We start from the raw sequence: 144,179 nt of genomic DNA on the forward strand, positions 1-144,179 counted from the left end.
CAGTCCAGGGTGTACCCCGCCTGTCGCCCGAAGTCAGCTGGGATTGGCTCCAGCATGCCCCCGCGACCCTAATGAGGAAGAAGCGGTATAGAAAATGGATGGATGGATGGAAAATCATTTAAATAAAAATATTTAAAATAGCATCCAAATTTAAATACATTTTGAAAATTATATTTATTTATTTACTTATTTTGTACATTTTCAGTAACACCACAAAAGAAGTCTGTTTTCTAATTCAAGTGTAAAAAAAAAAAAGATTTTATATTTATATATGAATATATAAATAAATAGATTTTTTAAAATGTATTTATTTATTTACAGTAATTATTTTTAATTATGCTCTCATCCAGCTGTCTTTTTTATTTAGAATTGTATTTGCATATTTCATAATCTAATCTTTTTATTTACACATTTAAAGTGTCATTCAATTTATTTATTATTTAATTCATTTAATAATTTATTTAGTTTTTTTTTTATTAAATGTTTAGCATATTTTTTGGAACTTTTCAACAATAACAAAAAGTCTGTTTTCTAATCAAAATGCATAGTTTTTTGTAAAAAAACAAAAACAACAACAAAACAAAACGCAATTTGCTATTTTCACTTGACTGTGCTACTGTTTGGATTTAGAATTGCATTTGTCCCTTTTATGAACGAATCACTTAATTTAGAAATTTAAGAGGTTGTTCAATTTTTTTCAAGTATAAAATAAATGTAAATAATGTAATATTTTTTATTTTCAACAACACCAAAAAGTCTGTTTTCTAATTAATGTACATTTCTTTTTGTAAAAACAAGAAAACAAACAAACAAAAAATGACTAAAATGTTTTTTTAAATTTAAATAACATAACATTTTTTTTTTTCAATTTTCAACAACACCAAAAGGTCTGTTTTCACAATTATGGTATATTATTTTTTTCTATACAACAATACAACGTTTTATTTGCTATGTATTTAGTTTTGCGATCATTTTCCTTAAAAATTGCATTTGCATATTTTATCACCTAATAATTCAAATTTTTATTTAAAATTTAAAAAATATTTTAAAATAATATTGAACATATTCATGTTAACCCTTAAAAAGAAGTCTGTTTTTGCACAAATACACTATATATATATATATATATATATATATATATATATATATATATATATATATATATATATATATATATATATATATATATGTATATATGTATATGTGTGTATATACACTGCTCAAAAAAATGAGGAGATCCCCCAGGACACCATCCGTAGTCTCATGAGGAGCATGCCCCCACGTTGTCAGGCATGCGTACAAGCACGTGGGGGCCACACAAACTACTGAGAATCATTTTGAGTTGCTACAATGACATTTTAGCTAAATGGACCAGTGTGCTGCATCATTTTTTCACTTTTATTTTTGGGGTGTCTTTGATTTCCCCCCTCTATAGGGTGATCATTTTCATTTCTATCAAATGATGTGGCATCATTTTGTTACTAATACATCACCCACTTATTATCAGGAAACATATTCAACGTCATTTTCCCCCAGTTTAGATCTGATGTGTTTTCCAAGTGTTCCTTTCATTTTTTTGAGTAGTATATATACTATGTATTCTTTACTTGCGTATCTTGCTTGCTGCTGTAACAAGTGAATTTCCCCGCTGTGGGATGAATAAAGTACAAATACAAATACAAATACAAATACAAATACAAATACAAATACAAATACAAATACAAAAATAATACGATACTTATATTTTTTGTTACATTTTCAACACCACCAGGAAACATTGCTTTTTGTGCACAACCTTATTTTCATTGAATGTATTATCCTTATTATGTATTATAATTGACCAGCTTTTAAAAAAATGAAGAAAAACATTTAAATTAATGAAATGCGTTTCACTTAATAGAGGTTCTATGAAGGCTGCAGTTTGACCCTGGAACAGATCGTTTCCATTTGCATGGTTTCCTACGGGAAAAATACCTCCAACCATTTTTTTTGGATATCGCGGCGGTTGTTGACGGAGGCGGCCTCCCGCATGGTGCAAACATGACCACGAGCGGCGTCGTCCTGTGAAAGGGCTCATATCTCACATCTCAAGCAGACTGTGCTCGCTCACGCCGCCCCCAGGGAGCGCTGCTCCCAAAAGTTGTCCAACATCTGATGACACTACTGTTTTCCTGAAGAATAAAGCGCTTTATTGGCCATGATCTTCTGTGGGATACGAATAAGTCTTCTTGTGGGACGTTTGGGCAACATCAGTGTGGTGAGCGCATCGCGTTACCATGGTGACAGCATAGGATAGGATAGGATAGGATAGGATAGGATAGGATAGGATAGGACAGGACAGGACAGGATAGGATAGGATAGGATAGGATAGGATAGGGCTTGTAATGTGATCGCATTGAGAGGAGCCAGATGAGGTGGCTCGGGCATCTGGTCAGGACGCCTCCCTGGGGGGGTTGTTCAGGGCACATCCAACCGGTAGGAGGCCTCGAGGAAGACCCAGAACATGTTGGAGAGACTATGTCTCTACACTGGCCTGGGAACACCTCGGGATCCGCCGGGAGGAAGTAGCTGGGAGAGGGAAGTCTGGGCTTCCTTTCTTAGATTGCTGCCCCTGCGATTCAACCTTGGATGAGCAGAAGAAGATGGATGGATGGATGGTTGGATGGTTGAAACATTTTATTTTACCACATAATTCATTATAATCATTTACAATTATTCTAATTATTATATAAATAATTACAATTATTTAGAAGTTAATGTAAATGTGATCTAAATTAATGTATTCACAAAATATTTTATATACCATTTTTAGAGTCATAATAATAAGACAATATAACAATATAATATATACATTATTATAGAAAATATAGCAGCTTCATGGTTAAAAAATGTGATTCTAATTCATTATAATGAGTTATGAAATAAAGTCAATTATTATTATTATTATATTTTGAGTTGTATAATAGGTTATAATTACTTATATTATCACATTTATTCTATTCACAAGATAAATCATTTTTCATTATTGTGATGATTTTTTCATCATAACTCTGGTATTATTATTATTATTATTTTTATAATAATAATAATAATAATAATATAGACAGATAATATAACAATGTATCCATTATATATGATAGAAAATATAGCAGTTTCATGGTTAAAAGATGTTATTTTAATTAATTATAATTATGTATGAAATAAAGTCAATATGATATTTTGAGTTATGTAATACGTTATTATTATTTATATTATCAAAATGAGCGTATTCACAAGATAAATCAATGTTTAGTGTTATTGTGATTTTTTTTCTGTCACAATTACTATTATTATTATCATTTCAAAATAATAATAGGCCGATAATATAACTATAATATACACATTATTATAATATCATTAATACAGCAGTTTCATTGTAAAAAAAAAAACAAAAAAAAAGTCATTTTAGCGCATGTTGACCCAGTTTCCAAAATAACTTGACCATTTTTGGAGTAAAGCTTAACTTACCTTCTAATAAAAATAAAAATAATAAGAAAAATGAAGATGAAGATGAATGTGTCACATGGGTCATCACCATGGGGGAGAATAACTTTGAAGAAGTTGTGTGCGCGCGATCTCGTAGTCGTGAAAGAAAAGTGACTCATTGTGTTAGTTGGACCTGCCTAAAGCGCCGTAACGACCATGAACGCCACAAAGGAGCTCCCAGCCATCCCAAACGGACATTAGGCGTTTAAAAAAAAAGGGGGGTCAGGGAGGAGTCTGGGCGATGTTGCAGCCACATTAAGTTGTTTGCATCATTAAGGCTCGCTCTTGGTTATTTCCCAGGTGACTTGTTGCCTATCAAAGTTGAAAGTGGACTGCTGTTCATTCGTGGCGTGCCGCTGCATAAACTGTATATCATATCTCACCGTTCAGTCATGAAGACACTCATCGATGCGCATTATGGAAAACTAGGATTCCGTGATTTTTAAGGAATTAGCTCAGTAAAGTCATTTGAACACATGATAGACAAAGTCACAGGTCACGCTACACTATTCCTGTATTGACGTGCTAGCGTCTATCTTTAGCATCGACCTGCAACCCCATCAACACCCGCCAGCACGGAACAGAAGGGCAGACGAAGACCCCGGCAGTTGTGCCTGGAAACCCGATAGAGCGAACCCCCCAACCGCCCGGCCCCCACCTCCCACCCTAAACTTAAAATACCAGCAGAGATCAATAGCTGCAGCATGCTGTTTCTTGTCCAGCAAGATGGACGGATAGATAGCCTTTCGTCGCTTTATTCGCCCAAAAAAGGCCCCGCAGACAAAAGCTGAGACAAAATCCCGACTCAGCAGTGCAATGACCCCTACCTCGGAGAGACCAAGCAACTCTTATACGAACGCGTGCAGCTACACGGGGCAGCAGTTGGAGGTGCGACGACACTTTGCGCCCTTGATCTGGTTTGCAAACTGCTGTGTTTCACTTCTTTCGATAAGATCTAAAAAAAAAAAAAAATGCTACAGCATAATAATAAATAATACTCTTTGCCAAAATAACAACCCTAGTGGCGTTTTTCCATTTGGGGCAATTGAGCTAGTGCCCCACCGGAACCAAAAGATGGTAGTTTATTGATTTTGCACCCCGATCCAATTCATATGTTATATTTCATACAGAAAAGTGACTCAATTGCAATATAAATGTGCCTAAGATTTATTTTCCTGCCAGGTCTCCCTGTCCTTTTGTTGATGTTTGAGGCAATGGAACTGCATCATGTTTACTCTGCCCCCTCCCATTCAAATACTTTAAGTCTCATCTTGAAACCCACTTTTATGGTCCTCTGCATATCTTATTTCCTTTTGTTGATTTTTTTATAAATACTAAGTTTTATTATTGTATTAATGCTGGACAACATCGGTAGTGGTTGATATCGCTATGAGAAAGAAGCACTGAGCCACATTGCCATAAAGATATTGGTTGATATTGGTATTGGTGATGAAGTGCTGGGCAACATTAGTATTGGTTGATATCGGTATCGTAACGAACCGCTGGATGACATCGCTACATAGGTATCGGTTGATACTGGTATCGGTAAAGAAGCACAAGGCAATATTGTTATATCAGTATAGTTTGATATAGTAATCGGGTAGGATTAAATAAGCTTTACTTCTTCCTACTCCTTTTTGGACATGTAGAACTGCGAATTGTAGTGAGTGATGTATCCCAATGTAACTTGTATGCATGCTCAAAATAAATTAAACTGTTATCATGTCTGAAATATGCCCATTTTTACTGTATTTTTTTGAAAGAAAGCTAAATGACGGGGCATGATTCTATACATTTGTATGTATTAACTGCGGCAAATTAACTGAAAATGTAAATCAGGTTAAGCGTGTCTGAAAATCTGTTTACCGAACACTGGTTTCCACAATAGCAGAATATTTGAATCAGACTTTTAACTGCGTTATTATGAGCAATGAGGAGTTGGGTTCAAAAACACCACGTCATTTAAATTGATTTCACCTTTTGAATGAATTTTCTGGGATTTACGAGCATACTTAAATGCAGCAAATTGTACTTCAGCGTCAAGAGCTACAAAGTGAGTGATAAGAACATCCACTTATTGATTTTCTTTGCACTTCTGTTTATTTACACCACCCACACACGCATAAAAAAGACGTTTTTGTGATGTTCACAGTGTCCCTGAATGCATCTCGCGGTCCGTCTAGTGACAATGAGGAAGTGTCGTTGCAATGAGGAACGGGCTGGAGACGCGTTTGTTCGTAGTCTGAGATACATATATGGTGAAATATGCTGGAACTGCACTGCTGTTGATGTGTTCAGGTAAGAATAAAGGAGTTATAAAGGAGCGTCTGCGACTCTGTGGGGAGCCACACTGTGCCGCCGTCTGTCCTCATAACTGAGAACCTTGGCTTGCCATGATGCCTTTGAGTTAATTATGCTAAAAAATGTAACATCATTGATGAAATATATTAGTTACCGCCGTTGGTGTGCTATTTTTGACAGCCCAAGTTTTTATGTGTTATAATGATGTGCAGCACTTTGGAAACTGTCTTTGTTTCTGAGATGCGGCATTCAAATGAAGTTTTTTGTCCGGTTGGTTGTTTTTTATTGGGCTTTGTGCAACATGAATTCCACCTGGCAGCAAGCGTCTGTGTGTCACGTGACCAGGAAGTAACGCATCCCAGCCAACCTGTCAGCGCTAACGATGTAGGACTTTTAAAACGAATGATAAAATCGACGATTTGTTATTGCTTAACCTTATAATTTCACCTGCATTAAGATTATATTCTATATTATATTCTATAGACCAGCCAGAGGAGAAAAATGCAAATAAGTGGGAAGGTAATAAGCCTATAGTATTCTAAAAACAATATGAAAAGAGGAGGAGTAATTTCCTGGTAATTAAAAGCCGGCCTGCTAGCCGGCGGCCGTCAAACGGCGGGGAAAAGATGAAAAACAGATCCCGCCTAATCAGCAGATCCTGCTGCCAGTCAGCGAGAGCGCACCTTACGCAGACGCCCGAGTGGAATGCATTGTGGGTAACGTCACTTCAGCTATTTAGATTTATGTGCTGTCGGGAACCCTGGTGATAAATGGAGGAATTTTCATGTCACGTTGGGCTCAGGGGGACCAGCGGGAAGAGAATGCGGGATGAGTCCACCCCTCCAGGGAAGCGGGGGTCAAGTTTAGCTGCTTTTTAGGCAGATGGTGTTAAGAGTGGAGTCTGTCACTCAAGGAAGACGAGCCAAAGAGGAGAAAAGACACTTGAAGGCTTTTATTGACTTGTGTGCGTCTCAGTATTGACCCCCCCCAGCCCCCTCCCTCTTAAATGAGACACTTAACGTCAGCAAAACAGTCCTTAAATAGCACTTATCCACTGAAATATTCATGACACACAAGCTTCAATTATTATTCTTTTTTTTTGCTTCTTTTGCACAAGTCCATTTTTCCACAACAGGAAAAGACATTTTTGTTTGTGTGTCGTTTAAATTTTGCATACCTTGAAGCCAGTATTTGTTGTAAGTGAATCATAAAATGTGAATTTAGACGCTACACTGGCTTACAGTAAGAAGGAAATATCAATATCGCAATGTATGATATCGTTAGCGCTCATGGTATCAAGTCGACACACTAACGTTAAATACTGACAGAAAGAGTACTGTCAGGTACACAGGTATTTTTTAAAATCATTATTATTTATGCAGCATAGAAGATGGATGGATGGATGGATATCATACAGTGGTGTGAAAAAGTGTTTGCCCCCTTCCTGATTTCTGATTTTTTTGCGTGTTTGCCACACTTTAATGTTTCAGATCATCACACAAATTTCAATCTTAGTCAATGACAACACAACTGAACACAAATTGCAGTTTTTAAATCCATCCATCCATTTTCTATGCCGCTTGTCTTCACTAGGGTCGTGGGGGTATGCTGGAGCCTATCCCAGCTGACTTCGAGCGAGAGGCGGGGTTCACCCTGGACTGGTCGCCAGCCAATCGCAGCAGATTTTAAGTAAAACTTTTTATTATTAAGGGAGAAAAACATCCAAAGCTACATGTCCCTGTGTGAAAAAGTGATTGCCCCCTAAACCTAATAAGTGGTTGGGCCCCCCTTAGCAGCAACAACTGCAATCAAGCGTTTGTGATAACTTGCAATGAGTCTCTTACAGCGCTGGGGAGGAACTTTGTCCCACTCATCTTTGCAGAATTGTTGTCACATTGGAGGGTTTTCCAGCATGAAGCGTCTTTTTAAGGTCATGCCACAGCATCTCAATAGGATTCAGGTCAGGACTTGGACTAGGCCACTCCAAAGTCTTTATTTTGTTTTTCTTCAGCCATTCAGAGGTGGACTTGCTGGTGTGTTTGGGATCAGACCATCACACTACCACCACATTTTACTCTTTGTGCTAACTTTACTATTCAAAGTTGTTTGCAGTGATCTTGTACCAACTTTAAACAGTCTAATGTTTATTTTCAGACGTAATTCTAACACGGAAGAGTTCGGTTGGTGTTTGCCAAAATGACGGCAGATATCGTTTTGTGCTAACCGTAGTCGTGTGTAGTCGACTGTTATGAGCTGCCGTGTTTGTTTCTGTTGTTAATGGAATAACGCGTGTTGTACACGGGATCAGCCTTCATTTCGGAGTCTAATGGTGTCGTTACTGTAATGTTGATGAAGTCGCTTGGGTAATTAGCATTTAGCAGGAGAAAACAAACATCCTTCCAGGTGGAGAAGAGAAACCTAATATGTGCTTTCATCTTCATTTGCTCTGTCGTTTTGAAAATCCGCTCAGAGAAGAAAGATGGTGAACTGCGCTGCTACTTAGTGTACTTTCCTTTCTTGCTGTGGGAAAACACGTCTGTTCAAACAGTCAACAGAGACGCCCTCCCTCCTGCCCGCACTCGGGTTACCCTCCATATGGACGCCTCGCCGCATGCTCCCCATGGACGTCCTCCAGCAACCGCATCTCCTTGCCCTTGAGGGGCGGGGGACACGGGACATGTTAGGACGACGTGTTGTGTGTCACTGCCTGCTACGCATCGCATACATAGTGCAGTCCAATGCCCCCGAGGTTGGACAAGTCACGTCTTGGCCAAAAATATACTCTAAACACGCGCATGAATCCAGAGGTCACAACGTCATTGTGAGAGGTCAGCTCAGTGAGCATTTAAACTATGAATTCCACAGCTTTTTCTTTGGCTTTTTGGTTGGCGCCGCCACAGACATCAGCATCAGCAGAGGATGAACGGGGCAACTGAACTCTTCTTGTTTGTTGGGGACCTTTCACCTTTAATCCAAAAAGCTGCTTCGGGGAGTGTCCGGACGTCGCTCCCCCAAAGATTGCCTCATTCCCCTGGACTAATGGCCACTAACGAGCTGTTTTGCCACCAAGTGTGTGGAGGACCTTTTGTTGTGCATGATGGTTGTTCACCAGCCATACCAAGAACAACCCTACTGTGACCAACCCAAGTGGACACACCCACCAGGGACATAAATAAGGAAACTCCACACTCAATGTAGACCTGAAGAAGCCTTATGGGCTAAAGGTTCTCACAAAAAGAAGGGACATAACAAAAATGTCCAAATGCTGGACAGGGAGAACCCGTGGTTTTATAGAAGTGTGTAAAAAGCCATTTAGAATTGGTATCGTCATTGTCGTAACATTCCTCACCCAAGGATTGTATCATTCCACAGGAAGAGTGGCCACTAATGAGCTGTTTTGCCACCAGGCAGGCGAGCAACCAATTGTTATGCAGGGCGGGTGTTCGTTAGCCACACCCGGCACCAATAACAACAACCCTTTTGTGACCATCCCCAGGGAAAACACCGACCAAAGACCCCACACTCAAAAATGTGGGCCTGAAGAAGCCTTTTGGATGAAAGGTTCTCAAAAGAAGGGAGATGCCTTTGAGGACAACGATGTGCAAAGCCTAGATCGGGAGGACCGCTGGTTTGAAAGAGGTGTGACAGAAGCCATTTATGACATAACAACGTCGCATCTCTCACCCAAACATTGTTTCATAACACGGGAAGAATGGCAACGATCAAGCGGTGTTGCCACCCGGCAGGTGAACAATCTAGTGTTCACCACAATGACAACCCTACTGTGACCGAGCCAAGGGGACACACCCACCGGAGACATAAATAGGAAGACTCCACACACAAAAATATAGAAGTGAAGAAGCCGTTTGGGTGAAAGATGAAATTTATTCAGCAAACAAGAAGAGTGCCGTTGCCTCCATTCAGCTTTTGTGGACTACTATGATCTGGATGACGAGCAGGAATAAATAAAAAACATTTAAATGGAATTGACAGCAGCATAGGACAACTTCTCCTACTTCCTCAGTCATTTTTTAACATCTTTCACCGAGAAAAGCTGAAAAATTGTCAAATCGGAGCCACAACGCTTTTACAGCAAAAAACACATAATTCGATGTGTGATGGCACCAGCGCCCAAGACTTGTGGAGAGCAACAACTGCTTTTAACACAACAGGGCGGCAGAAGTGAGTGCCTCACCCTGCATCATGAAACAACCTTCCACGCGGGTTACGGCCCGTCTTTGATACAACCTCAGAGGGTGGACAACTGCTGGGTCCGACTCTAGAGAACACCATATGTGGTGAATAAGTTTGTAACGTTTATCACCTGACACTCACCTCTCCTGCCCTGCTGTGTTGAAAGCAACAGTCCAACAAATATTTCATACTAGTGCTATGGATGCCAGCTGGTGCGGCTGTGCGAAGGTACGTTGGTAAGCCTCATTCCCTGACTCCTTAAGAGCTGCACTGGAAGTCGAGGTGAAAGCTCGAGCTTTTAGCCCAATGGCATCACGGATCGGCACAGCATCTGCATAATGCGGATGCTGCACCGGACTGTCGCGGTAAGAACAGCTGAGCCGGATGGCAAATTTTGTCATTTTACCAGTCAATGTACATTCCTACCCTCGCCTATGGTCACGAGCTTTGGGTCGTGACCGAAAGAACAAGATTGCGGATACAAGAGACCTAAATGAGCTTCCTCCATAGGGTGGCTGGACACACCCTAAGAGATAGGGTGAGGAGCTTGGTCATCTGGGAGGAGCTCAGAGTAGAGCCTTTGCTCCTTCACATCGAGAGGAGCCACTTTAGGTGGCTTGGCATCTAGTCCTTATACCTACCTCCTGGACACCACCCTGATGAGGCATGGCCAGCCTAGAACACGCTGGAGGGATTATGTCTCTTAACTGGCCTGGAAACGCTTTGGTGTCCTCCCGGTGGAAATGGAAGCGGCGGCCGGAGACCGGGAAGTTTGAACTTCCCTACTCAGACTGCTGCCACTGCGACCTGGACCCATATAAGCAGAAGAAAATGGATGGATGGATGGATGGATGAATGGCTAGCACTCTCGATTTTCATTTGGCGGACCCTGGTTCAAACTGTGCAAACTACAGTGTTACGCTATCATGGGAGTGTAGTCTAAGACAGTGGTTGCAGATGGTGGTTATTCAGGGATGGCGCTAATGGCGGCATACAGGTTGGTAATGGTGGGTGGGGGTGGGGTTTGATGAGCTGTAATGTTCATCCATCACGACCACTTAGACGCCATAGGATCCCTTCTATAGCTTAAAGGGTCCAAATGAAGTTATGGAGCCACGTCTGCTTCATTAGACAGCACGCCTGCTTAGGCAGCAGCCGTGCATGCGCTGCAGGAAATCAACACTCGTTCGGCTTGTTGAGACCAAATAAAGACGCCATTCATCAGAGGAAGTAGAAAGAAATGAAGTCATTTGTAGGCGTCCGTGAGCACAGACAGAAATCTCCCCATGTGCACCTCTCGGGAGAGAATGTTCTCCAATTTAGACCAAGAAGTCGGTGATCATTATCAGAGGGGACTTCTTCATCCCAAAGAAATTAAAGCAACTGTTCTGGTGTTCATATCGCTGACACTGACAAAAAGTTAGCAGGCTGAGAGGGAGCAGGGATTAGTGAGGGAGGGAGGAGCTTCTTTTACTTATTTGGTTGCTTTCTCGCACTGAACATCACCAAGTAACACAAGAAGGACACAATAGCCTGCTTTGTGCTTTATAGTAACTAATTCCATCTATCCTCCCACCAGTTATTAATGATAACCACCACCTGGCATAACAAATATAAACAGAAATGATCGCAGTGTCTGGAGAAATTGTGTGTGAGTGAGCCTGATGAGGTGGGAACAAAAATGAGCAGGAAAGTGTCCATGTTGATGTTGGAACGATTGGAATCTGTTGAGAAATATGGAATTAGTTGCTGAATGCCTTTGATCTAACTAGATCAAAGGCATTCAGCATTCTGGAAAAATAGAAATGTTGGGAAAAGTGGGAATTGCTGTGATGTGGATACTAGCACAAGTGTCCTGAATTATTGAATGGTTTGATGTTGGAACAGTTGGAATCTTTGGAGAAATGCGGAAGTAGTTGCCTTTGATCTAATTAGATCAATGGCATTCGGCATTCCGGAAAAATTGGCATGTCGTGAGAAGTGAGAATTTTTGTGCTGTGGATGATAGCACGAATGTCCTCACCTAGTTGAATGCATTGATGTTGGAATGCGGTGAATTGCTTGAGAAATGTAGAAGTAGTAGCATTCTTTAAGAGGTAATTCGTTTTCTGGAAAAGTGGGAATTTGGGGAAAATTTAGAATTTTCTAAATATGAAAAATAGATAGCCTTAATGTGTGGATTTTGTCGAACGATTTGATGTTGGATTTGTTACAATTAGTTGAAAAATGTTGAAGTGGTTAGAGTAATTAAGATCTAAGGAAATTACAGTAATTAAGATCAAAGGAAAAGTGTGAATGTCGGGAAAAGTTGGAAGTTTTCAAACGTGGCCAGTGGTCAGTTTGAAAGCCCTAAATAAGCGGAAGGGTTTCATGTTGGAATGGCTGACATTGGCTGAGAAATGTGCGAATGGTGGAAGTTTGAAAAATGGCCCATTCATTTTCAATGGGAAAAATCTTTCCCCTTTTTGGAGTTTTGGAAAATCTGGGATGATTATTATTATTTTTTTTAACTGAAATGGTCGCATGGTATTCCTGAATGAGCTGGACGATTTGATGCTTGAATGGTGTGAATTGGTTGAAAAACGGATGAATAAGAGGACAAAAAACGGCGTAATAAAAATAATAATAAAGAAAAAAAATGGTGGATAATTTTATGTGTGAATGTGTTGAACGCATTCACACAATGAATAAATAATCCAGAAAGTCAATGCTCATGGAACGCTCGCTCAACCACGAGCACCGTGCACGCTTGCTATGTTTGTGTTATACAGTGCAGTGAACACGGCCTATCCTCCCACCAGTCACTAATGATAACATCCACCTTGCATAAACGTATTAAACAAACAATACACAAAGTCAACGGTCATGGAACACCCACTCACCCACCAGCACATGCATGCTTGCTACGTATGTGTCAGATAATTAATGCAATCTATCCTCCCACCAGTTGTTAATGATAACCACCGCCTTGAATAATAGAAATAAACAAACGATCCACAAAGTCAACGATCATGCGAGGCTCATTCCTGCGTGCTTGCTGTGGGTCCTCCCGCCAGTTATTAATGACAGCCGCCGCCTTGCACAATAGAAATAAAGAGAGCGACTGTAAATAATCCATTAAGTCAAAGCGCTAATGCTATGCTTGTGTGTGTAAATGTGGCCTAGCAAGCAGCTGGGTGTGATTTTATTGAAAAATATGGCCTATTTATATCAGTGGAGCAGCGATGTACCTCCATAATGAAGATCCAAAAAGTGCATTACATGGCAAACGATCCTAGCAGGAATAATTACAAATTGAATAAAGCGAGCTTTCAAGTATCTCTCTCTGCAGGTGACACTAAATTGCCTCGGCCGCGGCTCCTCGGCGCAAACGGCGGCGCGCACGTTGCGAGGAGCAATTACGCCGACATTAGCCGCCGTGCGCGCGAGCTCTTGAAGGTTCGTGGCGCAGCGTGGAAGCCTTGCGGGCGGTCAAGCATCAAATTAAAAACCTCATAAGAGCGCGTCTGACGCATGGCGTAAACACTGGCAGGGATCAACGGGGAAATAAGTTTGACCCTGTTGCGGCTTTGTTACTCTCGCCGTATCTCCTGCATCTCCCAGCCAGCATGGCGGCACAGGTGATGTGCACGCCATTGATGTGTAATAGTGTATAATAATAAGTGTTTGGAGGAAACACCAACGCTACCAGCATGGCCTCGATCGCCATCAAGTCTATCTGCCATCTCACGTTTGAGGAGAGATGAGGCCCAAGACCATTAAGAGTAAAGATGGCTGCTTTGATAGCTCCTGATAAGCCGCACGACTGTTACTGCTGCCTTCAGGTGTCTTTTACAATGCAGGACGTTAGAAGTCTCGTAGAAGAGTGAATACACGCGTACATTCAGCAGGATTACCCAGAAAGTACAACACAGATGGCTGCAAAACCTTGGAGAGGGGTGGTGCATGATCCAAAAAGCAAGTCATGGAATTTTGGTGAAAGTCTGCATAAAGGAATCATCATCATTTGCTGGTCTAATCCTGGGGGTTTCCAAAATGGGGCCCAGGGGCCATTTGCGGCCTGCAGCTGTTTTTTTTTACTGGCCCATAACACAATGTAGAAATGTAATTTAACAAGAAAACTTCAATTTAACAAAAAGTGGAAAAATAAGCAATACAAGAATAAAGTCAAAATATTAAGAGAAAATATTTGTAATCTAACAAGATTTTTACGAAAATAAGGTCGTAATATTATGGGAAACAAACAAGGCAAAATAAAGTCGTAATTTTTGGAAAATGAGGTTAGGAAAAAGTTATAATATTATGGGAATAATGTAAAAATATGATGGGAATAAAGTCATATTTACGAGAAAAAGAAAATAGTTCAAAAAAGTTAAAAGTTAAAAAAGTGTTGAAATGGAAAAAAACGCCTGTTTGTTGTAAAAAAGTTGCAAAAAGGTCATTATTTAGCAAAAATAAGGTCATTTTAGTAGCATAAATTGAAATATTGAAAAAAGATTATTTTCTTTCAAGTCAAGTAATATCATGAGAAAAACAAAACAAAATAAAGTTGTCATTTTTGAAAGTTATAATATTGGAATAAAGTCACAATATTACGAGAAGAAAATGTTCAAAAACAAAGTTGAAAAAGTTGGAAAAAGCAGCAGAAATGGAAAAAACAGCTGTCATTTTACGGGAGCCAAGTCAAAATATTAAGAGCAATAAGTCGTATTCGAACAGGGAAAAAAGAGGCACTCTTACGAGAAGAAACTTGTCATATTATGAGGGAAAAATGTCATTTTAGTAGCATAAAGTTGAAATATTAAAGAAAGAACATTCTATGTTTTCAAGTCGAGTAATGTGAGAAACAAACAAAACAAAATGAAAAATTAGGTCGGGGAAAAATGTGTAATATCATGGGAAAAAGTCATAATTTTACGAGAAGAAAACGTTCAAAACGTATGTTGAAAATAAAATAAAAAATAAAAACAGCAGCAGAAATGGTAGAAACAACTGTAATTTTACAAGAATAAAGTCAAGATATTAAGAAAAAAATGTTGTATTCTAACAGGAAAAACAGGTCGCAAAATATTATCATTTTAGTAGCATAGAGTTGAAATATTAAAGAAAAAATAGTTTGCTTTTTTATAAAGTTGTAATATTATGAGAAACAAGCAAACCAAAATAAAGTTTTGGAAAATTAAGTCGGGGAAAAGTTATGACACAGTGTTATTGGGAAAAAGTTTCCAATTTGTGAAGATTATTTAAGAAGAAAGCTGAAATATTTGGGGACAAAAACATCAAAAATGGGAAAAAACTGGTGAAGTTGATACCAACAGGCTTTTTCACTTATGTGACAACGCTGAGATGCAGTGCTTTTTTAGCATATCCTTCCAAAAGGTCAGACGAAACCAAGGCGTAGGAAATCATGCCAATCCAATTACAGTCAAACTTTGCTTTTCATACGCTCCGTTTTAGCCAAATTTTGGCCTCATCATATACGAAAACCAAGGTTGGCGTGTAATTGGATGATATGATTTCCTATGTGAAAAATGGCGTCACTTTCCGTCAGACCTTTTGGAAGGAATTAATAACAGAAAGGGAGGCTCCACTGTGACTGTGTAACCTTAGCACGGATGCTAGCTGTTTACATACAAGCATGACTGCATACAGTATCGCTGTTATTCTGACATATTTAGTCTGCCGCGACACCCCCCCTCCAATCTTAACACTTCGGCTTGACTTTTGTGAAGAATCTCGATAAGGCGCGGCAAAACAAAACGCCCCCGGGAGGAAGCGCCCTTATGGCGACGGGCGTCTCATCTCCAGGCGGGGGAGCAGATAGGGGCCAGAGGAAGGCGTGCTGAATGGCACTTTTTGGACTTATGACATGTGCTAATCTGCAGATCTGCCGCCGTGAAGGATGGCGGTTAATGGGCTGTGGACGGGAGTTTCTCACTAAGTGCCATCATTCATACGCTTCAAGCCTCAGTGGCGGACGGACACCGTTTTCATAGCACGTCAGCGCGTTCAACTGTTGCGCTGTCTTGTCAGGAACCTTCAAGTGTTTGCAGTGGGACCGCTAGGGTCAACATACCATCAAGCTACCATGTTATAGTATTTTTCAACTATTTGATATACTGTAAGGCCACAACACTGTGTTAACTTTGAGTGCTGTTAGCAAGCCCCACTGTGTGTTAGCTTTAATGCTAACGAGCGCTATTGTGTACTCGATCCACTATTTTAAGAGGTGTAGTGAAGCCTCTTTGGGGGGTTTTTTCATAAATGGTGGGTGTATACACAAGGTGCTATCATGTTCAAGAGGTTTTTCCCTTCATCAACTTCAAAAGCGAGCATTTGAGCGTCTCTACTCTCAAAAGTAAAGCCAACAAGTGAGAGAGATGACAGATTTTTGTCACGTTTCATGTCAATAAACACTGTTACTTTTAGAACATTAAAGGGGATGTTTAAGAGCCACCTGACAATTTAGCAAACCCTTGCTAACTTTGATCGGAAGGGTAAAAATGGTAAGGGTTTGTAAAAAAAGGGCAGAAATGTGTCTCTAAGTGTGTACTGGACTCAAATCAGGCACGACTTTGCTGAATTCCACAAGACTTGAGCTCAAAAAGCAGACAACGAGCTAACCTCGGACACAAGTCATCTTTTTTCTTGGGCTTCTCTGGCCACTTACCTCAAGCGTGAAGGCTAGCCAAACGTCAAAGCTGAAAGCGGCGCTAAAGAAGTGAGGAAGGAAGCAACATCTCATTGGCAGCAGTAGACGTGGTTTCAGGCAGCGTGCGCGTTGTCTTGCCTTTTTGTGGCACTTTTTTTCGGAAAGCACGACTGTGGTAAGAGAAGAAGGTGCGAAGTGAAGTGGAACAGTCCGATGAGATCTATGAGCTGCGTTAGCAATGCAACATTTGGATGAGGAGTCTTTGTTAAGTGTCATGGTTTTGTTGACTGTTAGGCCGGTTAACTTCTTTTTACACTTTTGTATTACAATAAGTGTTAAATTTGTTTGTTTCCATTACTTCCTGTGAGAAAGGGTTAAGGGGTTAGAGTTAGGGTTTCGATTAGGGTTGGTGTTAGGATTATAGTTAGGGTTGGGGTTACGGGCCGGGGTAAGAGTTAGGATTAAGGTTGGGGTTAGAATTAGAGTTAGTACCCACCTGATGACCCTAAAGACGTTTTAAACCCAGCCCCTTCCTTCCTGCCATCACCCAAGGGTGAAGTGTGGGGGAGGGGGTTAGGAGCTAGGTTTAGGATTAGGAGCTAGGGTTAGGTTAGAGTTGGGGCTATAGTTAGATTATAGTTGAGGTTAGGGTTGGGATTAGGGTTAGGAGCTAGGGTTAGGATTAGGGGCTAGGGTTAAATTAGAGTTAGGAGCTAGGGTTAGGGGCTAAGATTAGGTTAGTGTTAGGAGCTAGGGTTAGGGGCTAGGGTTAGGTTAGTGTTAGGGGCTAGGGTTAGGATTAGGGGCTAGGGTTAAATTAGAGTTAGGAGCTAGGATTAGGGGCTAGGGTTAGGTTAGTGTTAGGGGCTAGGGTTAGGATTAGGGGCTAGGGTTAAATTAGAGTTAGGAGCTAGGATTAGGGGCTAGGGTTAGGTTAGTGTTAGGGGCTAGGGTTAGGATTAGGAGCTAGGGTTAGGTTAGTGTTAGGGGCTAGGGTTAGGATTAGGAGCTAGGGTTAGGTTAGTGTTAGGGGCTAGGGTTAGGATTAGGAGCTAGGGTTAGGTTAGAGTGGGGGCTATACAGTAGTTAGATTACAGTTGAGGTTAGGGTTGGGATTAGGGTTAGGAGCTAGGGTTAGGACTCAGCAATTACTGATGTTTGTTGACTAGTTGTGACGTGGTAGAACCGCGGTTCCATTGTCCAGAAGAAGGAAGCATGAATGGCTTCTTCTTCCTGTGCCTGACGAGGCTGTCAGCGACTGGGCCAAATGAAAACGGGCCAACCCGGACAAGACGGAGACAAGCAGACTTGTGGACGGTTGAGAGGAGGCGGGAGATGCTATCCAGATGCCCCGGCGGTTCAAGTGTTCATTCCATGAGTCAGCGCGTCCATCAGCGCTTACGAGAGGGCTGGGGGGGGGGGGGGGTTGTGTTGTTTTTTTTCCTAAGACGTGATCCTCAGGGTTCAAACAACGGCAGATGGGAATGCGTCAATATAAGCAGAGATCCTGGGCGTGCACGGACACGTCCTGTCAAGGTTTTAAACCTTCCTGCTAATCCTGACACGTCACCGGATCACAAAGAAACTTGAACAGCTTCTTGAAAAATTACACAAGACAGAAAACGTATGTCTTCATATCTGACGTTAATTAGCAGACATTAGACATTAGCATGTCGTCATGACAACAATATCTGCTTTATGGAGGATGGCGATATCTGCAGATTTCACATCTTTACCTCCTGCCTGCAACAGCCAAGTTACAACCAAGGTTTCTGGTTTACAAACAAGGTTTCTGGTTTACAAACAAAGTTTTACAAGTAAAGTTCTATGTTACAACCAAGGTTCTGGTTCACAAACACAGTTCTGGGATCTGTGTTATAACAAAGGTCCTGTGTTACAAAACAAGTTGTGGGTTATAAATAAAGTTAAAGTTAAATAAAGTTAAATAAAGCAGTGGGCTACCACCAAGTTGTGGGTTATAAATAAAGTTAAAGTTAAATAAAGTTAAATAAAGTTAAAGTTAAATAAAGTTAAATAAAGCAGTGGGCTACCAACCAAGTTGTGGGTTATAAATAAAGTTAAAGTTAAATAAAGTTAAATAAAGTTAAATAAAGTTAAATAAAGCAGTGGGCTACCACCAAGTTGTGGGTTATAAATAAAGTTAAATAAAGTTAAAGTTAAATAAAGTTAAATAAAGCAGTGGGCTACCAACCAAGTTGTGGGTTATAAATAAAGTTAAAGTTAAATAAAGTTAAATAAAGCAGTGGGCTACCACCAAGTTGTGGGTTATAAATAAAGTTAAATAAAGTTAAAGTTAAATAAAGTTAAATAAAGCAGTGGGCTACCACCAAGTTGTGGGTTATAAATAAAGTTAAAGTTAAATAAAGTTAAATAAAGTTAAAGTTAAATAAAGTTAAATAAAGCAGTGGGCTACCAACCAAGTTGTGGGTTATAAATAAAGTTAAATAAAGTTAAAGTTAAATAAAGTTAAATAAAGTTAAATAAAGCAGTGGGCTACCACCAAGTTGTGGGTTATAAATAAAGTTAAATAAAGTTAAAGTTAAATAAAGTTAAATAAAGCAGTGGGCTACCAACCAAGTTGTGGGTTATAAATAAAGTTAAAGTTAAATAAAGTTAAATAAAGCAGTGGGCTACCACCAAGTTGTGGGTTATAAATAAAGTTAAATAAAGTTAAAGTTAAATAAAGTTAAATAAAGCAGTGGGCTACCAACCAAGTTGTGGGTTATAAATAAAGTTAAAGTTAAATAAAGTTAAATAAAGCAGTGGGCTACCACCAAGTTGTGGGTTATAAATAAAGTTAAATAAAGTTAAAGTTAAATAAAGTTAAATAAAGTTAAATAAAGCAGTGGGCTACCAACCAAGTTGTGGGTTATAAATAAAGTTACAGCATCTTGAGTTGTTGAAGATGATATTTCGCATCAACAGGTTTGTGCAGCATTGAAGCACGCTGGCAACACAAAGAGCACTTTTAGCTACAAGGTGGGGTGGAGGCGGGGGGGGGGGGGGGGGGGGGTGAGGGTGCAGGGGGGGGGTGCACGATGGGACAGCTGAAAGAGCGGCGAGGCCTGTCGTGTTTCTTTGCGTACGCTCGCAAAGAAACTCACGTCTCGTCAGCGCAAAGCGCTTTGACCTCGCTTTGTAACCCGAGAGCTCCTGCTGGAATTTCCAAACTTTCATCTCGCCAGTCACAACCTCTCAAACGTCTCCACATCTTCATCACCACGTCTTCATCACTTTTATGCCCACTAGAGTCAACACGGAAAAAGAAGGAAAGTTTGATGAAAGGCTCGTCATCGTCAGACACAATAAAGAGTGAAAAAGCAGTGAAACGATTCACTGATAACAATCATTGATCAAACATCACAACTACATTTCATTCACGCTTCAAGGGGAGAAAACCCAACTTCTACCTTGCTAACATGTATTTGTATGACAGAGTACTCCTCAGCCACATACAGTAGTTAGCAGGGTTGTACAAAGTACATCAAGTACACAAAGTACACAGGACTATCTATCTGGAAGCAACTACCACCCACCCATCCACCCATCCACCCACCCACCCACTCATCCACCCACCCACCCATCCATCCGTCCATCCATCCACCCACCCACCCATCCATCCATCCATCCACCCACCCACCCATCCGTCCGTCCGTCCGTCCATCCATCCACCCACCCATCCATCCATCCATCCATCCATTCGTCCATCCACCCACCCATCCATCCACCCACCCACCCACCAATTCATCCATCCATCCATCCATCCACCCACCCACCCATCCATCCACCCACCCATCCATCCACCCACCCATCCATCCATCCGTCCATCCATCCACCCACCCATCCATCCACCCACCCACCCATCCATCCACCAATCCATCCATCCATCCACCCATCCATCCACCCACCCATCCATCCATCCATCCGTCCACCCACCCACCAATCCATCCATCCACCCACCCATCCATCCATCCATCCACCCACCCATCCATCCATCCGTCCACCCATCCATCCATCCACCCATCCACCCACCCACCAATCCATCCATCCATCCACCCACCCACCCACCCACCCATCCATCCACCCACCCGTCCGTCCATCCATCCATCCATCCATCCACCCACCCATCCATCCACCCATCCATCCGTCCGTCCATCCACCCACCCATCCATCCATCCATCCACCCATCCATCCGTCCATCCATCCACCCACCCACCAATCCATCCATCCATCCACCCACCCACCCACCCATCCATCCATCCACCCACCCATCCATCCATCCATCCATCCATGGCAATTATCCTCGCATGTAAAGTACGTAAAGTGACATTCATTCATGTTAATAACCTATCAGGATTAAAATACATGAAAAAAACACTTTTATTTGAATCAAATCATAAAATTAACTAATAACTCAAAGTAAAATCAATTATTCAATTATTTTTGAAGAATGAATGATTGTGTTACTTTTATCATATATAATCATTAAAAATATTAAAATATTTAAAAACCAAATGTAACTAAATTGAAAATATGTATTTCATTTCTTTTTATTGAATGTTTCCTTTCATTTCTGTAACATTTTCTTCCTAAATGAACTTAATGTTGTGTATTCAACTGAGATGAAGGGCGTCTTTTTAGGTTTGACTAAGAACAGAAATTGAAAAACTGTATTTTAGTATTTTATGTCTGATTGTTTGTGTCATTTCTCTTGGTAAATTAACTTCATATTTTCTGTTGAACTCAGAACATGTGTTTTTTGTATTTTTTAAATGTCATATTTTTGTGTTTGACGGAAATTGGAAAAAAAAAATTATTTTTACTATTATATTTTTGTGTAAAATTGAGTTAATATTTTTGTATTTCACTTTCACTAAGATGCATTCATTTTTGTGTTTAACAATTAGAAAATAATTACAGAAGTTTGAAAAAATATGTATTTTATTTATTTTAATTATTGAATCTCTTCCTAATTCATGAAATATTTCCTTGTTAAATTAAGTAAATATTTTCTGTTCTTTTGTATCTCGAATTACTAAAATATTTAGTGGAATGAAAAGAATAAAAGGCCGAAACACTCACTGATTCAAAGGTACACTGCCGATGATGTGTCCCAACATGTAGAGTACCGGAACGTCCTGACGTAAAGCTCCCACGCCACGCGTCATGTGATCACCATCTGTTGGCGCAAAGGACGTTTCCGCCGAGGCCTGTGTATTTACAAACGTCATATTTTGTATTTAATTGAAATTAATTGAATATTTCTGTGTGTAACAATTAGAATATTATTGCAGAAATGGAAAAAATATATGTATTTTATTTATTAATAAATTACTAATGTAATTATTATTTCATATTGTATTTCATTTAGGAAATATTTTCTTGTTAAATTAACTTTTAATTAAGTATTTTGTATTTATCTCAGATGAATGGAATATTTTGGTCCGTAAGGAATAGAATATAATTGCATGTGTGTGCATGCACGCATATGCGTGTGTGTGTACGCACGCACGCACGCACGCACGCACGCACGTATAAATGAAGTGGTAAGATGGACACTGGCTAATAAACACGGAGGACGCCGCCTTAAGATTCCTTTTCTTGGTCTTTCCTCCACGAGAGCAATCATTTCTTCATTAGCCTTTTATTTGTTTCCAGACGTTCCACTTCGGGGTTTATTCGGGTTCTCTTAATTACAAAAGGGAGCGTGCGCTTGTGTGCGTGCGTGCGCTGCTCGCCAAAATGAAGCTTTCTCCTGGCAGCGTCCCAGAGGGCAGCGTCTGATTGCACGACTGATGAACTTATCCCAACGCTGACCGGTCCGACTTGGACTTTATCTTCAAGTTGTGGCACCTCGGGCTGTGGCCCATTAAGAGGAGAGATTCCTTTATTTCCTACTTGTTATCTTCTTTTTCTTTTTTCCGAAGAGAAGCCTGCAGGCCTGCGGAGTTCAGTGTCTGTAAATTACGTTGCAATCTTGTTGCTTCCTCCAGATAGCCATTGAGGAGCTGCAGCTTCCTTCAGGATCTTTTCATTTCTGCTGCTGTTATTAAACACTCCTCCCCTACAGTCGCTTCACTAACGTCACACTTATCAACGGCAGATGAAATGTGCTTCACTGCTTCATCCCAGACATCAGGAGGACGCCTCACTCGCCTACGACCTTTGGAGGAGATGCGAGATGTCCTTTAGAAAGGTCCCCTATGACGTAATTCTGACTTTTTAAGGTTGGTGTCACACTAATACGTGCTTATTAACACCAAACGCGTAAAAAATCTATCATCTCTCTCACTTGTTTACTTCATTTTTGAGGGAAGAGGCACTCAAACACTCAAAGTTGCGTCTTTTTATGATGTCATGATGAAAAAAACCTGCTCACTCATGGACGTGATACCATCTCTGACCCGCCCCTATAGCTAGATGAGGCCGCCCCTGTGTGTACGCCAAAGCAGGCTTTGCTACACATCTTAAAATAAAGCTCTGCCAATTATCTGTCAGCAAAAACAGGGGAGCTGCATGTTTGATCGCTTTGTTTTTCTTCAGCAAGGCTAATAGGCTAATACGATTTAAATTGTTGAGTGTAATGTTAGCACTCTTGCATCGCTTAGCTATGCTAACGTTGCAGACGTTTATGTCCTGTTATGTTGTCGTCTGTGACATGTGGCGTCTATTACGTTGGACGAAGTGCGAACCTGTTGGAACACTCAGGTTTTCAGCAAAAATGTTACCCTGGTTTTCGTACACCGTCTCCGATTTCAGTTTTACTTTACAAACTAGTCGGCTGGCGCTCAACTAGATCATCGAATCGAGCGCCCGAACAAGGCACATCAGTGACTCACCAGCCGTGCTTTTTCTCTTAACTTAAGCTAAATCATCAGCAAAAACTCACCTCGTCTTCGCTAACATGAGTCTTCAATAAAAGTAAAAGTGATGTTAAATGTTCGCTTATCCCCGGGGTGTGCGAGGTGCGGGACGGGGGCCACGCGTGGGCCCGCAGCTCAATTTTTATCGACTTGGGACACATTGTAGAAATAAAATTGAACAAAAAAACAATAATCAGTTTCATTCACCATTTCTCATTATTCACATTTTCTGCATGTAAAACTATAATTATTCTCTACAAAATGTATGTGCAAAATGTCAGTGGAGGCTTTTCCAGCATGAAGCGCCTTCTTAAGGTCATGCCACAGCATCTCAAGAGGATTCAGGTCAGGACTTGGACTAGGCCACTCCAAAGTCTTCATTTTGTTTTTCTTCAGCCAATCAGAGGTGGACTGGACTGGACTGGTGTGTTTTGGATCATTGTCCTGCTGCACAACCCAAGTTGGTTTCAGCTTGAGGTCACCAACAGATGGCCGGACGTTCTCCTTCAGCAGAATTCATGGTTCCATTTATCACAGCAAGTCTTTCAGGTCCTGAAGCAGCAAAACAGCCCCAGACCATCACACTACCACCACCACATTTTACTGCTGGTATGATGTTCTTCTTCTGAAATGCGCCGTTACTTTTATGCCAAATGTAATGGGACACACACCTTCCAAAAAGTTCAACTTTTGTCTCGTCAGACCACAGAGTATTTTCACAAAGGACTTGGGGATCATCAAGATGTTTTCTAGCAAAATTGAGACGAACCTTAATGTTGTTTTTGTTCAGCAGTGGTTGCGGTCGTGGAACTCTGCCAAGCAGGCTGTTTTTGCCCAGTGTCTTTCTTATGATGGAGTCATGAACTCTGACCTTAACTGAGGCAATTGAGGCCTGCAGTTCTTTGGATGTTCGTTGTGGGGTCTTTTGTGACCTCTTGGATGAGTCGTCCCTGCGCTCTTGGGGTCATTTTGGTTGGCCGGCCACTCCTGGGAAGGTTCACCACTGTTCCATGTTGTCATCATTTGTGGATAATGGCTCTCACTATGGTTGGCTGGAGTCCCAAAGCTTTAGAAACGGCTTTATAACCTTTTCCACACTGGTAGACCTCAATTAATCTCAGTTATGTTTTAGCGGGGGGGCAATCACTTTTTCACACAGAGCCATGGAGGTTTGGATTTTTTCCCCCCTCCCTTAATAATAAAAGCTTTCATTTAAAAACTGCATTTTGTGTTTAAATTTCCTCGGTTTTCACACATTTCATTTTTTTGCCTGACTTTTTGTCATTTTTTCTAAATTGATCAACTTTTTTGTTTTTTTTAACTTGTCGGGAGGCAGCGTGTATATTGCTAATATTTCAGCTGACTTTATTCTTGGAACATTTTCGTCTAGAAAAGCAAATACAGCATCCTCATCTGCAGGATGTCACTTGGTAGTGTACAATAAAATAATTAAAATGTAACTAAATCAATAAAAATCAATGAAAAAATCCAATTAAAAAAAGCTTCATTAAGATGTTCTGCAGTCACAGCCTGACACTGTTTTTAGAGAAAGTGATGACTCGGGTAGAAACAGCGTGGAAGCTAATAATTGAATCAGAAGAAGCGCTGCTGTTGTGAGTCCGCCAGGATATTTACGCATTAATTGATGTTTAGCGCCCGCCGTCTCACAGGTGCTGATTGGCCATGCAATCATGAGAACGCCCTCCCGTTGACCCCGCCGCCATTAACTCTCCCCCCCCCCACACACACACACACACACCCCGGGACCAGCTCAAAGAGCCTCCGCCTAAGAAGAAACGCTTCCAAACTGCACAGAAAAGAGGAAGTTGCAGCGAGAGCCATTTTGTGGGAGAGTCGGCCGTTGTTTTTGTGCGCGGCGGAGAGGAGGCCAGGAGATAATTACATTTTCCATCCTGACAAGAACGCAGCATCCCTTCCTCTGTTATTAATCATAATGAGGGGAATATAATAAGCCTCCATTCATCACGCCGCTGACAGTCGTAGTTTGCAAGGCCAAGCATTCTTCTTCTTTTTAATGGCCCCAAACTGAATGAATGCACACGCATCCGATGCGGCTAATCAATTGTGGAGGAGATTTAAAGCCTTTTAGCTGCACCGTGCACGATTTGTTTTTGTTTTTTTTAGGATGGCATCAATAGCATCCGCGTCCTGCAGGGGGGGGTGTTTATTTGCTGCACACGCATCGCTCCATCAAACAGTCCAGACGTCTTCGAATGTCACGAGCACCCATCTTGTGGTTCCGCCTTCTTCCTCCGGGGGCAACAGCGAGTCACTGGTTTTAGACCGCAAAATGATCTTGGCCGTGTTTAAACCCGAGTGCGCACCTCCCTACCGGACTACTCGGCTTAAAGGGTGGATTCCCTGCCGTTGCGGGGCGAGGGGAAGGCACCCAGGTTTTGCCAGCCTCCTGTGTGGAGAAGGCCCAACTCCGCGCCCAGATCACGCCCAGTAGAGCATAACCGTTTCATGCTGTACGAAACACGGAACCCTCCACATTAAAGCTGCTTCCCCTCCAATTGGTTTGCTGCTCTTGCTAAGGACCTCGGATTATTGACTCGTCTGTTAGAGATCAGAAGGACCTGCTGGTATGGTGCGTTCAAGGACGGCTGAACAAAGTCCCAAATGTCAACGCTCGACAAAAAGACATCATCAGTGAAGCATAAAAACAAGCATGTCAAAATTGTGGTCTTTTTATAACCGTCTACGAGTACAAGGCCACATTGAAAAACAAATAGTCTGAGATTTCGAGAACAAACTTGCAAATTTACGAGAATAAAGTCGGAAATTTACGAGAATGAAGTAAATTTACGGAAAAAAAGTTGTGAATTTACGAGAAAAAAGTTGTAATATTACCTTCGGCCAAGTCCAAAAGTCACACCAAGTATTACAATAATAGAATAAATAGTGAAATAATGAACAAGAATAACGTCGGAAATTTATGAGAAAAAACTTGTAAGATTAAGGGAATAAAGTCGTAAATTTACGAGAATAAAGTTGTAAATTTTCGAGAATAAAGTTGTAAAACTCGTAACTTTACGTGACGGGCATTGCCTGTAACAAGTGCTCTGTTTTGCTGCCACGTTATAAATAAAAGCCTGCCTGAAGCAAGAGAAAAGTTTCCTTCCTGAAGAGCTATGCTCTATTTTCCACTCTGACACGTAATATTACCACTTTATTTCTCGTAAATTTACGACTTTATTCTCGAATTTTCAGATGATTATTTCTTTTCAATGTGGCCCTAAAACTCCGTCGTAGCGATCATAGCCTGACACGTTTTTAGGGAAAAGGATGACTTTGGTATGAAAAGCGTGCAAGCTAATAACTGAATCAGAAGAAGCTCCTGGGGTGGCCTGATGGATGAAATCTGCAACCAAAACCATACGAAACCTTACGTTGTGAGAAAGGAAACAAGCGACAGGAAGATTGAAAGACGAAAATTGCGATTTTTTTGAAAGCATCTACGTATACTCCACTTGCCCAGCACAGTCATGACGGAACTCTTCTATTCCTGTGTTGCACATGCAAGGCTGAAAATTTGTCCAAATATCCACCTCTACTTTCTTGCCTGTGCTACTACTTTTCTGACAAATATACCAAATGGTGGCGCTGTTGTTTGACACCATGAGTTGGATTCACTTGAAATTTGTCACGGACCTCCACAAAACACCCACTGTAACGTCACGGTGTTTAGCCGAATCAACGCTAAACTCGACACGCACCTTTAGGGGACTGACGAGCACAAGTGTGCCAAATGTGAGCAAGATTGGTTGAAAAACGTTGCCGCCATCAAGAAAAACGTGTTCACATGGCCATAAGTCACTGATCATTTGTGCAATAATGCTAAAATGTTGTGTATTCCGTGTGCATTTTCAACACAACCCACAAGGGGCGCCATTAATATCCTTTCCATTCACGAGTAGAAACGTGAATTGAATCCCGTCTGCGGCCTCGCCGGACGGCGAGCAACCCGAGACGGCGTCTCATCCATCTCGGTGCACGTCGGCGGCCGGCGTATGAAAACACAAACAAGCAATCAATTGTTTTTTGCGCCCAGCTTGGGGCCTCCTAATCGAGCACATTTATCTGACGCCGGCGGCGCTCGCCCCGGCAATACTTTCATTTGTCACGCATTATGTTGAGTTAGCGCCTAGCGGGGTCGCTGCTACACCTGCGGGGGTAAGGGGGGGGTCGGCTTTGTTGGCGCATTTTAAAGCAACACCACCGTGTTGTGTTGTGTGCTTGTGCTGGGACACGGCCATGTCAATGATCCCACCCGCTGCAGCTTTAATGGGCTTTTGGAGGGAATATTGCATTGCATCACCGCCTCATTAGGAAGCTGCTGCTGCCGCTGCCGCGCCGCCATTTGTCCTTCCACCCCTCCCTCTGATTGGATGAACACAGGGTCTGCGTGGGGGGGATGGGGGGCTCTAATAATGATGTACCCTCAGGCCTAACGTGTTCTTCGCTTCTCTTCCAGGCATATTTTGGTGTCATTTTGAAGAGGAACTTCACAACTGTATGATTATCTTTAGTACTGATCTTCGAGTAGATGCTTTTATTTCCATCCATTTTATACTCCCATGTCTTCATCTTGTCTCATTTCCCTTGGACCGAGAGCCCACCCCTTGTCTTGTAGGTCAGCCAATCAGCTTCCCTCCTGCCTTTCATCTTCTCGTGTCAGCCAATCAGCTCCATTCCTGCCCGTGTATACTATGACGTTTTAAAATGATTTTCATTCATGTTTTTGCTGGGGGGGTTTCGCCATTAGTGTGCACTAAACGCGCGGGGTTATTAGAAATAAAATAAAATACACTTTTTAGCGGCAGTGAACTGTTTGTTGTTTGCTTTCATGACTTCGCACAACCAAATCATTTTAGTATCATTATATGTAGTTATTGTAATCATAATTACATAAAATTTATTTAAAAAAAATAATGTTCATAGTTTTAATTATCCATCCATCCGTCTTGTCCCGCTTATCCGAGGTCGGGTCGCGGTGGCAGCAGCCTAAGCAGGGAAGCCCAGACTTCCCTCTCCCCAGCCAATTCGTCCACCTCCTTCCCAGGCCAGTTGAGAGACAATGTCTCTCCAACGTGTTCCGGGTCTTCCCTGAGGCCTCCTACCGGTGGATGTGCCCGGAACACTTCCCCAAGGAGGCGTCCTGACCAGATGCCCGAGCCACCTCACCCGGCTCCTCTCAATGCGGAAGAGCAGCGCTTCCACTCGGAGTTTTATTTTACTATAATGATATACTATACAGTATTATTATAATAAATATGATATGTAATTGTATAATTAGTTTTTATAATTCTATATAATTATTTTAGAATGATATATAATGTTATAGCAATTCTAATCATATATGTTTCATTATTTTCAATTGGTTGTCAATTGAATAAAAATAGTGTTGGCCCTTACTATTGTTAGTCCTATTTGTATTTCTGTTATTCAGTATATTATTTTTTAAATGCTATTTCCGTGTTGCATGTCAGGATAACTAAATGTTGTAAAAGTTTTTTTTTTCTAATTATTAAAATGTATACCTCTTCTTTTTTCTTTACCAAAATGGCATATATATGTTGGTTTTTTTAGTATGTGTCTATTCTCTCAAAAATAATTTAAATGATTTTGAACTGCACGTGAGTGCAAGTATATGAAAAATAAATGCAATTGGATCAAAGAAATGGCAAGCTAAATGCAAGAAAAATGAATAAAGAAAAATTACTAAATAAAATGAACACAAAACAGCCAAAGCACATCCGCGAATGGTGAGTTCACGTCAAACACAAACCACGAAATGTGCTGAGTATTTTGTGTACTATTTCAGTTAGGCTTGCGTGGTGTGCGCATGCGTGGAACATATTGCATGAGCAGCAGTTGGGTGTATTTTTGAATCTTGCGTGCACGTGAAAGGTTTGCAGTGACGGCAGGAATGTCCACCTGAAGACACACAAAAATAGAATAATTACAATTTAGGTGCCATAAAAATAACAACACATCCTGCATCATTCTGAGACACGAGTGCCCCCCTTCCTCACCTGTTCAAGACGAGATGAAAACGGCGATCAGGTTAAATGAAACAGATGCTCTTTTATCCCACCAAATCACGTTCACCCAAACGCCTCACCGCAGGGGGGGTTAGCAGTCCCCGTAATTCACTTTCAACTCCGCCAACTTACTCAATAAAGCGCGGGAAGAGAGCTGATGGCCAATCAATAGGTAGCTTCATCCCGGGAAAACAGCCAGAAGGACGAAAGAGTAATATTATTGTCATTGATGATAAAAATAATAATAATAATAATGAATGTTTGCATGAAAAAGAAGGTGGAATAAAATAAACAATAATAATGATAACATGGATAAAAGGTACCTGCTTGAGCGTATCAGTGCAGCAATATGTCATCCATCAATCCTCTTCGTCCCAAGCCTGCATTTAAGTTTTTTTTTTCTTCCCCCCCCGCACATTGTTTTCACTCCCCCTCTCATCCTCTTCACTCTGTCCAGTTTGTCGTCGTCTGCTCCGGGCAGCAAGGCGCCAGGTTTCCCCCTGAGGGCGGCGAGGAGTCAACGACTGCACCCCGCAAATGCACGATAATGTAATCCAACTCTCTGGATAAAAACAGCTCTCCGGTGGGGTTGGGGTTGGGGTTGGGGGGGGGGGGGGTAAAAAGTGCAGGCTCGGCCTCCTGGATGCATCCATCCATCTCCATCTATCCATACATCCATCCGTTCATCTGGGCGGACGTGTAATGTGTGTTTTCCTTGTGCTCGTGTTCTGCTTGACAAACAAACAGAAAAGTGAACAAATAACACAGCCTGGCGAGGCAGGCTAATATGCAAAGCTGCCTTTTGCAAGACATTCGTGCACTTCGGAGATGACAGACGTAATCAGGCTAAACTCCCGACAGCTTTCACTTGCGAAGGCTTTTTGTCTATCTGGGATCATTGCAGCTGTCAATTTAAATGCTCGCTCTTATCTGACTGACAGCTCGGTGCTTGGCTAAACACGCTCCAGAAGACCTTCCTGCATTTCACGCGCGCTGGGCTCTTTTTCTGATGCATGGACTATCACGTTTTTCCACATAATGGCAATGGAAAATGTATAAAACAACTACCGTAATGCTCATAATGACATATAAACAATATTCATCTCAAGTAAAGCAAGTACATCTCCAATTTTAATTTTCTATGATTTCTTTTATGAATTTATGTGATTATTCTAACAGCCACAAAATCAAATTAACAAAAAAACAGAAATTGCAACAATAAATAATGTCGTGTACCAGAAGGCACATTAAAGTAATTAAATGCATAAAATATCAACATACAATTTGAAAGTGTCCTCCTCGGATTGACTGTAATAAAATGATTTCAATGAATAGCTACGTTCTCCTAAAATTACCAAAAATGTGCAGCGTCGTCAATAAACAAAAAATACATTTACTTTATGTTAAATAAATGAATTCAAATAAATTAGTCAACGTATTGTATTTCCTTTTTAGTGCTCAAATAAAATGTAAATGGTTTTTTTCAAATCCGTATGGCTTGTAAATGAAATATGGCATATTTTTCTTTAAACACAAACTACATTGAGCAATAAAATGTTTCAGTATTATTAATATAGCAGTGTGCACACCGTCCATATTGCCCCATACACAGTGCGTGTCCTTTCCTGCACTTTCACAGGCAATGAATTGCTCAACTCCAGCATCAACGCCGCTGACATTCGTCCATTCGTCTCCATTTCACACACGTGACCCTCCTGCCTTTCCACCTGCGCTCTTTTCTTCATTTTAATTGGCGGTGGCGACACGGAGGACCGTGAAACACCATGCAGCAGGTCACTAATACATCAGCGGGGCAACTGTGACAAATTCCTTTTGTCCTTTTTGCTTTGTTGCTACTTTATTATCCAGACGAGGGGATGCAGCATCGCCTGCAGACAAACATTCATCACACACACGCGCAGCCCAACCCACCACAGGCAAAGCCTTTGGGCAAAGTCACACACACGCACACACACACTATACCGATGTGTGTGTGTGTGTGTGTGTTAATTGGCAATTGCCTTTTTTAAAATTGCATTAGAAAAATCGTTGATTGCAATCCTGCACATATGCCCTGAGATGATATAGACCCACAACATTAGGTACACCTGCAGCACAAACTATAGAATGACGTCAGCGTAGCAATTCTGCTCCGTTTGCCTGTTGGTGTGCACACGTGCACTGCCATCATGCATTTAGCTATATGGGATGGTCAAAATATTAGCAACAGCCCTCTGCATGTAGCAGTGGATTTGCATGAAATGAGCGTTTTGTGCAAAACATGTGAACACGTGTTGTACTTTTATTAAAAAGGATGCTCCAAATAAACTAAACTATACATGGAAAAAAAAATAAAATGCATATTTTGGTGAAAAGTTTTAAATGGAAGCAGAAAGTCTACACCTCAGTGACATATTGGTATGTTTTATTTTTATTTAAGTTAATTGTGGTGAAGCAAAATGGAAATTATTATATGTATATTTTTAAAAAACAGCAATTGTCCAAATATATAGGCTACTTCTGGACCTATTAAAAAAATAATCGACTAATTTGTGTCATCATACTATGCATGCCATGTAAAAAAAAACAACAAATATTTAACATATCAAATATAACTAGAGAAGTACTCAGAGTGCAGACCTCCGCCAAGCGCCATAGTTCACCACATATTGCGATTTACACTGTAAATATTAGTCCTGCATTTATTTTTTTCCCACATATTTAGATTCCTTGACCATGAAAACATAGCATTAGCAACTGGATTCATAATGATATCAATATTAGTTCAGTAGTCCGTCACAAAAAACGCATTTTCTGTAATGGCGGTTTTCTTCTAGATGCAGCTCAATTTGCTGGCACACTCCAGATTCCACAGTGTCATATTCTGGATCACAGTATCTGGAATGATTCCAATATCTGGATTCATCTTTGATTGGTTATATGCACAAATGTCACAATGTTCAAGAATCCTTAAAAAAAAAAATCCTGGATCCAGACGGTGATCTGGATCACCACCAAAATGTAATCAGTTCTTCCATATCCAGTTTCCGACAATTCCTGAAAATTTCATCCAAATCCATTCAGAAATTTTCAAGTTATTTTGAACACAAACAACCAAAATGATAAACGCCGGCAAAAACATAACCTCCTTGGCAGAGGTAACAATATATTACAAATAATAATATAACATATTACATATGTATATATTGTATATATAAATATACAATGGGGCTGTCAAAAATAGCGTGTTAACGGTAACTAATTCATTTCAGTAAGTTAAAATGTTTAGCGCAATTAACGCATCACAGCCATACCTACGTTATGACCGTAGACGGGAGCATAGTGTAGTGTCCCCACATGGTCACACAAAGTCTAACGCTCGTTTATAACTTCATTCTGACCTGAACACATCAACAGCAGTGCAATTCCAACCATATACATTTATCTCCAACTAGCAAGACACGTCTCTAGCCCTACTAGGAAAGACACTTCCTCATTGTCACGAGACGGCCGCGAGATGCATTCATTGGCACTCCGAAAATCACAATAGTCCTTTTAATTATGCCCGTATGCGTGGTCTAAATAAACAGAAACAAAGAAAAACAATAAGTGGATATTCTGATCACTCACTGATATAACTCTTACTGCGGAAATACAACTTGCTGCATTTACTGCAAGTATGCTCGGAAATCCCAGAAAATACATCTAGACTCAAAACGTCAATTCATCTTAAATTACTTGGTGTCTTTGAACGCAACTCTTAGTGGCTCATAATGACACAGTTAAAGTGTTGTGCTGCTATTAAAGAGACTCCTGTTAGACAAATAGATTCTCAGACACGTGTGCTATCTTTAAGCTTGAGTTTGGAGCTGTTAATACGTACAAATGTAGATGGAATGGAGTCCTGTCATTTATCTATCTTTTTGTTCATAAAATACAACAAGAATGGGCATGCGTCACACACAGCTGCAAATGGTGATTAATCATGATTAATGACGTGAAGAACTGATTAATTTGATTCAAATTTGTCATCACTTGACAGCCGTAATGTATGTAGAATGTTGAAATATGTTGACTTTCTTTTAAATATACATCCATTAAAAATTATAGCACATGTCTGCTGGACCTTGTAACATATTAAAAAACATGACTAATTTAAATCACTCGTGAATAATAATAATAACAATACTAATACTAATAATAACAACAACAATAATAATAATAATAATACACATCCAATGTGAAAAAAGTTTAACATGAAATATAATATTATGAAATAAAGTCAGAATATTAATTAAAATATGTTGAATTTCTTCTAAATATACAATGCATATATGTATAGCTTACTTCTGGAGCGTGAAGCATATTTAAAAAACAAGACTAATTTAAATCACTTTCATGAATAATAATAACAACAGGCTCCACGTGCAATGGGAAAAACCCAGCAATATTTAACATATTAAATACATTATACCCCCCAAAAAATCTGAATAGTGATTAAAACATGACGACTTCCTTTGAAATATACACACGTTTTAAATATGACAGTATATACATTTAATTAAAACACACACAGGTACAGTATGGAGAGACAAAATGAGGTGAAAAGGTTAAGCATGACGACTCCCATCTGCACGTGAGCTCGCATTAAAGCAACAACAATTCCTGCTTCAGTTGCAAAATGATGATGATGATGATGATCAAAGGATTCGAGCAAAACTCAACCGCGATTATCATCTTTATTATGATTAGCAGTATTTTTGGCGCAAGTCTTGTTGTTGTATTGGATCGCATTAGATTTTGCTTTTGTGCTAAAAAAAAAAAGACTCACGAGCAGGACATCATTATGAGAGGCTTAGCTATCGAATGTACAACGTAGCCTATTGACTAAAGTAGCTACTTAAGGGAAAAAGAACATGATTAGGAGTTTAAATGAATAAATTTGTAATGACTTTCCAATGCAACGTAACGTAAATGAAGACGCTAACATTGCACAGCACTGATGGGGAAATGCAGGAAAGCTAAAAAATGTTGCAAAAAAACATGAAAAGATTGCACATCGTAATTGTTTACAACGTAATAGTGACGCACAGCGCGTGCAGCCTCTGCTATTTTTAAGGCGCACAGCATGTAAAAAGCCCATAACTGTAAGGATAATAATAATAATAATAATAATAATAGTAGTAGTAAGAGTGGTAGTGGTATAGCAGCCAGCCGTTATTGATATGGGCCGCGCGTGCACACAATTGATTTTTATGCTTCCCTGCAGCCACCTCGTGCAGCCGAGACATATCTCCATTCGCGCCCAAAGTGAAATAAGTGCGTAATAAAACGGTGATATATTAAATTTGTTTTTTTACACCCTCCCCCTCCTTCCTCTCACCCCCACGCCCCCCTCCACCCCTCCCTCCCTCGCCGCGTGTCGTGCTTTTATTATCACTCATTTTTCATCTTTATTGAATTGAGGCCACGTCGCGCTGCACGTGCAGTGGGAAGGTTAAATCATTTGTGCCAATCTATCTATTATATATCTATACGGGCCTAATTTACGGCGATCCACCACTTCCGGTCGGTTCCTGTTCAATTGATGACGTCACGACGCGCCGCAATTAATCCAATGCGCAATAAATAGATGTTCTGTTTTGATCTTTAAATATGATTTTTTGGTGCAAAATCTAACACATTTAGACCGTCACATTGAAAATAAACAGTAACAAGATACATTTTTTTTAATTAAATATATTTTTATCATGACGTCACGATGAGAGCTAATGCCTCTGCACATATGTACATACATTATGGTACATACAGTATATGTAAGTATCACTTACGGTTTGTTTTATTTTCACCATTAAAAATTTGTCACTTAAAAAAAAATTAAAATTTATTATTTTAAAATATTTTTTGTGCAGTCAACCTGGCCAAAATTAGGAAGATGCTGTCAAATATAATTTAATTTTTTTATCATATTTTTTACATATATTTTTTTAATAATTGTATTTAATGTAAATAATTTATAATGAATAATAATCATAAGATAATGCGTGATGTCTTTTCTTAAAATAAATCTTAGTGAGCATTACTGCAATAACAAATAAATAAATAATATTAAACTATATCTGCAACATTGTGACAGGAAGCAAAAATAGGAAACTTTTTTTTAATGTATTTATTTTTTCTACCTGCTTGTTTGTAAATGGGGCGTCATGTGTCCAAATAAAACGAATACTGCTAATAATAATGATAATACAATTAGAATGTAATGTAATAATAATGAGATGGTTGGTTGAATGCTGGCCTCCAGCATCATTAAAGGACACAAACACCGCACTTGGTTCCGCCATGTCTGCAGAGGAGCAAGAAAAGATGCTGTACCTTTAAGAGATGAGAGCACGTCCACTTTCGCCGGCAGCAGGATGATGAAGACGAGGAGGAGCAGGATGAAGAGGAGGAGGGTTCGGCCGAATGGCAGCTTTCCCCCGCAGATGTTCTTCTCACCTGCACTTGAACGCAACACAAGTTACCTTGCTTACAGCGCTAGCCTGCAAAATTAAAATTCACGTCAATCGGGTCATGGTTTCGCTTTTAGGGGCTGCTTTGCTTCTGGTTGTGGATCTGGATCATCATCATCATCATCACCACCATTCAGGGCCCATGCTGGCTCTCAGGGGGACCTGCTCACCCCAGAGCGAGGATTTTTGTCAGTAAGTGTTTGTGGCTCGTCTTGAAGATGGAATATGCTGTCTCCTAAAGTCCAACACGCTGCTGGACGCCAATGATGGCAACATGTTGGACCTCTGACGCGCCGGACATGTTCCTGTGGACCACTGAGGCGGGTGTGGATGCTTGAGATTGCTTTGAAGAGAACACTGAGCTTTGATTTATTTGCTGCTGTTGTTGTTTTTTAAGAACATCATTTATTGTAATTGCATAAAATAAAGTATGGAGCACACCGGCATCGAGGAGGTGAACCAAACCCACCAGCAGCAGCACGAGCCCATCAGCTTCGGGATCGACCAGATCCTCAACAGTTCGGACCAGTCCAGCGGCTGCATGCTCCCGAACAGGACCGGCGAGACGGACTACTCGCTGGCCGCCTCCAACGTCTACAGCAACGGCTACAACGGCGTCTACAACCCGGCCTGCTCCATGGGCCTGGCCGGCTCCTACAACGTCAACATGAACATGAACGTCAGCATGAACATGAACGTCAACGTCAACTCGGCCGGCGCCGGCGGGGTGATCCGGGTTCCGGCTCACAGGCCCATGCCGCCCCCAACGGCTCCCACGGCCGCCGCCGCCGCCGCCGCCCCCCATCAGCCGCCCTCGGCGCACCAGGCCGGCATCGGGCCTGCGGGTATACCTCCGGTTCCCGGCATGGGGCCGATGGGTAATGCCAATTTCACCTTCCCGTGGATGGAGAGCAGCAGGAGGTTTGCAAAGGACAGATTAACAGGTAAATACCATTTTATTCAGGTAAAAACAGCAACGACCTGCCTTGTCATGCAGCATATAAACCTTCAAACACTTAAAAAACAGCAATTACCTGCGTTGCAAAGCGGATACAAACCTGTAAACCTGAAAAAAACAGCGTTCACCTGCATTGCTATGCACATATAATCCTTCAAACCCTTAAAAAAACAGCATTTACCTGCATTAAAATGCACATATCCTGCAAAACCTTAAAAGTGTGCAGATGGCTGCAATGACGTCAAATGCACGAGACGAGGGGAGGAAACGGCTCTACAGTTCCGTATTTTGGTTCTTAAATCCCATTTAGATTTTGTTTGCTTTTTAATTTACTGTAAAATACCGACGTGCACAATTGATCACCGCAGGAGTATTTCATTGACAAGGAAACAGTTAAGACATTTGCTGTTATTATTTATTATTAATTATTATTGTAATTTTATGCTTTTGAATTTGAATTTAATTACGGTAAAAATGCATTGCCTTGCATTTTGTTTACATTGCAATGTTAACTTTGGTTACAGTTTGCATACATTATTTAGATATTTACTTTACTGTACGGATAAAGCATTCTACTACCCAGAAGGTTTTTATTATTTGTTCGGGGGGAAAAAAATGACATTTGTGCTATTAATTAGTGTTATGTGTGTGTGTCACATGACGTCACATTTCTGAAGATGAAACTCATCAGAGCATCATAGACATGCAGCCCCCCCCCCCTCATGAAATATTGACCATCTCTTCTATATGTGATGAATAATGAAGTGGCAAGGTGGGGGCGATGAGTCAAGTGAAAAAGTGTAAAAAGCTTTGTCAGTTTCCTCATCGTCACACCTTTAAGTTCCTGCACTCACACGCTTTTTATTTCCTTGCTTGTCACACGACGTATTGATCACAAGCGAACAACATGAAATCATGCAGCGTTCGTGTTGTTACATAAAAAAAAGAGGTTGCTTGAGGTGCTTTATTGCACATGCATAAAATATTACAGTAAAAAAGACATTATTAAAAAGAGGTGCTTGATTTAGTTTTGCTATGAATTGCATGACATCAATACAATATTAAAACCATTTTTTTCTTTAATGTAGAAAATATAACAAACATCACATATGCATAAAATACAGTAATTAAAAGTGACTTGATTTAATTTTCACTCTAAAATCATTTCAAAAATATTTTCTAAATATAGAGCCTATATTTTAAAAATGCATAAAACACTACCGTCATTTTTTTAAAGAGGTGACTTGATGTAGTCTTACTCTAAAAATCAATTAAATAATTTGAAAAAGAAAATCTAAATATATATCTATATTTTAAAAAAGCGTCATATATTCATAAAATATTACAGTATATTTTTTTAAAGGAGGTGATTTGATTGAGTTTATCTGAAATAAATAAAAATAATTTGAAAAATAGAAATAAAAACAAATAAAATGTGACATGCAGACAACATCCATCTTCTGCAGTATATGACGCTTGTCTTCACTGGGTTTGCGGGGCTATGCTGGAGCCTATCCCAGCTGACTTAGGGAGAGAGGCAACAATACTACGTGAATAAAATATATTTTAAAACATTTTTACTTTAAAACCCATTAACTAGTCAATTAAGCATTTTTATTTGCTTTGGTTTATGGAGGTACATATTTAAAGAAAAATAATTAAAAGTCACATATGCAGAAGTAAATAAATACATTTTTAAAAGAGGAATTTTACTCTGAAAGCCATGATTCAATCAATTCAATCATTAAAAAAAAGCGCTCTGCTTAAAAGTAGTTATTTATTTCACATTTTCCACCTTTTTTTTAATATTATAAACATTATCCGATTACACAATCATCACTCAGCACAATACCGAGCGTCTAATGCAGTAAAATGTTGAAATAATAAGACAATAGCGCAAAGGAGCCCAGTGACAATAAACAGAACACCCATCACATCCATTTCCTCTGCCATACATTACAAAAGAAAAACAGTTTAAATGCTCTCAACGTGCGGAAAAGACAGCCTGCTGCCTTTTGCAAGGCCGGGTGTAATAAATAGCAATGTATGTTCATGTTCTATTTCAATATCCCCCTTTAGAATCCTTCACGGATATATTTATTAGATTGCCTGCAAAAGGTAATATCCGCAGTGGGGGAGAGCGGCCCTGTCACTGAGAAGTGTTATTAAGTATAAGTGGTTTTATTACAGCCTAACATATTCTCTGCGGTGGCATTTCCTTTTGGTGATATGCTAAATTGTGTTAGCCGGCCTGCACACTTTTATTTCTCTTTCAGATGGAAACATATTCTGTGCTTTGTGTGTGTGTGTGTGTGTGTGTGTGTGTGGTTTTTTTAAGGCTGTACAGAAGAAAATGCATTCACATTTAATGCTCTACAGGCCACTTGCAGTAGTTTAGCACAACATTCTTCATGTAATTGGAATTCTGGCGATTATTTTCAACATTTAAAAGAGCCTCATTGAGTTTGCATTAGAGTCATGTTGCGTGGGCTGCAAATTAGATTTCAGGGCTTAGCATTTTTTAATTTTTTTTTGCATAAATCTGAGGGTGAGAAAATGTGGATTTGGGAATTTTCAGAGGTTAATTTTTGCTGTTGAAAATTCATAACGTTGAGATATTTTTGGCTGTGCATGGTTTCTTTGGGGTGTGGCACATAAAAATGAAGGAAAAGGATGCCAGTCCTGACTTTTAAAGAGCTTTGATGCTACAAACAGGGAAGTATAATGGCAATGGAACTACAAAGTGCTAAAAATACTTTAGGGGTCAGTCTTTTGGCACTACAAGGCCTCTTGCCGGTTTCCATGTGTCTGCTCCATCACTGCGTGCACAGATGGCCCCCAAATCGCGTTTAATGCCGCATTACGTGGCTCACCGTGCTGCTGTAAGCCCCCACAGGCCTTCTCGCCGCTAGCGTGCGACCTTCAAAGTGAGACGCTGACCTCCAATGCCCGTTTTAACCCCTGCATGCCTTCCTCCCCGCGTGAAACACAGTGGAAATAGCCAAATTCAGATTCTGGCATCAAGGGGACTAAAACTAATGATGAAAATCCCACCCAAGTCCCCAACGAAATCCTAGCAGGATACGATTACAATTTCCACAATTATGCGCAGTGAAACCTGATGATGTTCTTATTAAAAAAAGGGAGTTACTGCAGGAGATTAGGAATAGTAATTACATGCGTGCAATATGCGGCTTGTCATTTACGCTGCCTTCATTTGACGCCGCGCACAAATTGCAGCAATTCATCTTGAAATCACAAATTTGCTCGGGAATGTCTCCGCTTCTCCTGCGGGGACGCCAAATAGCCTCTTCGACAGCCGTGCAGATGTTCACGCCGTCAGTTGGGCCTTTTTTTTTTTCTTTTTTTTTGTGGATGGCACCAGAAGAAGGACATGAAAGAAAGAAAGCAGCCGTTTCATCTTCTGTTGCTCTGCTTTATAGGCATCGTGGGGAGTGTGGCCGGGGAGTGGATCTATATGGCCCAAAACGATCCCCTTACATGTATTGATCTTCTGTTTACCCACAGCTGACAAAATAGACAGGATTCATAGATATTTTATGATGCAGGAGATAAGTGGTTATTAATACCAGGACACGCTGAGACGGGAAAGGCAACCAAGCAGGCAGGAAGACTAAATGACAACAAGCTCCTCCATGTTTGTCAGTATTAAGCGAAGGGGAAAAGACAGCAAATTGTTTATTATAAAGTTGCGCATATCACATTACATATTCATAAAATACTGCACTGTAGTCTAGACTGCAAAGGTAACCTTTTCAGGAGGGTATTAACCATTTATATATACAGTAAGCCCCCGTTTATCAGCTCTAGACCCAACTGTCATAAGTGAGTTTTCGCGAATTAGGATTCATTATTCATAAATGGAATATTTTCATAGACAGAGCATAGAAAACCTGTTTACGACCTTCTAAATACGTTTTGTAGCATTATTAGAGCCCTCTAGACATGAAATAACACCCCTATAGTTACCTTTACACTCCTATTACCCAAAGTGGTAGACAGAAGAGAAAATAAGGCACACCCAAGACATAATAAAGAGCATCCTTGTTGTTGTTCCTTTTGTACACTGGAAAAAACGATTTTTTGTCACAGTAAATGATACTTGAGTCATACATGTTAACCATGTGAGAAAACCGTAGCCAATGTATTTATTTTAAAAAATCTTGGTGATATGAATGTGTTTACTTAGTATTAGGTGGTCAATGTTGAATATTGTTTTTGTATTGTACATTTGAATAATGATACTTTAGTAATCAGCACATTTTGAGAATATAAGTAAAAGCTACTACAAAGTTCAATATGGTGATGTCAGAGCTCCCTCTGGTGGCCCGCCAGGCATGGCCGCTGGGCACTCATGGCTGTCATTGGCCAATGAGCTGCTTTGCTGGGACGAAATGCATTACGGGAAGTGTTGTTTGTTATTTTAAACTCGTATTTTGTACTTGCCTTGTATATTTACGAGCTACCTTTTGAGTGTGCCGTGTGATGATTTTAGCCTTCTTCGTAGGATGACACCGTGAGTCAGACTGTTACATCGAGCGATGACCTCCTGCTCCGCAAGAGCCCCCTTATGACTCGTGATTGGCTCCTGCTAAAGAATGAGCTACTGACATGCGAGCGGCACAGTATTTCAATGATTAGTAGTAGTTCTGAAGCATAGAAGATATCACGAGATTAGACACGGTCATAAATTAGCTCCACCGCTAGCTTGAAAGAAAGAAAAATAGACTGTGAATTACGGCACATATTAAGAATTTTTTGTAGGACGTTTTTAATAAACATACAGTATAGGGATTACTTGAAAAAAAGTCAATATCATCAATGTAACATTACTGGCACCTAGTGACCAGTGTAGAATACTACATATCACAACGTCTTCGAATGCATCTTCTGAATGCCTTGTATTTGTATTTCACTTCATTTGGCCACTTTTGTGTTTGAAAAATGCTTAATTTAGGCAGAAAATAGGTCTAATGTGCTTAAATGTGCATATTTTTTGGAGTAAAAATAAGCCATATTCAGCGGTGGTGGTGAGGGATTACTGTATTGGTACTACATACAGTACATATTCATATATATGTATATATTAATACATATATATATTATATTCATGCTTTGTTCACAATTCAAGACATTTTAAAGAAAAATATCCATCAAATTTGCATAAAAAAACTGCGTTCATACAGAATGCACTGAAATTTTATGCTTTTTTTTTTAAATAAATGAACAAATGATGATTATTTTCTGTATGTATTTAATTATTATTCATTAGTAAAAGCATTTAAATACAACAAATACATTTGTTTTACTATAGTAAATATAAGAATAAATAATATATTAATAACATAATAATGATTATGCTAAATAAATTAAATATTGTATTAATAATAACAAAAATAACAACAACAACAATAATAACAATAATAATAATAATAACAATAATAATAATGGTTTTGAGGGTTTTTACGACCTATCATAGCATGCATGAACTAAAAGGCAAATAATAATAATAATAATGATTTGGAGTGCATGAGAAAGTGGGAAAGGAAAATATATCTCAGGTTCATCTGCTAACATGTACATTGCACAACACAGCAGCAAGAGACAGATGGGTAGCAACATTTTCAAGTGCATGCAGAGCTAGATAAAGCTGCTGTTTATACCTCAAATGCAGCGCCTGTCAACTTGTGGAGAAGAAAAACTAGGGCCACGCACCCGGCGAGTATAGAACAGTATACTTGAATAGAGCGTTAACTGGAGCGTCTGCGGTAACCGGATGAATGTTTTTATGATTTATGAGCGTTTTAAAGTGATAGACTTTTAAAATGACACTTGTACTGTTTGTCACTGTCCGTTATCCACTGATGTTTTACAGCATGGAATGTTTATATTTGTAGATAAATGAGCTCCAGAATCTGGTGCGCTTCATCATGATCATATTTGCAACAATGCTACCTGTCATTTAGGCTCCTAAATGGCAGACATGTCCCCGTGCAAACGCCAGCCGAAAGAGAAAATGTGATTGAAGCAGCTTGTGTTCATCATTCAGGCGTCTCGGTCATGTGATTATACGGGTCGGTGCTGCTGTGCTCCAGATGCGGGGAGCTCACTGTGTCTCCCTTTCCTTTAGGGGAGCAGGCAGAGGAGAGCCGAGCACGAGAGGCCGCAGGGGGGGCGGGGGCGGCCGGGCCCCTCTGCCCTCTCCCCAAGGGAGACATCGGCAGGGTCCCCGTCTGGAGCACGGTGGAGACTTTAACTAAATGCTATTACCCCGAGCTCGCTCACCTGCGAGACGGCAATGGCCTTCTTGCAGACTATTCTTTCCCAAAGGGGGCTTGCCCAGGTGAGTCACCCGTCCCTCCCACCACCTCACCCAAACACCCTCACAACCAAGTCGCAAAAATCCTCAACAAAGTTCTGACCTAAGGAACACATTCCGTTCATTTTGACGAATCCTGCCACAAAGATGTCCGACATACATTATTTGCTATTTTGTTCATTATTTACTGTAAGGCACAAAAATCCGCTTAATGCAGGTCAAAAGGTGACATCTTAGCTTTGTGTTATGATAGCCTCCGATCAGATAAGCTCTGCTTCTACTGTCTCCTTTTCGAATGTGAAATTGTGTCACGTGATGTTCCTTAACCTATATGATATGTAGTATTCTACACTGGTCACTAGGTGTCAGTAATATTAGACTGGTGAGACAATAGCCACCGCAGGAAGTACCGTACAGAAACCAGAAGTAAAAAAAAGGAACTCTCCCGATGCTAGCAGGTGAGAGTCTACACTATGTCTTATTTTCTCTTGTTATGTCTACTGTATTGGGTAACGGGGGTGAAAAGTGACTTTAGGGGTGTTATTTATCGTCTAGAGGTCTCTACAGTAATCATGTTAAAAACCGTATTTAAAAAGGTCGTAAACAGATTTTCTATGCTCTAACTACCAGAATATGCTATAATTATAAATAAGAAATCCTACTTTGCGGAAAGTCACGTATCATGTCTGGAAGAGATTATAAACATAATTTAAGTAAACAAGGAATGACTGCATATGCAAAACAATGCTAGCATTCATAACCCGCAAGGCATGCTGGGAAGCCCGTGCTCACACCTCCACAACAGGAAGTTAGAGTCTCTATTTCTTGTTTTTTTGTCTCGGAAAGTAACCGCATTAGGGATATAAAGGGGTGTAAAAGTGACACCTAATGTCAAAAAGTGTATTTAGAAGTTTGTAAACAGGTTTTCTGTGCTCCAAGTATGAAAATATTCCTTTTATAAATAAGGAATCCTTCTTTGCGCAAATTCACTTATCACAGTCGGGCCTGGAACCAATGAATCGCAATAAAACGAGGGGTTTCTGTATGCCACAAGCCAATAAAAAAAGGCAACTGAGTCGAACTACTATTATATCTTGAAAAACACAAGAAAAGTGCTCATTTTCGGGGCTATCCACACGCAAACGTTTTCGTGTAGACAGCAAACAGGAAAACGATGATGTCACCAACCCATTGCCATCACGTGACCAGAAGTGAGCTTTGACGACAAGCCAAAATAATATCTGCATATTTCAACGGACATGACTCACCCCAGTCGACATTCTCCTGATATTTTGCCTTCTTTGCCTCCAAAACGACGGACTTATGCGCATGCGTTCTTTCTTCTTCTTCTATGGTTTGCCGTGTCACATGGTTCCGTCTGCGAGTCTGTTCACAGCGCCACACGTAGGTGTGTCTAATGTATTACATCAGGGGTGGGCAAACCTTTTGACTTGCGGGCTGCATTGAGTTAACAAAGTTGGCCGGGGGGCCAGACTACATATTTGATACACACACGCTAGTTTAAGCTTATAATTCTAACAGTCCACCTGGAATTATTTGTCTTATTTTATCTGTAAAAGTGTCATACAATCCGCTATATGTGGTTAAGGTTAGGGTTAGGAGGGCTGGGTTAGGGTTAGTGTTCGTGTTCGGGTTAACTTGTGTGTGTTTGGCACCACGGGTGAGGTAGTTTTCTGGATGGCTGCATGTGAAAAGCTACTTCAACCATCAAAAGGTGGTCTCAGATTGACTACTTGCAGGTCATGTTGCCAGCTCGTATGTTAAAGTTTATATTAAATACTTTGGAAACAACTAGCGGGCCGGATTCAAACGCTTGGCGGGCCGGACGTGGCCCCCGGGCCGTAGTTTGCCCACCCCTGTATTACATCGTTTTCACTCAGTGATCAGTTCCCATCTGGATGCAACTATTTACTAATCCGGCACAGTGTGGACACACATTTTTTTTCAACCCGCCAAAAAACAAATCTCAGGAGTGTTACCCTGTGGACAGGACCTTAGATTCACAACCAATGAAAAATAAGGAAATTTGAGCCCATGAAAATGTTATTTTCCTACGACCCGGAACACGTTTAGTACCAACAGTGAAACATCGGTTTTTGTTATTAATTTGTTCAAAAAAACCCCCATAATCGTACAAACACCACAGCAATTTTTCCCATAGGACATCAAAGGAATCTCTTCATTGACTTTTACTGAAGACTCTTGTTGGTGAAGACTGCAGTCTAACTGCGAGTCAGCAATGCGTAGGGTGCTTTGGGCGCTCCAATCCGTGGAACGATACAGTACGGGGCAAACCGACTAGCTTGTTATGTGCAATATTGTACAAAAATCGAGAACGCAGGCTACATTTTTAAATGTTTGCCGAAACCAAATCATACAGGGGCGTTCGAAAAAACCTACCTACTACCTTTTCGCTTCCAACAAAAGACTTCCAGTATCGTCCTTCCTTTATTGTGTCCAGAATTTCCTCCGGGGAATCGGGAATAAATTGTTGAAATGACAGAAACGTTGACTTGAGTTGAAAGTTATAGTCTACATTTAGCACTTTGCTCAGATGCCCCAAATTGACTGAGTTAGGAGAAAATTGGCAATAATTTCATCCAGTCAAGCTGTGTTGAGTCAACAAAGTCATCTCGAGGGAAATTATTTCTATCTTCCTCTAAAGTCAGGATTTGTCTGGGTTTTATGGAAGCCACTTCTGGAAGTCCAATTAATGTTTTGACCCAGCTTTATCTGTTTCTGTTCACTAAATTTTTTTTTTTTAAATCATCATTTCCGTGCCCCGTTCCAGCTGCCCTGTCGCCCTTCTCGGTGACACGCCGCATCGGCCACCCGTACCAGAACCGGACGCCCCCCAAGAGGAAAAAGCCTCGCACTTCCTTCAGTCGGGTGCAGATCTGCGAGCTGGAGAAGCGCTTCCACCGCCAAAAGTACCTGGCGTCGGCCGAGCGTGCCACCTTGGCCAAGGCCCTCAAGATGACGGACGCGCAGGTCAAGACGTGGTTCCAGAACAGGCGGACAAAATGGCGGTAAGATCTCCCGCCTTCATACTGTGACCATCAAAAGCAGTGTGCTCATTTTGATTTAAGCCTAAATGGACACTCAGCACGTGTCTTGTTTGAGTCCAAAGTAGCGTCTGATGTTTCACTTTGCACAAAATGGGCCCGTGCGGTTGAAACGTTTTGAAGGACGCCGTGCAACACAACACCTTTTTTGCTTAGCTGGGCGGGCGGCGGAGGCCAGTTCACTTGACCAAGCACAATTACTGGAGCCTCCTAAAAGGCCTTTTAGGAAGCTGCTGTCCACAGCAATACTCAGACACTCTCACTGGCTGCGCATTCCCGCACTCTCAGACGCCGCTGGCAATGATTCGGAGGCGAACGAGGGATAAATCCAATGACGGTGTCCCGCCCATAAAGCCACTGCACCTTTTAAAAGCCATTTTTATGACATAGCCACTCAAAAACTGGCATTTTTCATTTTGATCTGTAGTTTAGTGTTCTACTGCGCACATTAAATGCTAAAGGCAGGGGTGTCCAAACTTCTTCCAGAGAGTGCAGAATACTGAAAATCAAAGGATGTGGGAGCCGACTTTGATATTTTTACATATTTTTTAAATTCAGTAAAAAGGCTAAAAATACTTTATATATGCTTAAAGACAAAGCTTTATGTTATCATTAGTTATTCCAGTGTACAAGCCGCACTGGTCCACAAATATATACTGCTCAAAAAAATACAGGGAACACATCTATAACACATCCTAGATTTGCATTAATGAAATATTCTTAACAAATACTTTTGTCTTTACAAAGTTGAATGTGCTGGCAACAAAAATCACACATAAATGATCTATGGAAATCAAATTTGTTAACCCATGGAGGTCTGGATTTGGAGTCACACTCAAAATTAAAGTGGAAAAACACACCACCTGTTGTCTATTCCATTTGCTCAACAGATTGTGAAATTGTCAATTTGTGTTGCTTTGTAAGTGGACAGTTTGAATAATGGCGCAGCACTTTTGACTGAGTGTGAATTGAGTGTTCCCTTTTTTTTGAGCAGTGTATATATGTACATACACACACATATACTGTATATATATACTGTATATATGTGTGTACACATATACTGTATGTACATATATAAGCCGCACCGAACTACAAGCCTCACATGTCCACGCCATAAAATGGCATATTGTGGCGCGCATGAGTCCTCGAGGACCAGGCAGCTCTTTGACAGGAGCCAATCACGAGCTATGAAAAAACTCACAAAGAGCTTGTCAACCCATTGGAAATTGCCAGAGGTCATTACTCAATATAACTGACTCTGACTCACGGTTTCATCTTACAAAGAACGCTAAACTCATCACACAGCAACTTAACACTCAAAACGTATACCTGATAAATATACAAACATGTACCAATATGAGTGACTTTTCTGAAAAGTAATGTTAAAATCTGGTCTCATCTTGTAGGGACAACCTCGTGTATCGTCTCGTCTCGTGAACCGAGTGTCTTATGACACCCCTACTTATTGGTATCAACGTTTCAACTTTTTCTCTTTACATTTTGCTACATTTTTCCCCCATTTTTGCTGGGGTTTTTTGGGGGGGTTAATTTTATTTCTACTATGTGTCCAGGACACATTTTGGACACCACTGGCTTTTAATAATATCGTCCTACAGTGCGTTCGGATGACTAAAGATCACGTTAATAGGGGGACTGTTAGGAATGAAATATTTTCCACGCTGTTTTAGACAAAGTACGGCAACGTGCTTATCTACCACAGAGGAAAACGATGCACCCTCATCTGCACACAGACAGCTCCTAGATATGCCACTTTTTTATGTCTATCTGAGGAGCAATTAGCTGACCAAACTGAGACTGACTGGAGCCAGTTCAAACTAATATCCCAAACAACTAAAAAAGGGCTCCTCGTCGGGGACTTAGTGAGACCTTTGTTGGCAGCTAATCACTCTCTCCAGCGCTGGCATTACAACTGCTTGCATCTATTCCTGTTTGAATTCAATTGTAAACTGTTCTTGAAACTCGTAGACTCATTTCTCAGCTGTTGCAATAAAATAATCTGGGGAGGGACTTTCGCCCTGTAAAAGGGCCAGTCCCAACAAGTGGATCCCCACATACAAGAAGCAATGCAAATCTTAAAACCCATCAAATTTGGACATTGGTGAAAAACCAAACTTTGAATGTCCAGTAATCTCTTGCTGCTTTGCTTTGAATTTTGCAGCTTCACTATGTCACATTTTTTAAAATAATACATATTCATTAATACTGTATATCATTACTGTTTCGTGGTTGACTAAGGCCTATTATTAGTCAAAGATTTTGTGAGGATATGTAGGATTCTACACTGGTCACTTGGTGTCAGTAACGTTACATTGATGAGACTCTTATGTTTACTATGTTGGGTATTAGGAGTGAAAATGTGACTATAGGGGTGTTACTTAATGTCTACAGGGCTTTAATAATGTTAAAAACTGTATTTAGAGGGTCCTAAACAGGTTTTCTATGCTGTATGAAAATATTTCAGTTATAAATAAGGAAGCCTAATTTGCAGAAATTCACTTATGTCTGAAAACGCTTATTAATATGATTTAAATAAACAAGGGATGACTGTACATGCAAAACAGTACTAGCGTTCATAACCCGGCAAGGCATGCTAGGAAGCCTCGGCGTACGCTTCCGTAACAGCAAGTTACCCAGTCTCAAGTTTTCGTTTCACAGGTGGTCTCGGACAGTAATCCCCACAAACAGCAGGGGTCGACTGTGTACAATCTGTATTTTAGGTCTGTGCAAGCAAATATACTTGACCTGAGTGTATGACGCCCTCTGCTGGTTGCTGTCAAATAATTAAGTAGATGATGCCTATTTTGGGACATTTTAGTCCATGAAATGTTACATGATGGACTAAATTCTTAATAAACCAGTCATTTACATGAAACAGGACCAGATTCACTTTGTTCAATATTCAGAAACAATTGTCCCATTTTGCACCTGTTTCCAGTTGGCTACAACCGTGGTTTGATGTGAGCTTAAAGATGGCATGACTCCTCGCTAGTGTGTGAAAAATAAGCATTTTTTAAAACACAGGCGCACACACTACCTTTGGGCCAATTTGTCTGACTGAAAGGAATACTCTACAGATGATATTTAAATGCAAGAATCTCCTCCAATACAAACTAACGGCAGCTCGCCTAAAATAAAGAGACGAAATGGCGTGTCACGACAAATAACCGGCCTTGGTACTTTCTAAGATTTATGCCGTCGCCGGATCGTTGCACCTGGCAGGCCGAACATGAGGGATGTCTTTGCATGACCAGCACGCTACCTAACAAGACGGTGATCGAATCAGCAGGCAGCCAATTGGATTAACATAATGCCGTTAGCAATAACGTGTGGCTAATGGACGCAGGTTGGCGAGCACGCCTGCGTGAGCCCCTGTACCTGCCGTAATGATTTTTCTCTTCTTGCCATTAGCGCGTTTCACACGAGCCGGATTGTAAAGCTTTGATTACTGAGACATTCACTGGTTAAAGAACGCTGGAAATTGAAGACACTGAAACTGAAAACCAATAGAAACTCCTACATATGAAATGGAATCTAACTTTCAGATGGACTTCATTTCCACTGTTAACGCAACTTGAAACAATTAAGCCAGAATGAGTGGAACACTTGGCTTCAACCAGCAGAGGCACTGTTGATTCGGTCTTAACTAGTTTGCTGCCTAAAGAAGACCCACACAATGCATGTCTGCTATTTTAGGCTGGTTGAAAATGTGTGGAATATGCACTATAAACACTATAATATACACTGCACACTACATAACACAAGCGTTTCCCATGCGTTCATTTATCTATACATACATGTCACACTTAAATGTTTCAGATTATCAAACAAATTTAAATATTAGTCAACGACTGAACACAAAATGCAGTTTTAAAATGAAACTTTGTATTATTAAGGGAGAAAAAATCCAAAGCTACATGGCCCTGTGTGAAAGTGATTGTCATTCAGCCATTCAGAGGTGAACCTGCTGGTGTGTTTTGGATCATTGTCCTGCTGCAGAACCCAAGTTGGTTTCAGCTTGAAGTCACCCCACAGATGGCCGGACATTCTCCTTCAGGATTTTTTGGTAAACAGCAGAATTCATGGTTCCATTCATCACAACAAGTCTTCCAGGTTCTGAAGCAGCAAAACAGCCTCAGACCATCACACTACCACCACCATATTTTACTGTTGCTGTGATGTTCTTTTTCTGAAATGCGGCATTACTTTTATGCCAGATGTAATGGGTCACACACTTTCCAAAAAGTTCAGATTTCGTCTCTTCAGACCACAGAGTATTTTCCCAAAGCCTTAATGTTGTTTTTGTTCAGCAGTGGTTTTGGTCTTGGAACTCTGCCATGCAGGCCGTTTTTGCCCAGTGTCTTTCTTATGGTGGAGTCATGAACACTGACCTTAACTGAGGCAAGTGAGGCCTTCAGTTCTTTGGATGTTGTTGTGGGGTCTTTTTTGACATCTTGGATGAGTCGTCGCTGCGCTCCTGGGGTCAGTTTGGTTGGTTGGCCACTCCTGGGAAGGTTCACCACTGTTCCACGTTTTCACCATCTGTGGCTAATGGCTCTCACCATGTTTCGCTAGAGTCCCAAAGCATTAGAAATGGCTTTATAACCTTTTCCACATTGATAGATCTTGATTAATCTAATGTTTTAACGGGTGGAGGGGCAATCACTTTTTACACACAGGGCCATGTAGATTTGTTTTTTTTTTCCCCCCTTAATAATAAAAGGTTTCATTTAAAAACTGCATTTTGTGTTCAGTTGTGTTGTCATTGACGAATATTTAAATTTGTTTGATGATCTGAAACATTTAAGTGTGACAAACATGTAAAAAAAAGGAAATCAGGAAGGGGCAAACACTTTATACCACCACTGTATACGACGACTAAACGCTAACAAACACGTAACATTAACTTTTATTTACAAGTTGCCCTCAGCGCATGCTGGGCAGTCCAGCAGCAACGCCTCTCTACGCTACAATATAGTGAGATACACAGTAATGCTAAAGTCTCAGAAAAAAGCTAAACGTACACGCAGTTATGCTGTAATGCAGGCTGAAGTGAGCTGCAGGTCAAACCTGTGTGCTTTGTTCATAAAATAAAACGCAGAATCTGAACAAATGCAGATGTTTGTCATTTTAGCGCCTCCCGACACGACGTACAGGATGCGCGTCTGTGTTAACATGTGTAAGGTCGATCCTCCCACCTGCCCTCTGAGTCACATTCCCTCGCCAACACCTGTCACTCAGCGCCATCAGCTGTCATCTCGCCCCGAGCCCAACATGGCGGCGCAGGTGGCGAAGATGTGTAAATGCAAATATATACCGCTTTCTCTCCAAACAACATGGCTCCTGTGGTTTCTTTATTCCCCTATTATGAGTTTTAAATACAGACACAGGCCACTTTTACAACATAAGAAACATAAAAGAAAAAATAAAACAATTAAAAATGTCAAATGAAAATATATACATAAATAAAAACAAACAAAAATGACATCTAATACAAGAGCAATATACAAAAAATACAAACGCAATAATCCTTACATAATAATAACAATGAAATATAAATATGTAAATTGATTTTTCCTGTTGCCCAGTTAGGCAGCAATAGTAAAACTCGTCTCGTAACCTGGCACCTCCTGCTGGTTGCTGCCCCGTAGTGTCACTGATTAAGCCGCCATTGCTTTAAGATGCTGTTTACAAACCTTTTCCATACCATGCAACCCACAGAAAATTCATACCACCTTTTAAATCATTTAATCGCTCCTACTATTATTTAAGTGTGTCCCTTCAAATATTTCCAGCAACTTTGCTGACATGAACGCAAGCTTGATCAAATACCACATGATCAAAAGAATTATATAAAAAAAAATCCCTATTCAATTAACATAAAAAACGAAATGTATTTGGTATTTCACTGAAATAAAATTAAAAAATAATAATTTCAAGAATTTGAGCCCACCAAGAAAATGTGCTTTGTTATTCCACTAGGCCAGAGACCTCTTGTCTCCAAAACAAGTCCTCCAAATGCTTAACCCCTGATTCAAATAGCCTTGGGTGTCTATGCATGTGAGACCTTCATCGTCTCTGTTCCTCACAACAGAAAAGACTACCACCCCTCCCCTCGCATGTGTTGTTTCCTATACTAACTAATAATATTTCTGCATGGATAGTATTGATTTGTCTTCTTCCATGCAAGTTTTATTAACCTTATGAACCTCTCATCGGATTTCCCCTTGACACAACCCTAGAAAAGCATTAAGCATTTACAATATTAATTTCTTTTTTTGGGGGGCGGTTACTATCTGGGACCACCAGCCAATGGCTAGCAAAAAAACTGCAAATAATTGCAATGCTCATAAAATTGTCCACACCTCCCCCTCAAAATCCACCTGCAAGCTTCTCAGATTTTGCATCAACATTTGCAACAAAAGTGTCTGTTCCCATTTTTATATGATTAAAAATTAAGTTATTATAGAACCCTCCTCTTCTCTCTTCAATTGCCATTGTTCACTCCTAACACAATACATGTGTAATCGCTAAATATGCCTCGTAACTTAATAAACGCATTGAAAGTATAAAGATGTATAGCTACTCACTACTCTTGAATGATAATGCAAGATGATCCATGAACAGATGGCGTCGCCGTGTAGCAAGTCGCAGCACACAACTATGGTGCGTTCAAGGACCGAAAAATCGCGACGTTTGAGAAAAACCATGCAAAATTTTTTTTTTTTTTTTTTTTTTACACGTATGCTGTTTGCTTTACTTGTATTATCACATATTTATATATTATGACTGACTTAGGGTGAATGAGTTGGGTTTACTATGAAAAAACAGCCTATTTTGGGGGGAAAAAAAGTCTCAAAATTTGACCAAAAATCCACAAATTTGCAGGGCTGCGAATGCTGAATTGTGAATGTCGGTATTGGATGTGATTATTCATAGATTGATGGATATAGTTGAGCAAATGAGATTGCTGGCCAGATAAAAGTGTTGCAAAACATGATCATATTTACTAACAATCCATGAAAAAAGCGCTCCTAACGCTTCCTGCGGTCTCTCCTACCGGGCTAGGCGACAGACAGCGGAGGAGAGGGAGGCGGAGAGGCAGCAGGCCAACCGGCTCATGCTGCAGCTCCAGCAGGAAGCCTTCCAAAAGACGCTGAGCCAGCCTCTGCAGCCGGACCCGCTCTGCCTGCACAACTCCTCCCTGTACGCCCTGCAGAACCTGCAGCCCTGGGCCGAAGACAATAAGGTGACCTCCGTCACCTCCGTGGCATCTGTTGTGTGAATGTGAGTGTGATTGTGGGCAGGACGTAGAGAGTATAGGGCTGGAATGTAGGATTGTGTTTGATGCTGGTGGGGGTCCACCGCCAAGGAGCCGCACTGACATTGAAGATACGTAACTGTGACTGTAAATATGTGTTGAGTCAATTTCCTGCCTTACACAACGTTTCCGCTTTCCCTTCAGCTGACGGTCTAAAAAAGGGAGGACGGGCGCTTTATCCCTAAGTGCCGCACACCTAACTAATGGACACCTGTGTACATGCCCACCTATCAAGACTGAAACCCTCCCTCTTCCCTTTTTACTCCTGGGACCTTCAAAGAGGACGCAGAGACTTTCTGCCCATATCTGCAAAAAATTATATTAAAAAAAAAAAAAAAAAAAAAAAGGCCTGGTTTCTCCCTTTTGACTTTGTACAATGTAGTAAATGCATGTTTAAGTCCTTTTCTGTATGCTGCTGTCAAGGCGCCACGCTGCCACGGTGGACGGGTGGTACTCCTCATCACGGACTCCTCATGATGGTCCATTTAAAGTGTTTTATATTAAATCATATTGTGACTTTTTTTCCAAAGGCTTTTTCTTGCCTCCTTGTGTTTTATTTGCTTCTTACACAACCTTGAAACAGCCCTCGGTGGAGTGAAGACCTCCGCCAAGGCCAAACACTCCTTATTTGCATCATCCTTCACAGATAACCGCCTCCTGCATGTAGCACAACTTTGTCATCAAGGCTTGCCTTCACACTTGTGATTCAGTGCACAGGTCCGGCTCACGCTGCTATTTTTGTCATGTGACCAAAGGCAAAGAACATAAAGCCAGGACTTGGCTGGACAGCTTTTGTGACATATTGCGAAACATAACTCAAACATTCAAAATCCTGTCTTCTGTGTTGAATACGTCAGTTCTTTTGATATTGTGATATATTTGCCATCATAGATTTCACCAAAAGCTTCTAAATGATACTTTTAAAGGAGCTTTTGCGGAATACTACGTGACATAACCAACATTCCAAACCAAAATGCCATCTGCTGGGTTGAATACATGAGTTCTTTCTATATTCTGCTATATTTACCATGTTACATTTCACCAAAAGCTTGTAAAATATACTTTAAAGAGGTTTCGTGATATACTCCAGGATGTAACTCAAACATTCCAAACCAAAATGGCGTCTTCTGGATTGAATATGTTTGTTGTTTTTATATTCTACTATATTTACCATCTTACATTTCACCAAAAGCTTGTAAAATATATTTTCAAAAAGACGTTTTGTGGCATACTACGTGTCGTAACCCAACCATTCCAAACCAAATTACATTTCACCAAAAGCTTCTTAAATGTACTTTTAAAGAGGTGTTGTGATGTATCATATGACGTAACTCAAACATTCCAAACCAAATCGCTGTCTTCTGGGTTGATTACATTGATTCTTTTTAAAGTCTGCTATATTTACCAGCTTACATTTCACCGAAAGCTTCTAAAATATTCTTTTAAAAGAGTTGTTGTGACGTTTCATGTGACGTAACTCAAATATTCCAAACCAAATTGCTGCTTCCGGGTTGATTACGTTGATTCTTTTTATACTCTGCTGTATTTACAAACTTACATTTCACCAAAAGTAAAACACTACACAGAGCTTTTGTGGCATGCAAACTGATGTAACTCAAACGTTCTTAACAAAAAATGACATCTTCTGGGTTGAATATGTCGATTATTTTTATATTCTGCTATTTTTTACCAGCTTACGTTTCGCCAAAAGCTTCTAAAATACACTTTTAAAGAGCTTCCTTGGCATAATATAGGGTGTAACTCAAACATACCAAACCAAAATGAATCTGGGGTGAATGCATTGGTTGTGTACACATTCTGACGTATTCAGCATCTTACATTTAGCCAAAAACCTGTAAAATATACTTTAATTCATTCAATCCCAGACATTTTCAAAAATCCCAGACATTTTCAAAAGACAACCCCTTCAGCACCGACCGTTTTCGCCGATTTTGACAAGGCGCACAGACTGTTGTGTTCTCTGGCTATATAAACATGGAACCTACGAAAAGAAAGATTAGTCTCTCGTCTTTCATCAGAAATCATCAGTTTGTTTCTACCTTTTCCCGTTCTTTAGTCATCAGCAGTAGAACATTGGTAAGTTTCAGGAAAATATCAGTTCCCAACAAAAAAAGGAAGAAAAACAGCAAATGTTTTGCTTTTGTGACAACTCAAATATGAAAACAACTATCTCACAACATAAGCAACACAAAAAAGGGTTGTTTGAGCATGTTTTTACATGTAAAAGATCCATGCCGAGCTCCTATCAAATGCACTTCTGCCACCTGTTGGAAGATTTCATGGTTTAAAATTGCTCTACCAGTGACATCTATTAGTGTTCACTTGCGTAAAAAAACGTAAAAGATGTATAAATACATCTTTGGGGTCGGGCGTTCAGGTTTATAAAAATGTATAAATACGTCTTTGGTATTGAATGAGTTAAGAGCCTTTGTGGCATATGACCTGACACAACTCCAACATTCCTAACCAAAATGGCTTCTGGGTTGAATATGTTGGTTCTTTTTATATTCTTCTATATGTGCCAGCTTACAGCTAGAGTAGAGTTTTACATTTTGGGGCAGATTTGTTACTGCAAGCTGTGACCTTCAGCGTTTACCGGGACGGTTCGCAGCTGAGTGTGAGGCTTCTGGGATGAGACTCAGCACCTCCGAATCTCCAAATTCAGCCGGAAATGGACGGATTGCGCCCTTTGGGTTGGGAGTGAGTTCTTGCCCCCGGTGGAGGAGTGTCTCGGGATCTTGTTCACGAGTGAGGGAAGGCTGGAGCGTGAGATCAGCAGACGTATCGCGCTGCGTCTGCAGTAATGCGGTTGCTGTACCGGAGAACGTAGCGGGAAGACAAAGCTTTCGATTTACCAATCCATCTACATTCCTACCCTCAGTTATGGTCACAGGCTTGGGTCTAAAGAGCAAGATCACGGATATGAGCGACCAAAATTTGTTTCCTCCGTAGGGTGGCTGGACTCAGCCTAAGAAATTGGGTAAGGAGCTTGGTTGGCCTGGAGAGGATCAGGATGGGGTGGCTCGAGCATCTGGTTCTGATGCCTCCTGGATGTCTCCCAGGGAGGCGTCTAACCGAGAGGAGGCCCCAGGGTAGACCTAGGACACGATGGAGGGATTATGTCTCACAGGTGGCCTGGGAACCCCTCGGTGTCCCCTTGGTGGAACAGGAAGAGATGGCCGGAGACCAGGATGTCTGGGATTCCCATGAGGCCGCTGCCCCAGTTGACTGCTGGGACACAGTTTAGGATTTTTTATGCAAGCCTTACATGGTAGTCATCTTCTTGCCAGAGTCACTCAAGTCCTTTAGTTCTTATGGTCTATTTTTCTCAGCGGGATGCGGTCAGGACAATTTGTCTCACTGATAACTAAACAGCTGTAATATGGTTTAGTCGATGCTCTTGTTTGGTCACCATTTCCTGTGTTTTTCCACTTCCTGGTGCTTTCACATAATCTCTCAAGTACTTCCCTCAACTTGACACCATGATGGTTTTACGACGTGTTGACATTAACAAGCAGGCTTGAAGCATCCAAGAGAATCACTGATGGGCAATGACAGACGTGCAGCAAGGTTGTCCGCTGCTGTGTTTCCGTGGCGACCAATCATGGCAAGTAAACTGCTTCTTCTGCAAACCAACCAAGAACGTATTCTTTTAGCAGACTTTAGCCTTGAAACTACCTTGACGAGTGTTTGTCATATTTAGCACCCCGTTGTCATCGTTGTCAAGGTGACGACCAAAAAAAACAAGACAGCGGCCAGCCGTAAACATCCGTTATCGCCGCGTCCGCCCTATCTGTTTGAAATGTTTTTTCAGCCGAGTCATAACAAAGATTAGCCATCTGGAAGGTGCAGTAAACACCTCATTCAGGTTCCTTGCTCGTAAATGAGCCTTCAGCACAGTGACGTCACGCCAAACAGGCCACGCCCCCCTCCTCGGCCTCGCCGGCGGAATCACTTGAGCTGAGGCCTGTTGTTTATCTTCCGTTCGTCTAAGAGCCTTTTCGACTACAGTAAACACTGAAAACAGTCAACTGTGAAAACGTAGCATACGCCCCGGTTAGCATGTTTTTTGGTTAACGCCAAAATTTTGCCTCTGCATGTTTTCCGGTTAATGTACACTACTGCGCGCGTCTTGTCTTATTATTAATACACTGCGTCAGCCCAGCTGTGTTCTCAATGTATTTTTTCACCACAAAAACATCCTTGTTAGCAGCCTACGGAAATAAGAAGCTCTGTCACCCGTCTATGATGGCATCAGCGGTCGACTCTGTAGTTCTTTGCTGGCTAACACATTTACACCACAAGTCTCTGCTTTTCTCTCGCAAAATAAGCCAAAATGGTAAGGTGAGACGCACTAATGAATTCAAGAAATAACTCATAGAAAACAGGAAGGTGGGGTCCTTGTTAATCTTGCTGCCACATTATTTATTGATCCCTTTGTCATTTATACGCATTTAAAGTGTTTTCTATATGTAAAACTATAAAAACCTTTGGCTTTGTGGAACAGATTAATTGGATTTACATTATTCCTTATGGGAAAATGTGATTAGGTTAGAGCAGGGGTATCCAAAGCGTGGCCTGGGGGCCATTTGCGGCCTGCGGCACATTCCAGAAATATAATTAACAAGAAAAATAAAAAAACCAGCAACAGCAAAAATGGAAAAATCAGCAGCAAGTTTACATGAATAAAGTCAAATGTTGAGAAAAGTGTTGTAATCCAACGAGAAAAAGTCGTAATTTTACAAGAACAACATAATATTGACAAGAAATGTTATTTTAATAGCATAAAGTTGAAATATTTATATTTAAATATTATAGTTCTATAATAATGAGGAAAAAAAACAAAGCTGTAATTTTTTGGAAAATTAAGTTGCAGAAAAAGTTATGACAAAAAAGTCAAACTATGAGAATAAAGTCATAATTACGGGAAGAAAATTTCCAAGAAGAAAGTTGAAATAGCTGGAAAATGTAAAAAAAGACAACAGCAAAAATGGAAACAATTTACTAGAATACAGTCGCAATATTATGAGAATTAACTAGTAATACCATAAGGCAAAAAAATGTAATTTTAGTAGCACAGAGTTGAAATATTTTTTAAAAATACAACTAAATTTAAAGTCATAATATGAAAAACAAAAACAAAACAAAATATCCAACTATTGGAAAATTAGGTTGGGGGAAAAAGTTATATTATGGGAATAAAGTCAAAATATTACAAAAACATTTTTACACAAAGATTATTTATGAAGAAATATCCATCCATCCATCCATCCATCTTCTACCGCTTATTCGAGATCTGGTCGCGGGGGTAACAGCCTAAGCAGGGAGGCCCAGATTTTCCTCTCCCCGGCCACTTCGTCCTGCTCCTCCCGGCGGATCCCGAGGCGTTCCCAGGCCAGTTGGGAAACAGAGTCTCTCCAACGTGTCCTGGGTCTTTCCCGAGGCCTTCTACCGGTCGGACCTGCCCTGAACACCTCCCCAGGGAGGCGTCCGGGAGGCATCCTGACCAGATGCCCAAGCCACCTCATCTGGCTCCTCTCAATGTGGAGGAGTAGCGGTTCTACTCCGAGTCTCTCCGAGTGCTTCTCACCTTATCTATGAGGGAGAGCCCAGCCACTCTACGGAGAAAACTCATTTCGGCCGCTTGTACCCACGATCTTGTCCTTTCGGTCATTACCCAAAGCTCATGACCATAGGCCGGAAAAGGGTTGAATGCCATCTCCGGGTCGGGGATGAGATCCTGCCCCAAGTGGAGGAGTTTAGGTACCTTGGGGTCTTGTTCACGAGTGAAGGAAGGATGGAACGCGAGATCGACAAGCGAATTGGTGCGGCGTCTGCAGTGATGCGGACTCTACATCGGTCTGTTGTGGTGAAGAGAGAGCTAAGCCAAAAGGCAAAGCTCTCAATTTACCGGCCGATCTACGTTCCTACCCTCACCTATGGTCATGAACTATGGTCATGAAGAAATATTTGGAAAATAAAGCAAACAACAGCAAAAATGGGGGAAAAAAGAGCAAAGAGTGAAGTTGATACTAATAATAGGCTTTTTCACCTATATGACAAAGCTGAGATGTGGTTTGTTTCTTGAAATACTGTATACAGTATATACTGTAACCTGTTAGCATATCTACATGAGTTGCTTTACTAAATATCAAAGTGGCAAAGTTGCATCCTTTCATTTTTCACTATGTGGCCCTCGCTGGTCAAATTTCAGACACAATGTTGGATTACACATTTCGGTTTGAGTTGGACCTTCTGGAATGGATTGTATAAGTTTCTTTTTTGACAACAATTGACGAGAAAACATTATCAGGGAAGCGTAAAGACATAAACATGTAAAAATTGTGTGCTTTTTTTTTTTTTTTTAAACAGTGGCTCATGTATGTTGTATATTTTACCCATATCATCACGTATTTATAGATTGTTACCAACTTAAGGTGAACGAGATGCGTTTTCTGCAGCAAAAACGCCTTATTTCCGCAGTGGGGGCAAAACAGTATCGGTATATGGTTTGCCTTCTCAGGGTTTCCACTACATGTAATTGATTGGGGCGGTGCACCACTACAAAATAAAAGCCGCTACACTTTAAAAATGAGGGTTTGAAAAAAAAAAAAGTAATATATTGTATGAATGGATATACTGTATCTGTTATAAGGATACATATGTAACTTATTTACGCAAATATTGACCACAATTAGGTTGAAAACGATCAAATATCATAAAAATGTTTCACTGCGCTTTATTCTGTTAAGCATGCACCGGAATCGCCTGTCTGCCTTGCTGGCACTTGCGCATGTGTGACCCGATACGGGACACGTCTTGTGTTGACTTGGGGAAAATGAACAATAGCCCGTAAAATGTGTAGTCAATTGACACATGCTAAGCCTATCTATGCCAGCGTGTGTGATCGCTCACATTTCAATCTCATTCCACTTTCTGCCATTTTCGTTTACATGCCTGGCTGGCGGCATCGAGCTAGCTCATTTTTGTCCCACAGGCGAGCTACGAGCATCATCACAACTTACTTTTTTAAAGTGTTACTTAACAATCTTGCTCTGTTGTTATCATTATAATACTTACGGCGTGTCTTCAAAACACTAGCTGTGTGTTGAAGTTGTGCAACAGAAACACGTAGCGTGTCCAGCTTTAGACAGTGACGCTATCACAGGGGTCTCCAACAGGTAGCTCGCCAGCTGATGTTGAGTAGTTCACCAAATAACATTTGCTTCACCTCTTAGTATTTTCATAAGTGTTCTATTCCAGCATGACACCAGTATTTAATGACAAATGAGCACATTGAGTGGAGATGTGCTTTGTAAATAAAGTGCAGTTTAAATGTTGGCAGTGCTCTCAGCAACTTTGCCATGAAATCAACAGTTTTGCCATGATCATGATCTGCTAGTTGTTACATAAAAAAGTTAAATTAATTAGTTAATAAATAAATACGTCATAAAAAAATTGCAATTTTTCCTAAAAAAGGAGAAAAAAAAATGGTAGAGTCAGCAGCAGCACGACACAGCGGCAGCCCACTACCATAGCTTTAAAAAATCCTAGTGGAAACCATGCTTCTTACAAAACACTTCATTTCAATCCATTTTGTTGCAGTTATTTGTACAAATATACTTGGAAAAGTGGACTACAGTATCCACTGATCTTAAATATTGAAATGTCACGGATGCTTCATGTACAGGAAGACTGTACAAGTTTTCATTCCCTCTAATGTTGTGTACTGAAAATAACGATGACCGCATCATTGGCGTACTTTGATATCATCACCATCAGTATGTGTGAATGCCGATATGTATGACTGTACCGTATGCGCGTATGAATTAGTGACATCGCCAACTACTGGCCTGGCGTGCACATTACAACATTTGCGGCGGATTTTCCAGGTTTATGTTATCAGGGATTATTGTGATGACAAGAAAGTTGCTGTACGTCCAAAAATTCCTAGATTTTGTAAAAACGTCAAGAGTGTCTGTCAGCTCGCGTCCCGCTGAAGGTTGCCGTCACGCCTGCTAACAGCTGTCCGCACACGCATTCACCCCCGACAACCCCGCGAGACGCTCGGGCCGCGTCCAGTCGTCATCCCGTCGTATCTTCGGGGCGTCTTGCTTGGTCGGGATCCTGTCAGTGGCGGCCTCCTCTCCAGGTGACGCCGCCACCGCCCCAACCCACATTTCCTTCACTCGCCGCTGCTTTCATCTCCCTGTCTCGCAGGGCCTTGAAGACGTGACTTGGCTCATTTTGGAAAAATTCCTCCCTTGGCTGTTTTCATAAGCGCGCATTGTGTTTTACTGCAGGTGCTTAAAGATTTTTTTTTATTTTTTATCCTTCTCCCTGCTCGTGGTGCTCTACACCCTAAGCTTATGTCTTCATGGACAAACAGTAGACCTCGTATCGGACTTCCTATCGGGCAGGGAAAGCAGACAACTATTTGGCGCACAGTGTGTGTGTGTGTGTGTGTGTGTGTTTGTGTTTGCTCTGCGTCACGCTTGGTCTGTGCCCGTCACTTGTCTCCATTCTTTGGAAACGTTTAACTTAGAATCAGGCGGCCATTGAAGCGTCCACGGTTCACTTAGAGCAGCACAGAGAGGCTGCAGACATCCCGACTATAAACACTGATGCAAGCTGCTTGGAGGCAATACATACTCCACTTAGATATTCAAGTATTTATTGAAGCCTCAGACATTTCATGAACATAGTTATACTCCATAGACCTTTATGTGCTTTGTAATCTTTGACTTGAGTATCTATATTTAAACATAGTTACATTGCAACGCATTTTATTTTTGTTTGTTTAGCACATCTCAAAATAATTGTAAAAATTAAATATACACATTCAAAGGAAATAACTAAACATCTCTTAAAAACAGAGTGGTGTGAAAAAAAGTGTTTGCCCCTTTGGGATTTCTTATTTTCTTTGCATGTTCGTCACAATCATTTCAGATCACAAAAAAGGAAAAATTAGTCAATGACAACACAACTGAATACAAAATGCAGTTTTTAAATGAAACTTTTTATTATGAAGAGAGGAAAAAAATCTAAACCTACATGGCCCTGCGTGACTGCCCCCTGTTAAAACATAACTTAACTGAGATTAATTGAGATCTATCTGTGTGGAAAAGGTTATAAAGCCATTTCTAAAGCTTTGGGACTCCAGCGAACCACAGTGAGAGCCATTATCCACAAATGATGAAAACATGGAACGGTGGTGAACCTTCCCAGGAGTGGCCGGCCAACCAAAATAACCCCAAGAGCGCAGCAATAACTCATCCAAGAGGTCACAAAAGACCCCACAACAACATCCAAAGAAGTGCAGACCTCACTTGCCTCAGTTAAAGTCAATGTTAGTGTGCATTTCAGAAAAACAACATCATGCCAACAGTAAAATATGGTGGCGGTAGTGTGATTGTCTGGGGCAGTTTTGCTGCTTCAGGACCTGGAAGACTTGCTGTGATAAATGGAACCATGAATTCTGCTGAAGGAGAATTTCCGGCCATCTGTTGGTGACCTCAAGCTGAAACCAACTTGGGTTCTGCAGCAGGACAATGATCCCAAACACACCAGCAAGCCCACCTCTGAATGGCTGAAGAAAAACAAAATGAAGACTTTGGAGTGGCCTAGTCCAAGTCCTGACCTGAATCCTATTGAGATGCTGTGGCATGACCTTAAAAAGGCGCTTCATGCTGGAAAAGCCTCCAATGTGGCTGAATGACAACAATTCTGCAAAGATGAGTGGGACAAAGTTCCTCCCCAGCGCTGTAAGAGACTCATTGCAAGTTATCACAAACGCTTGATTGCAGTTGTTGCTGCTAAGGGGGGCCCAACCACTTATTAGGTTTAGGGGCCCATCACATTGTCACACAGGGACATGTAGCATTTTTTTTCTTCCTTAAAAATAAAAATCATTTAAAAACTGCATTTTCTGTCCAGTTGTGTTGTCATTGACTAATATTTACATTTGTTTGATGATCTGAAACATTTAAGTGTGACAAACATGCAAAAAAGAAGAAATCAGGAAGGGGGGGGCAAAGACTTTTTCACACCACTTTATATACATACACACACATAATATACTGTATATACATACAGTACATAATTTTTCAAAAATACATTTTTAAAAACAACTTTTTTTTACTTTAAGGGAATTGTTTCAAATCAATTCTAATAAAAATATGAAAAATATTAAAATAATTATTAAAACATATATTTTTATTTGATGTACAGTACTTAGTTACATAGATCAAGACTATAAGCGTAACCTACTTTGACTCTCCCAATCCAATAAACACACTAATCAACATTACAACTGAAACGTCTAATACTTGGAGTCTTTTATGTCCAGTAAAATGTCCAAAGACTTCTCCAAAGAGCTTCACTGTCACTTCCCTGCAGCTTTATTACGCTCAATCATGCAATCCGATATTCATTCAATCCAAATAACAACAAATCAGCTGTTGGACACTTGACATTGTTTTCTTGATTTAGAGAAGAAACCCAAACAAGAAATAAACTCGGACAAACTGTTTATCCCTCACTAATCCTGCTATAAAATACGTTCTACAATGCCGACTGTTTCACAGACTGTCTAAATAAAGACGCTGGTTTATCTAACATGTTTATTTAACCAGCGGCCTGACACCCACTCCACCGTCACGCCAACACCATTCCCAGCTGTCGCCCGTTTGCTCGCGTATTAAAAGTTAGGATGAATTTGGTTTAATGTGCAAGTTGTTACACGCCAGCGGCGCCGCGCCCGTTTTTTTTTTTTTTTTACGAACCAATGGTCAATTTCAGAGTGAATTCACTTGCTAAACATTTAAATCAGACGTCATCTAATAGAAGAAAACATTTTCCTGACAATCACCTGACAAGCTTGCGCTCACTTGTGAAAGTTCTGGAGCAAAAACATTCACTCTAGGCAAAAATAATAATAATAACAATAATACACATAAATGAAGCAGTTGAGACTCAAAAATAGCGATTCTCAACTGGTGGGTCCAAGGCTCAACAAGAGACAGTTGCGACACATTCAACTTCTTAATGGCACTGGTCTTCTTGTTGGTCTTTCCAACAGTACTGCAGAGCGCTGTCGCCACCTGTAGGAGTATTAATAGACGACACCATGCTGCTTTAAAAAAATATATCTCCTTCAGAATAAAAGCACCAGTTTAAGTCGCGCGGATGGCGGGTCATGTCAGAAGAAGACCAACAATATTTGTTGGTATTCTACTGCCATTAAGATGTTGAATGTGCCGATCTTGTGTCCAATCTTGCTGTTTAAGTGGAATGTGAATCTTCGTTATCCATTTAATTGCATATTTGGAGGTGTTCAAAAGGCGCTCTTTGGGGCAATTTCTTTTTAAAATCACACTAAAATGTTCTCAGAGCCAATTGGAGGGAAATATTATGCAAAGTTACGCACTAAATTCCAGTCAAACTGGACTATTTCACCAAAGTATTTGCGTCCTTAGCTACGTGCATAAACCTTGTAGTGGAATATTTAAAACAAACCCATAATTTGAGATTTTTGTTCACGTTTATTGCTTTATTATTAATATGAAATAAATCTATCAACACCCAACTGTGTATTTCTTTTGCACCATTAGTGCCTCGTTTGTGTGAAATTCAACTCCATTTCAAGAAAAATACCGTATTTTCCAGACTATAAGACACACTTTTATTTCATGGTTTGGCTGGTCCTGCGACTTATACTCCGGAGCGACTTATATACGTTTTATTTCACACCGACAGCCACGAGAGGGCGCTCCAGTCTCGTCCAGTCTGCTACTTCTATCACTCCTGTACCGCTGAAAATTGACAATATAAACATCAACTTATAAAGACAACTGAGAAAGATGGAACACAAATGCCCCCAAAAAGAAAATCATATTCTGCAGATTACAAGCTGCAAGTAAACTAGTTATGTTGTTTAGGATATAGTTATCTGAATTACTGTTAATGTTACGTTAATGTACCACCTCGTCACGTTACGTCAACAGACGCCGGAAATAGCTCATTAGGAATGACATGAGACTTTTGGTGATGGGTTTTATGGTTGCGTAAAAAAATTTATTTCTTTATTACTTGGGAAACAAAATAAACACAATTAAAAAAATACATAAAAATATACACTAGGTCCCCAACTTACGAACACAATTGGTTCCAGACGACCGTTCTTATGTCGAATTGTTCTTAAGTAGGGGAAAAGGAAATATTACCAATGATATAGGTACTACATGTACGTGTATACATATACAGTATGTATATGCAGTAGTAATATTAAAATAGGATAATCAATGAAAAAAACAACAACAAAAGTGATATAATAATACATAATGATAAATGTTATTTACCTTTGAAGAGGAGTGGTCGAGCATATGTCGTTGTGGTGGAGTTGGAGGAGGAGATATTGAAAAAAAGGACAAATCGTAGTCGTCGTTAGACTCTTCTAAAAGAGGTAGTGTTCTGTGGGTGGTGTAGAATTAAACAGGCCTATTAATGCTTCATAAACTTTAATCACACGCTCTGTCCGGGTTGTATAATTTAGCTTTCCATTTAGCTTTATCTCCCCAGTGTCTAACTCTTCCTGTGTTGGTCCCATTAGCTCTAACGCTGCCTCTGTTGGTCCCATTAGCAGTGTCACAGTGCCCTCTACTGGTCAAGCATGTACAGTAGCAGTATAAATACTGATTGAGCGACTACAAGGCAAAATAAAATAAAACATAGACCAGTCGGCTTGTGTTCGTATCCGCGAATGTTTGCTAGTCGGGTGTTCGTAAGTTGGGGACCTAGTGTATAAATATAAAGAAATAAAATTTTAAAAATTAAAAAACCCATTTTTATTGAAAACAAATATTATATAAGCTTAGTATATTATAGCAGTTTGAAACTGGTGTAAAAAAAGGTTTATCATAAAGAGTATTTACAGTGATCTCTAATAATATTGGACAGTCATCTGTAATAAAACATTACTTTTATTTTAATTTAATTGATTATTTTATATTTAAATCAAATCACATTTATTGGAATTTATTTATTAAAAATTTATTTTAAATGTATTTTATTTTTTTTATAAAATAAAAAAATAAAAACATTCTTCACTGAAAACAAATACTCAAATTGATTAGCACTAGCAGGGTTTCTTGCACAGTACAAGTGCAGGATGAGCCTTACACACACAAGCGCTTTAAAAGTGGTGCTTTAAAAGTGGTGTTTTGATGCCAGGTGTGGTGTGATCGCTAGGAACCCTTGTAAGAATACCTGTATACGCAAGCATAATGAAGCAAACCTGCACTGTCCACATGAAACGGTGTATGCTTTCATGGACAAGGCTACGTGTCGAGTGCAGATGTGCCTCCTCCAGCTGTCGGCCATGCATGAAGACAAGTCATTGCTGTTGGCTCACACGCTTTTTGGCCCGTGTGACTCAACACCTGCCGTGCAACGCCGTGACGCTGGTTTAGAAAGACGTCGGACAAATTCAGCTGGTGTTTCACAATCCCGCCTCAGAGCTTCACGGTACGGCAGCAATTAAAACACAGGAGCGGTCAAGACGAGCTTCACACGCTTGCTTCAAAGTCACTGGCAAGGTCGCATTTTCATGAATAAAACATACCCGACATAAGAGGCATCAGCATGTATATTTTATTATACATTACGTTTTATTTACCACCTGCCCTAAATCCCATCAGAGCCCATCCCATCATACGAGTATTAAAGCATGCTTTTTTCCCTACTAGGCTAATTTATCCTGTAATATTCTAAAATGCCATGGCTTTAACATCCCCATTTTATTATCAGTAATTTTTAACAACCACAGAAGACTCCTCTAAAAGGCTACGAGTGCCCCCTGGGTAGGACTTTTAATATCGCTGACCAAATGCCTCTTTTATTTAGTCCAAACAACCCACCTGGTGAGAGGGACCATTCTTAAAATAAAAACTGAGATTTGTATTTTAGCACTACACTGCTGGTAATTAAAAAAAACGAAAAAAATAAGCAAATTGATAGTTATTTGGAAGTGAAGTACTTGGGTTTTTTTAATCTATACTAATATACTGCTGAATTGCCAGTCTGTTGAAATGTGTTTTTTTCCATAACGTCTCATTAAATCTTAAAATATGCTTTCAGTTTTGCGTGAAAGCAGTCTTACCTCAATCCACATCACTATAGCTCCCTCTAGTGTTCATTCACAGAAGAAGTCTCAGTCGTTTGTCCCGCCCTCTCGTCCATTCCTATTGGTTCAACCCTTTGCAGCGTCACCGAACATTTCCGTCCTCCAGTGGCTCTGTCGCACGTCCGTCAGAGTAACCTGCGGAAGTAAACCCACGTACACAACAAAGATGGAGGGCGAAATTTCAGATATGAACAGACCTCAAATGTACTTATTTGGTGAGCTCAAACATTCGACAAACCTATATTTACTCCTTCGCACAATCAGTTGTATAGCGTTTTAGTCCAACACACACGATACGTTAAATCAGAGGACGCTAGCAGTGCATGTGGTTAATCTGGCTGCCCCCCTAACCGCGCCAATTGTGCTCTTTTGTTAGCTAGCAGGGGGACAAACGACACAACAACACACACCCATACATACACACATACATCCATCTCATTACTCCATGTCTCTGTCGTCTTATTGTGGAAACACGTACCATTCGTTACAGGTTCCCTACGTGCTTCTCTCTCCAGGTTGTACCCTCAAATCGGACAAAAGGGAGTACAAAGTTGACGTCGACGACGATGAAACGGAGCAACAGTTGTCAATTAAAGCAGTAAGGCAGCCATTTAAAAGCATAATGCCCCCGTACCGTAGCATTAAGTGTTTGTTGAAGAAAACTGTTAGCTTCGGGATGTTGTGGTAGCGTTTGTTCATGTTTTATAGAGCTGAGTTGCGTGGCGACGCTATTTGAAAAGGCGCCAAAGTCTCTCCTCTGGTGCTAGTCCGCCATGTTTTTTTAAGGGCTGTCACGTGATCACCGCTCACCTGTCGATTACCTGTGTGGATTAAAAGCGTTTTATTTCCTTAAATAACTGTGGACTACTGCCAGTCAACTCAGCTTAAAATGAAAATTGCAATTATCCAAAGCTTTGTATAAGTTGTGGTCTCAAAACAGAAGATAGCCACAAAGCTATTAGCATATGCCTAGTTTGATATATGCTGAAATTTGTGATACATATATGCTCTGCTGCTGCTCTTTCAGGCGTGCTTGGGAGCCGAGGCTGAGGACAAGTTCCACATGGTGGAAGTGGAGGCCCTCACATATGATGGGAAGGCCACCAAAGTGCCACTGGTCGTACTGAAGCCATCCGTCCTGCCCTCTGTGAGTCAAAAACACATCAAGTTTTATTTTAAGTGACGCCCGATGGCGTGCAAGCCAGCAAAATATCACTTCTTTGTTGCTTTTACATCAATTGTGTTGTCTTTTCCTTTCCCAGATGAGTTTAGGTGGATTTGAGATCACGCCACCAGTTACCTTACGTCTCCTGTCAGGTTCCGGGCCGGTGCACATCAGCGGGCAACATTTTGTCAGTGAGTATTGAAGACAACATGACGCCGCACACAAACAGTATGCGTCATGTGTTTAAAGTTTATATTAAAATATCTTGACTGTTTTTGAGGGCAGTCATGCAGTTGTGAATGAAGCCGGAGTCGCCGCGGTGCTAAAACGCTTGTGGTTGCTTTTCAGGTGTGAAAGAGTCAGACGATGAAGAAGAACACAACACGTCGCCGGTGAAGCGGCCCGCGAGCTTGATGAAAGGGAAAAAGGCTGCGCTGGTAGCTGTTTCAGTTTCTTGTTCACTCGTGAAATCAGTTCTGCGTTAAGCGTAAATGTTTGGTGGCACTTTGGTTGCTGCAGTCAAATTTGCAATAGCTGTATGTTTCCAATACGGTCATTCTCCCTCGCTCATAAAAACATTATAATGGGACTTTCTGTGTAACTTCGCTTGGTGACACATCTCATATGCACCTGGTCTGCCAAAGAATAAGAAGATTTTGCAGGAGGGATTTCCAACTTAGCCACATTGGCGCTATTTTTCGCAAAAAATGTGTGTGTTCAAGTTAAAGAACATGACAGTTTGTCTTGGAATTGGTGGAATTATTAAGATGTGGCAGCGTCGGAGAAAATTATGTAGAGGATTCACTTTTGCGCGTCAGAGCACGTAACCACGGTGTGTTCAAGGATGGTCGAACAAAGTGTGAAATATACATTTTTGACGAAAAGCACAATCACTGGAGCAAAGACATAAGCAAACATTAGGGTTGTCCATTGGCCCAAAATTGGCATAAAAATTTAATGTTGATATCGGTATTGTGTTTTTCCCTATAATGAAAGCCCAAAATAAAAAAAAAACTGTTGTCAGTCGACATTTTTACCCACGTCGAGGGTCACCAAATGCGGAGATGCGATTCACAACGACACAGGAGTTGAGGTAGGTGGCACCAATCCACTCAATCCGACAACAAGCAACAATTCAAGATAGATAGATAGATACTTTATTAATCTCCAAGAGAAATGTTTAAATGTCTAAAAAATATTGAGGGGCCCCAGAATATAATAATTCCATGACACGAGATATGTGATGTTATGCATATTGGTATCAGTTGATATCGTAATCGGAAATTGAGAGTTGGACAATATCGGCATATCGTTTATCGGCAAAAAAGCCAATATCGGACGTCCCTATTAAACATTATAAAAGATGTGGCCATTCAAGCCGACGCCCATGACACGAAAGCACCTATCGCTCTTTTCGATGAGCAGCAGGTGCTACTGTGGACCCGTCCTCCATCTGACTGACAAAAAGAAGCAACAGAAGAAAGTTCACTTGTAGTTCTAGACCAGGGGTGTCCAGACTTTTTCCAGCAAGGGTCACATACTAAAAAATATAAGGATGCAAGGGCCACTTCGATATTTTGTAAAGACGCTAAAAACTGCATCTTAGCTTTGTGGTTTTGGTGGAAAAGCCTATTATTAGTATGATTGTTACCCTTTGCTCTTTTTTGTGCTGTTGTTTTTTTCAAATATTTGAACTTTCTTCATAAATAATCTTCTAAAATTTTGTTTTCATCTATTATGACTTTATTCCATGATTATAACTTTTACACCAACCTAATTTTCCAAAAAATACAACTTTATTTTGTTTAGTTTGTTGCTCATCATATTACAACTTAATTTTTTTTTAAAATATTTAAACTCTATGCTACTAAAATGACAAAATTTTTGTTCATAATATTACGAGTTTATTTTTAAATTGCGACTTTATTTGTCATTAGAATAAGCATTTTTCTCCAACTATTTCAACTTTCTTCTTGTAAAGTTCCTTCTCATCAGTATGATTTTAATCCTATATTTTTACTTTATTCTTATAGGATTATAATTTCTTTCCGCAACACAATTTTTCCAAGTAATCAAACTTTATTCATTGATTTGTTTGTTTTTCCATAATAAAATTTTAAAAAAAATTCTGTAATACTTCAACTTAATGCTACTAAAATAATTTTTTTTTCGCATAATATTCCAACGTTATTCTCCTAAAATTGCGACTTTCTTGTTGGATTTTTCCATTTTTGCTGTTTGTTTTTTTAGTTTTACTATTATATCTGTAGAATGTGCCGCGGGCCAGTAAAAAAACAGCCATGGGCTTCAAATGACCTCCGGGATTTGTTTGATTTTGGTTTATTCTGTGATTGATGAATTGATTTATTATTGTCCCAAGCCAAGTGCTAGCGAGACGAGAAGTCTTGTCACGTTTTAATCTCGCGAGATCTTGTGACACCCCCGGTGAGCTCTCATTCAATTTATTTCTTTTATTTTTTTGCAGAAAAAGCTGAAGATGGAGACGGATGAGGACAGCGACGAGGAGGATGATGACGACGACGACGAGTACGTTTCTTTTTGTGCGATCATCTCACTCGTCAGGCAAAGGGTATTTGATTGTCACCTTCATGTCTTAGTGATGAAGAGGACGACAGTGATGAAAATGCAGTGACGCCCCAGAAGAGTGCCAAGAAGGTAAGCCTGGCGTGTCTGTAGATTTTTTTAAATGGATAATTATTCATTATTAGCTGCACCGTATGTGTAACTCATTCAATCCCAGCCATTTTTCAAAATTCAACCCCTTCACTACTGCCCATTTTAGATGATTTTGACTGATCTGTCAAGGCACACAGAATATTGTGTTCTATGGCTATATGAACATTGAACCTACCAAAAGAAAGATTAGACTCTCGTCTTTCATCAGAAAAAAAAGTTTGTTTGTACCTTTTTCCGTTCTTTAGTAATCAGCAGTAGAACACACTGTAGGTGAGTTTCAGGAAAATATCAGTTCCTGACAAGAGAAGGGAGAAAAACAGCTTTTTGTGAAAAGACACATTTCAAGCTTAACTTTCACTTAGACCCACAGTTTTTGCTTTTGTGACAGCTCAAATATCTATCTCTATCTATATAACTATACCATACCGTTTTACATCAAAATAACAATTTATTTACAAATATAACACCATGAACTATTTACAATATCACATTTGGAACTACACTGTGTGTGCATGCGCGTGCGTGCAGTTGTGTGCATGTGCATGTATTAAAATTTTCCTACGATGTGTAACCTTCTGCACACTACACTCCTCCACGCTGTCACGTCTTCCTTGCTGTCGAGTGTGTTTTTACATGCAAAAGATCCATGCCGAGCTCTTATCATATGCACTTCTGCCACCTTGTGGTCGTTTTTATGTCTTGAAACTGCTTTAAAAGTGGCTTCTTTTACAGTGCAGTTGCGTCATCACCTCTTTTTGCCTCTCGTGCAAAAAAATGTAAAAGACGTCTTTTGGATCGGGCGTTCAGGTTTAAAATCGTATAAATACATCATTGGTATTGAATGAGTTAATGGTTTATTCATGAGTTGCTGTGTATTATTTATATTATTATAAGAAGGAGGTTGCTTGGTCACATTGCATTTTGTATTGTTACTACAATGTGTTGTCTTTTTAGTATGTTCTAGCGCCTGCAGCTAGGAAGACAGGATAGTGTTTCTTTGGTCTGTTGGTAGTCCAGTATTGTCCACTAGGTGTCAGGCGAGTCAGACGTTTCTCTTGAGCGTTTTACCCGCCTGCTCTCCTTTTTTTGTTTCAACCACATCATTTAAACTCCCCCAGACGAACATATCCTGTGGCAACATTTCATTTTGATCAGGCCCTCCCAGCCCTCCCGCCCCATTGCCATTCCTGCACCCGCTGACCGTCCACTGTTTTGTGTGTGTGTGTGTGTGTGTGTGTGTGTGTGTGTGTGTGTGTGTGTGTGTATGAGGCAAAACGTTTTCATCCTGTTCGCTCTTGCACCCACCTGTTTTCAACGCGTAAAACACAGGGTGTGCGTGGTGTAATGATTGGATTTCTCCTCTGTAATCTACGTGGGTTCTCACTGTCTCAGAGAGACGGCACTATTTCATGCTAGCACACATTTGCACACATGTATGCGTGCGTGTGTGTGTGTGTTGCTGCATATTTGCAGAGAACGCACATGCATCTCTATCAACAAGATTGTGTAAACACATACGCTGACTTCACACAATTTTAAATTCTTATAGCCTCGTGTCATTTCAGCCGCGCACCTGGCCCGAACCTTTGAACACTTTGTATTTTGCGTGTCTTTGCCATCACAAGTGCACGTGTGCATCAGCCCTATTTAATTGTCTTTCTTTGCTTTCACAAAAGAAAGAAACCACGCCAAGGCGAGAGATCAAAGCGGGGCAGATGCGCATACCTGCGACATGAGCGCCGGTCCTCGCCTCGGGGTCAGATGACAGCTGAGCGTGTCTGTCACCTGTTGATTTATTCTGTTGTCTTCTCCTCCAAAACCTCCCCCCCCCCCCTCCAACACACACACACACACACCGTCGCCCTCCCCTCCGTGACCCCAATCCATGTCTTCACACTTCTAGTCTTCCGCCGGGTCCCATTTTTAAATAGTGGTGGTAGCTGTAGCTAGAAGGGCTGGAGGGACTTGTTTAGTATTTCTTCATTTAGTCTCAATGTGGACAGCTTATTTGGTTAGCACAACAATGTTGGACAATATGTATGTTTTCCTAGTGGTTAACTTCTGACTACACATGTAAGACAATGAAGAATGTTTAAAAAAAAAAGTGAGATTTGTGTTTTATTGTTCCTATGTCTTAAGAATAGCAGTGCTTAACTTATTTTTACACTTGTATGAGCACAAAAACGTGACTTTAAACACATTATAATAGGACTTACCTTACTCCGCTCCACTGTTGGCCACATCGCAGTTATGGCTACCCTCAGAGGACCACCTGTAATTGTGAAACCATATTAATGTCTGTTCGCCTCATGATGTTATGACACATTTGATTATTGGCATTTTCACTTTGTATCTATCTACCTGTCTGTCTGACTGTCTGTCTGTCTATCAATCATTGAAAGAAGTCAAGGTGCCAAGAGCAAACTTTAATTTTCATGTATTTTAAATCGGATTTGACAACAACAAAAATGAGACATTGTCTGTCAAAACTGACAGAACAAATACGTTTAGCAAAGAAAGATGAATGATCTTTTTGATAAAAAAAAAATTGTAGCTTTAAAAATATTTTTTGAGCTTAATATAATATAAAAATATTTGAAACAAAAATATATATAGAGAAAAAATATTTTTTAAGTAATGTTAACTATAATCAAAAATATAAGTACAAAGTATAAAGTAAAAATAAAAAAATAAATATGTACAGTATGTGTACACACACACACACACACATATATACACATATATATCGTGTTCAAGTTCAAAGACACGGCAGTTTGTCTTCTCTTTGGATTTATGAAGCTGGAGAAAGTAGTCAAGAGGTGTCAGTTTTTTGTCTCATAGCACATAACTGTGGTGCGTTCAAGGACCACGGAACAAAGTATGAAATCTTCTCTGTCTGGTTTCTGACCTTTAACAAAAAAAAAGACGACAAAAAGAAGTGACAGAATTCATCTGTAGCTGTAACTTATTTTGACACTTGTATGAGCCTAAAAATGCAGCTTCAAACATTGCCTGTTGAGCTAGTCCAGGTAAAACACAGATGTGAGTTTGTAGGTAAGCTATTCAAATTGGATGTGGGTGCTAAGGTAATAAGAACAATGCTTCAGGGACTTCTAATTGTCAGTAAGAAACCATGTAGTAGCACGCCACAGATAACTTTGTTCTTCAAGTATGCTCTGGGATCCTTGGGTTCTGCATTTATGGTAACGCTGTACCCTGTTGACCACAGAAAGCATCGTCGTTCTGTCCTCAGTACCGGAACATGGCAAGGCTGTCGTCATGATTGAAGAGCCTTCTTCCACCACTCTCGTCTCGTCTTGCGCGAAACCTGTTGTAAACGCTGTCACTTTGTCTGGCTAGAGGTATCGCTGGAGGAAACGACACGCGTAATGGTCTTGTAGTCGTTATGTCAACACAGGCAATTACGCTCGTAAGCCGCTCTGAGGCGAGGAAAGGGGTTGGTGTTCAGGAACTGTAGGTTCTCTCTGCCATGACTGGATAATCACACAGGTGAATTCTACCAATAGAAACCTAATTGGAAGGCCTGCGGTGTGCAGGGGAACAATGATGATGGTTTACTGGGGGAGTTATTAGTAGGAAATTACACTAATTTGTGTTGTCCGTCCTTTGTTTAGAGTCATAAAGGAATGACTCATTTTAGACACATCTATTTATTGTTAGCTTTATGTATGTGTAATGTATCTTCTTTCTTCCAGAGCCCAGAAAAGTCAAAGAAGGCCAACAAGAGAATGATGAAACATAACGGCCCCGCAGCAAAACCGTTAGGATCAGGGCTCCAAGCACAGGTTAAGGTAGGAAAACTCTTAGAACTATACAACTTTTTCACTTCTGATACAATACCGTCATTGCAGCCTTGAGTATCGGCCCATGCCGATATCAAGCCGATCCAATATCAGGGTGAATCATGCATGCTTTTATTACTTATTTTGGAGTTTGGAATGTTAGAAAAGGCTTGATCAAGTGATATTACTCAAACAGAGAACAACAGTCAGCCGACAAAAACTCAATTTCTAAAGCTTTGCGGACATTTCATGTTGTTGTTTTGTTTTCTGTGCCACCGCAGGGGACTTGTGCATGGCGAAGTTTTTGCGGATTTTCACCTTAGCACGAGCTGTTTTTGCAATCACGTGGGATCTGTCCGGGCACTGCTGGATAAAAGTGCCGGATGGGCTGCTTGCATTACAGTGCTTAACATCGGAGAGTTTAGATGCAGGACGATATAATGAGATCCATCCGCACGTTGCGCTTCGAATTTTGCGGCTTCACTCTATCACGGTTTTTCAATGTTAATTGATAAATCATGCTATTTAATGGTTGAATACTACATATTATTAGTTTAAAAATATGCACATTTAAGCAAATTTGACACTTTTTCCCCCCTAAATTAAGCATTTTCAAGCATAAAAATGTCCAAATGAAGTAAAACAAATAGAAGGCATTCAGAAGACGCATTCAAAGACGTTGTGATGATATGTACTATTCTACTAGGTGTCAGTGATTTTACTGTAATGTTCGGTGACACACACCAGCACCAGACTTGATCGCCAGAACAACAGGTTTCAATAATCTCTAGGCACAATAATAGGCACAATAATCCCTATTACAGGCTGCTGTGCCAAAGTAAAACTACGCTAAAATGAGTATGAGTTTTATTTGTGTCTTAAATGGCATATTTGCTCTTATTATGTCTACTATATTGGGTAATATGAGTGAAAGGTGGCTATAGGGGTGTTGTTTCATGCCTGGAAGGCTCTAATAAGGTTTAAAACCGTATTTAGAAGGTCGTAAACAGGTTTTCTATGCTGTAACTATGAAAATATTCCATTTGTAAGTAAGGACTCTACTTTGTGGAAATTCACTTATCACAGTCAGGTCTGGAACTAATGAACCATGATAAACGAGGGACCACAATTCAGTATTAATATCGGATTGGCACCCCTAGTTTTTAGCGTGCGTTTTGAAGATTTACTTAACGAAATGGAAGTGTGACATATGCTGTTGCAAACAAAGCAAAGCGCTCTGCAGACAAAGAGCGCCACAGTACGATCACGGACTGACAAACATCGTAATCTGTGTCCAACTATTGTGGAGCCACATTGTCGCTTTCATTGATTTTACACCCAAATATCGTCAACGGGAATCTGTCTTGCTCAGGAATGTGATAAGCACATTGCAATTAGCTCAGCCTGATAGTACATTTCTTTCAAAGCCCAAATCCTCCACTCTGCCTCTCTTTAAGCAAACACACCTGACCTCTAAAATGGTTTCCTGGGGCAAGGTTTAAACCCGTGACCCCCTTGTCGCGACCCCGGCGTCTTGGGTTGCAGCCACCTTTGATGCCTTCCACAGCAACATACACACCAGGGAATACACATTGTCCTGGCTACTCTGCACATTTGGCTAAGCATTTGATCAAATGGCTGTGACAGGGGCAAAGATAAGACAATTTCACCACAAAGACAGTACACCCGCGCCAAGTGCTGCTTATTTGACCTCTGCTAAGGTTGGGATTGGTGTGTTTAATGCTAACAACACTAACGACTAGACTCCCATGGCGAGGAATAGATTCCTCGAGAACAGCCGGACGGTCTGCCTCTGTTGATCCTGTTGTTTGAGAATGCTCCGGGGATGAGCAAGATGGGCCGAAACCATCCTAACGATCGGTTTGGATTTGGAGCTTTGCCTGTTTCCATCCCCTCTCTTGTACCCAACAACTGTTCCCTCTTGACAACCTCTTCACACCCCTTACTTCCTGGACACACCTTTTCCCAATTGCTCTCATTACCAGCGTTTGATGTCTGGTGCAGCTTGCGCTTCCAGATGCCCCCGAGGAGCAAGAAAGAGGGCGTGGATGTCTGTTTTTTCTCCCCTAAATGCAGGTGACTGGCCATTAGATTGCCTCGTCAGATCTGCTGCCAGCACTGCAGTTCTCGCCTCTCGCCGGCCCAGCGTGTCGCCGCACCTCCTTGCGTAACGAGGCCTGTCATGAGAGTCGGCGACGTCGCGCTCGAGCGCATTCATCTCCCAGCTGGTTTTCCTTACATTGATGAGTTAGGAGAAGTTATGCCTGAGAGCAGACGTCAGAGTTGTAAAGTTGTTAACCACTTTGCTCAGACTTATCCCAGAGGATGAGTCATTGTTTTGAAGCAGCTGATTGACATGTGTTAAAACAGGTGCCTATCTGGATAGCATTAACTATAAAGATATTTTTTTATGTGGGTATGACTCCTCAGATTGGAACTAATGCGCATGAGAACCTTCAAAAAGACAAACCCCTCTGGTGACAATACATGACCTGACTTAATATCCAGAAAAATGACATGACATCATTAAGGACTCAAAGACAGAAGTTTTTTTTTTTTTTTTAGATAAATTTGCATGACGCCACGCAAGATGGCAGCATAGCGTGCAAGACTTCAGTGTACTACCGCTTAACCACTCAGCATGAAAGAGGCAACTCTGCGCCTGCTTGGCTTTTTCTTCTTTTTCTTCCAAGATGAATACAGTAATCCCTCATTTATCGCGGTTAATTGGTTCCAAACCCGACTGTGATAAGACAATAAGTAGGATTGCTTATTTATAAATCAAGCATTTTTGTAGTTAGAGCATAGAAAACCTGTTTACGATCCTCCAGATATATATTTTTTTAACATTATTAGAGCCTTCTAGACCTGAACTTACACCCCTATAGTCATCTTTACATTCCTATTATCCAATATAGTAGACATATAATAAGAGAAAATAAGACATATAAGACATAATATTGACTCACACACATTAGCATTGGGAGAGTTTCTTGTTCTTTTTTTACATCCATGTTCTAGACAGAACCTCCTGCAGTGGTTGTTGTATAAAATACTACATATCATCACAACATGTCTTTTAATGCGTCTTCTGAATGCCTTGTATTTGGATTTTAGTTCATTTAGACATTTTTATGCTTTAAAAATGCTTCAAAAAATAAAAAAATGCTTTAATATGCAAATTTTGGGGGCATTGATGATTTATTAATCACTGTAAATCCTTTTTTTGTACACATAAAGGCAACACTTGTATATACGCCGCATGTGTCCATGTTGTAGCATGGGGTATTTACACAAAAAGACACGCTATTAACCTTGCAATCTTACCAGCACATGGTGTTTCCAGCGTCACTCGTTAGCTCTGACGAGTTTTCATCAGAGTTCAACAGCAGTCCACCACTAATGTCGTTTCCGATCTGATACTGAGTAAAATTCAGGCTGGCATCAGCGATACCGATCCGATATAGATACTTTGCAAATTCGACTAATGTGTCTGGTAAATTTTCAAAAGTACGTAGTGTATTTCATATCATAGTATCATATAATTGTATTCTTTATAGCATAGCAAAAGAATATGAGACATTGAATTAATTTATTAAATAAATTTTTAATTTACACAAATTAATAACTTGTGATTTATTTAATTATTTTAAACTCTGAAGTATATATATAAAATCATATAAAATACTGTATGTAAAAATGGTATTTTAAACAATAAAAACTGTAAAATAATAAAACTATTAAAATAAATGATTAATTGTTAAGAACTACTTTAAAAATGAAAACTTCACAGTTCACGCATAGCTTCTTTTACAATCGGTCAACGGTTCAACAAATGTCTCAGACAAACATTACCTCAAATGACTAAAGTGTTGATGTTTTGATTTGAGAATAGATTTCAGAGCATGAAGAGCTGGTGTCGGAAGTATCAATATTTCAGTATCAATTTGCACATCACTAGTGCAAGCAGAAACTGTCGTAATCCTACGCTTGGTCAAACTTACTTAAGATTTGTCGGATAAAAACACGGTACTTCCTTAATCTGCACTCTAAGCATCATGGGAACTCTATTTCTTTTTAGCCACATTATTGTTTACGTGTCAGGGTTCAAAGCGTGTGAAAAAAGCAGCGGCTTTTAGTACTGAATATACGGTAGTATGTTTTTGAAAACCTTGATGTGAAGCAGCAAAATTCAAAGCGCGAAGTGGTGAGGGATTACTGTGCAATGAATCCCCCCACATCCTCGATTCAGCATTGGCGACCACACAAATTTGCGATATTTGGTCCAAAAATATATATATTTTTTTATTTTTCCCCTAAAATATTAAGATAATAAATAATTGTATGAATATAAAATATGATCTACTAAATATTACTCTACTCTGTTTGGTATTAGCAAACATGGGTATATTTAAATCTAATTGATTATGTATTCACAGTTCTTGAATAGCTGGTAACGCTTTTGCCTCCCAGCATCTAAACTTGATTTAGCCCCGTATTTGTGGAGGATTATGGCTTGTTCTTGTTGATTCAAGCCTGCGGCGCCTCGTTTATGAGAGCATGCACGGTGCTAGATTAGGAGAACCGGGGTTGACTTAACGTAGCGCTTATCGGTGATTGAGGCCGCTTGGTCATGTCAGCCACATCTCTCATTGTGGCTTTGTGGAACTCGCAGCCCCCCCTGGGCAAACTTGATGAGCAAAGGTGTTGCAAAACACGTGTTTGCTTTGGATTGAAGACGACAGATTGCGTCGAATGAGAGCGTGCTTGTGATTAAGTTCCATGTCTTGTGGCATCTGTAATCAGCGTCTGGGCCAGATGAAAAAGCTTGCCGTTGTGTTTATCAGCTGTTTCGGGTCCACAGCTGGCCTTTTGGAGCTGGCTTATGCAGAGAGTTGCCTGTAAATAATAAATGTAGTGGATTTGTCTGGCCGGGAGCCAGCAGCATATGCGCTCTGTGTCTGTAGCGCCAAGTTTTTCTCCTTTTATTTCGACCTTTTGATGTCCGTTGTAAAACACAGGTCTCTCCGGGACGGGGACACATGACTGCATGTTCATATTCTTATGATTATTCGGTGTTACTTTTATCAAATTCAGCATATTTCTCCACACCAGCCATGTGCTGTCAACTGCGCTGAGAAGAAAATCAGGTGTTTGCACACAGCTCTCTGGCTCTTCGGGTGAGAGAAAAAATGTCTTGGACTGAGTCGGGCGGCATGATGTGGCCAATCGGGGAGATTTTTCTTCTCAAGGAAAAGTTCACTCTTGGGAACATTATACACACAACTTAAGCAAAGAGTTATTCATGATTTAACACCATATTTCTGGAGGAAAGATAACTTCCAGCGGCCATCAGCAGGAGCCCAATCGACAACTGGACCATTCATGTTGTGTGCAATGAGTCGCTTCTTGCTTCTTTCATGCATGTTCCTGACTATCGATGAAACCCTGCAATTTCTTTGGATTCCACGCTGGCTTTGCGTGTAGGGGCAAGCTCTTTTGGCTTGTGTAACATCCAGTATGGATGTGTGTGTGTGTGTGTGTGTGTGTGTGTGTGTGTGTGTGTGTGTGCGCGCGTGTGTGTGTGTATGTATGTGTGTGTGTGGATGTCACATTCAGACACTTCCTAATTGAAGACCTCTTGGGGCCTCGTTGCCCAGACACACCTCCAACACTGCCTCCCTTCACTCAGTCACGATTTGAATTAGCAGCCTGTGATGTCATCCCAGGATTCACGGAATGTAATTTCTGACTCATAATAGTTCATTAGAAACATCAAGTCATTTTTGACAATGACAAGCTTAAACACTTGTGTTGCACATGTCTTTCATTTGCCATTGATGGAAAAATCCATTTTAACAATGTCTCTTGCACGCTGGAGCGTCAGGGGCTCGCCCACTCTGGCTTGCAAGCAATAAAGTCATTATTTTGCATCGGATGTGTAAAAAGTGAAAAAAAGATGTTGTAATTAGGTTACATTTTGTCGTCCCTTCTTATTCTCTTATCTCCGTCCAGCTGCTTCCTTGTGCCAAGGCTGTTAACATGCGGAGCAGACTAAATAGGTCACGATGGAGCTGAAGCCCAGTCTGTTCCATGGGGTCGTAATATTGATCCATCATAACAAGTGGCATGACAGCTCCAGTCTGAGGAGAGTCTTGAGCATAAGCTGATGAAGCCTGCTCGGATGAGAGGCGGAACGTCTTCTAGGACAACTCCACTGTCGTTTTCTGTCTCAAAAGAGTGAAACCATTCTTGGTTGGGGCGTGCCTCTACCTTAGAAGGTAAATGTTTGGGTCCGACACCATCCCCTCAGACTAGAGCTGTCCTACCTAGTCCTGAGGATAAACTCATGACAGGTGGAACCGCTTCTAAGACAATTCCGCTGTATCTCAACGACTGTTGTTTTGTGCCCCAAAAGAGTGAAACCATTTTTGTTGGAGCGTGCCTCGACCTTTTGAGGATGAATACTTGGGTCCGACACCATCCCATCAGACTAGAAGTGTCCAACCTAGTCTTGAGCATGAGCTCATGAGAGGTGGAGAGCCTTCTAAGACAACTCTATTGTATCTTAACGACTGTTGTTTTGCGTCCCAAAGCGTTAAACCATTTTTAGTTGGGGCGTTCCTCTACTTTAGAGGATAAATACTTGGGTACTCCATCCCCTCAGACTGAAGCTATGAGCATGAACTCATGAGAGGCGTGGACAATCTGAATTGTCCAGTTGCGACCATTTCAATGCCCTGAGGATCCATCATGGTTGATGAATTTACCGTGGAGATGATCTATTTTTTTATTCACCATAATCAGGACAGATATGGCTGTGGAAAAAAAAATGGAAGCTGAATTAAAGAAGAAATATTATAAAAATATGCACTCTTTCAAATCTACAGCTCTCAATTTGACGTCCCAATCAGTCTGTCTTATCTGGCCAATATATATTTTTTTGCAGACACCTGTTCCAGGAAAAGACAAACCCCAGACCGGGCCGTCTAAATCTCAGTCTTTGGCCGAGATAAAGAGCAAGTTGTCAGCGGCAGCCAAAGAGGTATGGCCAATATCATGGCTTTATTTTTATTTTTTTGCAAATTGCTTTTGTTAATTGAGTGTCTGCCGCATGACTGACTTGGATGATTTACTGTCCTCTTGAATCAGGGGGGACTGCTGCCCAAGACGGAGCAGAAGTTTGAGAATTTTGTGAGGAACTCCCTTAATATTTCTGACAAAAGCGTAAGTAATTGGATGTATTTTTTTTGTGCATTTATTGACAGCACATGGTTTCACAACCCACAGCTAACTGAGCCCTTTTCTGTAAGATGCACATTTAGCTGTCAAAGCATGAGTTATGTATTGCTAGATTGCTAGTTTTTTTGTTCTTGTGATTTGTGTGTAGTCACGAGAGTTGTTTATTTTCGACTTGAAAGAAATATGCCAGGTTTATTATTGCGTGGTTCATATTTGGCTGTTTTTAAATTGCTATCCATAGCTGTACTATGACAGAGGTGGCGTTATAATCAAGTCATAGTAGAATAAGACGCCAGTGTCAGTGTTTTACAGCACATTGGCAGGGTTTTGGTCCAAAAAAATCAGTCACAGAAAACGCATCTCATTCACCATAAGTCATTAATAATTTCTAACTATGTGATAATACAGATAAAAGGTACACAATGTTAAAAAAAAAAAAGCCTAGAGTTTGTACACGTTTGTCTTTATGCTTCACTGATAATGTTTTTTCGTCAAGCGTTGAGATTTTGGCGGTGCTTGAACACACCATAGTTGTGTGCTATGTCTGAGCCATGTGAAACTCGCATTTTTTGGCAGTTGTCCCCCAGAACGGAACCCCAGCGAAAAGCACGCGGAAAAATAAGTTAAGCTCTGCATAATATAAGAAAAATCAACCTAATCATTCTTTGATGTTGCGTGACAGACGTCTAGTGTAAAAGTGTGCTTTTTAACGCTCTTATCAACCTTTGGAGTTGATCCTTCAGATGCTGTAGCAACGTGTCTATAAAGTTGAGAGAAGTGTATTTTCCCAGAAAATGTTGACGAAATTCGGAATCATACGACTTTAGGTTGCATTTGACCTCAGAGGTTCCGCTATATCAACGTCGGTAGCTGCCGCTTTTGCCCGGGCTCTTGGCAGTCGTCGGGTCAGGAGGCATTTTCCTTTCATTGAAAGCCTGAAGAGCTGTTTGCCATGATGGATATGCAGGAATGCACCATTGTTCTTCACACGGTTGACAAACATTACACTATCCAGTAGATCTCACAGATCTCCTCTGGGACGGCGCGTTCTCTTTGAATTATGTCCATTTTGTGTCGGTGGGCCTGTTTTGAGGCAGAAGGGGAGTACACCTGCCAAGACCAACTCTTTTCCAGTGATTTACTGGAGTGTGTGTGTGTCTTTTGTAGCCTTAATGAAGAGACTGGTGGTATGCGGATGGTACCAGTCTCACATTCACATTCAAGGCCTTTGACCAGCCCAGGAGAACCTTGTTGTTATCTTATTGGACTAACTAAATCTTTGCCAATGCTTTCTTGTCATTTTAGTGGCAATATAACAGCCCTTGCGTTTTATTTTGTGGTGCAGAATTAGTCATCCAAAGAGGTTTAAGCACAGTGTCAGGTAGTAGTACTGTGTTATGGACATGTATTGCAGTGTTTCCCACAGGTGTGCTGTAATTGTGGTGCTGGGGTGGAGGGTGTTGGATCCTATACAATTGACGCTATGCTTGTTTACAACACGAGTTTACGGCACGTCACATGTAGGAGAAAAGGATTCGATGATTTGCACATGCTAACTCACGCTAACTCAATTATGGGTTATCGCAGCTATTTTTTAATATTAGTGAATTTATTGGTATGACGTCATAATTCCTCATATCGGTCCGATATTTGTCATGCACCCCTAATTGTTGTTGTGTGTTAACTTGCCCTGCTACTTGTTGTTCTGTTTGTAAGACTGTCCTTCTGTTTGACGACTGTGTCCTTTTGCACTAGTTGTGTTACAATGCCATCTGCTGGACGGAGTTGTGACAACACTCAGTTCAGACACATCATTATAATGTAAAAGGTCAGCAAAGGTGAGCAGAGAGCTGCAAAACTTTAAAACAAAAAAGCTAGCGGAAAGTTTCTGTGGCGGCCCGCTTTTATTTGTGGCGACCCACCACAGATAAACTAATGTACGGGAAACCCTGCATTTAGAATTGCAGTGTAGTTGCATGTCGGCCATGCAGTGTAAAGGAGGTGTAAAATGCGAGTGAAAGCTCTGACAAGTCGAAGCGGCGCTCATGACGGGCCTGGAGAGAGCTTGTTGATCTCGCTGTGTAGAAACATCTGTGGAAATGCTTTTGGTTTCGTCCGCCAAGGCTGAGCTTTGTCAGACCTGAAGCACCTACTCATATACTCTGGTATGTACTACTGCCCCCACCCAAGCCCTCGTCGCTACCCGGCAGCCCCATCTAGGCGAGACGCACAAAAACATGTAGTAAAAGTGAGTCACGTCTCTCATGCTCGACTTTTGTCTGTCTACCCTTCTCTCTTTCTCAGGTGGTCAAGGACCTGTGGAGATTTGTAAATACGGTGAAGATGGAGAGGAAGTAGACGTCCTCGCCTTCTTCTGAAATGATGTTGTTGCGTCCCGTCAGGTGATTTAAAGGCACAGTCGGCGACATTTCCTACTTAGCCTTTTATCGTGTCAACATCTTTGTATGGCTCGCAAGGGACCCCTTTTTAGACGCACGACGTGGAGCCACTAGTATTTCACCCTATGACACATTTAGCACAAGCCGCCCATCTTGTCACATGTCAATCCGCACCACCTGTAGGAGAGCGAGGCGACACATGGCCAGTTCAGACCTGCTGCTGAGTGCCACCTGCTGCTTTTACGTTCATACATACATGACAATATCAAGGCATTTGAAGAATTGAATAAAGAAGGCTGGGTTCCTCATAAAAGGCACAGGCAAATTAATGCCTGATCTGATGCAAGATCTCCAGTCATGACTTCTCGGGATATGAGCATCAGTCAATGACTTCTGTACAACAAGCCCAATTGCATGTGACTCTATCTTCCTCTTCAAACGGTGAGTTTTAAGTCCTTCACACACACACACACACACACACACACACACACACACACACACACACGCGGGTGTAAATCCTACAACAGTAGCTATAAAACATGAAGCACCTGCAGATGTCACATTTTATTACATTCAGGTGGTGCAAGATGTGTAATTGTGTGCATGCTGGGATTGGCGTGTCTGCATCTTACTTTGCTTGCATGTTCCATTAAAAAAAAAAAAACAAAACAAAAAACATCTACCATTGCGGCCGACACCGACCGTGGGAGCTCTGCGTTCTGTTAACCTGTGCGTCCAAAAGAGTCAGTCATGAAATCGGAAATATTGCAGAATGTGCCTTTAAATGTCTCTACTGTACAATGAGATACGTCCCAGTTCTTATGTGAATGACAGCCATGTTATGTTTGTTTGCTTTATATGACTTTGTTATACATGCTTTGTACAGTTTTTGTGTTTAAGTAAGCACCGTCAACACCAAAGCCACGGTTTGGTTATCCAGCAGTCCCCACAGCGATTCAGAAGCCAACTCTATAGAAATAAAAACACTCATCTAGTTGCAGTACATGCTGCAGTAACTGTTGCATATCTTTCCAACTCAAACGAATTTTCTCGCTTGATGTTCTTCCAGGAACACACCTGGCGCTTCTGGATCAGACGGGTGTCATTCTTTCCCTTTCTGCTTTTCTCTTTTAACACATTTGATGCAAATGTAAGGTTTTATTCCCGGAGTCATGTCGAAATATAGAAACCGGCCGCAGACGTAACGAATAGCTTCGATGTAGAAAATCAGTGTGTTCTATAAAACCCGACAGATGTGTTTTTCTGTTTGACTCCTCAAAGCGGCGCATTAAGAAGAAATTAAAAGCACAGGGAACCATCACGAGTTGCATCGGCGCATGTCCAAGTGGCCTGCAGTGCATTTGAACGTAGGACAATCCTGTGATTCAGCAAGAGCATGGTGTTTATTGCAACATAATCATAAGGTATCTATCAGAGAATGACATGAGCATAGAATGATGTCACCTTGACAGAAACCACATAAAGTACACAAGCCCTCCTTAATTGTTTGCACTCGCGGATGTCTGACGGCTAAAAGCGTGCGCTCAATCCACGCTTATTATGTGTTTATGATGCCGTTTTACGGGGCAAATGTTGGCACCGGGATGCCGTCTTTTAACGATACAAATGGCTCGCGTCAGCTTTGTCGCTAATGATTACTTGGAATAAAACCTTGTAACCGTGTTCATCTCATCTACCGACTCTTCATTTGCTACATCGATCATGTCGCAAAATCTCATTTTTGTTTTGTCTTAGGGTCCCTCCGCTGAATTGAATGTGTTTTTTTTCTACAAAGACACTCAAAAAAATAGCAACACTATATACAATATATACTTTTGTGTTTGCTCCCATCTTTCATGAGCTGAACTCATGTATGCCAAAGGCCTGTATCTTTCAAATATCGTTCACAGATCTGTCTGAATTTGTGTTAGTGAGCACTTTTCCTTTGCACAGCCTTAGCCTGGTCACACTAAAAGGCCACCACAAATGTACAGTTTCACTGTATTGGGGTTTCAGACAGTTTGTAATAATGCAACACCATTGTTGCAGCAGCTGTTTGTCAGTGGCTGGTCTCAAACCATCTTGGAGGTAAAGGTGCCGGCTTCGGAGATCCTGGGCTGGTGTCGTTACACGTGGTCAGTGGTTGTGAGGCCGTTTGGATGTACAGTAATCCCTCGTTGATTGCAATTAATTGCGGTTAACTGTAATAATTGAATTTCCGCAAAGTAGGATTTCTTATTTATAAATGGAATATTTTGGTAGTTAGAACATAGAAAACTTGTTTACGACGCTTTTTAACATTATTAGAGCACTCTGTTCATGTAATAACACCCCTATAGCCGCCTTTACGATCATATTACACAATATAGTAGATATGATAAGAGAAAATAAGACCTAATATAGACTCGCACGTTAGCATTGGGAAAGTTTCTTCTTGTTCTTTTTTTTACTTCCTGTTCTTTACAGTACAGCGGTGCCTTGATTAACGTCATTAATCCGTTCCAGAAGGTCTGACTCAAAACAAAACGCACTCTAACCAAAGCAAATTTTCCCATAGAAAACAATGTAAATCCAATTAATCAGTTCCAGACACCCAAAAATGTTAACACAAAACACATTTTATAGACAATAATTATAGTTTTACTTGATGCAAAAAGAATTGCAAATGACAAATGAATGGACAACTGAACATGTAACATAACTTTTATCTAGTTTTGTTGGAAAAAAATAACGACAAAACCATCAGTTAACATAATAAACACATTCTGCTGCAACCGCAATTTGCAAAAGTGTAAAAAAATATATCAAACTAAACAAACTTTCTAGAACCAGTTAACTTGATCCTTGCCATTTAATATAGAAAATATTTTTAAAAACGCCAGCGGAAGTGACGTTGCGGAAGTGCGCTGGCGAGGATGCCTTACGTCTGGTGACGTGTGCTATGTTTGACCCGAACATGCTACAATAAGTTGGAATGTTTATGTTTGAAATGAAATGGATGTAAAATGAAACCAGCAGAGACACCGGGTGTCACCCTCGATGCGCCGCCACATTGATAAGACTGTTACGCGGGACGTTTTTTCTGTTTCTGTTTTGTGCAGCCCGTCTGTTTGTTACGTCGCGTATCTCTCTCCTGCAACAAGTCAACAAATGCTGTTGCTCTAAAATGGCGCCCGCAGCCCACAGTGCATTGTGCGATCACGTGCAAGTATCGCCAGATTTGTCTTTGCGCGTGAGCCAAGATGACGGCGTAAACAAACCGGACGCTAAACAAGCGGGTGAACGCAAGCCAAGGCAACCAAAACCGGGGCGGACATTACCCAAGGTGCCACTGTACTTCCTGTGGTGGCTATTGTCTCACCGGTGTAACATTATTGACACCTAGAGGCCAGTGTAGAATACTACATATCATCACGATATCATCTTTGAATGCATCTTCTGAGTGCCTTATATTTGCATTTTTGTTCATTTAGCCATTTTTATGCTGGAAATGCTTCATTTAGGCAAAACATTTCCCTAAATATGCATATTTTTGACTAATAGGCCGTGTTCAACCACAAAACAGCAATGATGTATTAATACTATATGTTTTAAAAAAAAAAAAAACTGACAGAGTGAAGCTGCCAAATTTGAAGCGCAAAGTGGCTGTACACATTCCCTCAACACTTGGCGACACCCATGGCATTGTGCTGTGTGATAAAACCGCACATTTTTGAGTGGCCTTTTGTTGTGGCCAGCCTAAGGTACTCGATAATCATGCTGTCTTATCAGCATCTCGATTTGCCACACGTGAGTTGGAGGGATTTTCTAGACAAGCAGAAGTGTAGATTTGTGAACAATATCTGAGAGAAATACGCCTTTTTGTGTTCATAGAAAAAGTTGTGCGTCTTGGGATGGCAGCAAAAACTAAAGTTGTGCGTTTATATTTGAGGTGAGTGTAAGTATTGTGCATACGGCAGCTGAACAACAATATTTTAGTGTGTAAAGATAGCAATGCGTAATCCGCCCTTTTTTGTGATTGTCTTTTATGTTTTATTTAAAACTCACATTGTTCTTTTCCTTTAGTTTCCCTAATGAGACATTGTTTGTGTTTTGAAGACTGTACGTGATTGCATTGTGTTGATGAGGTATAATTAGGTTAAAATGATAAAGTTTGGACTACTATACTGTTAGAACAACTCCCTTAATCTGTAAAAACTGTAGTTTGTAGAGTAAGTATGACTTCATATCAGTGCATATGCAGGTGCAATACCAAATGTGAATTGCTAAGGTGACTCAACTTGTGTCTTACAATTGGAACATGGTTCATTCATCTTTAACCAGCCTGTACAATTTGCCTAAATAAAGACAAGTCTTGACATGGTCTCTTAAAGAGTCTTCAAATGCCCCAAAAGTATTACATTTGGAGTTCAATGAAAATGTATCGGAAAAATGTGTTTTTCTTTTGCTTTTGCTTTACCTCAGGAGGGTACAGGTGATGACAAAAACGAGTATGATGATAGCCATAGAACCAGAAATCTGTCTGCGCAGTACAATGAAATACATTAATACCTATAAAACACCTCTAGATGGCAGTATCACACCTTCCTGTTCCTTCCCCTTTACGTGTCTTCAAACGGTGTGTAGTTTTACTTCATTTTGGTTCTTTTTCTCATCATTTGCGACACTGTTTCTCCTCGTTCCTCATTAGCGTAACGACCTTCAAAGCTCCACCATCACCACTGGGTGGCGCCGAGGGCTACCGGGCCTCAGCCAAGCCTTTTTAGTGCAAGAAAGCAATGATGAAGTCTTTACCTGAAGTGTGAGTCAGGCATTACTTCACTCCCAGCTGAACCTCTTCTTTGCCCCCCAGCCATGTGGAAGTGAGGCTGGCTTTGGCGGATGCAGCCACGGGATGACGCACGGCGTCGCCCTCCGAACAAGACCGTTGCGAGGCACGTGGAAATCAACCCGCGTGCCCAGCTCACACCCCCTCCCTTTTTGTGGTCGACTCGGAATTCCAGTCGCCTGGAGGTGCTGACACATGAACGCCGGCTTTGTAGTGTTGCATGCACGGGTTCACGAGCGTGCACCGCAATTAAGCCATTTGTATTGCTATGACAATAGCAACAATAACGATATAATATGCTGACTTAATATTAATTACGATAAACGTCGATTTAAAAAGGCAGCCTCTTAGAGCAGCTGGTGTGTACTTAGTCCTACTTTATTCTATTTTTGTATCATTATACATTGGTTAACTTCTTTTTACACTTAATATGAAAATGAAAACGCTACCTTAAAACATTGCCTGGGCAGTTATTAAAGGTTTTGTCAGTCATAGTTCCACCCAGGAACAGACAAATCCATTATTTCCTATGTGAGAAATGTTTCAAAACCCAAACAAATTGGATGTTGAAAGCGTACGAGATTAAAAACGACTTACTTAAAAACATTACCTGTACAGTCGGGCACCCCTGTCCAAATTGGAGCCTCAGGCAGAATTCATATTTTATCTCCTCGCTGCATAACAACTTGGTGCTCTATGCCTCACAGCAGCGATGTGCGTCCTTTGCCCGTTTGCCGAGAATGCGCCCCCTTGCGCAAAATCGGACCCTCATTCTGTAGATTGTGGAGCCGTACACACAGAGCATGTTCTGCATGTAGGATTTTGGTGAACACTGTTTGAACTTGGAACAGATGATTCCATTATTTCCTATAGGAAATGTTTCAAAATCCAAACAAATTGGAGATTGAAAGCAAAGACCTTAGTGGTTCCACTGGCTTGGTGCTCCATACCTCACGGCAGCGATGCATCTTCCTTTGCATGTTCGCTGAGAATGCGCCTCCTTGGGGGCACCCCATGTAGGTTTTGGTGACCACAGCTTGACGCTGTAGCAGATGATTGATATTATTTCTTATGGGAGAAATGTTTCGAACGCCAAACCGATCAGACGTTGACGTTGACGTTGACGGTAAAACTGTCACCAACAGATTATGTTGGTGACAGTTTTACCCTGGAACAGGTTATTTATGTTTGTATTATTTTCTATAGGAAAAATGTTAGAAAATCCCCCAAAAATTAAATGTTGAAAGGATATGAAAAGTAAAATGTTCAGCTTTGGTGCTTCTACTCTACTTATGTTTATTTTCCCACCAGCTACATGATGAAAATTGACGGTTTTTGCCGCTTTTGCAAAAATGATGGAAAAAATACTTTCCAATCAGTTCAGATGTTGCAAGCAAACAGAAAACACATTATTTTCAACCTAACGCTCTACTGGTATTTGTTATTTTCTGCCACCTGTCACGTCGTGTCAAATTAAGTGAATAGAAGCACCTTTACGTCCTAAATTTCCCTGCTTACGACTCTTGCAGGGGAAATACTGAGACTGTAGACTCACCTTGGGAGATGTTTGCAAATAGTTCTCCACTTTATTTTAGTGGACTATAGTAAAAATATCACAAGAATTCAGGTGAGCAAGGGTCAGCTTTGTCTGACGACCCCACTTGACTGAACCTCATGACCTTAAAAAAAGTGTAGCGTTCCAACACAAATGGATTTGAGCCATTCTTGGTACAGCTTGTATCAACTAGTAGCAATTAAGCTACAACTTGCTGCCGCCTGGAGCGTTACGCCAACGTCCTGGACACGTTAGGGTATATCGCTCTCTGGAACCAGGCGTTCTTTTCTTTGAATCCACTGCGTGGATTATGCAACCTTGTCCCGCTCTGGTCTTTCCAATGCCTTTTGGGAATGTGAGGAGTGCTGTGAGAATGCCTCAGCCTGCATTTTTATAATTCCACTTTTGATACCTAAAAGCAGACACTGCTTCTTGTAGTCTGGTGTTATTCCCCAATATAGTTTTTTTTTTTTTTTTTTAATGAATGTAACCTTTAGGCTATATTTTTGCTCCCTGCTGGAGAGAAATGTAAAGTCTTGTAAATGTAAATATCTCTGCAGGCAGGGACATTTCTTGCTTTTATCCCCCCGCTCATGACCTAAAGGGATGTGCAATTTTTTGGCACACATCTGTGCATGTAGTTCAGTGCTGCACAACAACAGATGTTGTCAACATGTGTTAGCAGTATATAATAATTCTGTGGGCCTGGACATGTGGTCAGTACTGTAACTACTAAGTGTTGTTATGACGATACCCTTCAAACTAGGACTCACAGGTGTGTTGGAAAAAAAACGGAGCATTCTTTTAAAAAAAAAACACACAAATGCTGCCAAGTTGACACTTTGGCGGCCCCCAGTGGCAGTGGCGTCTGACCTTGATTTGTCCGTATCGGAGTCATGGTGTGATACTGTGGCGCTTTGGTTTGTGTGGATTTACTCTGGACTAGCCGCACGTGGTACGTGGTCAGCATGTCGGCCACACAGTCACAGTCTGGAAATCGAGAAGACCTGGGTTTGAATCTCGGTTGGGCATTTCTGTGTGGAATTTGCATGTTCTCCCCGTGCGTGCGTGGGTTTCCTCCGGGTTCTCCGGTTTCCTCCCACATTCCAAAAACATGCATGTTAGGTTAATTGGCTACTCTAAATTGTCCATAGGTATGAATGTGAGTGTGAATGGTTGTTTGTCCGCATCACAGTCATGAGGTGATACCGTGGAGCTTCGGTTTGAGTGGATTTTAAAAGGATATAACTGAAATATCTCTTCTAGGGTCAGATGGACTAGTCACCATTACAAGACATTTAATCACATGGGCAGTGTTTTTAACTGTCATACAAGTGTAAAAAGAAGTCAATCGCTGTAAATATGTAAAGGTTCAAAAATTATAAACACGCACCCGGGTGACTATAGGAGACAGAAAGATGCTTGATATTGGCTTTTTCATCGATATTCAATATGCAGGGTCCAGCACTTCATTACCGATAGCGATATCAACCGACCAATGGTCAACTAAAATAACCTACTATAATCAAGTAAGACAGGTTAGTCTTCATAGATTCACAAAAAAGAATCAAATTAAATAATGCTGGCAACGATACAAATTGGAAAGCTGCACATTTCTACCTCAGGAAAAATTCAACTTAAAACATTTATACGCGAGAACAACGCTAAAAACCTTCAGCATTTCAGTATGTTGATTCAAATTATGGAACAGATTTAGCAAGGAACTCAAAACAACGCACTAAAATGAGCGATTTCAAGAAACGGTACAAGCAGTTGATGTTTACAAAGCACAGTACAAGGAAGAAGAGTCCTGAACCACCGTGTACATCCATTGGTATGACAGTTATATAGAACCTTGACTTCTACTTTACCACATTGTTATATGACTTTATCATTTCTCTATGGATTTTAACCAGCAAAGAGTTCATTTGGAATACAGGAAGTGAACAAATCTGTTGCAATTGATGTGAAACGGATGTGGGGTAGGATTAAATAAGCTTTGCTTCTTCCTACTCCTTTTTGGACATGTAGAACTGTCAACTGTACTATGTGATGTATTCCAATGTAACTATGCATGTTCCAAATAAATAAAACCATAACAAACATAAGAACAAAGTGCTAAGTATGAGCCTCTGGACTAATACCATCAGTGAAATGATAAACTGGGCTCATTCAAAGCTTCACGCAAGAAGTAAACATGTTAGACCTGAAATATTAAAGGAGGGTGTCTTTCTCTCCCCTCGCATAACCAGCGCTTTCATTGCAACTTGACAATCCAAAGGCTAAATTTGGAACTAATTCTACACCGCGGACATACTGCACTAGCAAGCTTGTTGCTGTGTGGATGTGGATACCATTATCAGCAGGAAATAAATGATAGCGAGCTGGGAGGCTGTAATTTCACATTTTTTGTGACAATTTTGTCATTGAAAATGAATGGGCAATTTATTTGGCTCGTTGTACATGTACTGTATAAGGTATCAGAGGTGCATGCACTTTTTCAGCAAGTTCCAAGTCGACGTGATCTATCTTTTTCATATTCACAGTTTACAGGTAATCAAAGTAGTTGATATCATTTAGTAATTCACAATTCAATTCAATATGGCAATGAAGATAATTACACATAATTCCTCAATAGTTGTGTACATAAACTGAGTACCGGTACTACAGTATGTCTGTCAAAATAGCTACGTAGTGTTCATTAGACACACAGTTCATGTATTCGCACTTGCGATCAAAAATTACAAAAATACAAGAAATGGAAATGATTCTGCAAAAAACAATGCAGCCGAAGTCAAGGCAACATATTAAAAGGTTTCAGCAAAGGGCACATTTTCCAATTCATCATGAAATAATACTTTAAGAAACAGAAGTGCTGAAAACACGCGTTTCTACAGTGGAGTTCAGGACGCGCAGCAAAGCCATCAAACGATTCACTTTTTTGTCTACATAACTAGCCGCTACAATTGAACGGATAACTTTTGTTTTAGATATTGGCATCTTACCGCTGAGTTAGTTTATCCGTAATTGAAATAATAAAAATGAACGTTGCATCTCCTTGTTGTAGCTTGCGACGTCTGTTCACCACTTCATCTTTGCCAATAACTTAATGTCAGCTGACTGATGTCATATGACAAAGTGACGTTTATGCGATCGACCGACGTAATGGGCACCCCTGGTTTACGGTGGCTCACTTTATGGTGCGGCCCTCGTTTTTTATTTCTGTACACAGAAAAATGTGTCGGGTTTATTTTGGATAATCCGGCTTGACGGTCGTTTTGACTTTAAAAGCGTACTTTTCCTCAAAATATTTGATGACTCACACAAGCTCGGGGGGGGGGCGGCTTTGCAGCCCCACCGTGTAGGGATCAGGAATTTCCCTCCAGAATATATTGCAACTTCATGCCGCCATGTCAAACAAAAGCTGTCAGACATATTTACAGCGGTGTAGATTGCAGCTTGACATGTCACACTTCAAACTAACAAGTGTGGTCTGTCAGCTTCCCCCCACCACCACCACCTCCCTCACCGCTGGCTCCCATCCCTCCCATGTCGATTGTTTTGACCTTTGCTCGGAGGAAATAAGGCCTTGCGAGCTTGATGTGACAGGCTGGCGCATCACCTGGATACCAGCAAATAAACGAGCAGGCAGAGAGAAAGAAAAAAAATATCAGGGGAACATTTCAGGCATTCACACGGCGCTTTCTAAATGGAACAATGGCTTCGCCCCGAGGGAAAAAGCGATCATGCTGGTATGTTTATATTAGAGCGAAAGGAAGCCGTCATTGTCATCACCAGCCATTTTCTCTCTTTCTGACAGTACGACTGTATCTGAATAATTCCCTTCTATGTGTAAGGCAATTGGCAATGATGATGTGCTTATGTCAACATTTTTCTTTCAGCCTGTCACAATGTGTGTGCTCTGGCATGTGGGAATATTCAGCAAAACCTTATTTATCCCCTCTATGTGCTCTGCTTTGTTGTTTGTGTTGTTAATGCTGAAGATTTGTGAAACACTCGTGTGCGGGGGACTGGAGAGGGGGGTTTGTGGGGGGGTCGCTTCATCATCTGTCTTCCCGTAAGCAAAACTCTGGCCCGTGCAGTAAAACACAGCCCAGTGGGTACAGCGATAGGACATGGGCTCATTAATACACGAGAGGGAGGTGCGCTTACCTCGACAAGCGCCAACATGCGAGCGCATTACCTTGCCGGCTGCTATGGCAAAGATGTGAGCTGCATTCCTCTACCCACAAGAATACTCACAGCTTTTTAAACCCCTCTCGAGTCAAGGAGGGCGACTCTGCTCAGCTCTGCGGCTGGGCTTTATTTGTGCCGGAGAGCGGGGATTCTCTCCCTTATCGAACACAAACTGGACTAGTACGCAGGCGCACACGTGCACAAACATCACGCACAAATAGCAAGAGGGCATCCACGCAAACCAGCAACAGGTAGAGTTAAGGGGAGAGCCGCTTGAGACAGCAGACCTCCTTTCCGTGCTTCATCATCTACATCCGTGGTTCTCAACTTCGGTGGCAGGACTCTCCGTCGCCCCTTAATGACCAACCTTGACCCAAATTGCAGAAATTTCACAAAACGAGTTTAATGAACATTTCAGGAACAATGCGGTTTTATCCACAAACTCCAAATGATTGTAAAGGCTCCCGCTGGCGTTTGGTCTGCGCTAGCTAGCTCAGCAGACAGCTAACAGGTTCCCAATAAAAACTGTTGAGTTTCATTTCAGAGCCTTTACTTTGAAGCACTGTAAAGCTGAACATACAGAAGTAAAGCATGTCAATTAGAACTACGGCCTGGCAATGAGATACTCAGATGATACTCATAGTTTACTCAAAGATTCCTTACAATTTCTGTACATTTAAAATATGCTTCCTCTGAAATGATTGAAAATTGTTATATTACAATAACAAAAGACACAAATTTCAAAGGAAGAACGTTCAAAAACAGAATACAGGAACCTGAGGTCAAATGCTTGCTATGTTTTCGAACGTAACCAATATTTTCAGGAATAATGTTCCCTCTCAAGTCGCAAGAACTTGGGAATTTGAACGGGCATTGTGCATGGCATCCCCAATTTTTACATGACTTCAACTCAACAAGCGTCCAAGGATTAGCTCTGTGCATATCTTTTGCTTTTTCTTTGGCTTGTTGTGGCTTTTTGGCAACACTAAAAAAAAAAACCCACACACACAGTGCCATAATGCCAATCACTTTAGTGGCACAATGAAAAACAATGAAACCCAGGACATTTTCAGCATTTTCTGGAAAAAAAAGGCCAGCACAGAACATGTACTGGGAAAACAGGACGTTTGGTCACCCTAATTATAACTTACATAAGATGCAATTTCTCTGTGACATTCAACAACGAAATGCATTTAAACAAATGCGCTAGCTCGATGCTAATTTGCATTGAAAATCCCATAAACACACTAGCATTTAGCATTAGGGATTTTACATGGCAATTCCGAACACCTCCAAATATGACAATTAATATCTAGATAACTAAGACACACCATTCCGCCTAAACAGCTGATATGTAATATGCAGAAAATACTTACAGGCAAACTCTTTCTAAGGCTCAACAACGTACGGAAATGACACATTCAACAGCTTAATGCCAGTAGACTGTTAACAACACTTGCTCTTCTTCTATGGCAGCCGGTTTCACATAGAACTACAGAGCATTGTCTCCCCCTGTAGGAGTATTAATAGACGACACCCTGCTGCATAAAAGAACATGAAAACAACATAAAACATAACATAAAAGCGCAAGATTAAGACCCGCGACCCATTTGTGGACTCTGCAAGACGATTCTGCGAGTTTACTGGCTTCTTAGAACGGTAAGTTCATTTTACTTGGGGGTACCACAGGGCTCTGTTCTTAGTCTCCCTCAGAGTGCACCTGAGCGCCTATAAAGACACTTGTGGGGGTCGACAGTCACTATTTTTTATTTAAAATACTGCCTTTTCTGTGTAAAGCATATTGTGTAACTTGGACTATTTTCCCTTGTTGTTATTTTGTCCTTGAGGTTGATGCTTTAGAAGCCACTGTGGTGATGTGTGTCTTAATTAACAATATTTGCAAATTTTCTTTTCTTTGAACAATAAAGTCATGAACTGAGTTTGTGTTGATTTTAGCAGGTTTGGATGCTCCATTGAGGGGTTTTTGGGAGGTAACCTTGATTTTAACCAGGTACGTGATGTTTATTTATTCAGAAATGAATCAGTAAATAAATCAGGTTCACCTAATTGAGAGCGTATTTATCCTTCTTAGGAGATCGGCGGCAGCCTCAAGCGCTACTTTTTTTTTTTTCACCAGATATTTGAAAGACATAGCTCACTCGGAGCAGTCCGGTGCTACAAGGTAATTTGTCAGTCCCTGAACTTCAAAAAGCCAAAATCTGTAATGACTTGAGCCCCCGAGCTCTGTAAAGCTGTTATGCTCGTTGCATGTGGTCTCCCTTTATTGGAGCCATGCTCTTGAGTTAAGATGAAGGTTCAAGCTCACGTTCACACGCAATTTGCTATTTGGCCAGCTTGTCATTCAGATAGTGTAGACAATATTCATCAATGTACTGCATATGTCAGGTATAGGTTCACTTATAATAAACGACACAGAGAACAGTTTGTAGTGCCTGTCTGAACTTAAAAACCCACACACAGACTTAACCCTGACCATGTATACTCCCAGTATCTTGATTTAAAATGTAAAAATAGTTACCCAACAGGAGTGTCCTTGGAGGAGGGAGTGTTTTTTTTCTTATAAAGCCATGCAAAACAAGCCCACTCTTTATACCCTGATAATGCATTTCCTGACCCACAACACTCCACCGAGCTTTTACTTGATTTACAGGTTTACTGTTTTTCTCAGCTACTCCTGTTTTTCGCTTTTAACATTGCCTGTTCATTCTACCACTAAAAGCAACGCTTCATTTGGCTTCCAGTTTAGATTTGTAATGTAGGATTTACACAACTATGGTGGCACTGAGGAGAGCGAAGACCCCTGCCAAGGCCCAACAAGCCTAATCTGTACCAGAGCAACAAGTTGATGGATTGGTTCTTGGATGGCACCAAAAAAACTGTCCTATTTACAAAACCGACCCAGATCAAAACCATGAGCATACCATGGCTACACACTATCCACACGGAAACGTTTTCAAAACGGCAAAGTATTTAGTCTTTTCAGCCTCTCATCCACACGGGAACGTTCTGGGTGACCTGAAATGCTGTTTTTTGAAAACGGCTTCCAGAGTGGGAAAATCCAAAAAACGCCGGCTTGTCGTTGCCTTGACCTCCAGGTTGGTTTATTGTAACTCTCTGTATATACTGTAGGTTGCCCTAAAAAATCTTTAAAGACCCTTCAGTTAGTCCAAAATACTGCCGCACGAGTCTTAACCGGGACCAGAAGAAGAGACCATATCTCACCCGTATTAGCCTCACCGCAGTGGTTACCTGTCCAATTTAGAACTGAGTTTAAAGTGATCCTTCTTACATATAAAGCACTACACGGTCAGGCACCAGTATATCTTTAAGAGCTCCCAGAATTTACAATTACTTGCCTCGAAGTAGAGCATTTAGTTATCAGGCTCCTCTGTTGTGGAACCATCTCTCCAACTCAATCCGGCGGGCAGACACCCCCACTCTCTATTTATTTAGATACGCTGATATGCAGAGACACTCCTCTATGTTCCTTGGACTAAGACTAAGACGTTTGACTTGATCTACCATCTATCCCTCTACTCTATTTTTATATTTTAATCCAACCGCTCAAGACAGACGGCCGCCCCACAGAGCCCGGGCTCTGTTCGAGGTTTCTTCCGGAAAGGGAGTTTTTCCTTGCGTCCGTCACAGAGTGCTTGCTTGTGTGGGGTTTCAGTTGGTTTTCTGTTTTCCTTTATGAGATAACTGCTGTTGTGATTTGGCGCTGTGTAAATACATTGAATTGAATTAACGTAGTAGAAATGAAATTAGTAGATTGCAATGTACTGTCATATTTTTTTCATTGTACTTTTCTTAAAAGTAATGTTAAAATCTCTCATGTATCGTCTCGTCTCGTGAACATGAGTGTATCGTGATACCCCTGATACAAACACACGATGAGTCATATTGAGCACCTTCGTTGGCCTAGCCAGTTTGCATGAACAAAATGATCCTTTTCGATCCTTGAAGCACCATGAGGCAGATATTCTCATCTTGGAGTTTAGCGATGTTGTGGGAAAGGTAAAAAAAACAAAAACGTTTTTTTTCCCTGTGTGGGTAGCGATACCATCCAACGTTCACATTGTACATCTGGAGTGGCACATTTTCCTCCTTTTTTCCCAAATAACATCTGCTGCTGAAAAGCCAGACAGGTAGTTAGAGTCTATTGGTCATGGATGGATTTTCTCTCTCTCTCTCTCTCTCTCTCTCTCTCACGCTCTCTCTATTTCTATCTTGCACTCTTTCCTTCTCTCCCTTTTTTTCTATTCTAGAAAGCCCCGAGGCTAGTATTTCACTGATTACAGAGTCCCTCCATTTGAATGGTCGTTTGTGTATTGTCAGAACAAAGGGGGCGAGCGGCCTCTGAAGAGGTGCTAGACAGGGGAATGGATTGGGCTCAGCGATTAGGATGAGTGGAAGTGCAGGTTCAGGCTAGCTTACCCCAGGAGAGGCACTCCACACAAACTGCTGTGGAAGGTTTCTTGACCAGCTGCAATGCAAAAAGGTCCAATGGCAACACAAGTGCTTTTCTAGCCATTAACATTATTCCGCACTTTGGTCATTCCTTTCTCCTCCGCCAGCTACAAAGCTGGTTTTAGGGGGGCACGATCCTTACAAGAGTCCTGCACTAATCACCCAACATGACGGGAAATCCCAAGGTTGGGAGTGCCTGAATTTTCCCTTCTTGCGCTCGCCATAAAAGCCAGGCCAAATGTGGGTTTCACAGGTCGGAAAGCCGTCGTCTCCGTAAAGACAACAAGGGAACAACAGGCCGCACGCACCCGATGACACTCAGACACGCAATAATCAGATAAACGCGAGCGAGACAGCCTTCATCTTTGAACACTCACTCAGTACTTCTCACCCGCCGCAACGGGAAGGTGGCGACTCGCAATCAAAGTCCTCATCAAATTACCAGGCCGTGTGTGTTGGTGGGGCGGTGAGGGTCACGCGCTTGGTGGGCTTCCGCATCCTTTTGATTCTAAAGCATCACCTTTTCAAAGCTGTTTTCCAGAGGATGTCTTTTTCATTTACTCTGGGCCTTTGTGCCGTTAATGAGGCTTGTAAAGCGCCATCCATCAAGTGATTGAGGAGGAATATACAGCGGGTGCACCCGGGGTGTTTGTCAAATAATCACACGAGTCGCGATGGAACCCGGCAAGGTTTCTGGTCAGCTTGTTGAAATTTTCTTATTTAACCTTTTCAAACCAGCACAGGAGGCAGCGTGGTTACGTTGGTGTTGCTATGGTAACTGTGTGTGTCAATACACATGCCATGTAAATGGCAGAAAGTTTCAGAAAAATAGAAAATAATTCAAATTACAAGCACTTAAATCAGGGGAGTCCAAACGTCTTCTGATGAGGTCCACATAGTGAAAAATGAAAGGATGTAAGGGCCACTTTGATATTTTGTAAGAAGTGATATACTGTATACAGTGGTGTGAAAAAGTGTTTGCCCCCTTCCTGATTTCTTATTTTTTGCATGTTTTTCTGCAAACTAATTTAAATGTTAGTCAATGACAACCCAACAAAACACAAAATACAGTTTTTAAATGAAACTTTTTATTATTAACAGAGAAAAAAAATCCAAAGCTACATGGCCCTGTGTGAAAAAGTGATTGCCCCCTAAACCTAATAAGTGGTTGGGCCCCCCTTAGCAGCAACAACTGCAATCAAGCGTTTGTGATAACTTGCAATGAGTCTCTTACAGCGCTGGGGAGGAACTTTGTCCCACTCATCTTTGCAGAATTGTTGTCATTCAGCCACATTGGAGGCTTTTCCAGCATGAAGCGCCTTTTTAAGGTCATGCCACAGCATCTCAATAGGATTCAGGTCAGGACTTGGACTAGGCCACTCCAAAGTCTTCATTTTGTTTTTCTTCAGCCATTCAGAGGTGGACTTGCTGGTGTGTTTTGGATCATTGTCCTGCTGCACAACCCAAGTTGGTTTCAGCTTGAGGTCACCAACAGATGGCCGGACATTCTCCTTCAGGATTTTTTGGTAGACAGCAGAATTCATGGTTCCATTTATCACAGCAAGTCTTCCAGGTCCTGAAGTAGCAAAACAGCCGCAGACCATCACACTACCACCACCATATTTTACTGCTGCTATGATGTTCTTTTTCTGAAATGCAGCGTTACTTTTACGCCAAATGTAATGGGACACACACCTTCCAAAAAGTTCAACTTTTGTCTCATCAGACCACAGAGTATTTTCCCAAAGGTCTTGGGGATCATCAAGATGTTTTCTGGCAAAATAGAGATGAGCCTTAATGTTCTTTTTGTTCAGCAGTGGTTTTGGTCTTGGAACTCTGGCATGCGGGCCGTTTTTGCCCAGTGTCTTTCTTATGGTGGAGTCATGAACACTGACCTTAACTGAGGCAAGTGAGGCCTGCAGTTCTTTGGATGTTGTTGTGGGGTCTTTTGTGACATCTTGTGGTCATTTTGGTTGGCCGGCCACTTCTGGGTAGGTTCACCACTGTTCCATGGTTTTGCCATTTGTGGTTCACTGGAATCCCAAAGCTTTAGAAATGGCTTTATAACCTTTTCCACACTGATAGATCTCAATTAATCTCAGTTATGTTTTTTTTCTCCCTTAATAATAAAAAGTTTAAAATTTAAAAGCTGCATTTTGTGTTCAGTTGTGTTTTCACTGACTGACATTTAAATTAGTTTCATAATCTGAAACATTTAAGTGTGACAAACGTGCAAAAAAATAAATAAATCAGGAAGGGGGCAAACTCTTTTTCACACGACTGTACGTATATTTAAAAAAAAAAACTGCATACATCATGGGTAGCATACATCATGAATAATTTCATAAAGAAAACACAAATGTAACAAACTTAGCCATGTTTGAAAGCTACCACTTAGCATTTCCAAAACTGCAAGTATCTTTCCTCTACCGCTAAAACGCACTGAACAAGCAGCTTCATTTACTCTTTTCCCGTCGTAAAGTCAAATCAAAAAAACACTTATGAGGAGTTTTCAAAGTGTGGCACAGTCAGCCCCCCTCAGAGAATATGTAAGTCTAGAACTCCATTACTCGCTTCACTCGAGTCACTTGTCAGAAAATGTGAGCGCAGAAACTTGTACACGCACAAAATGTTCAGCAGTTGAGGTGTAGATGCTCGGCGGCGATCGCCAGTGAGTCAGTGAAACTCGAGTCTTGTTTGAGTACTCGTGAGTCAGTGAAACCCAAGTCTTTATTGCGTAAGCATCAGTCAGTGGAACTCCAGTTTTCATTAAGTGCCCATGGGTCAGTACCCAAGTACCGTGAGTCAGTGAAACTAGAATTATGGTCAAATACCCATGAATCAGTGAAACTCAAGTTTTTGCCGTGCAGCCATGAGTCAGTGAAACTTGAGTCTTCGTCCAGTACCTGTGTGTCAGTAAAACGCAAGTCTTGTTGTGCACCAGTGAGTCAGTGAAACTCGAGTCTTGGTCGAGTAGCCATTTGTCGAAAACGCATGAGTGAGTGAACCTTGAGTCTTCGCCATGCACCCAAGTCAGTGAAACTCAAGTCCAATACCCGTGAGTCAGTGAAAGTGAAACTCAAGACTTTGTTGTGCACCTGTGAGTCAGTAAAAGTTGACTCTTTGCCTTGCACCCATGAGTCAGTGAAACTTCAGTCATCGCCATGCACCCGTGAGTCAGTGAAACTTGAGTCTTCGTCGAGCACCCATTTGTCAAGTACCCGGAGGTCAGTAAAACTTGAGTCTTTGTTGTGTATCCAAAAAAAATCAGTGAAACTTGAGTCTTTGTTGTGCATCCAAAAATCAGTGAAACTCGAGTCTTTGTCGTGCACCCGTGATGCAGTGAAATGCAAGTCCTTGTTGTGTACCCAATTGTCAAGTATCCGTGAGTCAGTGAGACTTGAGTCTTTATCGTGCACCTTTGAGTCAGTGAATTTCGACTCTTTGTTGAGCACCCATTTGTCAAGTACCCGTGAGTCAGTGAAACTCAAGTCTTTGTCGTGCACGTGTGGGTTTGTCGAAAACCCATGAGGGAGTGAAGCTTGAGTCTTTGCCATGCACCCAAGTCAGTGAAACTGAAGTCTTGGTCCAGTACCCGTGAGTCAGTGAAAGTGCAACTCAGGTCTTTGTTGTGCACTTGTGAGTCAGCAAAGAGCGAGTCTTTGTCTTGCACCAGTCAGCACCTTTGACTCAGTGTAACTCGAGTCTTTGTTGAGCACCCATTTGTCAAGTGCCCGGAGGTCAGTAAAACTCGAGTCTTTGTCATGCATCCAAAAAAATCAGTGAAACTTGAGTCTTTGTTGTGCAGCTGACTTCGGGCGACCACCAGGGTACACCCTGGACTGGTGGCCAGCCAATGGCAGGGCACATATAGACAAACAACCATTCACACTAACATTCATACCTATGGACAATTTAGAGTCGCCAATTAACCTAACATGCATGTTTTTGGAATGTGGGAGGAAACGGGAGTGCCAGGAGAAAACCACCCAAAAGTACATTTTGTAGAAAGTAATTATAGTTTATATATAGGCGGAAAACTATGTGAAATAATTCCAAATGAGGAATTGATGGAACTCAAAGTTGATGCGGACTTCCCATCCATCCTGTCGAGATTGAATTCATTGGTGTTTCCCACCTTCTTTGCTGGCACTCGCAAGTTTCTTTGGCCCCATGACTGGTTATTTAGCAGTTGCACTCAATAAAAAAAAAAAGCATGAATGGTGAGTCGGGAACGTGTAGGTTGCTTTGTTTGTGTGTGCGATATTGTGCGAAAACCAAGGCGGTGTACAAAAGCCGGGGCCTTAAGTTTTGGATGAAAAAACCCCGGAAGTGTTTGCCAAGTAGAGATTTGGGTAACATGTGAACCGTACTCCACGGGGCTGCTGGGGATGATTTGTTGAAGAGTGAGGCTTTCATTTTCACCTTTCACTCCCCCCCACACACCCCTTCCCCTTCTCGAGTCTTTAATGACTCCATGCGAACAAGGTGTGACGGGGGACAAATTACTCAAACACTTTTTTTCCTTCCCTTCCGTGTCCTTCAGGTAATACTTGAAAGGTCACAAGGTAGCTGCTGGCTCCTCTCTCTGGCACCCTCCGCAATGTCAAGGTGTCGCGACCCCGCCGCCCGCCCGCACCAGCCCTCAGTAGCCCACAGTGGCGCATGGGCGACGGTGTGAAAAGGGAAGTGGGGAGGGGGGCCTGCACTAATGGGGTGAGGGTGATTCCAGCAAGATCAGAGGAAGAAGGCCTTCTTCCCGTGTGGGGCTTCACACGCCTGTGCTCTTTAAAATGAAAGAAAACTTTCTGGGTGGCTTGTCCGAGTCACCCCTCCGCATCGGCCGCCCCCCGCTCCCTTTCAGTCAATATGTCCGTGTCAGAGATGAAAGTGCAAAGTGGGGGGGGGGTCCTGACACTAATGTACTACATTGGGCTTCACTTACTGATCTGCCAACTCCTTTTGTGCGGCCTTAAATGCCTGCTAGGGACCCTTTGAACCCGCCCAGCGCTCGCCCGCCTGCCGATGCCGCCTCCTTCAGTGACATGTCCTCACCCGCATTCCCACCGTCCCGTCGCTGTGGACAGACACGCATAGCTGCACGCCACGCACCGGGGTTGAAATTCAAAAGCCTGCAAGGAGGTCTGGGAGTGGATGTAGGAACCCAGTTAACTAACTCTTCCGTAAAATCCCTTCTTTCCCAATTTTTTTGGAGCATTTCTCTTATTTTATAATGCAGATGTTGACAGGAAGGTCAAAGCAAGTCCCAGCGACGTGGGAGGACATTTTTGTAGTCCTCAAACAAGTTGTCCTCCCATGGTGAGTGGACATTTTGTAGTTCTCAAAGTGCTTTCCTTGACACTCCAAGGTGAGTGGACATTTTTGTAGTCATCAAAGCAGTTGTCACCCAACTTGAGTGGACATATTTGTAGTCCTCAAAGCAGTTGTCCCCCCAACTTGAGTGGACATTTTTGTAGTCCTCAAAGCAGTTGTCCCCCCAACTTGAGTGGACATTTTTGTAGTCCTCAAAGCAGTTGTCCCCCCAAGATAAGTGGACGTTTTGTAGTTCTGAATGTAGTTGTCCACTCCGAGTAGAGTGGACATTTTTGTAGTCCTCAGAGCACTTTTCTTGTCCACCCCCAAGTTGTCCAGTTCTGAATGTAGTTGTCCATCCCGACTTGAGTGGATATTTTTGTAGTCCTCAAAGCCATTGTCCCCCCCAAGATGAGTGGACATTATTTTAGTCCCCAAAGCAGTTGTCCCTCCAATTTGAGTGGACATTTTGTAGTCCTCAAAGCAGTTGTGCCCCCAAGTTGATGTCGGGACTTTCCTTGTTGCCCGAGGTGAGTGGTATTTTTGTAGTCCTCAAAGCAGTCCCCCCCCCCCCCCCCAGTAGAGTGGACATTGCGTAGTCCTCTAAGCACTTTCCTTGTCCCGCCAGGTAAACCAAAACCTTCAACTTGATTGTTTTTCCTCGCTCCTTCACTCTTGTCAGCTAATCTCTACCAGGTAACCTAAAACCTTGAGTAGCTAACCCCCCCTCGCCGCAGCCCCCTCACCCCCCTTCCATTTCTCCTCATTCATAAAACATCCTCTTGTTACACTCGACCGGCGGCTGCCCGCATGTCAGGCGTTTTATCAGCTCGTACTCAAAGCGCTGTCAGCTGGCAATTTGTAAAACGTCGTGTTTGCAGTCTGCAAGCGCGCTGCCCGCCGAGCTAACGCCTCGTACACGTCTTTCAGCCAGCGCGGCCTTCGCACTGACGACTTTGACGCAATACGTTATCAGTGCTTGTAAGCGGCATCCTTGAAGGACACGCATTTTGACAGAGCGTACACGTATGTTGCACGTAATATTGCACAAAAAACAAAACACTTTCCACCAAAACCGAATTATACGAAAACTGAGGCGTACCCAAGCCCAGGTTGTGACTGTAGTCCATTCGTTCATGAATAGATGCAACGTGCTGGCGCTTGAAAATGTCTTCCATGATAGAAACTTCATAAACATTTGAAATGTTAAAAAAAAAAATTCATTCAAATGTAATTTTTTTAAGTTAAACATGTTTAAAAATATGTTTTGTGCAAGTGTAGCATTTTCCTCACATAAAATGTTTATTTAATAAAACATTTTAAAATATATTTTTATATTTTAAAAATTAAAACATGTTTAAAAATTGTTTCCCACACGTGTGCCATTTTACTCACTTAAAAAGTTTATTTAATATAAATATTTTCCAAATTAAAATTTCAAAAAATATTTTAAAATTAAAATGTTTAAAATGTTAATATAAATTTTTTTTTTATGTTAAAAAAAGGTTTTCCACAAGTGTGGCATTTTACTCACTTAAAACGTTTATTTTATCAAAACTTTTTAAATAATTTTCTAAAAAAATATTTTAAAATTTAAATATTTTAAAATTGTAATGTTTTGAAAAAAAATTACAAAAAAATGTTTTCCTCAAGTTTGGTGTTTTATTCACTTAAAACGTTTATTTAATTCAAACATTTTAAAACTAAATTTCAAATAAAATATTTTAAAATTAAAATATTTTAAAATTGTAATGTTTTTTTAAACAATGTAAAATGTAAAATACAAGTGTGGCATTTAACTAAAATGGGTGGCCAAAACGACAAAGTTTGTCCAGTGAACAGCGCGTAAAAGCCATTTAGTGCGATTTCGGGGTCACCTCATCATGCTGCTGCTAATCGGACGGACGTTTTGACGTCGCTTAAGTTCAAGCGTGTTTCACAGACCGATACGTCGGCGTCAAAGACGACTCCCGTGACTGTCGGCTTGTTCCGTGGTCGTCGGCGAGGACACAGATGCTTTTTATCTCCTCTTTCTGCTGTGGATTTTGAAGTCACGGTCTGAGCGTGTCGTCCCAAACATGTTTTGAGGAGGCGCTGACTGATGCGTTCTTGTTCCTTCTTCATTCATGCAGGCCGCATGCAACATTTACTTACTTTTATTATTTGTAAAAAGGCTATTTTTGCTTATTTGGCTGCTTCATTTTGAGCGCCTGTGAAATCTCCGCATGGGAAGTCATGTGTGTAATCATTTAGGATCATTTTGAATATGAATGGGGCAGGAATGTGGAGGATCCAGTTTTAATGGGACAATAAAGTTTTTTTGTAATGGCGGCAGGGATGTGTGCTGTGTGCAAGGACTCACTTTTTTTTAAATTTTTACCTCTGCCTGCCTGCCTGCCAGCCAGCTCTGAAGCGCTTGTAAACACTTTCACACCTCTCTTTCATTTAAATGCAGGATAAGTTATAGCACATTATTGAAAAAAAAGAAAGAAAGGGGAGGAAAGATGCATTTGAATGCTGTCTGGGGAAAGGTGAGGCCCAATCCACAAAGCGGTGAAGCTTTAAAAAGCACAAATAACAGCAGAGAGGCAGTTTCTTGCAGGGGAACAATACAATCACTGCGGCAATGTTTCGTCATGGCAGGGCTCAGATACGTCATTAAAAACATTCATAGTCTTACTGTTTAACATTAAAACATGACAAGAAAATAAGAACATTAATAACGAAGAAAATAAAAATATCATTTCATTATTGTAAATACTATGAATAATAATAAATGCCATGAGTCGTAAACACAAATCCAAATATTCCAAAGTAAATATTTTATATGAAATAAAGCATCAAATTAATAAATAACAAAATCAAATATTTCTATCATTCATTTTTATTCATACAATTATTATTACTTTAATCATTTAAAATACTATTAATACTACTAATAAACTAGCGATAAAAATGATTTCAAATATTCCAAAAATGAATCATTTGCATGAAAGAAAAAAAACAGAAAAAAGAACAAAAATAAATATTTTGTTGTATATATTTATTATTATTTTAAATACTATTAATACTAATGATAAACTAGCAATGATAATGATTTCAAAATTCCAAATAACATTTCTGTTATCATAAAATAAAATATAAATATTCATATAAATATAATATACCCCAAATTACTTTAATGTTTTAGGTGCACCCTAAAACATGCTTCAATGTTTGTACATTTACATTTCAATGTACATTTATATTAGTATAAAAAAATAATAGACAAAATGCATGACTTTTAAATGGAAAGAACTCTAATTATTATCATTTTTAAAAGTCCAAACGGAATAACATTTATGATAGTATAGGAAATGTATTATAATACATAAAAATATAGATATTTATATAAATATTCATAGAAAAATAGGTTTTAGATGCATGGTAAAAACTTCATAATTATTCAAATGAGTAGAATCAAATGAAATATAAATATTTGGAATAAAACAGACCCCAAAAGTTCATGTTTTAGATGCATGGTCAAATCTCGCTTAAAATACACAAAAGGCATGACTTTTAATTGGGGGGGGGGGGCTGCAATTAAAGTCAAAACTGTGCAGATTTAAATCAATCGTGTTTTTTGCCCACTGAGAGGGAAGGGGGGAGGGTGGGGGTGAGAAACCCTCCTCTGCCTGCTGATGGTCCTATGATTACCCTATCAGGTGCAAACGGCTGACATGTTTCCACCCACCAAGCAGCAAAAAGCGTCTCTGTGCCCCAAAGTGCAGCCGCAGACGCGCCAAGCTGACAGACAGGCGGTGCTGCGCCATCAACTCCGCCAGCTACGAGGCACGAAGACAAGAAGACACTTGCTCGGATGTGTTTATTATCGCACTGCAGCCCTCCAAGAGATGAGGAATGGGACGGTCAAGGTGTAGAACTTCTTCCCGTCACGCGCACTTTGGGAGCTTGTGATCGGAGGATTCCATCTTGTTTTTTCTTCCCCAAAAAGTGGTGAATAACCTGGATAAGCGTTTGAACAAGGACGCGCCTCATGTTGCGTGGCCGTGCCGCTGTCGCCCCCAAGCTGGGACTCCTCCACCTCCGGCGACTCCTCCTCGGAGCCGTGTGCGTAAAAGGCGCACTGAGGTCCGCGTAGGAGTTGAAGGAAGGTGGGCTCTACCTTCCTCTTCTTCTGCCGCTTCTCCTCGTTTTGCCCCCTCCCTCTGTGTGCGCTCAACGGAAGCAGGTGTATTTGTGTGCAACGTCAAGATGTCGCTGCTGCCTTCCAGGTTCTTTTACCTGTAAGTGTCCACCCCCACGCCTCCAAAACGAACACAACAATATGCATTCTTTCCAATAGAAGTCGCTAAAAGCCTTCGACCGGTGACTCATTCGCTCCTCTGCTTCTTTCCTTTCAGGTGTTTACATTTCCTGGTCCTCTATTTTCAACTACAGGTACAGTTCCGTGTTTCATTCTCACTTATTTGTGTGTTTTGTGCGCATGGTCGCTCGTGGAATGCCACAGTGTTGTCACTGAAGCGCTGCGTGAACGTCACACGACGAGCCCTTTGAAAGGAAAAAGTGCGTGAAATGTTCCGAAATAACATACTTCATAAAACACATGAGCATAGATCTTCTGGAGCAAAAATGACAAAAAGACCACTTGAATCATGCGGTAACTGCAGCTACACTTCCACGTTTCATTCTCTTTTCATTTCATGTGCAAGTTGGAAAAACGTTTTTTTTTTTCTTAAAATGCTGACTTTCCTTTGCAAAAATACGAGCCTTTCTTAAAGAAATCTGGTTTTGATTTTTTCCTTGTCAAATTGGAGTATGTTTTTTTTTAAATATGACTTTTTCTCCGAGAGGCACACAACTTTTTTCTTGTAAAAATTATGATTTTTTTTTCTCATTAAATTACATTTGTTTTTCATAAAATCACGACTTTTTCCTTTCCTAAAGTTGCACGTGTTTCTTGTAGAAATCAGATTTAAAGTCTGACTTTTTTCTTGTCCAACTGGGGGATTTTCTCATTTGAAAAATCTGACTTTTCTCTGACAAGTACAACTTAAAATTATTAATTTTTTTCTCATAAAATATCAAATTTTTTCTCATACAATTACGACTTTTTCCTTGTGTAAAATTGCAAGCGTTTCTTTGTGCAATTCAGATTTTTTTCATAATATTCCAACTTTTCCATTGTGAAATTTGACTTAAAATATATATATATATATATATATATATATATATGCCGTTTTCTTGTAGAATTGCAGCTCATTTTCTTGTAAAATTGTGATTTTTTTTCTCATAAAATTTTGATTTTTTTGGACATAAAACTACAACTTTACCTTTTGTAAAATTGCAAACATTTCTTGCAAAATTCCTCTTTTTTGTAATATTCAGACTTTTTTTCATGTAAAATTGGAATATTAAAAAATAACAATTTCTTGAAGAATTATAAGTTTTTTTCTTGTGAAATTCTGATTTTTGTTGTCATAAAATTGCATATTTTTTCTTATAAAATGATGACATTTTTCCTTTCATAAAATTTCAAGCATTTTTTTGGAAAATTCAAGTTTTTTTTTCTCAAACTACCACTTTTGTAAAATTATTATTTATTCTCATAAAATTGGGAATCTTTTCTCAAAGAATCATGATGTTTTCCTTTCCTTGTAGAATTCGGATTTTTTAAAATATTTTGACTTTTCTTTTGTAAAGTTTGAGTATTTTCTTAAAAAAAACTTTTTCTTGTAGAAGAGCAAATTTTATCTTGTAAAATCGTGATTTTTTCCCCTTATATATTTTTTTCCTTTTGTAAAACTTAAATCGTTTTTTTTAGAATTCTGATTTTTTTGGGGAATATTTTGACTTTTTTGTAGAATTTGCGTATTTTCTTTAAAAAAAAAAAGTATTTTTCTGGCAGAAGTGCAACTTTTATCTTGTAAAATTATGATTTTTTTTCCTCAGAAAATTCCAGTCTTTTCCTTTGGTAAAATTGCAAGTGTTTCTCGTAAAATTCACTTTTTTGTTGTTGTAATATTTTGACGTAAAGTATTTTGTCATTAAAAAAATACGACTTTTCTCCGAGGAGCACAACTTTCCAATAAACAGGTTTTACTGAAAGTCCAGCTCCACTCCAGCTCCACTCCAGGTCCACTTTGAATTCTGATTGAATTTGATGTGCAAATTGGCCAGCTAGCAAGAATAAGTGTATAAATGCCTTGTTACTATGAGCAATGTTGCACTTGTCAGAGTAAAAGAGGCTGAAATGCACTTGGAGGAATGTGTGCGGTACATGTGCACTTCAATTAGCCGCAGCAGCTTTTTACAGCAACAACCCTGACAGATATTTGAAGCTCCGGGGTTAAAAGTTCCTCTTTGAAAGGGCTTTTTTCCCCCTGCTTGCTTGCTCCACTCTTGTTGTGTTTTATGAGCGGGGTCTCACTTTGAACTGTAACCATTTGCAGGCGTCTGCCTCACCTAATTGACTCATTCACTCGGTGTTTCTTCTCCTTCCACTCACACAAACTCCACTTTTATGATGATGATTAGTATTATTTGGCCCCCAGTCAGCGGGCTTCTCCTCTGCTCTCACGCCGGCGACGCTAAGACAAACGAGCGTGGATCGCACCGCATGCTTTTGCTGTGCAGATGCTGCTTTTCGGTGTACGTTTGCACGTTTAATGCATCGTGATGGGGAGTTAACACGTGATCATGAGGGACTTGCACAAGACAACACAGCCAATACAAGACAAAAAGAAGACTACGCAACAAGAGGCATATCTTTCACTTTTCCCTTGCAGAGCCAACCTGTTTAGCACATAAGGGCATCGAGATCAACAGCACAGCTTCAAAAATACATGAACTTTTAATAGTATTTTTAAATTGAAAGAGAAAAATAATATAAATTATTTTTAAAAATAATTTCAGCATGGCATAAGGATGGTCCAATGCATTATATAGCGCTGTAGTTCCAAACTGGACAGGGCCGCTACAATCAAAAATAATGACAATAATAGCAAAGAAGTAAGAAAAGACAACAATAGTAAACAAGTTACAAAAATATATATCATACATAAAAATGGATCAAAAATGTATGTGAAAGTGGAAGAAAGCTAGTTCAATATATTATATAGAATATATTATATAGTGTTCCAAACTGGACAGGACATTAGTCAAAAAAATAAAATAAAAATAGCACATTAGTAAATAAATAAAAAAAAATAAAAAAAAGTAAAAAGTAATTTAAAATGTATTAAAAAGTGTAATAAAGGTAGTCTAATGTAGTATATAGCAATGTGTTACAAACTGGACAGGACAGGTTAAAAAAAAGTAAACAAAAAGAAAAAAAATTTAAATTAAAAATGAATACAATAAATAATAAAACTTAAAAAAAAAAAGTAAAAATGTATACAAATGTTTTTAAACGTGGAATAAAGATTGTTTAGTTTATAATATAGTAATGTGTTTCAAACTGGACAGGACAGTTGAAAAAAAATGATAATAATAGTAAATAAGTAAAAAAAAAAAAAAAAGAACAAAAATAATAACCAATTAAGAAATAGATAAATAAAATGTAAAAAGAAATCAATCAAATGTATTTAAAAGTGGAATAAAGATAGTCTATAGTTGTTTATAACAATGTGTTCCAAACTGGACAGGACAAGTTAAAAAACAGTGACAGGAACAGTAAATAAGAAAAAAAAGGAACAAAAATAACAAATTAAAAAAATAGATGAATAAAATGTAAAAAAAAAAAAAAAAAAATCAAATGTATTTAAAAGTGGAGTAAAGATCATCTAATGTATAATATAGCAATGTGTTCCAAACTGGACAGGATGGGTAAAAAAAAAAGATAATAATAGTAAATAAGTTAAAAAAAGACCAAAAATAATAAACAATTAAAAAATAATAATAATAAAACATAAAAATGATTTCAAATGTATTTAAAAGTGAAAGATAATAATAGTAAATAAGAAAAAGAACAAAAATAATAAACAACTACAAAAAAAAAAGCATTTAAAAGTTGACTAAAGATGCAAGGTGTTCCAAACCGTGGGTCAGACCCCCAAATGGGACGCAGGTCAGTTTGAATTGGGTGGGTGAAAAATTGAATATTGATCGTCATCCTCATCATCATCATCATCATCATGTCGTGCCCGTGTTGCGGCAGCACCTTTCACATTTCGGGCCGTGGCTTGGCAACGTTTAGGAATGTCGATCAAACCAAAGAAGAGAGTCTCTCGAAAAGGTGTTTCTTCATCCTCATTGCCAGCATGCGGCGCCACCTAATGAGTTGTCCATTGTTGGAGTGTCATTTGTCTCGGAGAGGTCCATTTAGTTCAGATATCCCGATTGGAAGCGGCCTTTCCCAACTGACCTCCTTACTGGGCGCACACTGATGGGAAGCGGGCTTTTCTGTGTGTCGTGGTGCAAATGTAGGTCATGCGGGATGACCTTTCCAGTGAGAGAACACACAAACTCTCACGTAACTTGAAGCAGCATGTGGAAAATATCGCATTTTGTACTATCATTGTCAAATTTGACAATGAACTCAAGCTTTTGTCTTTTCTAGTCCATACCGTCAAAATGTTTATTCTGAAGGCACATTTTCCTGGAAAAAAAAAAATCCCAAACCTCCTATGAATCAGCGTCACCAGCACTTGGACACATTCTGACTGTCGGGGATAAAACTTCAGCTTGTTAGCTTTCAAAAGAGGCCGACGTCGCGCCGTCCCGTCCCAAAAACGCTAAGGGGTTAACAACCGCCGCCATCAAAGTGCAGGCGGAGACGGACGCCACAAGTCCACTTCCACCGTCGCACTTTTCAAGTCGTATCGGCTTTCATGCCGCCCCGTCTTTGAACGCGCAAAGACGCCACCTGATAAAAAGCCAGCAACGCGCACCCCGTGTGTTTGTTTGGAGATAAATCCCTCAGCGCTTTTTATTTGGATTGTTCTTCAACCTTGAAGCTTCCACTCGGGGAGGCTCGATGAGAGACCGCGCTGATGTTTATCTTTGCCAAAGACACTTTGCATACGACAAAGCACATGGAAGCACATCGCCAAAACCTTGGAAACCGCGCTCGGTGTGAAGCAGACATGAACTGAATATCCAATGTCTGATGCAGCTCACTTTGAGTGTGCACGCGTACCCAATGTCGTGCCAACTGGGGGGGTTATTCGATATATTTCCTGTGGTCAGCGCTTTTTTTAATGGCTGGGATGCTTTTTTGGTTGACATCACAACAACTTTCACCTCCATTTTTCACCTCTTTCGTCAAAAGGACGTAATATGCATGCAACTTTCTGGTTAAAGAACATGTTTCCCCCCCCACTTTCTCATGTACTCCAAATCATTATTAAAGTTAGAGCGGGGGAGGAGTTTTTCTTTGATATTGCTTTTTTTTTTAATTGTAACTTTTTGAATTTTAAAATTGCCAGGGTTTCTTGCAAAAGTTTTTTTTAAAACATTCATTCTTTTTTTCTTTCTTGTAAAAGTAGGAGGCTTCTAAAACGTCTTTTGAATTTTTTTTTTAAATAAACAAAAAAAACATCTTAGAAAATTTTTTTTTTCTTGTAAAAGTATGATTTTTTTTCTCAAAAAATTTAGGAATTTTTGTATTACGACTTTTCCATTTCGTAACAGTGTAAGCATTTATTATACAATTTAGCTCTTCTTGGAATATTTCAGCTTTTTTGTGTAAAATGAGGAGGTTTTTTAATGTAATTTTTTTCTTGTAATTTTAGGTTGTTTTTTTAATATAATTTTTTTCTTGTAAAATTAAGATTTTTATTTCTTGGAAAATCATGATTTTTTTTCTTCTTCTTAAAACTACCAATTTTTTCTCATGAAATTAGGACTTTTCTGTTTGTAAAATTGCAAGCGTTTCTTGTAAAACTTTTTTTGTTGTCATAGTGCGACTTTTTAATTTGTAAATTAGGAGTTTTTCTTTAAAATGTCGGGGGTTTTTTCTTCTTGTAAAACTGCATTTTTTTCTCATAAATTACAAATTTATTTCTCATAAAATGTGTACTTTTTTCTTTCATAAAATTAAAACTTAAAAAAATAATAATATTCTTACTTCTTTTTTTCTAAAATAGCATTTTTTTCTTGTAAAATTATTGTAAAAATTTGTACTTTTAAAATGAGGACTTTTTTTCTGAGGAATTGTACTTTTCTCATAAAATAGCAATTTTTTTCTCATTCAATTTCAAAATTTTTTCTTTCATAAAATTAAACCTTTTTCATAATATTACAGCTTCTTTCTTTCTGAAATGGCATTTTTTGTACTTTTAAATTTAGGACTTTCTTCTGAAAAAATTGTATATTTTCTTCTTATAAAATTTTTTACTTTTTGTTAAATTGCAAACGTTTCTTGTAGAAGTTTGATTTTCCTGTAATATTCAGAGTTTTGTCTTATAAATTAGTACTTTTTCTCTAAAATGTCCTTTTTTTCTTGCAAAAGTAGGAATTTGTACTTGTAAAATTGTGCTTTTTTTCTCATAAAATCGCAAATTTTTTTCCTCATAAAATTTTGACTTTTTTCTTTCACGAAACTAAACCCTTTTCATAATTTTCCAACTTCTTTCTTTATGAAATGGCTTTTTTTCTTGTAAAATTCTGAATTTATATATTATATATAAATCATTTTTATTTATAAAGTTATGCTTTTTTGCCATAAAATTGACATTTTGTCTCCTAAAATGATGACTTTTCCTTTTGTAAAATAGCAAGTGTTTCTTCTAAAAATGTATTTTTCTCATGACTATTTTTTGTAAAATTAGGAGTGTTTTCTCGAATCTCGTTTTTTACTGTACAGTGAGGATGATTTTTCTTGTAAAATTATAATGACAAAAAATAATGACACATTTGGACTAATCTGACTTTTTCTCGTCGAAGTACAGCTTTTTCCTCCTGTAAAACTTTCCAACTTATTTCCTGTAAATGTACGACTTTTTCTCACGTGATGAATGTTTTTTTTACATGTTCTAATTTGTCACTTTTGCCTGATATTGTGACATTGTAACGTGTGACATTGCCTTTTTTTCTGCGATTGGCTGGCGACCAGTCCAGGGTGCCAGCTGGGATAGGCTCCAGCATACCCGCTCAACCCTAGGGAGGATAAGCGGCTTAGAAAAAGGATGGATGGTTACTTTTCCAAGCTTTTTCTCATCGTGTGCTGACTGTGTAATTCCTAAACCTCCGTGACGTACGACTTACGACTCACTTGAAGCTTCGTGAAGGCGTTCATGTGACGCATGCGCCAGAAACACGTTTTCAGATGGTTTGAACGAATCCTCCAGAATCAGATGTGAAGTCACGCATTTGGAGCATCGCTAGCGTGTCGAGAAAGCGCACTCCCCCGTCCTTCCACAGCCTTCAGCGGCGTCACATCCCACCGTGCCGAAGGTAACATTCCGCATCGGGCGTCCTAAAGCGGATGCGTCGTGCTGAGTGGACAGCTTTAGTCTGATCTTTAAAGGGTTTTTCCCTCCACATTGCAAGCTGACAAGTTGATCCCTGATGCGCGATTAGCGATTGTCACGTGGAAGTAAACAAGCAAGCCCGAGTGGATCCTCCTCAGATTAGCTGCTGCTATCCAACCTCACCAGGTGCACAAGGGGGCGGAGCCTTGCACTCGCCATAACTTGTTTGTCCCCTCTTTCCCCGCACTTTCTGTCTTTCAGGGTTTTGTTGTACCGCGGCTGCCATCCTCACGTCCTTTTCTCTGGGTGTCGTTAATTTGGCGGGGGTTGGAATAACGAGGGGCTATAATTAGCCACCTGAGAGCCGCCGCGTAAAGCGCCATTACTGTGCAATTACCGCCGACGTACAGCTGTGGAAACGAGGTCCTGGCTGAGATTTCACGGCCCTTGAAAGTATACGTTTCCTCTCCGCGTTCCACACGTCGGCTTGGCTTTCTTGGCAATTTCCCCGTTTTTTACGCCGGGTCTAAGGTGACTCGTAAACATCAGACAGGTGAACTCTTGTGGGTTGGATGACAAAGCCCCGCCCACTCCCCCCCGCTCATCCTGGTCGTCTTCCGCCTGCTGTGTTTTGCTAATTTATGGCGCGTTGGTGTCCTGCGGGCAGATATTTCTTTGATGATAGTGCAGCTTCAGGTGTATAATTGCTAGTGGGGAACGCCGGCGCAGGTAAATCAATATGCGCCATCAGGCTGCATTCAAACGTCAACGACACAGTTAACAACAAAAACAAACAAACCACACAAATCCACAAGCCTCATTTTCCCAACTTTCCGTCCTCCCTTTCCCGCGCAGGAGTCCCAGCAGAGCTCCGCCGATTTCAGGTTCTACATCGAGAACCACACGAGAAACCCGGACGACCTGAGCCGCAAGCAGGTCCGCATCTACCAGTTGTACAGCAGGACCACGGGCAAGCACGTCCAGATCCTCGGGAAGAAAATCAACGCCAACGGAGATGATGGGGGCAAGTATGGTATGGGAGAATTCCTGTGCATCTCACTCACATTTTACTCGAGACTACAAGAACAACGCAGGAATCTTCTTGTCAATCCTTGCAGAACCTGCTGGATGAGCGCAAGATCATTTTGCTCACTTTTTAGACAGTAGCCTTTTAGATTTCTACATTTGAACCCTCCCGTTTTGCCCGGGAAACTCCCACATTTTGCCCTTCTTTTCCGGCGCCCTCCCGTTTTGATGATGTTTTTCAAAAAATTAAACATGAAAAACTCCTAACAGGTAATTCTACAAGAAATTAAATCTTTTGAAATGACAACTTCTCGTGAACGTTATCATCTTCTGCACTACGAGTGAAATTATGACTTTTTTCATAATATTACAGCTTTATTCTTGACCTCTTATGGGGCTTTTCTCTAAAATTGCATTTTTTATTGTGAAATTTTCTTGGAAAATTACAACTTTTTCCTTTTGTAACATGGGTTGCAAGGGTTTTTGTAAAGTTTCGATTTTTTTTGTAAAAGTCCCCACTTTTTTCTGGTAAAACTGCAGTTTTTCTTGTGGAAGCGCAACTTTTTTTCTTGTAAAATTTTTGCTTGTAAATTAAGATTTTTTTTTGTAAAATTAAAAAATTTTGTAATAAAAACAACTTTTTCCTTTTTTGTAAAATTGCAAGGGTTTCTTGTAAAATTTCCATTTTTCCATAATAGTCTAAATTTTGGAGGCTAAAAATGGCAGTATTTTTTTATTAAAAAATATGACTTTTTCTTGTCAAAGTACAATTTTTTTTCTGTGTAAAACTGAGAATTTTTGCTTATAAATTTGGAATATTTTTGTTATAAAAACAGAGTTTTTCCTTTTGTAAAATTACATGTGTTTTTGTAAAATTGCAAAAAAATTTTGTAGTAGTTGTACATTTTTGGGGGGCAAATTTCAGTATTCTCTCTTTAAAAAATGACTTTTCGAAGTCAGAGAAGTACAACTTTTTTTTTATTTAAAGATTACAAATTTGTGCTTATAAAATTATTATTTTTTTTGTCATAAAAACAGAACATTTTCCTTTTGTAAAATCGCCAGGGCTTTTTGCAAAATTTAGAATTTTTTTCTCATAAAAGTCCAACTTTTTTCTTGTAAAATTGCTGTATTTTCCTCTAAAAAATATATTTTATTTTCTCATAAAAGCCCAATTTTTTTCTTGTAAAATTGCTGTATTTTCCTTTTAAAAATATGATTTATTTTCTCATAAAAGCCCAACTTTTTTCATGTATTGCCAGGCATGTGGCGATTTTTCAGTGAAATGGAGTCAGATGGACATTTTTAGGATGGGTGGGCCTTGGCAGAGGTCTGTGGTGTCCTGAGCATGACGATATTGATTGGAAGGACGTGTATGTAGGATATGATTAGATTTCATGGTGTTATAGGAGGGTTAGGCCCGGTGTAAAATATGATTCCGACTGAGGTGAAATGAGCTGGAGTGGAAGCAGATCATTTTTCCCCGCCTGCAGGCCGCATGGCCGCCTGCAGTACCCGGCGCCTGCCAACTCCTCGGTAGCTTGAGTGCGCCACAGGAAGACGTACGTGTGCTTACGGCGTATTCGATATTCTGAGGCTCTTCCGCAGCAGCGGGTGGAGGCTGCGCGGAGCTTTTAAGCAGTTAAAAGCTGCAATCTGGAACTGTCGACTTTTTGACAGGTAAATGAAAGCAGAGGTTAAAAGGTGTCCGCCGCCCCCACGTCACATCCATCACGCCGCCATGTTGGATGTTCTTGCCGCTTGCATTTATCAGCGTATTCACGGGGTTTTTTTTGTCCTTCTGAGCTGCACGGCCTCTTGTGAGGCCTGAATCTTTATCCGATATTTCAAAAGTCTTCATTTTTAAAATCACTGGCACTTGGGTACTGCTTGCTCGATAGGAATAAAAGAGAATGACTCAAAATAATCCAGAAAACAGTACACTTGAATAATAGATCCAAACAAACAGAAAGACTAGCAGTAATGGACTTCGTGGATTACTTCTAGTCTTTCTGTTGCTTGTGTACAATGTAGTCCGGTCACACAGTGAATGCAATCGCTCCTCCTGCCAGTTATCAGTGCCAAACACCACCTTGTCAAATAGAAATAAATAGAATGACTAGAAATAATCTGTAACATCATAACACACTGCACTTCACTTGCTCATGCACAATATGGTGGCGTCCTAAAATTGAATGCAATCGCTCCTCCCGCCAGTTATCAGTGCCAAACACCGCCTTGTACAACAACAGAATGACTAGAAATAATATGGGACATCATAGCCCACAGTTCACTTGCTCATGCACAATACTGTCGAGTCATAATCATGAACGCAATCGCTCCTCCACTTTGATTTTTTTATTTTTTTTAAATTATTTTTGCAACACATGTAGACATGCTAAGAAGTTACACTGTATATATTTGCATCTCAGCTTTGCCATGTAGATCCTAGGTTCCCAAAGTAGGGCACGCCAATTGTCACTGAGGGTACGTGAATAAAAATGTAAAACAATTAGCGCCTAACGCTCACAATTACGAGCGCATCTGAACGCCTCATGCACCGTCATAGCAGAAAGAAGGCAGGAGACGCGACATGAAGTTCTTCATTGCTCTGTGTGAGTTATATGAATAAGTAAGTTTGATGATTATGTTGTGTATTAGGAGTGTTTAATCTTGAAGGCTTAATTTATATTGGTGTTCCTATCCCAGCACCGTGAAAACCTGTCAATGTATGTGCGTGTCTGGATGAGAGGGTGGAGATTCCCCTGAAAATGAGGCTTTATCGCTGCTTGTATGTATTTTTGTTTTTAACTGTGGATACTGCTTTATCATGTTTCTTCAACTTTCCCTTTCAATATGGTATCAAATTAATATGCAGATTTAAATCATAGCCATTTCAAGTGGACAAAAGTTAAGCTCAAGTTCAAAAAGGGAAGGATTCCAACATCCGGCTGAAATAAAAGATATGGAGGACGAATACTTACATACTTTATTCATCTCCAAGTGAAATGCACATCGTATCTATGCATCAGTGCTCGTGTTAAACTTTTATCAAAATCTGACCATGCACAAAACAAATTTTTGGACCAGAATGACTTACTATAAAAATGAATTAACCAATTAATCATGTTTAATATTTCAATTGAATGAAATGTAAAAATAGTTCATGTTTTGAAATGTGCAGCAGTAGTGGGTACATGGCTCCAAGTAGATGAAAAAGACTATTATTAGCACCGACCTCACTCTTTGCTCTTCTCAAATATGTCAACTTTCTTTTAAAATAATAATCGCAAACGTTCTGTTTGTAATGTTATGACTTTATTCCCATAATAGGGTGTCATAACTTTTTCCCACAACCCAATTTTGCAAAACTTGAGTCTTTCTTGGATTATTATGACTTTTGACAAATAATTAACATTTATTCTTTCATGTTTCAACTGTATGCTGCTGAAATGACGTTATTTTTCATCATAATATTCTTGTAAAATTGCACATTTTTCTCCTCATTAGAATACGCCTTTTTTCTCCTAATGTTTTGACTTTATTCTGGTAAAGTTTCAGCTGTTTTTTTTCCATTTCTCCTCTTGTTTTTTCAGCTTTCCTCTTCTCTTAACATTATGGCTTTATTCCCATATTTAGATTTTATTCCCAAAGTACTTTGTCATAACTTTTCCCCCAACCTAATTTTCCAAAATGTTATTTTGTTGTGTTTGCTTCTCAAAATTGTAATTTTCTCAACTTTTAAAAAGTAACGTATTTATTCTTAGCTGGGATAGGCTCCAGCATACCTAGTGAGGACACGCGGTGTAGAAAATGAACGAATGAACGTATTTATTCTTTAACATTTCAAGTCCGTGCTACTAAAATGACAGTATTTTTCCTCATAATATTCTTGTAAAATTGCACCATTTTTCTCTTAACATTTTGACTTTATTCTGGTAAAATTCCAGCTCTTGTGTCCATTTCTCCTCTTGTTTTTTTTCTTCTATTTTCCAACTATTTTTTTAATTTATTTTTTCCCAAAATATTATGACTAGAAACAGATTTTGTCTTTAATATATCAACTTTATGCTACTAAAATGACATTATTTTTCCTCATAATATTACGTTATTTTCGTAAAATTACGACTTTCTCATTAGTTTACAACTTTTTTCTTTTAACATTTTGACTTTATTCTGGTAGAATTCCAGCCTGTTTTTTCCATTTCTGATGCTGTTGTTATATTATATATTATTATTATATATTATATATTATATATAATTTTTAATTATTATTTATTATTAAATTTAAATGTAGATGTGTGAATGATTATGACTTTATTGCCATAATATTTTGACATTATTCCCATAGTATTCCTAACTTTTTCCCCAACCTAATTTTCCAAAAATTGCAGCTTCATTTTGTTTTGTTTCTTTCTCATGATATTCTGACTTATAAAAATACCATATTTTTCTTTAATATTTCAACTTTGAGCGAGTAAAATGACATTGTTTTTCTTTGTTATATTACGTTATTTTTGTAAAATTCTGACTTTTTCTCGTTAGATTGCAACTCTTTCCTCGTAATATTTTTGACTTTATTCTTGTAAAATTACTGCAGATTTTTCCACTTACTATGCTGTTGTTTTTTAGTTTTATTTATTTTTTTGTTGAATGACATTGTCAGAATGTCCCACGGGACAATAAAAAACAGCCGCTGGTCTGAAATGGCCCTCGGGCCGCACTTTGGCCACCCGACATGAAGTCAAACGCAGCCTTTTTAAAAGTCCTCCATGTGCTTGTTTGTGTAACGTCTTCAAGCTCTCCCAACGGCGTCGTACCCGGCCAGGGTTTGGTTGAGTGCGACGGTTTCCCAGGTGATTTGGGACAGCGTAGTCCCAGATGACGGGTTTCCAGTGTAAATAAAAGCACGGCATGCCGTCCCTTTGTCAGCATAATGCTGCTTGCTAGCGCTGTTGATTGGCTGAGAGATTACGCTTTGGGTAGGCGATGACTTTAAGAGGATGTGGCGAAGTTAGCATCTTTGTTTGGAAACATCGAGTCAGAGAAAGCGCGAGAGTGAAGATGGCAAATTTGGATGGTTTGGATTTTTCTGTAAAGAATCCAGACCGACGCTTCTTCCCCCCAATGCAAACTTCCACTGGATTAGGACTCATTTATTCCTCCCAGCGTCCCCCTGGGGTTTTAGGTGGCGGGGTGGGGAGGGACTTCTGCCCCGGAGCCCATCCCACCCCCTCGGGCCTTTTCTTCCTCCGCTCCCTTGAGCGCGTGTGAATGGGTCTGTGTGTTAAACAAATGGATCATCTTAACTTTTGGATTGAGTGAGCACAGACTAAAGACGCGTTGAAACCTAATCCTGGGGTGGGGGGGCACAGAACCACTCGCCAAATGTTGGGCCCATCTCTTTGCTGCTTGGAGGGCCCGACGCAAACAAAGACCTCCTCGCAGGGGTTAACGTCGGGGTGGAGGGGGGTACGGGGGGAGCTTGTAAAAAAACCCGAAATAAATAAAAAGAGGCACCGGGATGCGTCCTGCTGTGTCAGCTTAAAGTATTTAGCATCTTTTATCAACAAAGGTCATGTTAGCACATCACAATGATGATGTGATTTGTTTGTTTGCTAACGCTAATAGCACTTTGCGGACAAGGCGGTGGGCAACCTATGTGGCATGTGGGCCGTGAAGGGTCCGCTAGACGACACAAAAACCCCACAAAAGATAATCAAGTTCATTTTATCTTCAATTTGAGCACACCTGAAGTCATGTAAAGGTACATTTACTATAAAACATCTTCTTTTGCTAACCAAAGTAAATACAGTAGATCCTCACCAGCAAATGTTATTGACACGCCCATAAAAATGTCTACTTTTGACACCCGGCTCGCGCCTCCCCCTCCGAACCCTCCTGCTAGCTTGACGTCGACCTTCTCCTCCGATTTTGGTTCAACGTTTACAATAAAAGTGACTGTTGTGATTATTATATTGGATTCAGCACCAGAACCCGCCCCTTTTCTCTTCAGTATACCTCCCACACCAAACACATTTCAAGTAAAATGTGTAGCGACTCACCACAAATGAATGCTAACGTAAGATGATCCGTGGACACATGGAATCCCAGTCACGGTGTAGCCCAGCGGCGTCCAGGATGCAACTTTGCCGCTTGGATATCTCATAATATGCTAAGAGGTTGTATATATTTTTCATATAGGTGAAAAAGATATTATTAACTCATTCAATCCCAGTCGTTTTCCAAAATTCAACCCCTTCAGTAGCGACCGTTTTAGACGATTTTGACTGATTTTTCAAGGCACACAGAATATTGTGTTCTATGGCTAGCTGAACACGGAACCTACCAAAAGAAAGATTAGACTGCCGTCTTTCATTAGAACAAAAAAGTTTGTTTCTAACTTTATCCGTTCTTTAGTAATCAGCAGTGGAACATAGGTAAGTTTCAGGAAAATATCAGTCCCTGACTAAAAAAGGGAGAAAACCGGGTTTTTGTGAAAAGATACATTTCAGGCATAACTTTCACTTTGACACAAATGTTTTGTGACAGCTCAAATATGTCAACAACTATACTACAACATAAACGACACAAAAAAAGGTTGTTTTACATCAAAGTAACAGCTTATTTACAACTATAACACCATGAACTATTCACAATTTTCACGTTTGGAACTGAATTGTTTGTGTGCACGCATGCGTAACCTTCTCCACGTTCTTCTACTTCCTCCTTGCTGTCATGTGTGTTTTTTTCCATTCAAATTCACATGCCGAGCTGCCACCTTGTGGCCCTTTTTATGGCTTGACACTGCTCTAAAAGTGACATCCATTATTGTGCAGTTGCGTCATCACCTCTTTTTTGCCTCTCGCGCAAAGAAACATCAAAGATGTATAAATGTGTCTTTGGGATCGGCTGTTTGGGTTTATAAAAACGTAAAAATACGCCCTTGGTATTGAATGAGTTTACATGAACTTTGGTCTTTGCTCTTTTTTCCCCCATTTTAGTATATATTTTTTAATTTTTCCAAATATTTCAACTGTCATTTTAAATAATATTTGTAAATTTACTTCTCGGAATATCATGACTTCATTCCCATAATATTATAACTTTTTCCCTAACCAAATTTTCTAAAAATACAACTTTATTTTCTTTTGTCTGTATTATTATGAATTTTAAAAAAGGGCATATTTTTTCTTCAATATTTCAACTCAGTGCTGCTAAAATGACACTATGTTGCTTATAATATTATGAGTTTATTGCCTATAAACATATTATAAAATTGCAACTTTTTTGTTAAAATATAATATTTTCATAAAATTACAGCTGTTTTTTTCCTTTGCGGCTTTTTTTGTTTTTTAAATTTTCCAACTATTTCAATCTTCTTATCGTAATATTCAGACTTTATTCCCATATTTTATTGACTTCCGTAACATTTGAACGTTTTCCGCAACCTAATTTTCCTAAAATTCGGAAATGTAGGATTATACAGGATGACTTTATTTACCAACCTCTGAGAACAAAATGGCCTATTTTTGGAGGAAAAAAATAAAAACAATATTTTTGGAGCAAAAATCTAAAAATATGCGGGCTCGTGAATGCGGAATGATTGTATTATTATGACAACGTGTCATTTTTGTCTGTATTACGTGTGGACGAGCGATTGTTGAGTTCTTATATGAGATATGAAGGTTATCATGTCAGGTGATCATCCGGAGTCGGCCATTTTATGTTCATTGCAACTGCCACACTGGATCACGTCATGGGGTCACCAATGTCCCGCATTGGACCATGTTGGGGGTCACCAATGTCCCGCGTTGGATCACGTCGGGGTCACCAGTGTGGCAGTTTGAAGGAACCCGCCGCGGTCCATTGCAAGCAGGACGTTTTTTTTCAACATTCCAAAACAGGAACTTGTCTTTCCGGCGCCAAACCTCGCCCCCAACCCGACTGCTGCCTGGGTGAGAGATATGCCCCCTAGAGTCCGCCACAATTTATACTTTTTAAAATCCTTTTTCAACGTCCGTACTTGTACTTTTAATGAAGCATGCTTTTTTAGAAATGAGGAAACCGTAGCGAATGACGGGCAGGACCAACACTTTGCTGCTAAATTCTGCAGAAAAGTTGATTTTCTCACTTTAATCCTTTGAAGTCATTGAATAACACCTTCTTCTTTTTTGTCCCACACACTTACAAAGCAGTTTTACTCTTGAGTACATTTGAAATCAGAGTAGTCATCAGAGTACCTGTCCTTTGACTAGTTTTTATTTGTCACGAAGCGTCGTGATGACTAAAATTGGTCTATTTTGTGTGTTTTGCAGCTCTCCTGGTGGTGGAGACGGAAACCTTCGGCAGCCACATTCGAATCAAAGGGAAAGAGAGCGAGCATTACATCTGCATGAACGAGAAGGGCAAAATCGTCGGAAGGGTGAGCGGATTTTCTTTGCTTTTCCCGGAGAATTTTGTGTCTTAATCCCGGCGGGGGCCGCGGATCGGCTTTCCGCCGGCCCCCCAAAAACAAAACCCCTTTGATAGCTCTCAGCCGTTCCTCCGTTACGCAATCGAGCCTTTGACACTCGATCAGTCAATTACCCGCTGCCGTCAACACAATGCGTCCGCAAACTAATGGTCACTTAGGAGGAATGCTGCTGCAATTATGTCACCTGCTCACACCAGGTGGCCTCTGGGGGGGTAGGGGGATGCGTGCGGGACCTGCAGAGTGTGGCGTTAATATCTCAGTCAACACCGGGGGAGGTCTACTTGGACTGTTGTGCAATACCTCTAATGGGACAGGACACATTTCATATTTTTAACAGCTTGAGCTGCTAATGATGACAAATGTGAAGCAAATACTGAACTTCGTCCACCACTACGTCATCCTGACGCTCACACAGTAGACAGTAGAACACACATGCGGCCCCGGGGACATTTGCAGGCCATTCACACACAAGAAAAAAAACTGAAAAAATTTAAAATTAGCAGTAATTTTACAATAAAGTCAAAATACTAACGAGAAAAATTTGTAATTTTACAAGAATAACGTTGTAATATTAGGAGAAAATGAAACAAAAAAGTGCAATGTAATTTTAGTAGCATAAATTTGCAATATTGAAGAAAAAATATAATTATAGCCAAACAAGACAACCAATAAAGTTGTACTTTTTGGAGCATTAAGTTGGAGGAAAAGTTGTACTGATACAGGAATGAAGTCAAAATATTCTGGGAATAAAGTCAGAATTACAAGGAGAAAGTTGACATGGTTGGAAAAAACAACTGAAGAATTGGAAAAAAAACCCTGCTGTAATTATACAAGAATAAAGTCAGATTATTAAGAGAATTATGAAAAACTTTGCATAATAACACAAGGAAACACGAGGAAAAATAATACCATTTTAGGAGCAGATAGTTGAAGTATTAAAGAAACAATCTGTTATTCTTTTAAGTTGTAGTATTATGACAAACAAAGCAAAGTAATGTAATAACATTATGAGAACAAATGAAATCATTTTAGTAGCATAAAGTTGAAATATTGAAGAAAAAATATACATTTTAAAAATCTGTAAAATTATGAGAAACAAACAAAGCAGTGATTAAAGTTGGGATTTTTGGAAAATTTGAATTGTATGGGAATAAATTCATAAGGACAGGAAGAAAGTTGAAATAGTTGGAAAATTACAAAAAAACAACAACACCAGAAATGGAAAAAACAGCTGTCATTTTACAACAATAAGTTCAAAAAGTTGTATTGTAACAAAAAATGTTTAATCTTTCATAATATTATGAGGAAAAATATGTAGTTGAAATATTTAAGTGTGAGAGTAACGTAATATTATGAGTAAAATAAAATCATTTTAGTATCATAAAGTTGAAATACTGAAGAAAAATGTGTTTTTTTTTAAGTTGTGATATTATGAGAAACAAACAAAACAGCGATTAAAGTTGTAATATTTGGAAAATTGGGTTGGAGGAAAATTTATATTATGGGAATAAAGTCATAATTACAAGAAGAAAGTTGAAATAGTTGGAAAATTTAAAAAAAACAAAAACACAAAAAATAACACCAGAAATGGAATAAACAGCTGTAATTTTACAAGAATAAATTCTACATTAAAAAAAACAAAAGTTGTATTCTAACGAGAAAAAAGTTGTAATTTTTGAGAATAAACTCATAATATTATGAGGAAAAATAATGTAATTTTAGTAGCATGGCGGTGACATATAAACCCATTCAATACCAAAAACGTATTTATACATTTTTAAAAAACCTGAACGCTCGCTCCCAAAGACGCATTTATGCATTTTTTACGTTTTTTTGGCCAAGCGGTGATGACACAAGTGCACAATAAAAGAGGTGACTTTTCAAGCAGTTTTAAGCCATAAAAACGGCCACAAGGTGGCAGAAGAGCATTCGATAAGAGCTCGGGTTGGATCTTTTCATGTATCAACACACTCGACAGCCAGGAGGAAGCGGGAGAGCATGGAGTGGAGCGCAGCGCTAGTACCGTTTTTTAACTGACGATGGAGTTGAATTACGCACAAAATGTGTACAACTCGCTCGTTGTCCTGCTGCATCCGTGCACTGTGTTGCTGTCACTGTTAAAAGTACAGTCAACCCTTAGTTTTCGTCGTCCAAAAGGGGCCAATGAAAACTGAGGCGTAGCCATTTTTTCCCAGAGAAAATCATGTAAATCCCATGAATCTGTTCCGGACACCAGGAAATATGAACAAAAACACATTTAATAGAGAATAATTTCAAAAGAACACAGAATGCTCAGAAATACGCAGTGTGCTTGAACACCTCATTACAAGGCTTATTATGACTAAGACAGGGGACAGAAGAGTTATATGCACAAATGGCGAAAATGGTCCTATCTCGCAATGTTCCTTTGATCCGGTGATCCGAATCACCCCCAAAATGTAATCAGTTCCTCCATGTCCCATTTCCAAGAATTCCTGAAAATGTCATTCAAAGCCATTCATTTTAAACTGTGATCGCTAACTTTTGTTATTGTTTTGTTTGTCAGCCCGACGGAAGGAAGCAGGAGTGCGTGTTCGTGGAGGAGTTCCTGGAGAACAACTACACGGCCCTGGTGTCGGCCAAGTACAAAGGCTGGTACCTGGGCTTCAACCGCAAGGGGCGGCCCAAGAAGGGCTCGCGGACCACGCAGCGGCAGCAGGAGGTCCACTTCATGAAGCGCCACCCCAAGGGCCGGGAGAACCCGCTGGAGGAGTTTCGCTTCACCACAGTAACTAAGCGGACACGAAGGGCCCGGCGGCTAAAACCCAGGAGGAACTGATGGACCCGTGGGACAGCACTCGTGTTGGGAGGACGGGAGCGACTTTGTTTAAAAGAACAAATAAGATGTTTTATTTTTGTACTCTCGGATGCGTCAGTGGTTTTATTTATACTCGCTGGATGAAACGGTGACGTTTGGACCGCCATAAAAACCGGCCAAATGGGATTTATTGGTTTTTGTTTGTGTTGCCCCTGACGACCAGGATGCCATACTTTCCACTGGATGGGGACGCCGTGGAGACGCAAAGGATGACTGTGTTGCTTTGAGTGCAATATTTGACGCATCTTTTTTGGGGGGGTTTCAACCTCGGCGACGGAATGCGCTCTGCGACACGTCCGCTTGTGCTTTTTCTTTAGCCCTGACAACAAACGCAAACATCAAATGGTCTTCCGCCGCCTTCATCCCAGCTCGCCCTCCATGGACGCACTACTGGACTCGCTGCTCCACAAACGGACGGGATCTTTTGGGTTTTTTGTGATGAAGACTTCCTCTACCTCCTTTTGTTTTTTGTCGTGTTGTCGAGAACTCTTCTTCTTCGCGGTCCACAGACTGGAAGACTGTCGCTGGAGTGCAACGTTTCTTCTCTCCAGTAATGTGTACTCACCCGTCTACTGGCTGTTACTAACAACGTGACACATTTATGATCTCTTTTTTTTTCTCAAAGAAAAAAAACAAATGTAAGCAAAATAATTTTATGACTATTATTAAGATATTTATTGCCTCCCCTTTGTAAATAAAATGTGATAAGTTTTATTTGGCCTCTGTTAATAAAATGAGGACTATATTTTAAAGAAAAGCTCTTTCATGTCTTTATTAATGGATGGATTTCACTTTCCAATGCACACTCCAGATGGTACAAGCAGGTACTAGGAGGTACTCTTTAGTAGCCGGTCACCATAAAAGACCAGAATAAACAAACATTCTAACATTAGCTTAGCCTGCTGCTGCAGTGTGGCAATCCACAGTCTTCACCACATTTTTCCTACTGCCCTCAGTCTCTTCTAGGATAAAATTGATCTCCTTACCAATAGACAGAGGGTGATGCCACTAAGTAAATAAAGGAGACCCTCATTCTCCTCCTTTCTTTTGTCCACTTTCTTGCTGTCCTCAGTCTCCTTTTGGATCAATTTGACCTCCTTGCCAACATACATAAGGCAAAACAAGTCAATACAGGAGAGCCTCATTCTCCTCAATTGTTGCCGTCCATTGTCTCGGTGCACGTAGTCTCCTCTCGGATAAAATTTGTCTTCTCGCCAAAAGCCAAAAAGACCCTCATTGTCACCCATTGTTGTTGGCTACTTCCTGCTGCCCTCAGTCTCCTCTCGGATAAAATTCATCTTCTTACCAATCGACATATGACAAAAAGTAAATACAGGTGACCCACGTTCTCCTCCCTTGTTGTTGGCTACTTCCTTGCTGCCTTCAGTCTCCTCTTGGATAAAATGTACCTCCTCACCAACAACCATAAGGTAAAACAAGTAAATACAGAAGACCCTCAATCTCCTCCATTGTTGCCGTCCACTGTCTTGCTGCCCTCAGTCTCCTCTAAGATAAAATGTATCTTCTTACCAAAAGCCAAAAATTAACAAAGGGAGACCCTAATTGTCATCCATTGTTGTTGGCTACTTCCTTGCTGCCCTCAGTCTCCTCTTGGATAAAATTGATCTTCTTACCAAAAGCCAAACAATTAAATACAGGAGATCCTCATTCTCTTCCATTGTTGTTGTCCACTTTCTTGCTGCCCTCAGTCTCCTCTTGGGTAAGATTTACCTCCTTACCAACATCCATCCATCCATTTTCCGACATAGATAAGGCAAAACCTAAATACAGAAGACTTTTTTTTCCTCTGTTGTAGTTTTCCACTTCCCTGGTGCCCTCAGCCCCCTCTTGGATGACATTTAACTTCTTACCAAAAGACAAAAATTAACTACAGGAGACCTTAATTGTCATCCATTGTTGTTGGCTACTTGGATACAATTGGATACAATTACTGTCCTTACCAACAAACATGTAAAACAAATAAACGTAGGTGACCCTCATTCCCTTCCATTGTTCTCGACCACTTCCAGTCTCCTCTTGGATCAAATTAATTCTCCTTACCAAAAGCCAAAAAATAACTACAGGAGGCCCTCATTCAGCTTCATTGTTTTTTTCACTTTGTCACCGCCTTCAGTCTCTTTTTGGATAACGTTTGTATCATACCAACGCCTGCGATTGTTGTTTTCCGATTCCCTACTGCTCTCAGTGTCCTCTTGGATAAGTCATCTTCATACCAAAGGCCAAATAATTACATACAGGAGACCCTTGCTCTCCTCCACTGTTGTCCACTTTCTTGTTGCCCCTCAGTCTTCTCTTGGATAAAATTCATCATCTTAAAGTCAATTAAGTATTTACAGGAGGTCCTCGTTCTCCATTGTCGTCCACTTTCCTACTGCCCTCAGTCTCCTCTTGGATAAAAAAAAGATTCTTCTTCTCAAGAGCCACATGCAGAAAGGTAAATACAGGAGACACTTGTTTTCCTCCATAGGGTGTTCTTTCTGTAGCTGCCCTCAGTCTCCTCTTGGAGAAAATTCCTTTAATTCAAAAGAAAAATGATCTATTGGTGATTAAAAGTGTTTTGTGTCACTGATGGCCGTTTGCTAACCTAATACAGTAAGTCGTTCGTGTTAGTAAGTAAGAGCGGCGTGGACGTTTCATGCATGTTTTATGAAACGGTGCTGCAGGAATGCACAGCGGCGTGTCTCCTGAACGCCGTGTGCTGGAATGATGTTTACAGGAAGTGTCAGACTGAATGATGACGCGACTTTCAGGGAGAAAAAAGAAACAGCTTTTGGTTTAAATTCCCAGCGATGCTTCTTCCAATTCAGACCCCCTCAGAGATCACCACCCCACTTGCCACAAATCCCACCCACTTACCTTAACCGGTCTAGTCATTCTGGATGTGTGGTCGCATTTCAAAGCCAAAAAACTTGCAGTTAAATGTCAGCAAAAGGGGGAGCAAAAACAGAGAATCCTTACGGGATGTTTTATACCCCCTCGTTGCTTTTTCATCTCTGTGCTCCCCCACCACCTGCGTGAGCCACACTGGTCACATGATTCAAGGCAAGAACGCAAGTATTTCACACAGAGATTGCGCATATTTATTTGCATGTGCCTTTTATACAAAACCAAGCACTTAATGTTGCCATAACAGTGTGCTTACACAGTAACACTGCATTCCTCAATCAGATTATTAGACAATTGCTTTCAACACAACAGGATCGGATAAGTGTTATGGATTTCCGCCATTCCCTTTCACACAGCCGCCATTGGGCCTCTATTGCACCAACTTCAGCAGCCAGGTCATACCCCAAATGTCAGTGTTGTTTATACAGAACAGCAACTTGGGGAAAAAACAGCTGACATCTACAAGAATTGTGAAAGAGGTTTCTGGTGTTGGAAAAATTGCCAGGTCGAATTTGTCGCCTCATTCTGACAGTTGCTGTTCACACAGAACAGTGACAGAACAAAAACAGGCTTTTATGGGCAGAGTGAAATGGACTTCCGATGCAACCGTAAAAGCGAGAACATTGCTAGGTCGTTTTCAGACCCCTAATTTGTGTCAGTGCTGTTCACACAGAACAGCGACATGAGAAAAAAAAAGATAAAAGATGTCCCTTATGGGTGGTGTGAAAGGGGCTGCGGATAATACCTCACAAGCCGGAAAATTGCCAGGTCAATTTCAGACCCATGATCTGTGTCAGCGCTGTTCACACAGAAGTAAAAATTAAAAAAACGGGGACTAGATGCCATTGATGAGCAGTGTGAAAGGGGCTTCGGCTACTACCTCACTAACCTGAGCATTTCCACATCGCTTCTGTACCGCCATTCTGTGTTGGTGCTGTCTGTACAGAACAACAACTCTTCAGATACTACCTCCAAGGCTGGCAACTGTCCCCAAAATCTGACATTGCTGTTCACACAGAACATTCACAGAACAAAAAACATAAGAATAAATTTTGTAGTCAAATGGGATTCTGATACCGCAGCAAAAGCCAGAAAATTGCCTGGTCAGTTTCAGAACCCTAATCTGTGTCTGCGTTGTTCACACCGAAAAGCAACATGAAGGAAAAAAAAAAACTGTAAAAACCATTTAGGGGAGGTACTCCGGTTTCCTCCCACATTCCAAAAACATGCACGTTAGCTTCATTGGCGACTCTAAATTGTCCATAGGTATGAATGTGAGTGTGAATGGTTGGTTGTCTATATGTGCCCTGCCATTGGCTGGCCACCAGTCCAGGGTGTACCCCGCCTCTCGCCCAAAGTCAGCTGGGATAGGCTCCAGCATACCCGTGACCCTAATAAGGATACGTGGCATAGAAGATGGATGGATGGATGGATGGATGAAAGGGGCTTTGGATACTTCCTCACTTGTCGGATAATTTCCAAAACGCTATAGTACCACCATTCTATGTTGGTGCTGCTTATACAGAACAGCAACATCAGAAAAAAAGGAGAAAAAGACGCCGTTTATGAGTAGTGTGAAAAGGCCGTCGGAAACTACTTTAGTAGCCGGAAAATTGCCAGGTCGCTTTTGTGCCCCCGTTCCGTGTTGGTGCTGTTTTTACGGAACACCAACATGGGAAGTGAGCTGACTTTTACAGCAAGTGTGAAAGGGGTTTCTGCTGGTACCTCTAAAGCCGGAAAATGTTGTCCCCCAATTCTGACATTGCTGTTCACACAGAACAGTGACAGAACAAAAACAGAAAATAAAAGCCTTTATGGGCAGAGTGAAATGGGCTCCTGATACTACTGCAAAAGCTGGAAAATTGCCGGGACCCCAAATGTGTGTTGCTGCTGTTCACACAGAACAGCAACATCAGAAAAATCAGATTCCATTTAAAGACAGTGTGAAAGGGCCTTGGGATAAGACGTCAGAAAACCAAAGACAACATTTTTTACATGGGTTCCGTATTGATTTGTGAAGGTCAGCAACACGGGAAAAAAGCCACCGTTTACAGGCTGTGCAAAAGGGGCATTAAAAAATCCTTTAAATCATTTCTATACAAAGAGAAGCGACTTTCAGAGTTTTTTATGCACTGGAAGCATTCCCGCTTCCCGTCTGCATACTTGACAGTTGACCGAGCACGGCCAAACTGCATATTGACGTTTAAAAACGTGTCGGCTGATTCGCCATAAGAGGGTGGGGACGGTGGGCGTTTTAGCATAAACCTCCCGCCAGGCTTTTCTCTGACGCCACCTTTGATCAGTGGAGGCGAGATGCTGCTGGAGCTGGCCCAATAACTTCCAAATGAAACATAGAATTCCCCCCTCCCATCCAGGGAGGTGGAATCTTTAAATGGCGTCTTTCTTGCCAGCTCGTTGATATTCTATTATTAGGAAGCAGTGAAGCCGTGCGCGGTGCATACAGTACGAGGCGGCAACGCTGAGAACTTTTACTGCTGTGAGCAAAAGTTGTTGTTTGTCCACAAAGATCAGCAGCCACACTTCACAGGCTGCCAACACAAATGTTTGCCCTTTCAGACGTTTAACAAGATTTGTCTCGGCAAATTTTACCCAAATTGTCCCCCCCCGGAGGTCAACTTAAAAACAAGGCGGCGGCCTCCAAAGCAAACAGACTGGCGGCTCGATTACGGCTCGTGTCGTTAAAAGCGACGCTTGGCGTCTCGTCATTTACTGTCAAAACAGGAGCGCAGCTACCGCACTTTGACTGCTGGCCTTTTATGACTGTGGAATCCTCGGGGGAGACACTGTGTGATTGTGCACATGGCAGAGTGGGTGTTTTTACAGGATTACAAATGTGCTCACTGGACGCAGAGCTGGTGGAAAGACAGACCTCCACTCTGCACCGACAACCGCCGTTTCACTGCAGTCCAAATTGTCTTTTTCCATTTTTATTCTCGCACGCTGACACTGAAAGCTGAAAGCACACACGGTGACAGCAAACCTTGGATTCCAGCTTGTCACAGGACAACATTATACAAATTTAAAGTAGTCAGTGTAAAGCTCGTCTTGCAGTGTATATGTTTACCATCGACGCACAGCCATTACTGTGTAAATATCTGGCAACACAAGTAAGAACGCCTCACAGTGAACATGTCCAATTGTTATCTAGCATGGCCTTAATCCTCTTGGATTTGGAATTGAACACTGGTGGAGCTGGTGGATGTTACATACCTTGCACTCCTCCGCCTTCCTTCCTTCCGCTCCCTTCACATCCTTGTCCACTTCCTCACCTTCAACTTCATTCCCTTGATCCGTGACCACACACACTTGATCATCTTGGGGGTTTAGTCGGGTTCCTTATGCTGTTGGAAAACTGACATGCGGCCCACTTTCTGCTTCACGATGTCACAGTACATGTCGGAATTCATGTTTTCCCTTCAATATGTCAGCCGCAGCTCCCCCCAGTGATGGCAGCACTCGTGCACACTACCACCACCAGCTTTACTATGTGACAGTACATGTTGGAATTCATCTTTACCAAAACATGAACCGCAACTCCCCAGTGCTGGCGGCACTCATGCCTCAACCCTAGACCACCACCATGCTTGACTGTGGGCAAGACACGATTATCTTGCTGCTCACATTTTGTGCCAAACTCACGTTTTCCCCTCAATAAACCGCAGCTCCCTGGGGCCAACAGCACTCGTGCATCCCCAGACCATGTCACGACCACCACAATGCTTGACTATGGGCTAAACACAATTATTTTGCTACTCACTTTGTGTTAGAATGCATGTTTTCCCCTCAGTGAACCACAGATCCCCAATTTTGACAGCAATCATGCGCACTACCACCACCATGCTTTACTGCAGCCCGGTATCTGCTTCACAATGTTACAATACATGTTGAAATACATCTTTCCCTCCATGAACCGCAACTCCCCAGTGCCATCAGCACTCATACACACTAACACTAACACACACACTAACAAGACACAGTTGTCTTGATACTCAATTGTGCTGCCAGATGTCGTACAATAACGGATGTGTGTCGACTCGTTCAGTGGATCCTACGTCAATACAAGCTGTACACTGACTACTCTAAAGCATATCATTTCTATAGTATTGTCACTTGAGAAGCGGTCATAAAAATGCCTGCTGGAATCGTCTTTATTGTTAAAGATGTCCTTTTGAGCAATTGTGGTTTGAAGGTGAAAGGTGCTCAACAGCCAATAAGAAGAGCTTTAGTTGTCTTGTATGTGACAGGATGAATCCAGTCAGAAACGACAATTCTGTGCTGTTTATTCCTGAGCGCTTTGTGTTTTTCCATTCAGACTTTTAACTTGAGGAGTCTGAGGAACAAGCGCAGCCTGAGCAGAGCAGTCAGGTGACACGGCTCATTAACTTTTCCCTTTCTCCCATTCTTTGGCCTCCTCATTGTCTTGAGATATGAGATGAGCCTTTGTTGAAGAGTTTTTTCCTGCGGGCCAGCCGGGGCACATAATTAGTGCTTAGCGCTGGGCGTACTTTCTCACAGGGCGATGACACAATTAATCAGCACTTTCCCACCAATGGACACAAGCCACATGATTCCATGAAGGACGCATTCTCAACTTGTGGCGCTTTGCTTTGTTTTCCCATCATGCACATATCAGGGTGGTGAAATCATTTTCTCTAGCGTTGTTTACAAGAGCGGGATGATGAAGGGACACTTTATTAGGTACACTAAACGAAAAACCACAAAAGTTCTGTCTTTGCGGCGCGATTCGTTCTAATGAATGAATCATGTTCACTTTTAATTGGCATTAATTGAACAGTATGTTTATTATTGTCTGGGCTGGGCTCTACTGAGTACGCGTAGTAAATAGTGTGTCGTACGGAATATACACAAGTTCTAGTTATGGAAAAACAACTAATGTAAGAATACCCCACCAAAGTGTCTCATATATCATTTGTCCTGAATGATCTTATCCTTATTATGATCTTATTCAAGAAGTGTTTTATACAATCAATATGCCAGTTGTATCTATACTGTATTCTGTATAGTATGCATTATACAGTATTTATGTTAGTTTGATACATATTTAGTATTTTTCTATGAATTATACAATGTTCATGTTAGTTTTATATGTGATATCTTCTGTATGTTTCTATTGGTCATGCAATATTTGTTAGTTCCATATCTAAAGTATGATGTGTTTATTTACAGTATCTATTCATTACACAATGTTTATCATATTGCTGTATCAGGTACACATCATGTGTCCGGTATCATGCACATTTCATGTGCGTATCATACTGTATACGTGGCATCATGTACGTGTCATGTATGTATCATATACTTGGTATCATGTATGTATCATATAACGGGTACTGTATACGTATCATGCATCTGGTATCATATAACTGGTATTATGTACAGTATGTACTTGTATCAGGTTTGCATCATATAGTGTATCTGGTATCAGGTACGTATCATATGTCTGGTATCATATATCTGGTATCATGTACAAATTATGTACGTATGTACATCTGGTATCACGTACGTATCATGTATATATCATCTATATGGTATCATGTACGTATCATATATATTACATTACATCTGGTATCATATACTTATATCATATGTCTGGTATCATATATCTGGTATTAAGTGTTTATCTGGTTTCATGTATGTATCATATATCTGATACCAGGTGCCTATCGTGTTTCTGGTATCATATACTGTATCTGGTATTACTGTACGTGTGTATCTGGTATCACGTATGTATCATATATCTGGTATCAGGTGCGAATATTCTATCTGATATCATATATTTGGTATTATGTATGAATCAGGAACCTATCTGGTATCAGGTATGTATCATATGTCTACTATCAGATACGTATCATATGTCTGGTATCATATATCTGGTATTAAGTGTGTGTCCGGTATCATGTAAGCATTATATATTTAATATCAGGTACCTATCCTGTGTCTGGTATCATATACTGTACGTGTGTATCTGATACCAGGTCAGTATCTGTCATGTCCGGTATCATATATCTGGTGTAATTAGTACTGTCTGTCTGATATCAGGTAATTATCATATGTCTGGTGTCATACATCTGGTATCATGCATGTGTCGTATTGGTATCAGGTAAGTATCATATGTGTGATACGAGGTAAGATAGGTGTCATTTATCTGGTATCATGTAGGTATCATAGAGCGGTATCATGTGGTATCACGCGTGTATTAAATCGGGTACGTCTTGCAGACAAAGAAAAGAGTTGGGTTTGTATTTGCGTGGTGTTTATTGTTTGTGATAATAAGAGTGTAAATATTGCAGTGCTTTGTGATGGCGGACCGAGTGTGAGAGGAAGGATGTCTGCAGAGAATGGTAGTGTGAAAAAAGTCCCATGAGTTGGGGTCAGGGGTTGGACAATGTGGACATTCAGCTACTTAGCTTCCTTTGCAACTTAGTGACAAAAAGTGTTTGGCCAACACCAATTAAGATGCTTCTGTGCGCTCAGCGGCTTTGACGTCCAACGACGTGACGTGTCCCTGAGCACGAACAAGCTGGCCTGTGTCCTCCGCTCAGTAATTGGTGTCCCTTGCTTCCCAGGGCTGTCCTTTGTGTCCCCATGGCAGTCCTAAATGAGGGGAGTCAGGGCTTTAATGGAACTCCTGTTAGTTTTAAACAAACATGGGGGCCGCCCCCCCACTGTTCAGCATGCTGCGCCCAACAGCTGGGAGTCCGGGGGTGTTTGTGTGTGTGGGTGTGGGTGTGTGTGTGCGTGTGTGGGTGGGTGGGGGGGGGGTCTCAAAGCGCGGACCCTTCTGCACTGTGGCGTCCCTAACGTCCTCTCGGGACAGCGGCTCCGTCCGGATGGATCTGGTGGACGACCACGTGGGCGCTCTGCTTTGGGATGGCCTCATTGTCCAAAAAACAAAATCCTCGTACATGAAGTAAGATCATGAATGGTTACAAGTGTAAAAAGAAGTCAAACCTAAGAAGAATAAAGCAGGACACAAACATGACAGCGTGAAGGAGGGGGTTTTAGGGCGACCTTTTGAGCTCACCAAATGGCTCATATAGTCATAAATAAAGTCATAAAGTCATAAATTTCAACACAAGCAATATGTTTACACTAGTCAAAGATCCTCTACGTCACAGGAGCGCTCTGCTGTTTTTGAGGACCTGCTGCAAAAAATCCTCTAATCATCATATTATAAAAATCATATTATATAATATTTTATTATTGTTATTATTTAATATTATGATTTTAATTCCATTTGGTGTGTGGGGAAAAAAATGAAAAAAATCCAATATTATTTAATAGTATTAAAAAAAATGTATATTACATTGTAATACATTTTAATTCAATGTATTATCACTATTTATTTTATATGACAGGAGGAAAAATCACATTATATCAAATATTATGATTGCTATTATCTGATATTATGATGAAAAATGTACATTGTGTTGTCATCATTTTTTGTTTAATTTGGTGCTACGCTTTGTGAAAAAAATTGATAAAAAAATATACAATAGCAGTATTTAAAAAATATACCATATATTATAATATAGTACATTTTAATTCAGTTTGGTGTGTGGGAAAAAAATACTTTATTTAATAGTATTTAAAAATTATATATCATATTTTAATACATTTGAATTCAATCATTTATTTGTGAAAAAATATCTAAAATAACAATATTATTTAATAGTATTCTAAAAATATATACACGATATTGAAATACATTTGAATTCAATCTGGCATACATAATTTATTACGAGAAAAACATAAGTATTGTATTCTGATACATTATTGTACAATTAACTATTAATTGATTATTTTTGCAAAAATAATTTAAACATATTATTTTAAAAACATGAATTGTTCATTCAATTTGGTGTTGCTATTTTTATGTGGAAATAAATAAACTCAAAAATATATATACTGCAGTTTTAAAAAATACATTCTTCTAAAAATGCATTGAAAAAAAATACAATTTAGAAATAAACCTGGTACTCTCTGCATTTGAGTAGTAGTAGTGGAAGCTTTAATACAATATTAAAAATCTTGGATGTTTTAAAGAGTAAAAAATAAAGAAAGAAAGGAATGCAAATGTTTGTTCTTCCAAAAAAGCTGAAAAATGATTTCTCCTCATCCCGCAAATGATCGAGATAATATTCTGCAAAATGAACACGTCCGCTGATTGAATATACTTCAAAAAATAGACGATCGATATCACCAAGCCAGACGACTTGATATGACACATTTTTCTGGTCCTCTCGCTCCCTTAATCCACTTAAGAGGGACCTACCTGACACCCGGCCTCCAGATCTGGATTAGCGACGCCTTCACAAGCGCACGACCACAGCCGGCTCAACGAGACCAACGGGAGGAGGACGTGCGACGTCTTCATTAGCCGTGCTATTTAAACACAGCCCCGCCTCAGGCAAACGACTCATACTACTAACTAATAAGTACTAACTGGACCTCGACCCTCCTTTTTACCTGCAACCACTGCAGGAAGAGTGAAATATATGATTATTATTATCATTTCTATTATTAGAAAGCAAGAACCCATAGGATTTTGAGGGAGTATCTGAAGTCACAGGTCGAGTCGGTAAGTAGATTTATTTATGTAATATTTGTACTTTTTGTCATAATATTTTGATTTTACGTGTGTAAAATTCATATTTCTTACCCCCAATTTTTTTACAATATTATATGTATTGATATTAAATGACCTTTTTTAGATTTTAGTATTAAGTTAAATTGCAACTGCTCTTTTGTAATATTCCAACTTTTCTTCTCATAAAATTACAGCTTTATTATTATAATATTTTGACTTAAGGCACCCAAAATTATTTCCCCCCCTGTAAATTATAATAAAACTTTATTTCTGTAGTATAGTGACTTTTTATATATACAGTATATATCAAATTATGACTTTAATCTTGCAAAATCTTTTTTTTTTCTTGTACTGTAAAATTCCAATTTTATTTTTGGTAAAGTACAACTTCCTTTTTGTAATGTTTATGGCTTTTTAAAAATCATACTCTGACATATTTATTCTTGACATATCTTGAATTTTTTTGTCTGATAATATTTTGAATTTATTCATGTAAAATGACCTTTTTTGCTTAAAAATCATGAAGTGAAAATGCAGCTGCTGCTTTGTAATAATCCGACTTTTGTTCTCATAAAATTACAACTTTGTTATCATAACATTTTGACTTCATTTATGAATTTATTTTTGGTAAATTACAACTTCATTTTTGTAATATTAAAAAATCATAATATTACAAATTGAAATACCCAGATTTTTTTCTCATAATGTTTACACTTTATTTAGGCAAAATTCTCATTTTTTCTTTAAAAAAATAGGTTTTGACAGTTATTTTGTAATTTTTTGGTTTTGTTTGATGCAGTGGCAGCGCATTGTGAGAAGGAGCGTCACGGCCGGAGCATCAGGAGCTGAGAGCCAGCGCACTGCAAAGTGCATGAGGGGAGGACAAGGCCTGTGAAAGTATGACAGGTATGATAAACTTTTCAGTAAATGCGCCGGGGCCGTCTAAATAAAACAGACTAACGTGTTGCTACAGGTGACAAATCAAATAAACTGGCGGAGTTTTTTGAGGTGCTTTCCAAGCACATCTCAAGTCAAGTCATGGTTACCATCACAGACAAATACCACCGTTCTTTTCACGCTTACTTCAAGACTTCAAGCTAGCTGGGACGCCAATCCTGCACGCTTGCCCAGATTCTCACCAATCCTGAGGGCGTTGCTGCTTTGTAGATGCATCGCTCCTTTTCAGATATGGCTTTTTGTGTAATCCCAACAAGACAATACCGCCTTAGAATGAAGAAAAAGAGTTTCATAAAACTTAATCAATAAAATTAATTAGTTAATAAAACATAACATAACAAAACAAAACATAATATAACATAACATAACATAACATAACATAACATAACATAACATAACATAACATAACATAACACAAAATAACAAAACATAACATAACATAACATAACACAACATAACATAAGATAACAAAACATAACATAACATAACATAACATAACATAACATAACATAACATAACATAACATAACACAAAATAACAAAACATAACATAACATAACATAACACAACATAACATAAGATAACAAAACATAACATAACATAACATAACATAACATAACATAACATAGCATAACATAAAATAACATAACATAACATAAGAACACATAACATAACATAGCATAGCATAGCATAACATAACATAACATAACATAACATAACATAACATAACATAACAAAATAACATAACATAACATAACATAACATAGCATAACATAAAATAACATAACATAACATAAGAACACATAACATAACATAGCATAGCATAGCATAACATAACATAACATAACATAACAAAATAACATAACATAACATAACATAACATAACATAACATAACAAAATAACATAACATAACATAACATAACATAGCATAGCATAGCATAGCATAGCATAGCATAGCATAGCATAGCATAGCATAGCATAGCATAACATAGCATAACATAACATAACATAACATAACATAACATAGCATAACATAAAATAACACAACATAACATAAGAACACATAACATAACATAACATAGCATAGCATAGCATAGCATAACATAACATAACATCCATCCATCCATCCATTTTCTATACCATAACATAACATAACATAACATAACATAGCATAGCATAGCATAGCATAGCATAACATAACATAACATAACATAACATCCATCCATCCATCCATTTTCTATACCATAACATAACATAACATAACATAACATAACATAACATAACATAACAAAATAACATAACATAACAAAACATAACATAACATAACATAACATAACATAACATAACATAGCATAGCATAGCATAGCATAGCATAACATAACATAACATAACATAACATAACATAACATAACATAGCATAGCATAGCATAGCATAGCATAGCATAGCATAGCATAGCATAGCATAGCATAGCATAGCATAGCATAGCATAACATAACATAACATAACATAACATAACATAGCATAACATAAAATAACATAACATAACATAAGAACACATAACATAACATAACATAGCATAGCATAACATAACATAACATAACATAACAAATATAATATCTTAGCAATAATTACATAATATTATACTTAAGAATAATAAGTATTATTAAATAAATACATACATAATACATAATATGCATAATTAATACATGACAATAATAAAAACATATTGTTATTATTTTATCACTATATTTTATACTTATAGTAATGATTAAAAAATACAATAATTATAATAATGAAAATAATAACTAATTAATACATAATTCATGAATTAATACATTACACAATGAATACATTATTTTTATTGTTATATTATTGCAGTTCTATTTGATATTATACAGTATATGTCATACTTGCCTTGTAGTGTATGTTAAAAATGATTTCATATACAATACATGTAATCATTAGAATATTTACATAGTATGCAAACTTCGCTGGAAAAATGTGAACACCCCTGATGTAGGCTGAACTCACGGCGGTCCAGCATACCTGCAGCCTTTTTTACTGGCCTATTTTAGCCACGCCCACTAACTGACAGCAACAGGAAGTCAGGAAGACTGCTCTGTATGACATCAATTT

The 144,179-nt window shown here is 40.0% G+C and overlaps 3 protein-coding genes and 1 long non-coding RNA gene across 10 annotated transcripts; 3 read left to right on the forward strand and 1 right to left on the reverse strand.

The window, feature by feature from the left end:
• Window positions 1-36,011: 36,011 nt before the first annotated feature.
• On the forward strand, window positions 36,012-54,678 carry tlx2 (T cell leukemia homeobox 2). Of its 3 annotated transcripts, XM_054792259.1 has the most exons (5): window positions 36,015-37,080; window positions 43,246-43,458; window positions 46,247-46,484; window positions 53,607-53,787; window positions 54,004-54,678. In XM_054792259.1, exons 1-5 carry the CDS (start codon window positions 36,567-36,569, stop codon window positions 54,013-54,015), a joined length of 1,158 nt encoding a protein of 385 aa, XP_054648234.1. In that variant the 5' UTR covers window positions 36,015-36,566; the 3' UTR covers window positions 54,016-54,678. The 3 variants fall into 3 exon arrangements, with proteins under 3 accessions (XP_054648233.1, XP_054648234.1, XP_054648235.1); XM_054792258.1 differs by lacking the exon at window positions 54,004-54,678 and having other exon boundaries at window positions 36,012-37,080; window positions 53,607-53,954; XM_054792260.1 differs by lacking the exons at window positions 43,246-43,458; window positions 54,004-54,678 and having other exon boundaries at window positions 53,607-53,954.
• Window positions 36,560-68,749, reverse strand: LOC129189996 (uncharacterized). Of its 2 annotated transcripts, none has more exons than XR_008572911.1 (3): window positions 68,541-68,749; window positions 68,039-68,197; window positions 36,560-36,790 (listed from the first exon to the last, which is right to left on the reverse strand). It is a non-coding gene; the product is annotated as an uncharacterized LOC129189996 (long non-coding RNA). The 2 variants fall into 2 exon arrangements; XR_008572912.1 differs by lacking the exon at window positions 36,560-36,790 and adding an exon at window positions 64,234-64,982.
• npm1b (nucleophosmin 1b) lies at window positions 68,175-89,747 on the forward strand. 3 transcript variants are annotated; one of them, XM_054792261.1, is made up of 11 exons: window positions 68,175-68,277; window positions 68,578-68,660; window positions 69,090-69,209; window positions 69,325-69,418; window positions 69,576-69,664; window positions 71,713-71,774; window positions 71,846-71,903; window positions 75,641-75,736; window positions 82,698-82,793; window positions 82,901-82,975; window positions 85,295-89,747. In XM_054792261.1, the coding sequence occupies exons 1-11, from the start codon at window positions 68,229-68,231 to the stop codon at window positions 85,346-85,348; spliced, it is 876 nt and encodes a 291-aa protein (XP_054648236.1). In that variant the 5' UTR covers window positions 68,175-68,228; the 3' UTR covers window positions 85,349-89,747. The 3 variants fall into 3 exon arrangements, with proteins under 3 accessions (XP_054648236.1, XP_054648239.1, XP_054648238.1); XM_054792264.1 differs by having other exon boundaries at window positions 82,901-82,942; XM_054792263.1 differs by having other exon boundaries at window positions 71,713-71,771.
• Window positions 89,748-109,497: 19,750 nt separating this feature from the next.
• Window positions 109,498-130,265, forward strand: fgf24 (fibroblast growth factor 24). 2 transcript variants are annotated; one of them, XM_054792881.1, is made up of 5 exons: window positions 109,498-110,059; window positions 110,177-110,213; window positions 118,043-118,220; window positions 126,532-126,638; window positions 129,235-130,265. In XM_054792881.1, exons 1-5 carry the CDS (start codon window positions 110,028-110,030, stop codon window positions 129,505-129,507), a joined length of 627 nt encoding a protein of 208 aa, XP_054648856.1. In that variant the 5' UTR covers window positions 109,498-110,027; the 3' UTR covers window positions 129,508-130,265. The 2 variants fall into 2 exon arrangements, with proteins under 2 accessions (XP_054648856.1, XP_054648857.1); XM_054792882.1 differs by having other exon boundaries at window positions 118,043-118,211.
• Window positions 130,266-144,179: the final 13,914 nt, after the last annotated feature.

The sequence above is a fragment of the Dunckerocampus dactyliophorus genome, chromosome 11 (genome assembly GCF_027744805.1).
Source record: "Dunckerocampus dactyliophorus isolate RoL2022-P2 chromosome 11, RoL_Ddac_1.1, whole genome shotgun sequence".
NCBI lineage: Eukaryota > Metazoa > Chordata > Actinopteri > Syngnathiformes > Syngnathidae > Dunckerocampus > Dunckerocampus dactyliophorus.

Excerpts from the sequence above, each read along its gene's own strand:
- tlx2 (XM_054792258.1), top strand. The coding sequence starts at position 36,567 with ATGGAGCACACCGGCATCGAGGAGGTGAACCAAACCCACCAGCAGCAG. Across the intron at positions 43,459-46,246 it reads CCCAAAGGGGGCTTGCCCAG|CTGCCCTGTCGCCCTTCTCG; the intron begins GTGAGTCACCCG and ends GCCCCGTTCCAG. Across the intron at positions 46,485-53,606 it reads AACAGGCGGACAAAATGGCG|GCGACAGACAGCGGAGGAGA; the intron begins GTAAGATCTCCC and ends CTACCGGGCTAG.
- npm1b (XM_054792261.1), top strand. The coding sequence starts at position 68,229 with ATGGAGGGCGAAATTTCAGATATGAACAGACCTCAAATGTACTTATTT. Across the intron at positions 68,278-68,577 it reads ACCTCAAATGTACTTATTTG|GTTGTACCCTCAAATCGGAC; the intron begins GTGAGCTCAAAC and ends TTCTCTCTCCAG. Across the intron at positions 71,775-71,845 it reads GATGATGACGACGACGACGA|TGATGAAGAGGACGACAGTG; the intron begins GTACGTTTCTTT and ends TTCATGTCTTAG.
- fgf24 (XM_054792881.1), top strand. The coding sequence starts at position 110,028 with ATGTCGCTGCTGCCTTCCAGGTTCTTTTACCT. Across the intron at positions 110,060-110,176 it reads CCTTCCAGGTTCTTTTACCT|GTGTTTACATTTCCTGGTCC; the intron begins GTAAGTGTCCAC and ends CTTTCCTTTCAG. Across the intron at positions 110,214-118,042 it reads TCCTCTATTTTCAACTACAG|GAGTCCCAGCAGAGCTCCGC; the intron begins GTACAGTTCCGT and ends TTTCCCGCGCAG.